At 44.0% G+C, this 143,546-nt stretch overlaps 7 protein-coding genes across 16 annotated transcripts in view; 3 read left to right on the forward strand and 4 right to left on the reverse strand.

Moving 5' to 3' along the window:
- ND-MLRQ (NADH dehydrogenase (ubiquinone) MLRQ subunit) overlaps positions 1-5,508 on the reverse strand; it is a 12,219-nt gene extending 6,711 nt beyond the window's left edge. Inside the window, exons 1-2 of the mRNA XM_075691939.1 lie at positions 5,334-5,508; positions 4,668-4,756 (exon numbers count right to left, since the gene is read on the reverse strand). Of these exons, the coding sequence (XP_075548054.1) occupies positions 4,668-4,756; positions 5,334-5,375 (131 nt within the window). The 5' untranslated portion in view covers positions 5,376-5,508. The remainder of the gene's footprint in view (positions 1-4,667; positions 4,757-5,333) is intronic.
- A 438-nt stretch (positions 5,509-5,946) lies between these two features.
- LOC142582337 (isoamyl acetate-hydrolyzing esterase 1 homolog) lies at positions 5,947-12,543 on the forward strand. The gene is made up of 6 exons (XM_075691937.1): positions 5,947-6,280; positions 6,381-6,436; positions 6,672-6,891; positions 9,260-9,347; positions 10,597-10,718; positions 12,248-12,543. Exons 1-6 carry the CDS (start codon positions 6,209-6,211, stop codon positions 12,431-12,433), a joined length of 744 nt encoding a protein of 247 aa, XP_075548052.1. The 5' UTR covers positions 5,947-6,208; the 3' UTR covers positions 12,434-12,543.
- Positions 12,544-14,879: 2,336 nt separating this feature from the next.
- On the reverse strand, positions 14,880-39,115 carry Tsp97E (Tetraspanin 97E). 3 transcript variants are annotated; one of them, XR_012828412.1, is made up of 6 exons: positions 38,915-39,113; positions 37,235-37,402; positions 33,890-34,126; positions 29,009-29,122; positions 26,206-26,352; positions 14,880-20,878 (listed from the first exon to the last, which is right to left on the reverse strand). XR_012828412.1 is itself a non-coding variant. In XM_075691935.1 (5 exons), the coding sequence occupies exons 1-5, from the start codon at positions 39,086-39,088 to the stop codon at positions 20,783-20,785; spliced, it is 789 nt and encodes a 262-aa protein (XP_075548050.1). In that variant the 5' UTR covers positions 39,089-39,115; the 3' UTR covers positions 14,880-20,782. The 3 variants fall into 3 exon arrangements, 2 of the variants coding, with proteins under 2 accessions (XP_075548050.1, XP_075548051.1); XM_075691935.1 differs by lacking the exon at positions 26,206-26,352 and having other exon boundaries at positions 38,915-39,115; XM_075691936.1 differs by having other exon boundaries at positions 14,880-26,352; positions 38,915-39,114.
- Positions 39,116-44,681: 5,566 nt separating this feature from the next.
- Positions 44,682-50,213, reverse strand: LOC142582343 (uncharacterized). The gene is made up of 2 exons (XM_075691951.1): positions 49,729-50,213; positions 44,682-44,958 (listed from the first exon to the last, which is right to left on the reverse strand). Exons 1-2 carry the CDS (start codon positions 49,959-49,961, stop codon positions 44,757-44,759), a joined length of 435 nt encoding a protein of 144 aa, XP_075548066.1. The 5' UTR covers positions 49,962-50,213; the 3' UTR covers positions 44,682-44,756.
- A 2,793-nt stretch (positions 50,214-53,006) lies between these two features.
- Positions 53,007-66,488, forward strand: CycH (cyclin H). Its single transcript, XM_075691945.1, has 11 exons — positions 53,007-53,174; positions 53,264-53,372; positions 53,522-53,629; positions 53,902-53,975; positions 55,088-55,289; positions 56,085-56,192; positions 63,175-63,230; positions 63,318-63,388; positions 65,910-66,021; positions 66,114-66,186; positions 66,289-66,488. The coding sequence occupies exons 1-11, from the start codon at positions 53,137-53,139 to the stop codon at positions 66,346-66,348; spliced, it is 1,011 nt and encodes a 336-aa protein (XP_075548060.1). The 5' UTR covers positions 53,007-53,136; the 3' UTR covers positions 66,349-66,488.
- A 7,709-nt stretch (positions 66,489-74,197) lies between these two features.
- Rheb (Ras homolog enriched in brain) lies at positions 74,198-84,318 on the forward strand. Of its 4 annotated transcripts, none has more exons than XM_075691950.1 (9): positions 74,198-74,369; positions 74,520-74,610; positions 75,273-75,344; positions 75,419-75,486; positions 76,031-76,113; positions 76,202-76,258; positions 80,964-81,011; positions 82,523-82,604; positions 84,125-84,318. In XM_075691950.1, exons 2-9 carry the CDS (start codon positions 74,562-74,564, stop codon positions 84,212-84,214), a joined length of 549 nt encoding a protein of 182 aa, XP_075548065.1. In that variant the 5' UTR covers positions 74,198-74,369; positions 74,520-74,561; the 3' UTR covers positions 84,215-84,318. The 4 variants fall into 4 exon arrangements, with proteins under 4 accessions (XP_075548065.1, XP_075548062.1, XP_075548063.1 ...); XM_075691948.1 differs by having other exon boundaries at positions 74,231-74,369; positions 74,517-74,610; XM_075691949.1 differs by having other exon boundaries at positions 74,236-74,368; positions 74,501-74,610.
- A 1,176-nt stretch (positions 84,319-85,494) lies between these two features.
- On the reverse strand, positions 85,495-116,549 carry LOC142582339 (uncharacterized). 5 transcript variants are annotated; one of them, XM_075691944.1, is made up of 7 exons: positions 116,320-116,549; positions 116,079-116,227; positions 114,599-114,907; positions 107,063-107,238; positions 102,770-102,841; positions 95,061-95,371; positions 85,495-92,583 (listed from the first exon to the last, which is right to left on the reverse strand). In XM_075691944.1, exons 3-7 carry the CDS (start codon positions 114,881-114,883, stop codon positions 92,306-92,308), a joined length of 1,122 nt encoding a protein of 373 aa, XP_075548059.1. In that variant the 5' UTR covers positions 114,884-114,907; positions 116,079-116,227; positions 116,320-116,549; the 3' UTR covers positions 85,495-92,305. The 5 variants fall into 5 exon arrangements, with proteins under 5 accessions (XP_075548059.1, XP_075548055.1, XP_075548057.1 ...); XM_075691940.1 differs by having other exon boundaries at positions 114,599-114,923; XM_075691942.1 differs by lacking the exon at positions 116,079-116,227.
- Positions 116,550-143,546: the final 26,997 nt, after the last annotated feature.

Consider the following 143,546-nt stretch of genomic DNA (forward strand, 5'->3'; position numbering starts at 1 on the left):
ATGAGTATCGAGCTGGCCCGCTGCGACGAGGCGCATACCCATGTCGTCAGCGTGCTCTCCAAGCTAACACTGGCATCAAAAAACGGATTGTGTGCTACCCGAACAAGGAAAGGCTCTACACGCTATGACCTGTTGTCTTCGGACTATCCCAGTTCGTTTATAAAAACTGTCGAAAATCGCTTAGCTCACCCAGCCTTACAACAGCCCCAGTGACAAGAGAAAAAGAAATGAATTTCGATAAAATATGCCCCCGAAGTACGGGAAGCCAGTCCCGAATTTTTCGGTCTTACGAAGTTGACGTCGCACATGTCCCTGCATGCAACCTAAGACATACATACAAACATACAAATGACACGCTTGATAATAGAAGCCAGACACATATCAACATTCAGCGACGCATGCGTCAGTAAACCTTCCACTTCATCATCCTCAAAAGAGCTCAATTATCTTTGTTTGCGTTGAACGTGTACACGTCTGTGAATATGCGAGTCAAGAAACTGCCAACGTGTGGTTTTCAGTTTATATTCTTGTTCATTTTTCCAAAATTTTACACATGCTGTATGACGGTTCGAGGGTGTATATATAGCGACAAGAACGAGAAATAAATCTGTTGTTGAAAGTTAGCACTGTGTGTGTCAGATGTGCCTTCTGTTGTCCTTGTCAAGCTTGCGCTATAACAAAATAAGACTCAGACATACAATGGTGACTGTGAAAGACAAGCTCGCAAAAGAGAAATTCCCGAGTGGAGTGCACAGGATTCCTTGCGTTGGTTGTGAACACATGTACATCGGTGAAGCGGGCGGATTTTGGAAGATTGAAACAGCACAACTGTGATGTCAACAGCAAGCACATGGCAACAAACGTGCTAGCTGAACACAGTGTTCATGGGCCATGACATTGACTGGGATAGCGTGAAGATAATCGGAAAAGGAACAAGACGGCAAGGCTTTACCAGACGACATCACACATGCTCAATCGCAACTCAGGCAACCTGCCCTTGATATCCACCCGATGCTTACGTCACACCATGAAGCGTATATAACCGACCTACACTTTACTCGCTTCATTGTGAACAAGGCTCCTATAGTCGAGCCGAAATGTCTGTTTTTCTTTTTCTTCTCAGACTTTCCCGACTGGCTGCTGCTGTCTTGTCAAATAGCTCACCAGGCAGAACATAACTAACATCTTTACTACCCTTACAGATGTACAGGATGCTGGCCTTGTTTTCTACAGAAATTACTCAGTGATAAAACAAATGATACCCAAGTATCCTCACTGCAACAAATATAAGTCAAGAGCACAATTCCTTTAAAAATGAAAACCCTTCTATGCCTACTTTCCTAACCATTAGGACACAATCGCACATATATTTCTATCATGCCAATGTCAACCACCTCAGAGATCATTGCAGCATGTTGATTTACGTACTATATCACACACCTACGACGACTGATCGGCCAAGAAGCCGGTGACACAAAATTTATATAGATAAGAAATGAAGACATACTTGGCAATATAAGACTTCACATTGTGTAGCACAGCTTTGCGAAAGCACATGCAGACATTCCAGTTTCCTTTACACCAAAGACACAGGATTGAAATGGGCAGATTTATAGCATTTCATTAACACAGATTCACAGATTCCATACAGATTCCAATATGTGTGCTGGATCTGCATAATTGTTTTTTATAAGAAATGTCGCTGTTGCTGAACAATGTAAGCAAGTTCTGCTCCACGTCAGATCAAATTGGTCTTGACGCAAGGCCAGTTGATATAAGTACCTTTAATGTCAGATTAAAATATTAATCTCTCCCAACCTTCATGCTTGCCAAGTGTCAGTACCCCTTTAAGATGTTACGCTGCACATCATCATCATCGCCATCATCATCATCATCAGCCTTGTTACGCCCACTGCAGGGCAAAGGCCTCTCCTACACTTCAACTACCCCGGTCATGTGCTAATTGTGGCCATGTTGTCACTGCAAACTTCTTAATCTCATCCGCCCACTTAACTTTCTGTCGCCCTCTGCTACGCCTCCCTTCTCTTGGAATCCAGTCAGTAACCCTTAATGACCATGGGTTATCTTCCCTCCTCATTACATGTCCTGCCCATGTCCCCCCCCCTGCCCCCCCCCCATTTCTATTTCTTGATTTCAACTAAGATGTCATTAACTCACATTTGTTCCCTCACCCAATCTGCTCTTTTCTTATCCCTTAACGTTACACCCACCATCCTTCTTTCCACAGCTCGTTGCATTGTCCTCAATTTAAGTAGAACCCTTTTCGTAAGCCTCCAGGATTGACCTCCAGGTTTCTGCCCTGTACGTGAGTACTGGTAAGACACAGCTGTTATACACAGCTGTTATATCTTGAGGGATAATGGCGACCTGCTGTTCATGATCTGAGAATGCCTGCCAAACGCACCCCAGCCTATTCTTATTCTTCTGATTATTTCAGCCTCATGATCCAGATCCGCGGTCACTACCTGCCCTAAGTAAATGTATTCCCTTACCACTTCCAGTGCCTCGCTACCTATCGTAAACTGCTGTTCTCTTCCGAGACTGTTAAACATTACTTTAGTTTTCTGCAGATTAATTTTTAGACCCACCCTTCTGCTTTGCCTCTCCAGGACAGTGAGCATGCATTGGAGTTGGTCCCCTGAGTTACTAAGCAAGGCAATATCATCAGCGAATCGCAAGTTACTAAGGTATTCTCCATTTACTCTTATCCCCAATTCTTCCCAATCCAGGTCTCTGAATACCGTTACGTTTCGCCTCCGACGTGCGGTATAGCCGGCGCGGATGCAACAGACGCCGGGGCTTCGTTCACAGCGGCGGACATTTTGGCCAGTTCAGCGCCGTCCCAACGCCTCTTGCTGAGCGCGTCCAGGCATGTTTCAATGCCACGTGTCTTCGTCTGCGTGCGTGTGTGTGTGTGCATGTTGGTGCCCACGCTTGTCAAAGCGCGGCAGCCGGGGAGAGGAACTCCCCAACCGTGAAGCGAGGAGGTCTGACCGTCGCCGGCCCGGCGGATACGTCACTTCTTGTCACAACGTGTCCGTGCGCCGCCGTCACGTGCGCCTCTATCGAGGCGTTCCTTCTTGCCCTCAACTCCAAGAGTATAAAAGCAGCTGCCCCTGGACGCCAAGGGAGAAGCTTCGATTTCTTCAGTCGAGTAACGTGGGCTCCCGTTTCTCCACTTCGGTCGACCTGACCGGCCGCTCTTTTGCAATGCTAGAATAAACAAGTTGTTCTGTTAGCAGTCGACCCATCCTTTGCCAGGACCTTCGGATGCTTCCAGCTGTGCCCCAGGCCGCCAGGCCAACGCTACCCTTGGGGGCTTGCGACCCATTTGCAACAATACCTCCTGTAAACACGCTGTGAATAGCATTGAAGAGATCGTATCTCCCTGCCTGACGCCTTTCTTTATTGGGAATTTGTTGCCTTATTTATGGAGGACAACGGTGGCTGTGGAGTCACTATATATATCTCTCAGTATTTTTACATGTGGCTTGTCTACACCGATTCCATACATGGGCTGCACAAATTCAGTCACTAACAAAACAAATATTTGAAGGGGCCCTGAGCCAGCCTTAAGCTTGGCGAGAGAAACCACAGATAGCTTATGCTGCCGTGAACGTAGCCAAATTTTGCAGTCATGCGCGGCGCTTGGAGCTCGCAAGCAGAGCGCAGTAACCTTTTTCTCAAACACTCTCTTTTCAACAGAAGCCTTCTCCTCCCTTTTTTCAGGTGCTATATTTCATCATAATGCATATACCTATACGCAGCAGCTATTGGCAGCTATTCCTACTGTTACTGTGTATATTTAGTGACACAGTTGAATAAACAGGCTGAAGTAAGCAAAGATATGCTTTCAAATTTCAGCAAGAATTACGTACTTCTGGAACAAGCAGACTATTGTCTGGCCACGGCAGCCCGCCTAAGAACTAAACATTGGCCAAACTGCTTATTGGTGTAGTAGTCATCAGGTTACACTAATTTTGATTAGTTTTGAACACTCAACTAGACTGTAACCACATGAAACTTAATGTCAAACTACGCACACGCTTGCCAGATCATGCTCACCCCTGGCTAGACGTCTTGCCAAGTTTGCCAAGTACTTTCTAATTTATAGTCCATTTTGTGGCTACATGTCTATAATGATGCTTTACACCAGAAATGTTTTAAAACAAAATTTTTTCACAGACAATACAGTGGCTTCTGAATGGGATGGCCTAACACTTTACAATCATATCCATATGAGCAGAAAATTTGCATAGGGCTTTGCATAACGGTACCTTCAAAATTCTGAAGAAAAAACTGCAAACAGTGATGGCACACCACAATGGTGCTGATCCTATTTTCAGCTTCGTTGCCACAAAAGTGTGAAATTATAAGTGCTCCAAAATAAGCAGTTTTTTTCTTCCCAGTCACCAGGGCGGAACAGAAACCAACTCCAAGGAAACTTTACTGCTTTCACTCAAACAATCTGCATGTACCGAAACATTACTGCACACGTCTGCACATATCCGAAAGAGTGCCAGAAGATTAGGTAGATTGATTACTTTGCCCATCACCCTCCACTTAATTATGCGTTCAGTCTATTCCAGCGCTCTTACGCACGAATGTAATCAAGCTTGCCCATTCTTAAGGTCATATACTGGTACCTGACGTCCGGGTTCCTCAGGGCTAGGCGGGCTGTGTAGAAAACTGCTCCCGCCATCCCGACGCCAACGATTACGACCAGTGGAATGAGCTGCAGACAATCAATGAGAAACTTCACAACTGACAGCAACTCGTAAAACTGGGACACAACTGGGACACAACTATAATACACGAAACAGTAAATGATTCAATTGCTCGTCCTTCAAAGTGACAGCACCGGCTCCTGTGGGGTATTTTTTTTTTTTTTTCCATTGCAGGATGGGCGATTCTTTTAAGTTCCGCTGAATATACAGAATAAAGCATATGCGCAGTTACCTGAACACCAGTAAACAAGTTAATTTAAGTTGCATTAAGCTACTGCGCATGTGCTATTTGCTGCTTCAGGCGGTATCCTATTAGCCGTACGTCCCACACGCTGTGCAAGATACTGCAGCGAGTTTAGTATGGCACGTAGTGCACGTTCATTAAGTTTGGTTAACCGATCGGATGCTCAGTAGTTTAATCCACAACCGCCAAGCTACCTGCACCTTCTTATGTTTGAAAGACTACGTCCAATAAGTGGTTTCGACGGAGCTTTAGGGTTAAATTCTACTAAGGACAGCCAGGACATGAGTGCAAACTACTGCCTCGCAGGCAGTTGTATGGCACGAATAAATTGCTCTACTTACAGACGGGTGCCTCTTCATTCCCTGAATTGAAAAACTCTTCATGGTGAACGATAAGCAACAAAGACCTTTTTGCCCTCTAAAGTAAGTCGGCGAACGCGAAAGAGCGAAACACAAGGCGCTGCGCTACTATTACCGCGGTGTAGTAACTGCTCCAACTGCGGAAAGCCTCGAAGAAAGCCAACGAAAGAGCCTAAGCCAAGGCTAGCGAAAGCATTGGTCAGAGCCACGGTCAGAGCCACGTTAGTGCCGATGGTTCACAAATATTCTCTTAACCCGTGCTCTTGAAACTCTTGACCACCGGTGCCGTTGACAATACAAATTCAATGCAGTAAAACAAACTGCGCTTTTTATTTTGCGGATCTGAGCTCATGCATAGCGATCCTTGCCTGTCTGAGCACAACCAGAGATATCGCAATACGCCAAAAAGTATGGCTTCCGAGCTTATAATGCGTACTGCATAAGAGCCACAATTTTGGAGGCCTTGCAAGACTGCAACCCATGGGGTGTTCTTTTTTTTTTTTTTTTGCACATAGTTTTGGGATTTTTTAGATCCGTTTGTCCTGTTTAACGGGTTTAACCTGTTTAACTAACACGAAAAAGCCATTCGGAAACCCATAGTTTACATATGAAGGAGCGTTCACTTAAACTAACTTAAACATCGTCGACAGCCTCCTTCCACTTCATCTCCTTGATTGAAACGAAACCAACTGCGCGAACGCTAGCGCGGTAATCACAATAGTTGAGGTTTCCGTGGGCCACAACGCATCATTTATATGCATAACAGTCGCATATAAAAACCGGAGCACGCAGCTGGCGTTAAAGAAGCGCTACGTTTTCTCTTCGGAGCCACGTAAAATTCTGTCTACTTGGGAAGGATGACTCCTCGCTGCCACGTTCGTAAAGTTGTCTACCCACGAATATTTTTATTTGGGGACTCACTGACGCAGGTGAGCCCAGTGGCTGAGCACTGTTCATGGTGCACGTAGTCTGGCTGCGCGCCTCTGTGTAGGTTAATTTCTCATTGTTTTTCGCGATGTTATTCTGCAGCGTTCCTTTTCTGAAGAAGGTTGCTGGGGCTCTCTTGTGGCCGAAGCGTTTGAAAGGTACCACCTCGTCCATTGTATACATTTATAAAGTCCATTCGTGTAAAGTTAGGCGCGCCCCTGTCGCACAAGCCGAACTCAATCTCTCTCTCTTTGTAGCTACTGGTTTATTTCAAGTTATTGAAGTAAACCATTGTTACATCATGCATGATCATTTATGTATAGTGTTACTTCATTACTGTTGTCGCTGTTGTCAGTGCATATCTTGAACAATATAAATGTACTTCCTCCACAGGCGGTGCGATGTTGTGGTGCGCGGTTTCTCTGGCTACAACACACGCATGTGCAAGTATGTCCTACCCAGGATTTTTGGTCCAGAGGATGCAGGAAGTGTGGCCGCATTTGTCATATTCCTTGGCTCAAATGACTGTAGCGAACCTTCAGACCCTGAGAAGCAGAATGTGCCTTTGAAGGAGTACGTCTCTAATCTGGAAGAAATGCTGCACCATCTCAAGGTAGCCTTATTGATGAACTCACCAGCAGAAATCCAAGGTAGACAGAAGGGACCTCTAACGACGCAGTATTGGGAAATTCGATCACAATTAGCCTTCACCTGAGCAAAGGAGCACACCACCACTTTACTGGAGCAGTCTATATCCTTCATTAATGCCCCTCAGCTATTCTTGTGTTGCAGTGTCGCTTGAGAGATGCATGTCAATTAACGTGTTATAAAATCATTTCCATATGCATTTGTGGGGCTGCAAGTGTTTATCTTAACAATAGCTGAAAAAATATTGAAGCAAAACCACTTCAGTCAAGGGTCAGTGCTGCGTTAACTCTGTTGAGAAGGGGTTGAAGTGTTGAGCTGAGGCACTTTGGTATGTAAAGATGAGACCTGTAAGAATTGGACGTGAACAAGGGTGTAGTTTTGCTTATAACAGATTCTGCAAATTGCAAGGGCTGGGAACAGAGTAAACAAGGGAGTGATGACTGAACTAAAAGAACTAAAAGCTTCTTGTAAGAACATCTCTCAAGAAAATTCAATATCAGTTTGAAACATGGAACAAAATTCCAGGCCTGAAGGTATTTCCATTGAAAACACGCAGCAACCACCTTGTGTCAGCAGGACAAAGGCTACAAGAACCAAGAACAGCCAAAAATTCAAACATTTTAAAAATTTATATTGCTTCAGAGTCCAGTATAAACTTGATGCTTTTGGCCCTGCATAAACTGCCAGAGATCTGTTCTCTCAACATGTCAGCAAAAAAATTCATGAGCCATTTGGAGGGGGATGACCAGTGAAGCTGTTTAGCACAAAAAAAAAAAAAAAAAGAGATGACACAGAATTTTGAACAAAGGTACAAACGCATTTATTGTCTTGATTGATGGTCATCGTGATTAAAGGTACACACGCACATTTATTTATATACATTCACGTGAACTATATATATATATATATATATATATATATAGCCTCTGTATTACAAGAGGGATTGCTCACGAGAGGTTTGCTCACACACATGAAAATTTCACGGAACCCTAGCCATAAACAGCTTCACTGTAAAATGTAGGCAGCTTGAAGGGAATCGTGCTATGCATGTCCCCAAGTATACTAGCAGGTTGTTTATTAGATATTGGCTGTTGAGTTTGTGCAGTTAAGTGCTTGTGTAACTTTACAGTGCTTTGCATTTAACCATAAACATCACATTCAAGGCATGTTTTCGTCTAGCAGCTTCCTTGGATTTTTAATCCTATAGTTCCTTGTTTTTGTAAATTCAGCACTTGAATCACGATATCTGTTACTTTAAAGAGATATTTCTTTGATGCTTTTTGGCAGCCACTCAGTATGTCTTTGTGTTCAAATTCCAGTGCAGAATGGTCAATTAGAAACAAGGTGGCTTCTGTGGTTCTTGTTGCAACCTTTTTTGCACCTGTGATTTAATTTAAATTCTTGTTTGGACTATATGCTTGCAATGAAGCTTGGCATATCTTTTTTTTCCCCTTGTGAACCTTAACTGAAAGCTAGGGCTTTTCTTGTGTGTGGTGTTCTTGGTCCTTGTCTCTTTTATGCCATAATTTTTATTAATTCACCATGAACTAGCTCAATAATAGGTGTTGATAAGATAAACATCAGCCAGGTGTTAATGTTTATATGTGAGGCTGGTCTGGCTTCATGAAGACCTCATGAGAATGGTTCTTTCAACAAAACACTAATTCTGAGGGTTCATGTCTCTCATTTGAGCAGCCAATATTGCATCTTAGGAGGTCGTATGATATGCATCAGGTGATGTTTGCAGAAGTGTTAAAACATTGTGCATTAAAACCAGTATGCAAATTCAAAGGAATTCATGTGTGTCATCTTTTTTAGAAAAAAAAGAGAAGATAGTTCTTGGGTGTGTAGTGCAGTGAAATTCTCTCCATCTGACATGAATTAATTTGACTTTTGTTTAACTTGACCATATCCAAAAGTACCAAAAGCACCCATGTTAAATCACTTGTACTAAATAAACTTCGCATAATTCACACCAATATCAAGCATCCTGTCAAGGTCAAATAGGTGATACTGGTTTTAGTCAACGAGAGGCTGTATTCTGGAATGATACATCTAGGAGACAATTCTGTGCACACTGATTGGATAAACTAGCAACTGTAATGGCCATTGTTCCAATATGATGTTGTGCCGGGCATACACCATGGAAAAGTGGAAGTATCCCTAAATGTGATCAACTGTGAATAAAGCCCCAACATTGCTTCCACTTGCAAGCACACAATCAAATGTGAGATTTTGTGCCATGTTGTGGCCAAAAATAAGAAAATATGTATTTTGTAGTTTGATGAAAGTAGATAGTATATGAAAATGAAACAGTTGGAACTTGCATCCAGGTTTGTGGTGTACCCATGAACAAAGTCATCCTCGTGACGCCTCCTCCATACTGCGATGAAAAGTGGGTGGCTTGGTGCAAGGAAACCGGTAAGGAAGATGGTGACCACCAGCTATCTTTCATAGTTCGCAACCTTCAGACTGTGCAAATTTAAGGATGCACTAGTAAACATACTAATCTTATCTCCAAATTTTCGTGCCTTAAGCTAGTTCTGTTCAAAGTTGATTTAACAAAATTTCTGCTTTAAGTGCTGCTATCCTGATAACATGTATAGTCACTAATACCACAACACAATGAAAGCACTCAAACCTCCGAATCAGTGAATTTGCCATGAATGCCATGAATTTACCAGTCACCTTAAAAGTGCAGGCACCATCTTATACTGCCACATTCATGCTGCCACGCTTAAATCACCTTGTCATCACCAAGCAGCAAAAAACTAGTGGAAAGCTGAAGTGATAACTGAGTAAAAGCTGTTTTGCCTCTGTTTTTATTTATTTATCAATACTGCAATCCCCATTGGGGATTTTAGCAGGGTGGGAAACAATACATATGTAAGAATACTATAGTATAGGCAACGAAAACAATACAAGTAAGGTTAACGGAGCTTAAACATAGCAGTGGCACAGCAAGAAAACAAATTGTTACTCAATACTTGAAACAAACGCCGAAAGGGATGATTTTAAAACTTGGTCATTGGTTAGATGATTCCATTCAACGATTGTTCGAGGAAAGAAGGAATACTTAAAACAATTATTACGTGTACTAAATGGGGTTATTGTTCGGCTATGTCGCTGTCTAGTAGCATAACCAGATGAAAAAGTAATTATTCCCGTGAGATCTGTCTTATAATGACCGTTAATAAGTTGCGAGAGTAGGCTATGACATAAGGTTCCATTTGAGCAGTTTTACTCCAAAATATGTTCCGAATTGAGTGGTGAAATGGCATGACATTTTCAAAAAAATAAAAATGGTGTAGGATAAAGTGCCAAAGGTTTTCTTGTGAATGTTTTCTCACAAGTTTCATCATCTAACACCTCTTCTATCAGGTGCTGTCAATCTGTTGGTCTCAAGGTTCCATTTTTGATTTGTTTAATAATCTACTTGGAAGCAAACACACATGCAAACTGTAGTTATGTTAAAGTACTTTACATTTTTATTTAGTAGAGAGCAGCCAGGCCAGTACCTGGTAACTTAAGGTTTGAAGAAAGTAAACTGAAGCATGAATTCGGGAAGGTTGTCATGTCCAAAGCAGTTAGTGCAAAAGTTCTCAGTGATGACATATATGAACATTGAACATGTGATGCCAGCGGTGTAGTGTGAAATCTCTTTTCACAGGCAGGGATCTTGCAAGGCGCAACCTAGAGACCATCTCCGGATATGTGGACGCAGTTTCCAAACTCGGTGAGGAGCAGCACATTGCCGTCATCAACATCTTTGTCGCATTCCAACAGGAACAGGCAAGTAATTCTTGAAACCCATAATACGGAAAGTATGGCTGTTTTATGTAAATAGTACAAAGGAAAATAGTGAAATTTTCACAACACAGAAAAGCTACTCAGCAGTGCTAAACTTCCTGCCTTGGCTTGCTGCAGCTTGCTTGCGCCCTTAGTTGCTTGTATATCAGTTTAAAAGCGCAGTGCGTTTGCTGTTACTTCACAGTAGCATTTTTTCTCCCTTACCTTAACTTACCTGAAGTGCTCATTTCATGAGAAGGGACAAGACGATCTTATATGAAATGTTCAAATGGGAAACTACTTGAGCCCACACGAGTGAGGTTCATTCAAATGAACCATTTGCAATGTTGTGCAAGTCTTCAGAAAAGTTGCAACTTTGGCTGGTTTGTACGGCGTTATCATAGATGGAACTACAACAGCACGAAAATGCAATGTACTGTTAGGGAACACACACAAAGTCCTACGTGCTTGTCTCCTTTCTGTGTCTTGTGTATTCGTGCTGTTGTAGTTCCATTTCCAAACCTGCTAAGTTGGCTGCCATGCAAGGCTGTTTTTCAACCAAAAACTTTTGTCCCGACTACATTTCTCCCAGGGAAGAAATGCGAACATGATGGCTTTTCAAGAATCGCACAGAAAATTTTCGTGTCGTCATAGCCTACCCACACCTATTCTCCCCACTGAGAAGGAGTGCATTTTTTCCATTCGATAGCTTTTACCATGGCTGAATAGTTGCAGTGTGTTGCAGTGTGCTGGAGTTCAGTGGAGGTAAAAATGAAGCTGTTGAATGGAAACAATGCTTTGTTCTACTAGTCTTAGTTTAAAAACAGCCTTTCTCATGCATGCACAGCATCATTTTTGCAAATAGTCCATTGTTTAATGCGTGTACAGACATGGGTTGCGGACCTGGCTGTAGCCCTCATGGACTTGGAAAGCGGTATACTAATATTTTTTCCAAGGGAATCCAACCTAGCTCTGGTAGCCAAGCAATTGGAGGAGTGCACACAATCTGGCCATGTATTTTGCACTAAAGTTCAGAAGAAATAACCATGTACTTCATAGAAACAACTGCACCAAATGTTTCTAACCATACCGTACAAATTAACTTTGTGCTCTACTACTTGAAATTTTACAAGTTGGTCTTAATTAGCTAAATAAGAACACAGTAAAAATATTTTGAGTAACTTGAGTACAATATTCCACTTGCATCATTGGTCTACAATTTATAAATTTTTCTATAAGTTTTTAATCAAGTACATTTTATACCAAGGTTTAAAGGAGTTCCTTCACAACTTATTGGTAGTTTAGCGATGCTGATCTTCACACAATGGTACGTTTGGATAACGTAAGTTTCTAGAATTTTGTGGTATTATGTTGGCTGCATGGAGAAAGGATGCCAAGCAAATTGGTTCCAGGTCAAACATTCTAGAAGTGAATAAACTTGACTTGTTTATATGTCAGTCAGTCCGTGCTGTCTACCATTAGGACTAAGAAAGATTCATGATATTAAATTTTAATGTGTTTCTTGCTTTCAGAACTGGCAGAGGTTGCTACTAGATGGGCTGCACTTGTCAAAGCCTGGCTCACAGAAGCTTGCAAAATGCTTGGTGCCCTTTCTTGACCAGGCTGTTGGTCCTGTTCCTGCAATATTTCCCGATTGGAAATGCATTGACCTTGCAGATCCTGAAAGTAGCATAGCTTCCTGGATTCCAGACAGATGAATTCTGTGGTTTACATTTATTAGGCGACCGAACATCAGATTCTGTAGAACATTTCGATGTTTTTTTTAAAAGTATTATTGCTTGCATTAAAATGTTACTTGTTTACCTCATTTTCCAACAGTTCTTTCTAAAATCCAGAAAGTACTGCAAGTTCAGAGTGCAGCTGCTGAACAACCGCAGGAACAGCCATTGGCCTCAGTATTGTTAACAGTATTCCTGTCAGTCTTGTCTGTGCACTTAGTTTGTGTCGGGGGTGTTTGCTAAAAGTTAAACATGACCAAAGCCCACAGGTGATAATTCATGTTGATTACACAATTTTCAAACCAACCACCACCATGTTTGTAGCCATGGTGTAAATGGCTACAGCCTCCATATGACTGTGCCACTGCAGTGCACTTCAAAAGTGTTTGTGTGCCTTATTTAATCAAGCAAGGTGCCAAAACAAACCTCTGAATGCAACAACAGTGCAAGCAAGCCAGCTGTATCATTTTTATTAGTTGTACAAATTTACCACTGTTGAACGAGTTAGTCTGCACCTCCTGGGCAGCAGCAGCTGTGGTTCTATCAATGATGATGCAAGGCCAATTTGGCTGAAGAGGCTGCACACGTTGAATTGATGCCACCATACTGTGTTCATGTTAAGAGCTGGCCCAACTGTGAAAGAGTGTTTACTTGGCCTATTCCCAGACTGCGTACCTGTATGAATTCTAGAAAGCTCTTGGCTTCAAGGAATTGAGATCAAAACTCCAGAGTAGAAGTTCCGACAGATTCAGCCTTTTTTTTTTTTTTTTTTTTTTTTTGTAGCACACCTGTGCACATTTGAAAATCCACGGTTGCTTGTTGTCAGAAAACTATGCAGAAACATGTCACAGGTATGATTTTAGAGCCTTAAAATCTGGCATGTATTTGTATAATGCCTATATGGTGAGAGTTGTGAAAAACCAGAAGAATGCTTACAAAAGGAGTGTCGGCTATTCTAGTCCTGCCTGAATAAATTTAGAATGTACCAGAATCGACCTTCCAATATAAGAGAGAATAATGCATTAACTGGCTGATGCATATATACTAGCAGCACAGGTCAAAGATGAAGTGTGCCTTTTCAACCACAGAACTCTTGTACTTAACTGGTATTGTATATCCAACAAAAAGGATATTGTAATGTGCACTTTTACTCAGTTATATCTATACTGAGCATTTTATTGTGCCAAGATAAAGCAGCAAACGTTCTAGTCCATCTTTTTGCAAAAACAGCACACAGCTAGTTGTTTAGGTGCACATTTAATTTGCCAGTGAGCTTAAAGGGACACTAAAGGCAAATATTAAGTCATGCTATAGTTGATTACAACGAAGGCGCCAAATAAAACAACGGACGTAGGAAGGAGACACGAGACAACCACGTGCATAACCAACTCACCCACCAGCACGTGCCCATGCTATAGTGATAGGTTAGTGTTCAACAGTCTCTAAGGTGTCAATACTATCGCAAACAGAGCCTTCATAATCTAGAAATTGAGGTAGGTGCAGGGCACGATTAGAGACTCCCCCGGGACATTCAAGTACTTGCCCAATGACGAAAGCACTCCTCAGTTAAATTCTGTCGCTTGTACTGAACCACTCATTGCAAAAAACAACCTTGTATTGTATTATGAGACAAAATAAAATGCAACTTGTGCAGTTCTATTCCATTTTTAGAAAAAGGAACTAATTGAAATTACCCTTGACACAGACGCGGGCAGTCGAAAGGTTTCGTTTTCACTCGACTCCGCGCCGCCCATGCTTTCACATTTCAGTAGTTTTGTTACCGCATAGTACTGCGCTGGTTTTGCTGGCTTGAAACTCTCACAAACTGCAAGTAGCAGAGAATTCAACTTCTATGCGATGTCGAGGGATGCCCGAACGGTCTATGCCACCCGACCAAAAAGCAGCTGCAGTGGCGAATCCACCGCACTGTCTTGGCTCTGTACCGCCGTCTGTCGGGCATTGTTTTACTCATCGATGGCAGCAAAGTGTGGTGATAGCATACGCAGCGTCACCATGCCCCCCCCCCCCCCCCCCCTGGTTGGGTGACCGGAGATTTGAATTTCGAAAAAGGTATTCGAACCCTTCAGATGTAATTTTGCCGTAAACTATTTTATTGGCACGAAAGGAGCATTGCGAGGTTTCTGAAAATGGTATTTAAACAATCCACGTCAACTCAGTATTTGCCTTTAGTGTCCCTTTAACACAGCAGTGCTTTGTAAAAAGGTCCTGCCACAACTTACCGGTTTGTTACATCATTATTCCTGGTGTGTGGCAACCAATGTTCACACTTTTTCCCCTTATATGAAGCTATACCTGTGTGAACAATTAATGTAGGTATATTTTTGTTCCTGGTTGCAACTGTGTGAACCACCTCTAGCATGAAGAAATTCCACAGCCAATCAGTGAGTAAGTTGATAAATGAGAATTCATTATGTAAATGCACTGAAACACATTTATTATAAAACAAGAAAACAAATCTGCAAAAAAATGTATTTCCTACTAAATATCATATTTCCACTTTTAGCTTTACAATGTACATACCACTTTACGTAACTCCACTCTAAAAATTGCTGGGAAGTAAATGCAAAAAAAATGAAACCTCTAAATTTGGCTGATGTGTACAAAATACAAGTTGAAGCAGACTTTAATACAGCAGCAATATAAGAATGACATGGGGAGGTAAACATGAAGTACACTAAACCTCCTTGGTTGTTGAAAATTCAGGGTGAAAAACTACACTTTACAAGGAATGCTCAAGGCATAGCCAAAAAGGAGATGCTATATATCATTACCTTGGCAACCACTTGAAAGCAAGATAATAAAAATACAAGAACACAAAGCAGTCGGTGATTAAACACTGAAATGTATGCTCAGCAGGGAGAGAGTCCATGAAAATGAAACACTACAAGTCAAAACATGCATTTTCTGAGGTGGGCTTACACAGAGATAAAATGGCAGCAGTGCTCACTAATGGCACATGCCTTAAATCCCATTTTTGGAAAATGCTTTGCAACAACTGCAACACGTGACAAAACAAGTGGGCCTTCTGTATGTGCCTGCCATGTGTTGCTAGAGCGTCTCCAGTTACTAAAATGTTTTTTCTAAAGCTTCCACAACCATAATGCTTGCAGCATATTCTAGTTAAAATATTTAGTGCCACAAAAAGGCACTGCTGCCATTCTCATCTCCTGCACTGAGTCTGCCCTAGTTATGTATGAAGATTTTTTGAATTTGACCACAGGAAATTAAGTCTGCTCATTGGGCAAACCGGCTACTGATATTCAATGCCCTTAAAATCTTGTGCAGTGTTTGTAAGCCATTCTAGCACATTACAGTCATTTGCCAAGGAGTGATACAAGCATGTGCATGTACAACTGGCACATGATTGCATGCTACAAGATATTACACTAATACAGTCATGTGCAAAAGTACACATTAATCAATAAACACTACAGTGTTTACACTATGTCAGACTGCATGCTGTTACATATTTGGACACAACCTGACTACGACTCTTCAATGCCCAGCTGAAGATGCCAAACCTAGACACAGTTAATTCGTTGAGTGCACTCCTTTACTTTGGGATGCCGATTACTATGTGCTTGCATTTACATTGCTTCTCAATACAAAACTTGTGCAACATTAATTTTTTTTCTTTTCACACACCAGGATAACTCGCTTGCTCTTGTAGTCCTGTTATGTACTTTCAAAGACAACTGAAATCAGTCGACCTTATTGGCTCCTTTGTACAAGGACACGGAAGGGAACCAACAGGGCTTCCAGATTTTTTCTGTTTGAACGCTCTTTGAAAAGGGGCATGTGATGAGGGTTTTAGCCACATGCAGCAGCATTAATTCCGAAAGGGCAAGAGTTCTGCAGACGAAGACAAGAAATGTTGCCACTCATAGACTCTATACCTCCAAAAGAAATAAAGATAAAAAAATGGTCTAGAAGACTCACTTAAAGCTTCTTGAGCAGCCTAAAAAAAAGCAATAATGCAACGAGACAACACAATAGAGCAACAGAAATTACATGTACAAGGAAGAAACACGAGTGAGGCCTTTTATAAGGTATGCACTTATCTGCCTGTTCTTTCTCACTCACCAACAGTTTTTTTTTTTCAATTGTATGTTGCCACAATACAGTAAAAGCTTGTTAATTCGAAATTTCGGATAATTCCAAGTAGCTGCCGCAGTACATCCAACAGTGTATTGAAAGCAATATGTAACGCATCCTGCTAATTCACACTGAAATCCACATCGCCGCCAATATTTCAAACTCCACGCCATCGTGAACGGGGAGAATGCTAGTGTGCGGAAGCACGTTGGCGACGATTGTCGCCGCGCAGCTTTGCTCTTTCCATCTGCGGCCGTATGTTGCAGGTCGGTTCTCTCCCTCTCGTGAAAACGTGAACGTGGCGCTGCGTTTTTTATTATGTATTTTCTAATTGCAGGAGCAATTACATGGATACTCCAAGCGCATTTCTGCCGTCGACGTCACCGTCGCCGCGTGCCCTACGCTGTATGTGCGAGTAAAAAAAGCGTGTGAGGGGAGCCGAGGGAGCTAATGCTCAATCTCGCCTGTGCGAAAGGGACAAATGCGAAGAGGAAGCTCACTGTCTTCTCTCGCAGCACGCGAGACACCCAACGTTACGAGGCACCTGGAGGGTTCTCTCCGGCTCCAACTGCACACGTGGCAGCTGCGCGCGGCCGTATCTTGAGAGCGATCTGCGTTGGGGGCAGAGTCTAGCCGGTCTAGCACGGTCTAGCTGCGTCGGCAGGTCGTAGCTGTGTGCCCCCCACTGCTGTGTGTTCTCGGCGCTCAATTCGCGTTGAAGCGATAGACAGCACGAATATCACGCTCGCTGCTGTTGCTACGTTTCCTCATGCCAGTGTTTTGACAGCGAGTGTCTGTAGTAATCATGTGTGATGTGTTCATGTTTTCTGTACGCACTGACATCAGGCTTAGTATTTTAGTTAGCAAGCCAATGTTTACAAGTTGATACGGCCAATAAAAGTACTATCCTTAATTCATATCGCTGTCTGCTAATTTGCTGTCACAACAAATGCTTCGCCTTGCGGGCAGAACTGCACCTTTTTTTCTTTCTTTTTTCATGTCAGATCTTGGAGGGTATGCTCTTTATTAACGAGGTGTTCTGCCGAGAAGCGGCACCAGGTAATGACTATAACATGGTGGCCGTGATGTTTATCGGCGCTAGCAGTACCAAAAGCATAGCCTTCGACATTCGTGGCTATCACTCAAAGGAAAGGATCACTGGGATACGTGTTTGTGTGCCACTTATGCGTATAGTGGAACTCGGCAGTGTGCAGCTGGTGCACCTACGAAAGTGCAACGGAGACTGATATCGCAGCAGGTTGTGATGTGTTTCGAGAGTGAATTTTAGAGTGCAGCTCTTGTTCCTGCGGCGCGTGTCGGCACACGTCGTGTGTGGCCGATCGCGCTTCGCCAGCCGAAATGCCGTCCTCTCTAGACTTCGACGCATGCGCCATCGGCTGTTTTTTTTTTTTTCCCCAGACATTGCACAGAACGATCCCCAACCCGCGAGCCGCTTTGAATGGCTGCCTAAAACCGTCGGTGAAGCGGCACAGGCACCTTTTTTCTCTGCGCCATACAATGTGGGTCGGCGCAGTCGATGCGACAAACGCGTGGATGGAGCATGAGCTATCTCGACATCGGGCCCGTCGGGCCGTGTTGGCTGCATCCAGTTACGTTGGTTTAGCCAGCGCTTCGAACTATAGACGGTGTTCTCGCTAACGTAATGTAGTGTGTGTGCGCACGTGCGCGCTGAGGCTATGTCGGACTATATATGCGACTTAACCGAGCTATCTTTTTCTGACTTTCATTAGTTCGAATTTTTTATAATTCGAATTTTCGTAGCATGCCTGTGGAATTCGAATTAACGAGCTTTTTCTGTATGTAGTGTTACTACAAAAAACTGCAAGTACTAATTTCTACATGCGTGTAACTCAAGAACATGTGCACCAGTGGAGCCTCTGTCAAAAATGTCACGAAGATGGCCGAGATGCTGTTACTTAAGCCAACTATGTATTGCTATGAGCAGTTACTGTTTCATGGAATGTGTGCTGGATGAGAAAGAGACTTGGTTAGGTACATGGAACATCTATAAGGTGAGAGGTTTCGACACAAAGCCAATCACCTTGCCTACTTAATCTCAACGAAACACTGACAAAACTCATGCTTTAGATGGCAAAATTTATTTCCTCTTCATGTTTTAGCTACACCCATTAACCTGCAGCAGCTAGCAGATGACTAAAAGCATGCGACACTCTGCAGCTCAAGAAATTTAGAAATTTCCTTAAAATTTTCCTATTCAATTACATGAGCCTTGACACCAGCACTATCGTACCATCATCAATCCCCATTCTGAAACACCACCATTCAAGCCTTTTTGCATTCAATACGTACTACAATGCCACACCTAACATTGTTGGTGAAATCTCAAGCATGTATGCCATGCATCAGCAGCTGAATGTAAAGGTGTGTGCTGAGTGTCAGGAAATTGAGCAAGAACGCCACACATTTTGAGAAAGCTTATCCAACTTGGCAATGCTGTTTCATCTACAAAATTTCCAAAACTGCCCTTTGACACCCCTGTTACACAGGCAGTGCAAGTGAAGTTTACTTTAGCCACAAGTAACTGGGCTTAACTTCAGTTACTGCAAACCACAGTTGGCTGCTGTTGCACTCGCAAAGCCTGCATGCATCAGCACAACCACATGAAGGCAACAAACTTCATGTGGTCGAGTCTAATGAAAAATTGAGCCCCTCAGTTCCCCTTCTTACAGTTTCCGTCATAGTTCCACTGTCGATTCTAATGAAAACATTATTTAAAGCTGCAGTAATATCCACTTTTCAAGGGTGCTGGAAATTATATTTCACCGTACACCTCCAATATTCTATTCTGCTGATCAAGGCCACAACTGAGGTGGCCAAGCACAGTACCACGAAGTTATCATATGTGGCTAAAACTATAGTTACCTCGGGGGCAGTAAGAGCCATCCATGTAACAAAGGTATCAGAACGTCCTTACAAGGCGGCAGGGGCTGTATTTTGTAACTATGCGTTCTGTTCTTTTCATCCCTCGCGCCCAGCAGCTAATCTCGACAAAGACAGCATGTCACTATGTGCTTGTGCCAATGACAATCGTGCCGAGTGGCTGAGAGCAGTGAGACATGGCATGCAATGACACGCATTAGCCAGCAAAAAAAAAAGAAAAGAGGAATGGACTGACAAAAAAGAGTCATTACAAAATGTGACTCCATGTTGCCACTAATCTTGCAACACTGCAAGGAAATTAAATCAATTTCTGTTTTACCATGTTCCTTTACAGATCTACCTCACTTCTCTCGGAAAGCCCATTATAAGGTACATTTGAATGGTCATCTCAAAGCACTTTGGCAGTGCTATGAAAGTTGTGAGCGAGCGCTTTAACCTCTTATAGACTGAACTATTTTGCTTGAAGAAAAACATTCAAATTGCAGTTAGGAGTTCTTGTATGCGAGGTGAGAACATGCCAAATTAGCCTCACACTATTTGCTACCCCAGTGTGAAATCTGTAGGCTCATTAAAGAAAACTGAAATGCACATCTAGCACAAAACATTGCCATTATATTTGCATATTTTCCCACAAAAGAACCTCTAACTTGCCAAGTGAACCATCTTGCATCTTATGGCAGTCTGTAAGTGGATGCAGCAGCAGGAGTTTCTTTGATTGTTCACCTTCAGTGGAAACACCATGTGCAAAGTGCTGTTTTCTGAGCCACAGATGGCAACATGCTCGTGTTCTTGTGCGATGACCACACATGACGTCGAAATCAAGATTTCCCTCACTTAAGAAACGCATTCGGATTGATGAGCTCAGATTCGGCATGCAGTGAAATTGTGATGACAAATTAGAAGACGTTAAAAATGAACTATGAGAATGAGTAGGTCTAGCAGCAATAATCTGGCATTACTGTTCCATTAGAACACCCACTTTTTCTCACAATAAATCTTAGTTGCTCTCTTACAAGACCTTTGCAGCCCTGCCAGGGAGCTCTGAAACGACCAGTAGGATATACCATAAAGCAACCATCGTAATGTCCAGAGAGAGAGAGAGGAGAAAAAAACTGAAATAGCACTCTGTACAAACAGATCAACAGAAAACAATAGGACAAGCCACAGACCATACAAGAGCAATAATGCGAAAAGGCTTTGGTGTCAATGTGCACATGTGTGTGTGTAGGTGGTTGGGTGCGGGGAATGTCAGAAAATATGCAGAGAAGACATAGACAGATGGGTGGCTTGTCACGTGACATGAGCTCCTCCACCCAGCAGAAGGTAAGGATCCACCTCAGGGTCTTTTTGAAGCCGGTAACGGTAAGCCACAAACACAGCCACCAACTGACAGAGGGGAAAAAAGGGAACAATGATATGATGACAGCACCAGCACACGTGAGCAGGCCACAGAAGTTCACTCAAGAAGTTTAAGGAAAAGGAAGAAAAGTCTCACAGCAGTTTTCTTGAACAGACCATGACGTTTTGTCCAACAAATAGATGGCCTTGCGCCCAATTCTATTAACCTGAGCCAACAAACTATGCTTGCCGATGTTTGTGCAACACATTGGTTGTTTCAGTGGCTACCGTCTCTAACCACGTATTAAGAGAAGGATACTTGAGAAGACGCTTTAGCTAGGGCGTAACTCCAATGCTGCCTGTTCAAATACATGTAAAGCACAGAAATGCTTTCCTGAGTTAACCCTTGGGCCGATTTTAATAAAATGTGTTAAACCTGAGAGAGAAAGCAATATTCTAGTGACTGTTGCAAGCAGAATTTTGATTTAGAGCCTGAAATTACATGCAGCCGAGCGTAATGCGAAGACGTGGGATCGTTCCCCACCCATGGCAAGTTGTTTTTTAATCCACTTTCATTGCCATTAATTTATCATTTCTTTAATTCAATTAGTCGATACAAGTAATTTCCCCTATGTTGTTCTTTGTGTCTTTGTTTGTTGGCTTCTCATGATATGATTAATAAAAATCAGGCCCCTCGGTTAACCCCCTTTTCTTGCGTTCCTATTATATATCTATATAATGAAGAAAAAGAGAGTACAACACATGTTGAATTAGCACACTATATTTCACCGCCGTTTTGGCTGGTGGACCAGCCTTTGTTAAAGTTACTTGTCAAAGGCTGGTCCACCAGCTGAAATGTCAGTGAAGTGTACTGTGCTAATTCAACATACGTCGTACTCTCTTCATTTTACTACAGGGGCCAGCCTGATTTCCTTAGCCACAACTATATATATATATATATATAGACATACATACAGAGAGAGAGAGAGTGAGAGGTCAGATCAGTTGCGGCTTGCTCCCCCTCTCAAAAATAGTCAAATTTAGAGGGAAGGCCCTGTGGGCCCACCTCCAGACAAAGCCCTCCCTGGGGTAACCAGATTACCATCATCACACTACTACCAAAATCTCAAAATTTCAAAAAGTCAAAATAAGAAGTTTTACTAAAAGGAATAAAAAGACATGAGGCACATGCATACACATTTGCTCCACTTCTGAAGAGAGAACAGTTTAAAGGAGTCCTGAACCACCCCTAAGGCCTGGTGAAAAAAAAAAAAGTCTGTGAATAGCATACGCTGCTGTGAACACCTGCACCAAATTTTGCAGTCGCGCATGAAGCTCACAAGCGGAGCACAGGGTGAGCTTTTCCTCAAATGCCTGATTTCGTAATATATCAGATTCCCATATGTGGCTGCTATTGGCCAACAGGTGACATCAATCAAGACGGGTGTTTCCATCAGTGCACTTCTTCCTATCATTACTGTGTATATTTATTGATGCAGTTTAATGAACAGGCTGAGGTAAGCGAAAATCTGGTTTTTAATTTCGATAAAAATTACGTACTTCCGGAAGATGCCGACTATCGGCTGCTCAAGCTCGGCCGCCCACATAGGAATGAAACTTCAGCCACCCGAAGGTGTCGTAGCCATTGGGCTTCGCTAATTTTGAGTAGTGTTGACACTGAACTAGCCTCGAACCACGTGAAAGTTAAGGCCAGACCACATGCATGCCTGCCAGCGCACGCTCGCTCCTGGCCGCTCCTAGTTAGAAGCCTTCACACGATTCATTTGTGTTGAGCTATTGACAACGTTTCAAAATGCGCAAGTTGGATGTGGCTACTATCCGTCGGTGAAGCTGGTGCAGGACAAAGCCGATCCACAACACATCATGGTCAGACTGGCACATATGAGCGCAAGCGTGCACTCAAGCCCTGTCATACACAAAGCAAACGCATATACGAACAAAGGTTGTGTGTAGTGGGGGCTTCCAGATTAATTTTGACCACCTGGGGTTCTTTATCTGAATGATCTGAATGCACGGTACACATGTTTTTGCATTTTGCCTCCACTGAGATGCAGCTGCGGCAGCCGGGATTTGGTCCTCTGACCTCTGGCTTCGCAGCCAAACACCAGTGCCACTACACCACCACAGCGAGATATTCCTTTTTATGTAAACTAGCAGCGAAGCATAGACGTGCACATACACACCAATTGTAGAAGAATCCATTTCATGATAATTTGAATGCTTTGATGGAAAGGACACACTTGCCTGCGTTTCAAAAGACTATGCACAATGAGTTTCACACATTATGGACAGTTGAGTGCCACTGACTTTAATTGCCTGTGCTATTAGCCCTTTCGTGATGTTAAACTTTTACAGCACCCAAGCACTGACAAGTAATACTACAAAAAAATGTCCTTGTCACCTATACATACTTTGTCAGTGAATGCTGTAAAGCAGGCAGATATTATACAATTTCTGGTGCAAACACTTGTAAATAGCAAATGCAGTCAGAAACATCTTAATGTCACAGCAGAAACAAATAAAAAATTATGTTTACTAATATAAATGAGCAGAGAGCAACACTGGCCTAAAACTCAAGCTTTTCACACACACAAATATAAAAAATAAATATATAGGGAAGAGCTTTAAAAAAACAGATGGAAGAGAACAGAGTGAGCAGAATAAACAATGAACACCGAAGCCCTTGTATTTGGAAACTTGCTAATTCCAAGCTGGTCAAGTCTGAGGCATTACAATATGTCCTGGAAGGGTGCACACCATAGTTTCACACCAAGAATGCTAGAGGGAAATATGGCATATAGTGTCTGCATGCACTGGAAGTATGGCCACCTAGGCAGCATGGAAATGACGGGCAGTGCATGAATTTGCCTAAAATTCAGCGTTATGGTTTCAAAAAAGATTATGTAATTAATACAGTGCTAATCATGATGCCCATTTTTCATCGAATTTCACTGTATGGAAATCACTGATCACCTTCATTTGGCTCATTAAATTTTCTACCATTTCATATTTTTCATTATTACATCATGATCAAGAACAATCGTTCAGAACACAACAAGTAATAACTCACAGCGAGTGTTATTTCCCAAACATCACCTAGACTTATCAACATGCTCAGCCTAACCCTCGTGTTCTAGAACGTTCCTCCACTCAAAACTCCAACTTCACTCAAGAAAGTAGAAAGCAGTGCCAGCCCAAGACATAAGTGGTCACTGCACTTCATGATCATCCACGGCGATTCCTGGCACGTTTAGAATGTTCACTGGCTTGAGCTATATGGAGCGAAAAAGAAGCGTAAGCCACATGCGTTCGCCGCCTTGCTGTTAATAATGAGAGACTCCACAAAAGTGTCTCTGTAAAACAAAATAATGATCAAAAGAGTTATAATTCTAATATCTGTCGCTAATGGCTAAGCAATCACAAAAAATAAAGTTTTGTACGTGCATTTACGAACAATTTCTACACACATTAAGCTGTAAGCATTTTAGCGGGCTGGCTTTGTGCTGTCTGACTAAGTTGTTTTGGCACGAGCTTGGAGAATGATGCATGTATGCCTCCTGTTTCACATGCAAGCCTGCAAGTGCCTGGGCAGCAGTGGTCACGGAGATTAAGTGTAACTGCGATGCAGAGACGTTGCAGAAGGTTTTGTTATTCTTCAACAGCGACATTAGTCCTTCACTTTTCTTTCTGTAAAAACACGTTGTGATGTCTCATGTTCACTTAGGTTTCATTTCCTGTTCAAAAACCTGCTTTAACAACAGGTGTCTAGTACTGCAGTCAAGAGAGGATAGCATTATTGAAATTTGGCATGAAACGGGTGTCAGCAGCTCACAATTCAGACGACGCCAGACATTCCGTGTGGTGTCTAGGCCACACAGATGCAAACAGCCGGGAAACCAGGCACAATTGGCTTCTAACTATAATCGCTCGTCCCCTTTTTTCCCTCAAGGCACTTGTCAACGCGACAGACGCTCTGCAAGTGCCCCACTAGGGGAAAAAGAACAAAAACTTGCAGCGGCTCCCAACCAGCCGCCAGAAGTGGGAGAAGGATCGCTCATCATGATGCCTGGCGAGCACACGAGGCAAGCTCGCTGTTTCTGGCGGTGAAGCACGGTGAAGTTCGCCGGACAAAGTTTTTCGAATTAAACCAGGTCAGCAGCGAGTGTCAAATTTATTGACACTGGGGGTCGAGTGTGCGCTGCCAGGTGAAGTTCATCACTTTTAGCCTGCTTTTTCGCTCCATGCAGCCCAGCCTTAACTGCTCTAAAGAAACATGAGCCTAGCACACATCATGTGTGAACCAAAGAACAAAAGCGGAAGCTTAGGTACTAACAAAACCATGTCAAACAGCAGAGGAATCCATGTATACTATCCTTGATTATCACATGTATTATCGGACGTTGTTGACAATAAGATTAAAAGGGCAACATTATTTTAGTACAGTACATTCGCGTATGCAATATTGTCTATTAGTTTGGGGTTTACATCAAAGTATAATTTGGATCGACTATACATAATGCAGATGAAAAATACACGATTCATTCAGAATATATCTAGTCGTGATCATACATCCCCCTACTTTGCAGAGAACCGGATACTTCATATAGAAATGATGTATAAACAGTGTTTGTTGGAATCGATTTTTCTCGAATTACAAGCAAATCGTGAGCTGTTCTTTCATACATATGCAAATACGGAGACACCATATCATTTCAGGATCAAAAACTTCGTAAAGATCAAAATGAGAACTAGATAAGGTATGCAATTATTAAAATGGCAAATTCCGAACCTTCTGAATTGTTATCTATCGTTTTTACATACAATGGAGAGTTCTCCCTCTTTGCTTGCCTTCAGAAAACTAACTAAAATGTATTTCCTCCCACAGTTGTAATTTTGATGAACATTTTTTTTTGTTCTCTTCAATCCAATTGTAGTCCATTGGCCTTAATAGTAATCTGTCATGTTGATGATGAATCTGTTGACAACTAATTCTGTCATTCTTCCTTATCTTGCTTTATCGTGTTTGATACTCTGTACGTGCATTTTAATTTGTATGTGTTTGATATTTTGCAGTGTGTTTTGAAGCATGTTGCGCTCATGTTGTCTGCAGCGCGTGCTGTCTGGTGTCAACGGCCAGGTCAGGTGGCCTTTAGTGCAGACTTTTGCCTTGGCACCAAAACAAACCGCTCTTGAGCGTTGTTTTGTCAATAAACAAATAAACAAACAAAAACAAACAATGACTGAACAAATGCAATGCCACATTTCTTAGTACAGCATTCTGTGGGCGTACACATCGGTGGTGCAGAGGCGGGAGGGGTGTGGCACACATGAGTCGCAGCCCAAAGCTTGCGTACCTTGTGGCGCCAGAGAGAGCCCCCCTTGCAAAAGAGCCATTTCAAGAAGCCACCGGATAGTGGGGTTAGTGGTTACAGAAAGGCGCTAGGGTTAGCACGAGGATCCTTCTGGTTGCGGTACCGCACTGTCAACCACACCCCGATGAACTGCAGGAAGGCCAGGCAGGAAAGGGCAAGACCAAAGAACAGAGAAGGGTTAGTTTAGGCAGGTATGGTTAGGCAGCACAGTGTGATGTACCATCGCGGACAAATGTAACATGAACGCGTTAAGGCTAACTAGATTGAATTCTCTTGTCTTCTATTCCATAGATAATTCATTACCTTTAGAAATAAAAACATCACACAATGTTCATGCATTCTCAATGCGCACCAAGAATTATTTCATTAAGGAATTAACAGACTCATCTTAATTTCTTAACTATCAATATGTATGTTATTTTGCTGTATACCTTTGTTCTTGTATAATTAATATTATTGATAATGAAACAAGTTAGGTCTCTCCTGACAGGTTGATTTTTCTTGTTAATTGTTGTTATTCTGCTTGTTCCCAAACTTTCATGTTTTCATGTTTTTTTTAATACTTAGTATTAGCATTAACCTATCTATCCAATTTCCTGTTATAGATAATCAACTTACCTATGTTCACATGACCGTACTTCCTTGCTGTTTTTGTATAACAACCCTATTTATGTAATCATAGGAGGTCCCCCTGGCAGTTTCTTCAAAACTCTGGGACCACCTGTTGTAATACTATTACCATGTAACTCCAACTCTTTTACCATTTCGTGTAAAGTCAGCAATATATTAGCGGTTTGGAGCTTATGCTATTCTTGGTGACCAGATAACCGGCAGTGCGAGATTATATGCTCAAGTCATTCCTTGTAACAAGTGTTCAACTTAATAATTTCTCATTTGCATTGAATTGATCCACGATGGTACACCCCTGGCCTATGGAAAAGAACTGTGTGCCCACAACCTCCATGGACAAAAAACCTATAAACTATCTAGCATTACTACTAGGTGATAAGGGAAGACGAAACAGTGAGTTCCCATGGCAAGTCATTTGAGAAATAAGAGGAGTCGCAGAGATAGCACAGCTGATTAACTTATGCAGATGAATGGCATTGGCACCACTTTACAGACAAACAGTTCGCAATATCTGTCACCGTTATGAGGGGACATCAGGTGATACTGTGTTTCGACATGTGCTGCAGGAAATTTTGTTGAGTTCCTGGCTTTATCTTTATATTCCATGAATTCATGTATACGTAAATGTGTCTAAATAGACACTAGCTGAATGACAGCACTGTGTCTATGCTTCTTCATTCAGGTAGTCAGTGTCATTTCTGTGCACATTGCCAGTTATGGATATGGAGCTTGTGGGGTATTCGTTTCTGTTAAGAAGGTAACAACTAACTGCGTCTGCACCAAAGAAAGTGCATATCATAAGTCAATATACTTCCTGGGCAGTAGATACTCACCAATACAAATGTCTCAACGTTGCAATATGCAATATGAAATATGAAACAGGGCAATACGTGATATTGGCACGGGCGGCCGATGAACAAGATAGGGGAGCGGGGTGGCGCAAACTTGCTATGGCCCTGCAGATTTTAGTATCTCTGACAGGTGGCAAATGACACCAAACCTGACAATGAAATGGAGCAGACAGCACCTGCTCTTTACTGCTGGTGCCAGCTATGCGAGTCACATGATGCACAGTCCTCTTGTCTGTCGCACAGATTGGCCTTACGATAATCCACCTACCATAAAGTTGGCAAGTGGGTTTTGGGTGGGTAGACCACCTTATCCGTTGGAAAATAAAGTTTATTCTATCTATCTTGGAGAAAAATGGGAAAGCATGACTCTCTATGCTATAAATAGGAGACTGCTACAAAACGCGGGTCCACTGTTAAATTGAAAAGCTTATTGGTATTCACTACTACAGAACATCTCTAATTCAACAGTTTCTGAGGAAAACAAAGCACTCGAGTCTACTCAAGAGAAAGTCCATTGATAAAAAAATATATTTTCCAGACCTTCATGTACCAGAACCGAGCTGTAATCAGTGCTGGCAAACTAAATTGGTATCCCTTTTAATTAGAGTATACCGTACTGTATATCTTGATTTCTAGGTACCTACCTATGTTACTGATAGCTTACTACATTCTTGTTATGCAATGCTAGGATACTCCCGAGCATGTCCAGCACTATATCTACTGGCAACAAAATTTGTAAGCATTACATTTTGTTAAAAATCTTGTGATATTCAATATTATATTTGATATTCAGGTTCTTTTTCCTGATTTGATTTGAAATCTACTATGCAACATTCGCACACCCCTATTAAATAGCGACGTAGTCCCAGGTGACTTCTTTGGTTGCTGTTATGAATTTTTGTTGCTTAGAATCGTCAAGCAGCATCAAATGGCGCCAATTCTATTGTTGATGTTTGTGCCGATGGGGCCAGAGGTGAAACGAGGGAAGTGTCAGTCAAACACAGTACCAAAGAAACCCATAATAATTCGGCTATCAGAGTGCGGTTGGCTATTGCTGTTAAAGATCGAAATTTAGTGAATGCATTCGCTGTACTTTCAGCTATCTGCAGCAAGGGTCGCAAGACTATGAGCATGCAGCAAAACGTTAACAAGCTTTTTTCGGTCACTTGCAAGAGAACTTTTCAATAGGCATCAAAACTGCTTATGTGGCATGGGTATCAGAGAAATCTAGCAGCGTTACCTAAAATCACTGCATGCAGGTTTGCCAGCAAAGCACATGCATTGTGCAACAATGTGTGGCTCACCTCCGTGAAGCTGAAGAACATTCCTATGCCACCTGTGATCTTGAGCCCATTGCGAATAGCTTGATGCAGAGCAGACCAGCATCCTTCGCATTCACATGTGCCATTAGGTGGAATCTATAGACAATCATAAGAAGAGCCAAGTTGAGAGTACATCTGCCATCATGCTCAACTTTAGGACATCAGGCAGTCACAATTACCTGAAATATGCTAATGTTCATGGAAATGAGAAGCCTTTCAACTTTGAAACTGTTACTTCACTCTAAACTTCCCCTTTCAGCCCCCCAATCCTTGCCAAAAACAAAAGCTGCAATGCTGCTGCCATTAGAGTTAGCAGAAGAGTGACTGTCGTGTTTGACCACAGTGTTTGCCGCGAAGAACGACAGATGGCAACACCATCCCATCTCATTGGCTAGCAGCATAGTTCGCAGAGCGCGTGTGAATGAGAATAAAAGGCAGTTGGACACCGGAGTCTTGTGTCGGCTGGTTGCTTGATCTCATCCTTCCACTGCACGCGAGGAATCGAACGTTACAATGGTGACGAGGAAGACATGCTAAGCTGCTCACATTGCTCTGTTTCTAGTACCACTGCTGCCCTGAGCTACGTTCCTGTACTTCGGAAATGCCAGGCATCGGCAAGCTGGAGTCGTTCGACGTGCAGATGAACTGGGAAGAGTACCGAGAGCGAGCTGTACAGTACTTCATAGCCAACGACATGCCCGATGACAAGCAACGAGCTGTCTTGTTCACGTGTTGTGGCCCGGCCACATACACCCTGCTTCGGAATCTGCTGGCACCCGTGAAGCCATGCGAGGCAAGTTTGACCACTATTTTTGATATCCTTGGGAAGCATTTCTCGCCGAAACCATCGAAAGTTGTTGCTACATTCAAATTCAACTCCAGAACGTGACAGGCAGGTGAAGCGGCTGCCGACTACTTTGCATCATTGAACAAACTAGATGACGACTGCGAGTTTGGCACCTTTCACGACAGAATGCTGCGTGACCGCATCGTTGCGAGAATTAATGATGAAGCTATGCAGAGGTGACTGTTGGAGCTGCCAGACTTGATGCTGGACATGGTGAAGAAAAACGTTATCACGATGGAGGCGGCAAACAAGGATTCACAAGCGCTTTTGATGGCACCTGCGCCGTTTGCCGTGCCGGCCAATGTTGTGTCACGTGACTTTGCGAAGCCGAGGTGGGAAGAAGCGACCATTTCGTGCTATCGCTGCAGTGACGAGCATCTGGCGACGCGGTGCCGACACCGGAATAATGTGTGCCACAGCTGTAAGGTCAAGGGCGATCTCTCGTGTGTGTAAGGGGAGGAAAAACGTTGCGAACTCTAGAGGATCGGCGTCGAAGAAAAAGTCAGTGCATGCCGTGAATGACGCTGGCTGCGACAAAACCGCGGACGAAACCGAAGAGCGGCAGCATGTGCTTCGAGTGTACGAAATGTGGACCCTGCAAGGCACTACAGAAGTGACTCAGCCGTACCGTGTGGAAGTCACTGTGAACGGAACTTCGTTGCTAATGGAGGTTGACACGGGAGCAAGTGTATCCGTCGTGTCTGGGGATACATTTCATCGCAAGTTTCCGTTGGTGCGCCTGAAGCCATCAAGAGCTACTCGGGTGAGTTGTCCCCTGTGCTAGAAAGGCTGCCTGTGACTGTTGAGCTTGGGAACCGCAAGTGCGAGGAGGAGTTGTATGTTGTTTCTGGTAGTTGCCCGTACGTACCTCGTGGGGCAAGGCTGGATGAAAGGCCTTGGTATAGAATTGTGCAATTCAATAGAGCTGAACGCAGTTTCGTCGCTTCAAGATGTACTGGCTGACTACTCCAGTGTTTTTGATGATGAACTTGGAACTTTCAAAGGCGTGGCTGCAAAAATCACGATCCAGGATAACGCCAAGCCCAAGCTTTTCAAGCCTCAACCTGTACCATTCGCGATGGTAGATCATGTCAACGAGGAACTGCTCCGTATGGAACATGTCGGAGTGCTGAAACCGGTGAGAATGTCGGAATGGGCTGCACCTATTGTGCCCATTCTCAAACGCAATGGACAAATCCGAATCTGCGGTGTCTTCAAAGTCATGGTGAACCCTGTGACTGTATCTGGGCACTGTCCGATACCTCGTGTAGAGGATCTCTTCGTCAGACTGAGTGGGGGTAAAAAGTTCAGCAAGCTCGACCTCAAAGATGCCTACTTGCAAGTGGAACTGGACAAAGCATCTTCAAAGCTGCTGACCATCAACACGCTAATGGGGCTGTACCAGTACACTTGCTTGCCTTTCAGCTTAAGTTCAGCACCCTTGGTTTTCCAGCGGGAGATGGACAACTTGATGAGAGGACTACAGCACATGGTGGTATACTTTGATGACATCCTGGTGACTGGGTGCAATGATGAGGACCACCTTGAGAACTTGGCCCGTGTACTGCAGCGCTTGAAAGAAGCCGGGCTGAGGCTCAAGCTCGACAAGTGCACCGTCATGGATTCACAGATGGAATACCTGGGCCATGTTGTTACGTCAGCTGGTTTCCATTCTAACCCTGAGAAGACTGAGGCCGTACTGAAGGCCCCAAGACCCAGTGATGTGAAGTCACTGGAAAGTTATTTGGGACTTGTAAATTTCTACCGGCGATTTCTGCCAAATTTGTCTACTGTTCTTCATCCACTGAATGAGCTGCTAAGAGCGAAGACACCGTGGATGTGGGGTGCTGACCAGGAGCATGCGTTTCGGCAAAGCAAGGAGTTGCTGGTGTCTGCTGCAGTTTTGGCCCACTACGACCCTCGGAAGCCCTTGGTACTGATTTTTGATACATCACCGTATGGAGTGGGAGCTGTGCTGGCTCACCGTGACGACACGGGTGCTGAGCGTCCAATCGCTTTTGCATCAAGAAGTCTTGCGCCAGCTGAGCGCAACTACAGTCATTTGGATAAGGAAGCTTTCGCTCTTGTGTTCGGAGTGACCAAGTTTCGACAGTATGTATGGGGCCGAGAGTTTGAGGCGGTCACAGACCACAAGCCTCTGCTTGGCCTGCTCGCTGCTGACAAACCCGTGCCAGAGACATGCTCTCCGAGAGTACTGTGCCGGTCGCTGATTCTGGCCGCTTACAACTACAAGCTGAAGTACCGACCCGAAGCCAGCATCACGAATGCCAACTGCTTGAGTCGCCTACCACTGCCTCTTTCTGCACATTCCGTCGAGCAGCCAGCTGAAGTTTTCATGCTCGAGGCTGCTTACCCCAAGGTCTTGGTAGGTACCGTCTGTAGTGGCTGAAGCGACCTCCAAAGATCCTGTAATATCAAAGGTTCGGGAGGCACTGTGGGCTGGAACATAACTGCGGGAACCTGCCCTGAAACTATATGCACATTGCACTACGCAAATGAGCGCGCAAGAACACTGCATCCTGTTGGGTTCACAAGTGGTGATTCCTAGTACATTGCAAGAGCAAGTGCTACACCTACTCCATGAAGGCCATCCTGGCATTTCAAAAATGAAAGCAGTTGCTCGTAGCCATGTGTGGTTGAAGACATCACTAATGTGGTGCGTCGATGCTGTGTGTGTCAGGAGAACCAGAGGACTGCGCAGCCAGTAGCGATGACGCCATGGCCGTTCCCTGAGAAGCCGTGGTCGCGAATCCACATTGACTTTGCTGGTCCTCTCAAGAATTGATACTTGCTGATTGTGACTGATGCCTATTCAAAATGGATAGAAGTCGTTCTTGTGACAACACTGTCGGCCGATGCCACCATTCCATGCTTGCGGACCATGTTTGGTACCCATGGGTTGCCAGACGTGATCGTGTATGATAATGGACCAGCGTTCATGAGTGCCAGTTTCAAAGAATTCCTCCAGCGAAATGGCATAAAGCATGTGCTGACACCGCCGTATCACCCGGCATCAAAATGTGCTGTAGAGCGTGCAGTGCAAACTATTAAATCGAAATTGAAGAAGGCAGTGGGCAGAGGCTTCGAGTGTCAGCTAGCTCGTATCCTTCTGAACTACAGAACAACGCCACATGAGATTACTGGATGCTCTCCTGCTGAGTTAATGAGGGGACACAAGCTGAAAACAGATTTGACTCTACTGCATCCTGACTTGAGGTCCACAGTTCTGACAAGGCAGCTAAAGCAGAAGGTGGCCCATAACAAGAATGTGTACCCGACGCTGCATGTGCAACCAGGGGATCATGTCTATGCACAAAACTTTCGAAACGGTCCGCCCTGGATTCCAGCGACAGTGACTGCTACGACGGTCGACCACATCGCTGACGTCACATTGCCGGATGGTCGATCCTGGAGGCGGTACCAAGAGCACCTGTGCCCAGATTTCACTGCACCTGACGTGCCTCCGGCTGCTGTGGCGAAACCGAAAGCCTGCCCATGTGACGGAAGCATACGTGACCAACAGACCTCTGCGGAGCAACCGCACCTGAGCGCCAACTGTGAGGACGGAGCTATTGGCTCATTGCTCATTGGTTCATTGGCTAGCGGCATAGTTCGCGGAGCGTGGGAACGAGAATAAAAGGCAGTTGGTCACTGAAGTCTGTGTCGGCTGGTTGCTTGCTCTCATCCTTCCGCTGCAAGCGAAGAATCGAATGTTACAATGACATTTTCAATAAAGATCTATGAGATTAATTGATGCCTTTAATTTTTTTAAAGCTTTTCGAAGTTGTGCAACTAAAAAAAAAAGAAAAGGGGGTGCAAAATGGAATGCTAGTTTGCTGATATGTTTGCCTATTATGTGAAAACTCTTCCGTGAACAATAACTGTGTGTATCCAGTTTCGTTGCGACCATCACAGGCAAAAGTTTGTTTGCTTTAAACTGCGGCACTAGTTCACACGAGTTTATAAGGAAGAGACGATGGCAGCAGCGAACTCACCTCCTGTGGTGGGCAGCATGTCGGCACATGCTCACACTGTAGCTCCGCTGTGGGGTCCGAGGCATTGCGTTCAAAGCCACAGCATCGGAATAAGCGCTCTGCTTGGGCCCTGACGGCAGGTGAGGCCTTCTTCCAGCCCTGGCTGGCCAACTCCCGTTCCTGGTCCTCCGTCATGGCCAGACAGGCACAAGCAACACTGAACTGTACCACGAAGAGCAGGAACAGGATCACCATGTACTGGCACGGGGTATTAAGGAACACAGACGAGTCGTTGCAGGAAGCAGTTGGATTTCTATTTGCATGACCCAGAAATGTGGGGAAGCAGGCGCACAAGACACCTAGTGCCCTGTATTGGTGGGCATCCGCTTGGCGCTAAATAACTAAATGAGCGTAGTTAAAAAATCAAATCACTTAAGAAAGTGCAGTTATCAATTAGGATTTCACTGTGTGGGGTCCTCACCCATGCTGTTGGGACAAAGGAATGACAACACAGCAGTGCAAACAATCACAAGGGCCTTTATTGCACCTTTCATGGATCGATGCCTGCTAGCCGAATTGCTATACCCAAAACATGCCGATGAGCGCGCGACAAATCACGAAAGTCTGACTCAACGCGACCGGATAACAAGCAAATATGTTTGCCCCATGCTGGACACCAACGCCTGGTCGTTCGCGCGTACGGTCACGCGAACGGTGGAGCGTTCGAATAATTGTGTCCATCCATGGGTAGGCTTCACGAGACGGTCTCGCAGAAGAATGGATCTGCGCACGCGCAGAACGTCCGTGCCTCTTGCCGACCCCGAGCCAAAAGAGGAAGAGCCTTCTCCTCTTCGCGCCCAAGTAACCCCGCTGTTAGGCGGTGTTAGCAGGGCCACAGTTGCGCCATCTCTCGCAATGCGCTTCAATCACACCGACTGTCGCGAGCACCAAGTTACGCAGCGAAGCCCGATTGCGGGAGACAGGAGCTATGCGGGAAAACAACATATCAGGAGACACGTGAGAGTCGCGCATCACCACAACTGATATTTGAAAAAGTCCCATTAGGAGACATCTTCAATAGGTTTGAGCACTGTTGTAAGAACTCTAGGCTACTGAGCAGTTTTATTACTTCAGACACCTGACTTAAATAGACTGCAGAGGAATCTGGAACATTGTTACAACAGTACTGTAACTTTTTTCCCAAATAGGACTAAAAAAATATAAATCAAAGTGATAACTGTGCCTCTTCAAGAGACTTGATTTCTTTAACTGTCGTACCGCTCAGTTATGGAGTGCCAAGTGGACACCCACCGAGAGAGCGCACTAGGCGTTAATGTACCTTATGTCCTGTATCCCTGGGCATGGGTTTATTTTTATCAATATATATGAATGAAAAGACTGCTGGTGGGTGAAGGTGAACCAAAAGGATAGAAAGTTGGGTGAGTTGTCACGGTAACATGATCTTGGATTGTAGCTCGAAGTGACACAGACACAGACTAGAAGCAGACACGACGAGCGCTAACTCTCAACTAAATTTTTATTGAAACAAACAGCATATATATAGGTGATTGCAAATACCGTAGCATATGAACATGACAAGGTACAAAGACATCAGTTAAACATATCAAGAGGTAGGGAAGCCAAAAAAAGAAAACAACAAAAAGACACTACTTCAGATTAACACACATGCTGTGAAGATACTGAAATTCGCATTCGAACAGAGACAAACCTGTGAAAAGCTTTTAAATTTGGTAAAAAGCCCTGCTAAGAAACAAAAAAAAACAGAAAAAGGAAAAAAAGGTTTGCTGTGGTGTCCTATGTACATAGGTTATCCCTTGGTTTACGGAACATGGCCAATAGATATGATGTCAATACTGTTTTCTCAGCCCCCCGTAAATTGTCTATCATGTGCCCTATGATAAATAGGAAACTTGAGCAGAGTGGCAAAAAAAGAAAAGATGATTGCAGCATTAGACATGTGTCCCCTTTGGTCCCTTGTAGCACTGCTATAGTTTATCAGATCCCACTCAAGTGCGGGAAAACTTACATTGGACAGAACGGCAGGTGTATTAATATAAGACTAAAACAACACAAACATTCACTTAACAACCGTAATGTTTCACATCTAGTGTCACACTGTTTCAATTGCGGTTGTAAACCTTTGTTTGAAGACACAAAAATTCTTTCAGGACACAAATGCCAAACCACACGGAAAATAATCGAGGCATTCCACATCAAAAGATTAGGAGAGACTTGCGTTAGCCACGCATCTTTGTCTCTGTAGAATGTGAATTTCTGTATCTTTACAGCACGTGTGTTAATCTGAAGTAGTGTCTTTTTGTTGTTTTCTTTTTTTGGCTTCCTTACCTCTTGATATGTTTTACTGATGTCTTTAGACCTTGTCATGTTCATATGCTGTAGTATTTGTAATCGCCTATACATATGCTGTTCGTTTCAATAAAAATTTAGTTGAGAGTTAGCGCTCGTCCTGTCTGCTTCTAGACTGTGTGTCTGTGTCACTTCGCGCTACAGTCCAAGCAGGGGAACCACCCTAGCCTTCACAATCGGAGACATGATGAGTGGACAGAGCATGTTTCTCAGCTGTGTTTGGCATAAATCAGCAACTTGCTGGCCCCTGTTTACACCAGGCATATTCATGCAACAGTGCAGGAACAGCAGTCGAACTTATCTCCGTAGCTTGCTGCTTGAAACCTGCTTGTGAAGTGGCTGTGCATTGAAGACAGTGGAAAATGAAGAAAAGAAATTGTGCCTTCTATCTTGTTCACGAAGCTAGAGATAGCAAAGATTATGTTAGTGTTTGAAGTGCAAACTGAAGCTAAACAAGCTGTCAATGGTGTTGCCCTATATTGTCTTCCCTCTTTTGTTAACATTTATCTGTTCTTGTTTTGTTCAAAAGTGATTGTGATCATCCACGTTTAGATTGTTCTGTGTTTAATCGCCATGTGTGTGCTGTTCCAACAGTCCCTTTGTTTGTCAGTGTGAAATATATAAAAAATTCATGTAAATGTGCATCAACTAGCCCCTTTTAATTTATACAAAACTAGCCTTGCTATTTCAAAAGTCTACAATGATCAAAATTATTAAGTTGAAATGCCTGTTTTCATCTAAATGTGTGCACCTACTTAGCAACGTTCTGTAATCTCCGCTGATACATCCCGATGCCAATCACTGCAAGGTAAGATTCACCATTGCAAAAAATTTCAAGCAACCCAAGAAAATGCCCGATTTACAGCTAAACTTATGTTATGCTGAAGCCTTGAACAGTGCCATCACAAATTTTTGAAAAGGCTGTAGAAATGCCATTAAAACGGGATGTGTCTTGTGAACAGCCATGTAAAAGGATACAAAGAAGAGCAGCACTTGGTGGTGCTTGACTGCTCCGATGAGACCAACAAGGGAGAGGAGCAGCAGGAACACGCCACAGGCAATCACCGCACCAAATATAGTGATGTTTGTCACGATGCTCGACACACGGCCATATGCGGCCACACCAATGAGAATGAAGGAGACAATCTGCAAAAGTAGAAGTCTTCATTAAGCAATATGCTGCTGCGCATGGGATAACACTAGTTTGGGAGAACTTCTGAGCTTTTCCTCAATGTTTGCCAGCCACCTCTCAGTACCAAATGACACTGACCAGGCAAACAAAAATAAACACGTTTTACATTAGGTTCTGCCTTAACTTTTGCTTATCACTTGTCGTTCCACACAAGTATAGAGCAAGGTACGGTTTTATTTTGGCTCGCATTTGAATTGTTGCTAGGCAGCAATAATTTTTAACACTTGTTCAGTGCTGCTGTGCAAGAAAAGTGCCAATTTCTTTCTTATCCCACCACATCCTTTAGCTTGGAGAATATAATGCATGCAACTGGGAAGCTTTTTTTTTCTTTTAGTGGACATTCAGAATCCACATATTTCTACCAGAACATTGTTGTAATGCACGCTCACAAGGTAATATTACATAATTAAGCTTACAATTAAAAAAAATAGTTGAGAGAAGCAACACAAGGCACAGAGTGTACTATAGACCAATCAATTAATAAAGTTCGAAAGATATTTGAACTGACCTCCTGCAGTAACTAGAAATCAGTTTCTTTTGTTCGTTTGGCTTCTGTGTGCTAACAGCTCTCATCGTTCAGCGACAAATTCTAATGTCCCTGCTTTCAGATTTTTTTTTTTCTTTCTCTTAGCCATTCAAACAGTGCTGATTCAATAATAATTCAATTAGAGTAAGAACTCTGTTCCGCAAGCCCAGCCGGTGTCACCTTAGTACTCTGTGGTCGTAAAGACTAGTTAAACTTTTCAATATTCTAACACACATGTTCGCTGTAATAGAAACAAACATTCAACACAATGCGAGCCAGTTGTGTCCCGTTGTTTTGCTGCCACTTCCGATTACTGACGGAGAAAAAAATACTTCATCGGTGCGGCATGAGAACACCGGAGCGCCGGGTGTTCTCGCTTGAGTGATATCATTGGTACATTGCCCACTACAAGAAATTATGAACATTAGCACTGATCGGAAGTGAGGGATAACCTGGGTCTTAAGTCTCTCATTCCCTTCTCAACATACAACGTAATCACCTACAGTAACATACGCTTATAGTGATTTCTGACAGCTACTAGTTTCAGCAGAGAGAAACACTATGACGAAAATGGAAGGAGGGGAAGTGGTTGGGGGATTTTCTCAAGAGGCAAAGAGCACCGACAAAAAGAAGGATAGGGATCCCCGCAACGTCGCAAACCCATAAACGTCAAAACAACTGATAGCGCCTTGGAGGCACCACTATTTTGCTTCGTATTTTCGTCAATGCAGAAAGCTACAAGAATGAATGAATACGTTTAAGCCACCATCCAACAAACATCACTGCCATTTATAACTACACATGTAAGCCAATTGCAAGAGCCCAGCTGACCAACTGCACGCATTGCGACCATTCAAGCAGCTCGCAAATGGAAGCCGCACCTCGTCACGGGAGTTCGTAACATGTGTGACGAGTCACGGATGGAGATGTCTCTACTTACAATATACATAATGTTGAGCGCTGTAAGAGCATTCTTGGAACATGTGAATCCCCCACACATGGTTGAAGTTTGTATATGTACAAAATATAAATGCTGAAAGTTCAAATGACTAGAAACATGCGCGAGTGGTAACAGCCGAAAACAGAAATTACAAAATCTACAGTATCTCTGCATCCACCTTCTAAGAATGGCTTGCCTGCACCAATACTTTCACCGAGCTAACCGCTAGGTGTTTACAAAGCGCTGTATTTCGCACTCGGTAACGTGGCAACTATGAATAAAGAAACAAAATTTCTAACTAAAATACTAAATTACCATGCTATAAACTAAAACTGACGTACTTTAGTAATAAAATAGGTTGATAAAAAGGTGTTTCAGTTATTGAATGATGAGTTGTTTCGTTTTTGCAAAGAACATGGAAAAGAACTTGCGGCGCATAGGGCGATAGGGCTGCGCCGGTCTGTGGCGACGGCGACACTTGCTGTTGAATGTCATATTTATGCGATATTGTGGAGAGTTGCGGCTTTCGTCGAAGTCAGCTTCACAATGAATAGAGCACGCGCTGATACCTTCGAAGTCTGTGTGGGAGACGACGAACCGTGCGCAAGCGAGCGCGGCCCGGAACTGAAGCGCAAGCGTACGACGCTTACGGCGGGAGAAAAGCGCGAAGTTTGTATGTGGAAGCGTGAGCACCCGCGGTCTACTCTACATGATGTCATACTTTGGTGTCGCATCAACCTCGGTCTGGACATCGGCAAGAGCTCTGTATCCCGCATCTTGCAGGAGAGTGACAAGTGGATCAGCACGGTGCCAGACGCCGTCAACTCGACGGACTCGAGAAATTCGCTTGGTGTCGATATGGAAAAGTCCCTTTTCACATGGCTCCAAGGCGCGCGCTCCCGAGGGGTGTACGTAAGCGATGCGATGATCGCCGAAAAGGCCCGCTCTCTTGGGAAGCTGCTCAGTAAGCTCCGTTTGTCTTCACACTGTGTCTTCTGCCCAGGGTGCAGAGCTGCTGACCATATGCGAGCATAGGTTGTCACTATCTTGTTTTTGATATCTCTTGCTGTATTTTAAAGCTTCTGTTATGAACTCTTTCTGGAACGCGATGTTACACCGTCACTATAGGAATTTTGTCAGGACACCTAGGCTTGACGCGAAAGATATGACAGTTCATGGGCAGACACTGCAACTTAGATTGCGTGCTCATCCTGTAAGCATGCAGCATAGCTTTTTAATTAGGGAATTGTCATTTTTCTACAAAAAGGAATGTGTGGTATTTTTATTTTTATGTCAACTTGATATATTAACTTCGTGTTATGTTTATGCTAACGTCAAATGTTTAAAATTCACTGAGGAATCCTTTAAAAAAGAAAGGCTGAGGCCAGAAAGACGAACGTTGCATCAATGTACTTAGTAAAACATTGTTCTTAAAAGTCAAGATATGAGCATTGTGATAAAGTTTGACAGCTACCAACTAGGTAGGTTGCTTGGTCTGATCACCTGCCCCGTCTTCTTGTGTCTTAGATGCTGTGCTGTTCACCATTGTCATGTTGTTCTTGAAGTCACTTTCTTTTTCTTTTGCCGATGCTTAACGGCACAAGGCTCCTGTAGTGGGGCCGACACTCGATATTTCCTGCCATGAGTTTTCCTGACTAGACGGGTTTCCGTTGAACCCGGGATTTCATTAAGTGACTGATGTGCATTTTCTTTTAATTGGAAAGATGCTTTTTTTGTGATCCACGTGATAAGTTACTGGTTGTAAAGCAGGGTTAACTTTCTAGCACAGTTAGAACATTGTGTTGTGCATGTCATGTACTAAAAACAGGGTCATCTATCCATGTTGCAGAAATGCCCAACAGTTTTTGCTATTCAAGAGGTTGGCTGCATCGTTTCAAGTCAAGACATGGGATTTGTAATAGCAGACCACATGGAAGCAGCTCACCTACATCTGCTGGGTGCAAAGATGCATCAGAAGAATTGCCCAGAAGTACCAGCCACGCCCAATTACAGACAGTTCTTGCAGATTACACCCTGAACAATATCTACTATGCCCAAGAGATGGTTTTTTCCTACTCTGCATTACCAATGAAAGGAAGCACAAGGGAGAAGCAGAGATATAACAAACAGAGGCTAGTAGTTGGTCTACTTTACAACTTATCGGGTTCACATCGCTGGAGGCCTATTGTTGTCGGTGGTACCAAACGGCCCCACAGTTTCGGGACCCTGTTCGATCCCGATATATACTGTAACTACAATTATGAACCGAGAGTGTGCCTGACTGCAAGCATTCTCATATGTAATTTGAAGAGTTTGGATGAGAATCTATGCAAGGAAAAACGACGTGCCATCATGCTAATTGATGAGGCAAGGACTGATGCCTTCAATGACGTGCACTTTTGCAACCTGCAGGTTCACTTCTTGCCTTCACATTGTGTCTCTGATATTGCAACAGGGAATTCCTCTGTAATTCAGGGTGTAAAAGCACTGTACCGGAGAGATCTTGTGCTGCACAGTGCTATGTGTAAAGATGCTGAACTGCAGACTGAAATCAGTGTTCGCTGGGCGCTTCGAACACTCTCACATGCCTGGATGTCTCTTCCATCTCAAGTTATCTTGGATTCTTGGGGGCAAACAGGCCTTCTGCCATTCCAGCAACTAGAGAGAACAGCTAGTGACACATGCAAGAGCTTAGTTCAGGAACTTCAGAAACTTTTGGAGATTGTTTACCCTCATAGGGCTGGTGCTGAAGCATATATAAGAGTTGATGACTGTGATGGTGTGGACGAGGGTCTGTACACAGCTTTTCATGAGCAGCCAGAGTGTATTGCCTCAATTCTGGAACCAAACCACACTGATGCTTGGAGAGGCCTTCACACCTTGATTACATACCTTGAACAAGAAGGAGATGTGAGTACAATACGAGAGCTCGCCAAGTTAGAGAAAAAGCTAAACTTGAAAATTCTGAAGTAGAGTTCACAGTCTTAAGTGGTTTTCGCATTAAAAGTTTTTCATTATTTTATCGCTTCAATACCATGACAGAACTGAAAAAATTTTTAAAGGACTACTGATATGGCATTTTTCATACTGGCAAGCCTCAAAGCTCCATAAATAAGTTACTACAGTAGCTTTTCAATACACCAGTTTTGGTTTTGTTTTCCAGTTGTGTCATGACACAGAAGTACAGTTACATGAGAGTGGAATACTGTGATGTTTGGCCATTCACTCTTGATCGCTCAGTTGTCTGCTATATTGGGCCTAGTAGTAGCATAGGAAACAACTAAGTGAGCCAGGGAAAGTGCAAAAACACAGTAATGTTCTCCTCCCAAGTGACCACTTTCTGTATCATAATGTCGTGACTCATATACACCTGCTGAAAAACGAGACGAAAACTGATTTGTAGAAAAGCTATCATATAAATTATTTAGGATACTCTAAGGCTTGCAAGTATTTTTCTCAGGGTTTTGAGCTCGGAGAACTTAATTTACAGCAAAAAAAAAAAAAAAAAGAGGAATGAAAGGCCCGAAATGTCTTGTCAGTGCTCATTTAAGACACTCAGCGATAAGTTATATACTTCACTCCAGAGCCCTTGTGTAGCATGGCTCAGGGTGCAGAAATTTTGGCTGCCACACAAAAGAGATAATGTTTGAAAGTAACTAGCACTGTGCAGACCTGCTGGCTAAAAATCTTGACATATCCCACAAAACTGAGAGCCTGCTTGTATTTACCGACTCCATGGTGATCATGGACACCTTGAATCAAACAATATTAAACCGAGAATGTGTTTCAAATATACAGAAACATGTGCATAAGGTCCAAACAAAACGTTGTGCACAGAAAGATGGAGATGATGTGATCAACAGTTGGACAAGAGATGTCTCTAAAGCCAACCTTGCAACTAGAAGACAAGCACTATTTACACGAGAGGCCAGGCCCCCATTTACATGGGGGCCTGGCTCCCCCTCCACCCCCCAAGAAATACTTGAACTTCAGCGCTGACATAACCTGCGCTTGCATAACCAGGCATGGCCTGTGCCTGCTGGACAAACTATGTGTGTACATGTCTTTGGTTGGTGGTATATATGAATATACAGTACAATAAAACTACAGTGGCAATAAAACATTGTGCAATTTTTTTTTTCAGCAAACAATTGTATTGCTAACACAAATAGGCCTACAGGAGCAAAGGCAGAGTAAAAAAATTTCTGGCAGGGCACTTACAGCTCTTGTGTATACGTTATGTTGAAAGCATAAAAGTGATTATACACATGTAAAAATGGCTCTTGATTAGTAAACATAATTCCTGTAGGAATAAAAAGCTTAACATTGTATTGGGTGAACAGCAAAGATGAAACGGGCCTGCATGCTTATAGTATTTAACTACATTATGATGTTATACCACATGGAAATGCAATGAAAAAAAATCTAAATGCACATATCTATCCCAACTTGGGTGCGAGAATAATGAAAGTGGAGAATGCACTGGCCACATTGACCCTGCTGAGTTCACAATGAAGCATTCCTCATGTATACCAGGTTTAGGGCCCACGAAAAACATTGTAGATATGGTAAAGATGGAAGCCGTCGATGTCTACTGTAGACACCATAAAGCAAATGTCAATGTAGAGCAATAAATGCAAAGTGGAAAGATAGCACAATAGCAATAAAATACCATATTAAGAGCAGCTCATAGAATAATTTTTTTTAATTAAGTTTGTTTTTGTTAAGTAAGCCTGGGCCAATGCCGTGCTCTAACATCGATTCTCCTCGTTTCTATGTTGGCTCTTTCTGCCTTGTCATGATTTCAACACTGACTGAAACAATCCAAAGCTGAAAATAAAAGTGAGCTTACTTTAGTCGCTTATATTCTTGACATTTACATATAACCACATTGCAGATCCATGGATCACTTTGGCAAAGCTCTCATTTGGTTTAAAGGTTAAGAAAAACTGATCGCAACATGTTCTACACTATTTCCAGTTAGATGCTACAGCAAATTCCATTGCTCCTTTTCCATTCTGGGGACTGGCTGCAACTAGCTTAGACCGAGGCACAGTTGCACGAAGTATTGATATTGCGCAATGCTTAGTGCCTCGTATTCTGCACATGCCAATTTGCTATATATTTAACTTTTTCTTTTTTATGTTTTCAACTAGATTTCTCCATTCAACACATTCTTCTGAGTGCATCAAACTAATGTGCTTTGCTACTAACCAAGCAAGCAAAATGTGAACCTGGCATAATTAATAGTTGTAGAGATACTTTTCCACAACTACATAAATAAACTGTGATTTATACAACTGAACTTCATTGCAACAAAGTTGCATCCTACACAAGAACACCTTCATTTTATCTGTCGTAAGCATACATTTGTTACACAGTGATATCGGCGAGATATATTTTAGATCCAATGATTGAACATATCCTTATGCAAAATAGAAGTGAGGCGTGCAGACAGGACACAAGAATAGAGAAGTGGACAACACGAACGCAGACTAGTCGGCGTTTGTGTTGTCCACTTCTCTACTCTTGTGTCCTGTCTGCACGCCTCACTTCTATTTTGCATAATTAATCCTTACCAACTAGCTCAGCTTTCTGTCGTTCTAAGATTGAACATATCTGTTTGTTACAGTACTTAAGTTTGACTGTACCACTGCTTTTTGAGTATGAATTGTGATCTGCAGACGGCCGCAAGGTTCATAGAGTGTGCGATGGCCAGTGAATGATCCCATCACAGTCTTGCAAGCACCCAGTTTCAGTGCTGTGAAAATCTTTGAGGAAAATGTTTATTGCATGAGACTTTCAGACACAATGACATTCATTTCACATTCACACTTTGAGATCAGTAGTCTCTCCTTGGTCTTTGCTGGTATGAGTAGTTGTCACGTGATTCCTGCCTGTGGTCCTCACGGTCTCTGTATCCACGGTGACCACCACCATAGTCTTGGTAGCCTCTGCGTCGATCCTCCCATTGCCTCCCTCCTCTGTGCCAGCTGTTATTCCTGTCTCCCCTGCCATGACTGTAACCCTCCTGGCGGTTGTCTCTGAAAGACAATGACATAAGTGTGAAGAAAGCATATGTCGAAAATTTTACATAGCAGCTTGAGTTACATGTCTCTAGGTGCTTATTATAGATATTCTGTTTCACCTTGTTAGAGGACAACTGCAGCAAAATTTCACTTTGACTAAAGGTGTTATAAGTAGGTAGTATACCGGGCGTGTTTTTTTTTTTTGTTTTTTTTTTTTAATGCGAATAGCATTCTTTGCCTACTTTGGCCGTTTTGAGCCTATCTATATATCTATGTATCTATCTATCTATCTATCTATCTATCTATCTATCTATCTAGCTATCTATCTAGACTTTCGCACCGACCTAGTGGCCGAAGTTGTCTACCTGCTCAGGACACTAGGTATGTGCTGCTGGTCATGATGTGTAGTGGTCATTCCATTGTCATCATTCCAGCTTCGTGATATCTTACTCTCGTAATGCTGTCGTTGTCACATGATTTATCCCGACCCAGTGGCCCATGTTGTCTGTTAGCTTCAGCTACTAGGTATGGGCTCGTGCTCGTGATGCTTTCATGGCAGTTGCACTGCCATCATTCCAGCTTTGTCATCTGACACTCGTCATGCTATCGTTGTCATACAGTCGTCAATCATTCGTTCTCACACCGCCATAGTGATGCCGTCGTGGTCGTTCAATTGTCATCATTCCGGCTTCGTGATCTGACTCTTGTATGCTGCCGTCGTCACTCCTCCTACTCCAACAGAGTTGTCTTTGTTGTCTAATAGCTTGGGCTACCAGGTTTGTGTTTGGGGTGGTGATGCTGTCATGATCATTGCATCGTCATTCCAGCTTTGTCATCCGACTTTCTTCGTGCCATCGTCACGCTGTCGTTTTATCATTGTTATCACTTCGGTAACATTATCCCATTGTCATACCACCTTCCTCATTCCATCAATGTCAATCTTTCGTCTTTCTCTGTCATTTTACTGTAATCATACTGTCGTCATTCAATTGTGATTATGCTGCCCTTGTCATCCATCATTGCCAGACAGTTGCTATCATGCCTTTGTTAACAGACCATCGTCGTATGCCGTTGTAGTTATTCCATAATCTTCACTCCAGCTTCGTTATCTGATTTTCATAGTGCCATCAGCGTCACACCATCGCCATCATTCAGGTTTCGTGATACAGCCATCGTCACGCCATTGCCATCATACATTCATCATCATACAGTCGTCGCCATGCATTCGTTGTCATACCGTTATTGGGATGCCATCGCGGCTGTTTTATTGTCATCATTGTAGCTTTGAGATCCGTCTCTGGTCATGCCATCGTCATACCACCTTCATCGATCCATCGGTGTTATTCCTTGTTTGTCATTATATCGTAATCATGCTGTCATCATTTAACCATGATTATGCTGCCCTTGTCATCATAGCATAGGTGTCACATAAACACTATCACGCATTCATTGTCATACGGTCATCATAATTCTGTCTTGGTCGTGCCATCGTCGTCATTCCTGCTTCTTCATCTGGTTGTTGTCATACCATCATTGCCACACCATCTCATTGTCCTCATGTTATCATCGTTATATGCCATTCACTCGATCGATACGATTCCTTCTTTGTCATTTCATAGTCACTGTGTCATACAGTCGTCATCATGGCTCCATGCTCATGGGCAACCTTGGTTGGCAAGCGAGTGCCATAGCAAAGCGGGACGATATCGGAGTATGCAGCATATCGCCAAAACACCAAAAGTTGCATAATTACCACTACAATGTTACATAAACATGACTTCAGGAATATGACCTGTTGCTACATTGCTCAATTTCTGTTTGCATTATCATTGGCAGCCATCATGAAATTAGTTCTGCTGTAATTTTTTCTTACACCATGCAGAATTTTCAGGCCACCTGTGGCAGTACAATTCCAATCCTTGAGCTAGATTACTCAAAGGTGTGGATATTACTTGCGTGAGAAATTGAAATGTATAATTAACTAATCAACAAGCTTGCACTAATCAAGCTTCCTAAGAAATTATTCTGAGGCATGTATAGCAATTTACAAATTGTATCCAGTGAGTTTGTAAGGTGCACCCACTGGGAAAATTCTCAGGATGACACCAGTTTCGCGAAATTCATTCGTATTGTGTGTGACAAAGTATGCTGGTGTTCTAGTTATTTTTGTGCTTCAGTGCAGAAAACATAAAAAAGCATGTGACATTCCTGTTTGTGGGTCACTATCAAAGTGCTCTCAAACATGCTGAATATGAATGAAGAAGCTGCAGATGAGCCTCATTTAGCCTCATCTGCAGCCTGGTCTATTTATCGCAATCATGAACTGCTGCGAGAGAAACACATCACTGGCACAAATCGCACAACCGAAGCCTCTGTCACTGCCCTGTAACTTATTAAGTGGCAGTACAACAGGCTAGCTGTACTGTTCATTCATATGCAGCACATTTGAAAGCACTGCAATTGCAATGCAAGAGCAGGCATGTTGCATATTACTTGAATGCCATGCATACTGCAACAAGAAATATTGTTTTGAGCACCAAATGGGCAGGATTGGGCACGCTCTTTAAAACAGTGGCGGGCTTTGGATTTCTTGTTCCGATACCTATCAGAAATGGCCTCCTCAGAAAGCTTTAAAGAAGGTTCACTTCATGATATAGAAAAGCCTGAATTCACCGATCATATCACCTGTAAATATCATTATCAGATTCAATTGCACATTTCACATTCATTTTTATTCTCCTTTTTTTCCCACTCTCCTCTGGAATCTTCTAATCTCATTAACCCTCCCTATGCAGAGTAGCATGTCAGTGGTTGTGCACATGCTGGCAAAAATTTCTGCCTTCTAATAGTTTCTCTCCTCTCATGTTTTGCGGGCTCTTTTTAGGAAGCAGAAAAAATTATTACTTAATGAACATGCAGTTCACAACTGCTGAATTAAATGTCTCCTAGATGCTCTACAACATTCGTATTGAACATTTTGCACTAGAATTAATACTTGCAAAGTTGGTTTATTAATCCTGACTAATTATGCAATAAGCAAACTACAAGAAATAGTGAAACTTGCTCCATACAATAGCCAACAACATGCATTTGGTCACATCCTCTAGAGTGCTTCAGCATATTTTAAACATTACGTAACAATAGCTGGAACACCCTGTACGTCGGTCGTCTCAAGCTCGTCTCCTATGCCGGGCCACATCCAGTCCATATATCTCCTGAAGTGCCACACCGGTAGCCATGCAGCACCCTTTGTCCCTGAGCCACACCTGAGAGTTGCACGAGCCACATGTTTCAGACCACTGGTTAATATCTCAAATACACTCTGGTCACAGCAAGCCTTCCATTAAAGAATGACTATTGCAATCTGTTGCGTTAATGTCTTGCAGGATGCAGGTTCTTAGCTCCGAAACCTATGGCTGACACCCACTATGGGGGATTGGCCACCAATTGGGATGTATGGTGACAGAAATGAAAACTCCAGCACTGGCATTAAAGCTATGAGTGTTGAGAATGATGTCACTGCACTTCCACTTGGTGTGATGGCTGTTTGGAAATTCTTTATTTTTACCAGTGTACAAAGTGCACACAACCAGTGCCGCACTGGTGCCATCTTTGTTGTCCTCCACTTCCCTTAATCTTACACACCGCTGTGCCTGCGCTGCATCTCCGCTTAACAATGATGCCAGATCGGCACCTAAGTTTACAGTTTGTGATACAACACACAACTTGTACACAGTGAGTGCAGTGTTGTGATGCAGATGCTGAGAGTTCAGAGCATTGCAAAACTGGTTGATTGTGTGTAAGATTTTCTCATGGTACTCTAGTGCTCTGGTTACATTTACTTCATAGTCATCATCACTGCCCAAGAGTTCCTAAATCTTGATGTAGTTTTCAGTGAGGGAACGGTGTTTGTTTTTGAGGTTGTCCAAGAAGACTTGCAAGTTGGCAGGCATCGCTTTGGTTGCTTGCAAGGCTTGGTAGCTGTGACAGTGACACAGTAGCAGCACCTTGAATGACAACATGCTGATGGCACAGTCAGCTCATTACAGGTTGTGAGGGTGGCAGCATCCTTTCTAGGTTTTGGCACCATAATGTTGACAACAAAGTGAGTGGGCATCTATGCGGTGTGATCACTCCCTGGAACTCATTATTTTTTACCCTATGCAATATGCAGTATGTAGTTCTTGCAATGGTGCATGCATTGTCATCATCATCTTCCCATAAGTATCAATAATGAGAAAGGCTAAGTTACATGAGAGGAACAAAAAAGGAAAACAAATCGGGAGCATTGATAAATATTTAACGCACCCATATGGATGCAACAGGAAAGTTGTTTGGAATCAACAACGAAATTCTGGATGGCAGAAAAAATATTCCTGTGGCTGAATCACAGGTTGAGGCCCCAAAACAGCTAAGGCTGGCTTGTTTTTATTATATATATTTTTCTCCACGGAGGCAATGAAGATTCACAGCGGATTGTGCTGGACAAGTGTGTCAAGATGTAGAAATAAATACATTTCTGTTATATGTCTTTTTTTTTTTTTTTTTTTGCAGCTGCTGGCGCAATTTCCCGTTTCACATTTGTTAAAGAACGTTTCAAGCCTCATATTGAGAAGCGGCAGGATAAACTCTAATGTGTTTATTTTTTTCGATGTCACAGTAGGTAAAGCGTGCTTATAAGCTGTAATTCCACATAGTAATACTGCAAAACATAGTCTGGAAGATGCTGAGTGATAACGATATGGCCTGCTGACACAATGTGACTTCAGAACTGCGATTGCATACCTTCTGTCGTAAGATCTCCTATTCTGCACAAACCAAGGATAGACAACAGGAGGCGGTGGCAGTGGCTTGTTGACAACATCCATGTATTTAGAATCTTGATCAGTGTATCTGTACTTGAACTTCTCTTCATACTCCTGCAGGAGCTTGTCCAGTAATTTATTCGAGCACTGCTGGTCCTCGATTTCACTGGCAGATGTGTTTGAACACTGCGCCTTCTCATCAGATCCGCTCATGTCGAAGCCTCAAGAAGATCCGTAGACAATGCGATGAAAAACACGACCTTTCACAAAGCACGAGAAAGTCAGTGTGGCATATCTGGCCAGATTAAATGCGGGCCTCAACGCTTTTTCGCGTTCAAACGATCAACAAACAGTTTAAACTCAACGACGCTACTTAGCGTTGGCATAGGCGTTGGTATCAATGCTACCATAGAATAAAGAATGCTACCGCTGCTTGGCGGCTTAGCCAGACTAGCCAGGCTTGGCTTCGGCAGGGCATGGCCAGTGCGTTAACGTGGCGACAGCCGGTGCTGCAGCCACCGCTGCCACAGCCATCTGCCACCGCATTTTTCCTTCTTCTGTGCCATAACTCTATGTTCTATGCGCCACAGCAAGTGTGATAAGACTCATATAAGCTACCTTTTTGTACACTGAATTGTATAAATGCAAGAGCGATAAGTTACAATAAAACTCCTGGTTCGAACAAGCAACTCTGTATTTATTACATTTACCATCGCCATCGAGACGAGCGTCAGTTCCAGATGGTTCCACATAAGGCAACACATAAGGCAAAAGACTATGACCACACCATAAGGAACAAAGGTAGAGGGAGAGGAAGCTATTAGATTAACAATAGAGGCAGCATTTGCAGAGCCAGTGGGTAGCGAAATGGAGAACGATGACAACAGCAGGACAGAATTAGAGGAGGAGAACAGAGGGATGACAAGTAAGGAATGGGACAGAATTTAGAATTGAACACAAGGGAACAGCGACAGGACCTGATGACATACCTATGAAATTTATCGATAAACATATTAGGCCAGAAAAGTAAATTAAAATTACGACAACTTATTGAACAAATAGTAGTAGGGGGAGATGTTCCACAGGACTGGAAATCAAGCAGATGATATTAGTTTACAAAGGTAAGGGAAGCAAGGACAACATTAAATCCTACGGGCCAATAACTGTCACATCAGTCATACACAGAGTAGCAATGCAGATGGTGAAAATGAGAATGGAGGAATGGGCAGAACGTGAAGAGATATTGGGAGAACTGCAGAAGGGATTTAGAAGGAACAGAAGGCTAGATGATAATTTATTTGTTATAAAACAGTGCATAGAGATAGCGGCAGCCAGGCAGAAACCGCTATGGATAGCTTTGTTAGACATTAGAGGAGCCTATGATAATGTAAACCGAGAAAAGTTATGGAGCCAGTTGAAGGAATGTGGTCTAGATAGAAAGATGATTGAGTTCTTACAACAAGTTAATACAGATGATGAGGTAGAGGTAATATGGGAGGGGGAAACTACAAAGCCAGCTAAAATAAGAAGAGGTCTCAGACAGGGCTGTCCATTGTCGCCCCTACTTTTTATGATTTACATGAGCCAAATGGAAAAGAGACTAGAGCAGAGCCCAATAGGAACCGACATAAGCTATATGCTGGAAGGGCAGAAGGTAGCTCAAGTACTAGCCGGACTGATGTATGCAGATGATATTGTACTGCTTGCTGACACCCGAGTAGGGCTACAGGAACTGATGAGCATATGTGGAGAGGAGGGAGAAAAATTGGGACTGCAATTCAGTAGAGAGAAGTCTGGGATAATAGTATACAATGAAGAAAGGGGGAACCATTGGAAATACAAAGCACACAAGATTGATCATGTTGAAAAATAGAAGTATTTGGGCATATGGCTAAACGAGGGCAAAAAATACTTGGAAGAACATGAAAAAAATATGATTGAAAAAGTGAAAAGGAACTCAGCTGTAATGAAACACAAGGCACTATGGAACTATAATAGGTACGAGGTGGTTAGGGGCGTATGGAAAGGGGTTATGGTACCTGGCCTCACATTCGGAAATTCAGTACTGCGCATGAAATCGGAAGTTCAGGCATGCATGGAAACAAGACAGAGAAGTGTAGGCAGGTTGGCCTTAGGAGCGCACGGGAACACCCCTAATGAGGGAGTGCAGGGGGACATGGGATGGACGTCATTGGAAGGTAGAGAGGCAATAAGTAAGCTAAAATATGAACAGAGACTCCCAGCCACGACCTACTGTATAAAGGGCCCCTTATACAGTAGGTCGTGCTCCCAGCACTGTAGGAAAGAAGGTGGGCAGGAAAAGTGTACAAATATCTATACATGAAAAGTTTGAACTCAAAGTGGACACTCAGAACGAGGAAGCTGAGGAACAGGTACCTACAGCCGAGGGAGGGGGTCCAACGTAGTTTTAGTGTGGTGAAGCAGACGGAGGTGAAAGGAGGTGAAGGAGACGGAAAGAAAAATGTGGGAAGAAAGAATAATCGGAAAGCCAGCGCTATCTATGTATAGGTCACAAAAACAAGAGATTAAGAGAGAGCTCTTTTTTGATAACTCGCGGGGCAGCTCACTATTATTCGAAGCTAGGACGTGGGTTTTGAGAAAGAGAACATGCAGGGCTAAATTTGAAGACGTGGACCCTTTGTGCACAGCTTGCGGAGCCGAAATGGAGACCACAGAGCATATATTGCTAAGATGCACAGACCTAGCTTCGCCCGACTCTGGCAGAGGGAACAGTGGCCGATATGGAAGGGGCATTAGGTTTTCCCGGGGAACGAGGGCAAATAGACGAGAAAAGAGTGGCAGTAATGAAGGCGAGGCTACAGTGGCGTAGCAACAAGGGGGGCCGGGGGGCCGTGGGCCCCGGGTGCAAGGGGCCAGTGAGGGGGGGGGGAGGTGTCATATACGTCTGAAGGCACCCCTCTTTCCGCCGGCGACACCCGGAGAGGGGGGTGACAGAAGACCTATGGGCCCCGGGTGCCAGACGACCTAGCTACGCCACTGGGAGGCTAGAGGATCGGTGGAGGAAGTCAAGGGAGAGATAATACCATAAACCGGGGAGATAATGTTTTCTATACTTTTTTAGATAGTTATTTTGGGGGGAGGAGGGGAGTGAAAACTAGTTAAAGGAGAAGGGGATATGAAGAAAGGAAAAAAAAAAATAGGAGGGGGAGCAAAAGGCTAGGTGGCGCCAGCCACCGCCCGTTACAAAGGGTGTAGCCGCCATCCATCCATCCATCGTTCCATGGTGTTTGGTGTTCTTGTATGTTCGCGTTGATGTGTGGTTGAATGCATACGACGCGCATTATTTTTCTGTGATTATTCTATTACGCGCAGCTCGCGGCGAATTTAGCGTGGATGGAAGCCGCTAATGTCTGATGAATGCGTAAAGATGCGGAATTATCGATGGTAGAGACGTTAATTGTAGAGCTTGTGCCTGAAATTTCATCATCGCTAAGCAGAACACTATAGTGAGTAAAAATTATGTTTTCCACTAGCACTCAAGGGAAGTGTTGGATTTTCAAAGACGAGGGTCAAATTTCAAGGCTCAGGAAAGCAGCAAATGACAGATTCATCAACCGACAACAGAATGCGAACAGGTCTCCGGTAAGGGAACTTATCACTGTAACGCGGAAAAGAAACTATTTCCTTAATGAGTGTAATGAAAATTAGTTTTAAGAAATTCACATAGTCGACCGACAACGGGTCGCTTGTTTGGTTTCGTCGCAGTAACGACCGCCCTTGAATCATTTCAGGATGACTTTCTTTCACCGGAAGAAGAAAGGACAATCTACAAGCACTACGAGTTCACCCTCCGAGATTTCTGCAAAAAATTTCAGCCTCCTGTTCCCAGGAGCGTAATCGTAAGTAGAACGTCATTGTGCTCAATAGTTCTGTGTAATGAGAAAATTAGCACGGTGAGCGTATTTTCCATGTCCTTATATTGTGGAACTTTTGGCATTCATGGCAACATTATCGATGTTGTTGAGCCGGCCGATAAACCTGCTATCGGGCTATCGGAGTGCATTTTTATCACGTTAACGTTGTCCTTTACCTTGTGGGTATTACTACATTAGATGTGCAGTATCTTGGCGAGCTGCTTGTTCATATCACCCCAATCTTACGTTTCACACAGGGTACGTCGTTCCATTACTTCAAGCGCTTCTACCTCAATCACTCTGTGATGGACTACCACCCTAAGCACATGCTGTAAGTATCCTTGTTAGAAATGGCATGTCTTTCACTGTAATTGTTGGTTGTCATCCCATGCCGTGTAAGCTTTTGATTGCCTTTCTCTGCAGCCACCTCTCTTATGCGTCATTGTTATTTTAACCCCCTTCCGTGCTTTGGATGAGCTGGGTTCATCCGTGCATTTCTGTTGAAAATGACCAAGTAGGAGCTATGCTCACTGACGGTACCTTTAATTTCCCTAGGAATGCCATCAACGAGTTAAGACGGCAAGCTGGGCGAGTTGGTGATTGAACATGTTCCTATGGGTGGGCAGCGCAACCCGGACGAAGGACGAGAGGAAGCTCGTGTTGTGTACTTCCTCTCGTCCTTCGTCCGGGTTGCGCTGCCCACCCATAAGAACATGTTCCATCAACGAGGTGGCTTCATGTCAGTGCTTTAGATGGCAACACGCAATCCATGGGGCAGCACAAGCAGAAACGAATTTATTCTTGTGGAGGGAGTAAAAGAAGTTGACAACTGGGGTTCTTTAAAATGGCACCAGCAGCAGATTGAGCTTCGTTGGCTCCTTTGCAAAAAAGAAAAGCTCGCTTCAGCTTCTAGTCAAGTGAGTCTGATGATGAAGTGTAGAGCTCTTTGAGTGAAGTAAATGCTGAGATTGTTGATGCACTCCTCTCGTCTTCCCAGAGTGGCGCTCTGGTGACTGACGTCGCAAGGCAGTGGTGCAAACTCGACCTAAAGAAAGCCACTGCATACCCACTTAGCTTCTCATTTTAGGTGTTTCAAAGTAAGGCGTTTGATGTTGAGGACACAGGTGACTTAGTGGAGTATTTCAATGTGTCCTCTGCAGGTGAACATAGGATTTCATATTGTCTTTCCATGTCTATCGCATGGTATACGGTACAGTTCTGTTTGGCTTTAGTTTTGCAATAATGATTGACATTTTGAATAAATGAACACTTAAAACAATGTCTGCAGTGATATTTGTAAAAAAATTTTGCAATAAATAAATTTGTACATTTTTCATCAGAATTTGGTTTAAAAGGAATCCTGACGTCGCATCATTTCAATGTATGTTTAGTAACACTACCTGCAAGAACGTATGCTGATGCTCTTGCTCTAAAAATTTGCAGAGTGACCTGTGTTTACCTGGCCTGCAAAGTGGAGGAGTTCAATGTTTCCATTGCACAATTTGTCAGCAATGTGCGTGGAGACAGAGAAAAGGCCACAGACATTATCCTGAACAATGAACTTCTGCTCATGCAGCAATTGAAGTACCATCTCACCATTCACAACCCTTATAGGCCACTTGAAGGGCTCCTAATAGATCTCAAGGTATGCATTTATTCTCATCATGTTCTGTTTTAAAGGGTTGTTTGCCAGAAGCTTTAATAAAAGCCCTAGCCGCTGCTCATAACACTTCTGTAAGCAGTAATGCCATTAGCCGTCTCATTATGCTGGCATGTGGCATTGCAGTCAACAGAAGAAAACCAGTATAGTACATTGCGGTCCACTGTTAAAAAGAACACTCATATACGCGCCTCTCTCTCTGCTGGTGCCCTTCAAGTGGCTGTGGAAGCAATGACAGTGCACTGCACAGGTGTATCGAAAGGAATCAGAGCTAGAAACCACAAATTATCTGCAGTAAATCTAGATTATTGTACCCTTGCAATAGAGCAAAATCCTGCAAGCTCTGTGCTCAAGTGTTCCCTTTAATAGTGGACTCCTCTGTACATTTGCTTGTAACATGATTACACAGATTTCTGCAGGTCGCTCTAATACAATCTGTTTAAACTTGCTGCATGTTTGACTGATCATTTGAGAGTGCTCTTACGATTGCACGAAACAACTAAGCTTTACTGTTAACATAAAGAGGCTCCAGTGTTGATAGTGAAGCCTGATTATGTTTGGTTATCTGTTTCGTTCTTGTAATACAGCTTTAAAGCTGTCTTTCACAATCATTGTAGCATTGCCAGAGCACTCCAAGATGACCAGTCGAATATATTATATGCCATTAGCCAAAGGGCTCACCTGAGCAGCACTTAGTTACACACCCTTTGCCAAGTGACTGGATGTGCACGAAAGGAGCTGCCAGGCATACAAGAAACAATCCTCCTCTTTCTACCACAGACAAGGTGTTCTCAGTTTCCAGACCCAGAAAAGCTGAGGCTATACATGGATGACTTCCTTGAGCGAACTCTCTTCACAGATGCAATGCTTCTCATGGCACCATCGCAGGTATGAACATCTATGGATTGTCTTTTAAATGAACTTAATTTTTTTGTTTTGTCATTAGTGCTGCTACATCTGCATGTTTGCTTTCGTGAAGGTGCACACTTTGACAATTAAAATGTAAGAAGTGCTATTTACGCCAGATAATGGTAACAGCTAAAGCCCCTTCATCGTGCTTTAGCTCACCGGTGGACGAGAGCAGTATAGAGGGTCTTTAGTAACAGCCACGCAGGGTTTGATGATTTGGATACTCTTTAACATGCCTAAATGCACTGACAGACTTAAAAAAGAGGGGGAGGCTTGGCCCCTTTCCCATCTTGAATGATGCTGGCACTTCTGCGCTCACATATTTCGTGAGCAGTATGGAGCCTTCGGGCAGGGCAGTAGTTCTATATTTTATGCATTTCCAGTGTCAACATATGTTGTTGGCCTAGTTTGTAAGTTATGTAAACATGCTATACCATTTTGGGGGACTAATGTTTAGCTTTCCACATATTAAGTTAACTTCTGTAAATGGAGTACTGATATTGTACGTATATTGAAACTACTAGAAACTCTACCTCCTGCTTCATACACATTAAAGGATGACAATAAGTATGAAGGTTGGGAAACACTTGTAAGATATTTTAATACTAAAGTTGGTCTCAAAATGCCAGGCACGGTGTCATCTACATTATGTTGGTGTCATGACACAGCAGAATACTTGCTGACATTGTGTAGCTATAACTCTTGGTATGATGACATTCATTACAAAAAAGTAAGCAAATGTGCTATTCCAGACACTGTCAAAACCCAACATATTGTCATATTTTGCAATGGCGGCATTTTTAGTCAAGCAGAGCGGTCGTGATAGCTCTGTGGGCCAACTCAAGTAGCACAAAAGAGATACATAATGTTTTTATATTGTTTATCCGAGACGAAAGAAACGGTTTAAAGAGACGAGTAAGACAACTTCGTTGGTAAAACATTGTATATGCCTGCTAATGCCCAGCTTAATTTCTTCAGACAATCTAGAACAGCTCTTCAAAACGTATTCGAAAAGCTGGACTTGAAATATGGTTGGGAAAGAAACAAATAATCCCTTTGCCAGGGCTCATCATATATAATTTCTAAATGCCTTTAATACATGATCTAAAAGCTGGTCCAGAAGCAGTCTTGAAAGGTTTACGACAATCTGAAGCTCGTTTTCGCAGTTTCCAAATGAGTCGAAGCGACGGTGTCTAGTGCTACTGAGCTCCTGGCGCAGTGCCAGGCACTGTTGCCTATAGAGGCCGACGCATCCTCGGCCAAGTCTCCTGAAAAGGCACATGTCCACGAAAATGAATTCGCAATGCCACTTTTGGTATGCAGCAACAATGTTTATAAACAGAATGGGAATGACATCCCGCTAAGAAATCGGCGTGTCTTGACAATCGGTAAGGCCAGGATTTTTGTGCCAAGAGCACATGAAACGAGCATATCGCAAACCAACATTTTATTGCAAATATAGTACTTATGCAAGGTTTGTGCAATATTTTTGAAAAATGCAAGGCAAATCGAATGAAAAGCACATCAAGAATCACTAAAGCTATCAGAAACAATTTTTAATGAACTAGAAATTGATCAACAATGCCATGCATAAGCGAAATTCATAAGTGTGCATACAATGAAAAACAGCAAGAATGCGAAGTGTGATGAAGTTTCTTCTTTTGCACAGTAAAGAGCGTATGCTATCAGATGAACAGACTAGAGTTATTTATAACAACAGAAAGCTGAGATAGTTGGTAAGGATTCATTATGCAAGAAGGTGAGGCGTGCAGGCAGGACACAAGAGAAGTGGACAACACTTCTCTTGTGTCCTGTCTGCACGCCTCACCTTTTTTGCATAATAGAGTTATCTAGAAATTGATATCACAGCAACTGCAAGAAGCAGAATGAAATTGTGAGATTTAATCGCATGGTGTCCGCCTACAAGCTATGTTACCAATAATCTAAGAGCTTGAAAAGAACAAAAAAAGGAATAACGACACATATGATCAAAAATACATCCTGCGATAAAAACCGAACAACAGGAACATGTTAAGCTTGAAAATACAATATTGCCTGTACGGTACGTCAAATATAGTAATAGTGAGAGAATTAAAAGAACCTTAAAACTAAAAAACAGTCTTGTTACTGATCATAAAGAATACTCGTAAATCTGTGTAACAAGTGAACAGCACTGTAATGCAGAGTATGATGAGACTGAGTAACGCTATACATAACTAAAATAATCATAGTACTCTAGTACACAAGAAATGAATGTGCAACCCTTATTATTACAAAATTGTATAAACCTGGGAATTTCCCAGCCACGGCGGCCACATTTTGATGGCCGCTAAAGGCGAAAACACCCATGTACTTAGATTAAGGTGCACGTTAAAGAACCCCAGGTGGTCCAAATTTCCGGAGTCTGCCACTATGGCGTGCCTCATAATCAGATAGCGGTTTTGGCACGTAAAACCCCATAATTGAATGTTGTGAACCTGGAAATTAACTGGAATGCACAGGAAGCTGGGCTTCAGTAACCAAGGGAGAAATGGTCATAATAAATACGAATCCGATTATATAAACAGCATTGTACAAAAGGCACATATGTGCCACTCTCGCAAAAACAGGCATAAGGTCACAATGAATCATTTACAAGCACATGAATACATTAGTACACCTTGCACACATCTGCAGTCTCCTAAAGTAAATAAAAGAAATTGGCTCTCCATCCTGGCCCTGCGAAAGTGGATGTCCAGCGAAGCTTTTTAATACTACCATTACAACTGCTATGGGGGTATGCAGTGCTTTACTGCTTTAGAGTGATGGTAATTTTGATAGCGTGCCACTGCCCGTAGCGGTGCTGCAACAACACTGAAATCAGGTGCTAGGCTGGTTACTTCATATACACAAGGCTAGGGACGTCACTTCCCACGTCGCAAGCTGCCATCGCTGCGGCAGCTTGCACAGCAGTAATCGCTATCGCGAAACGTATGCGGGGAGCGCTATGTGCTTCGCATTGTTACCATGCACACCTTATCAATTATGTCGCTCGGATACTTGTTTTGCACTTGTTCTTTATTGAAAAGTACACTGTTCTATATGTTGCATCCTTGCTTCCAAAGAATATATGCACTGTGCACCTCTTTTGCTGAAGCCTCTGCCTTACGGGGATACAAGCCATCGCTTCTGGCCCCGCACTGCCGCCGCGATCGGCCCACATTTTCGGTAACAGACGCGGACAGAAAGAATGCTGACCAAGTAGGGGCTAACAGCTTCGCTGTAGAAAGCACTCTGAATGCCAAAAACCTTTCACACATGTAGCCCTGAGTCAATGCTTTACCAGTTCACCCTCACTTTCACATCCAAAAATATTTGGCACAGAGTCCAGGCAGAGTTCCATTGATGAACAGCTTGGGATAACACCACTTTGTACTCTACAGTTCCGCTGGCAATGGCACTGCCGTACATGCTGGTATGTACTTGAAATGTCTTCAATGTAGACACACTTGCTACGCTGGAGAGGTATGCCCAGATATTTGCACTGGCGCTCCATTTCGTCGAAGTGGACATGACATTTTGCACTATGCTGGTAGTTGAAATGTTTTGAATGCAGATGCAGTGGCTCCACCAGGACGACTTGCGCTCATTCTTCACTTGGTAGCACTGAACTTTAAGTGTTCCCACTCGGGTGTGCTTGCCAGATCAGTGGGCAGGCCTCACACTAAAATTTTTGCAGATTCTAATGAAACATATAGCAGCATACTTAAACTACAGTGTGAAAGATATGCTAAATTTATGACTCATGAAAGTGGCATGAGCACAAAATATGCAACTACAACACTGTATCCAGATCATAAAAATGAACATAACCAATGCTAACTATAAAAATGTATTGCGGAAATTGTTTTGAACAAGCTGTTCAATGAAATGGGCACATAATATGTAGGTTCCACTATAAGTATAGTAAGCATTTTAACTATGTAATGACAATGTAAACTGCATTCACTCACCCTTCCTGTGCTATCAATCTGATTGCTTGCATTTCTTAAACGATTTGGAGGGTGTCTTTAAAAGCAGATAAGGGAAGATGCGCGATGTATATCCACGTATTCTCCCGCCCTTTTACCAGGGGACACTGTGTTGATGCCAGTGGTTTTTGTGTCACCTGTCATCTGCTTACTACCATTCAAGACAGCACACTTAGTTACCAGGCATTAGTCCGATATTTCTGCATTTATTGGCACACTGTCGCCTTGAAATCACATTTTCAACTAAGACCTCCAGGTAGGGACAGATATATGCAATTAATCAGGAACAAATCCATTCCTCAATACAAGGCTAAAATTGCTGTGCAAATAACCCATATTGCCACAGACAGCTCTCCACAGGCCAGTTACAAGCACTCTTGTGAGGTACCCTTCCAAGCGCCTCATCGCCAAAGCCCCTAGGCATTACTCATCGCATTGCCATTAGAAGAGCACCAGCAACGGCTCGTGTATGGTGAGACAGCGCGTGTCCCTCGTGCATGTGCACACGGCAGCTCCCGAGTCCCCCCATCCAATGAGAAGTCGCAGCGTCGCTCTTGGTCTTTGGGGCGCGTGAAAGTGTGTTCGATGAGGAGACGTGGTTCAGCTGCTCAGCTGCTCTCCAAATTAAAATCATACAAACAAATCGCTGCACATGCAGTGCGAAGTAAGACAACAAAGCACAGTACTTGCTTCACAACGGACAGTGCAACCGAAAACAGTGAGAAACACACTACTGCCCAAACAAGCACAATTGCAGAACTATACACAGACCGGTTTCACACGGCAGCCTTCACTACACGGTTGGTCATGTGACCGATGTGACTACGGTATCGTATCGCCACCTTGCGTAAGGTTGGATTGTGTTGATGGGCTGTTGAAACGCCGCGGTGTGAGCGCTTGGTGTGTGCGTCGGTGTGTTGTGCACGTTGTGCGTTTATTGTATTGACTGTGAATCATGTCGCGCAGAGCCAGACGCCACCCTCTCTTCCGTTGTTCTTTCGCGCACTGGCTTGCTTGCTTGATATGCCGCTCCGACTCAAACCAGAGCAGTGAGCTGGCCATTCCCGTTGTGCATTTCTCAGGCCTTTCATTTCGGACGCCGTCAGTGCCGCATCATTGTGGTTAGACGATCGGCGCCTCTGACCATGCGTGATCACACCAAGCTATGCGTCCAAGCGTGCCGAGACCGTACCGTTGAGTCCCATGAATATTAAAGCGAATAGGCTGTTTTTATGCTTGTTAAGAGGTCAGTGGTTTTGTCATAAGTACTGTTGATGTGCAAGGAACAGGTTAGTTTGTCCTTTTGCTCTCTCGCAAACATTATTTCGCCCACGCTCTCTCGTTTCGTTCGCTCGCTCGTTCAGGCTATTCGCTTGTACTGACATTCATCGACGGTGGTTTCGGCACATTGTTTTTGTATACATTGTACTCACAGTAGAATTCACCGCAACACCTTCTACAGAGCACCATTCCTACAGTAACAGATGTACCGATGCATTCCTTCGGTGCCATCGAAAGTGATGTTCGCTCGTTAACTCTATCCCTTTATTCATGCGTAATATAGAATAAGCCTTATATAAACACCGCATGCGAATGCTTACAAAATGGAGCGGGGGAAAGATTAACATGCCATCAGTGAAATACATCTCATTGTGTAAGAAAGTGTGAAAAAAAAAAGCGTAAAAAGTAAACAAATCACTTAGGTTGGGCACTGCGCTCAGTGCGTAACAGCTCTTTGAATTTTGCTGCGTATCCTTCAGTGCCTGCGTGCGATGGCAAGTTCTATTCTACGATAGTGCGCGGTATGAATACGTTTTCAAAACAATGAGAGTGACATATTGATCGTTTCACATTTGCACTAGTGGTCATGATAAAAAAATTACTGCAGGGCACTGAAAGAAATTGTCAGAAAGAATTGAATGATGATAAAGTTTATGAAAAAGCCAAAGCTATTGAAGTAGAGGATGCGCTGTCAGAATCAGCACTAACACCTGCATAATCTACTGACTGGCAGCGCTTCTTCGACGTCGATATGGAGCCATTGTCCGCGTCACAAAGAGCGGCTTCAATGTCACTGCACTCGTGCACCATTCCTTTGTGGCCTGTTGCGGTGCCAACTTCATTTGCAATCGTTCGTCTCTTCTGATGTGAGGTCAACACTACAAAACACTTCTTTTTCCTAGCCGAACTCATGCTCGTGCAGGGCGAATACAGCAGCAATTGACACGAGTGCCGCTTGATAAATGGAGAATTCTCCCGCCAACAACGGCGCCATCGAAAACCCATCACGCTAACTGAACAGATACGGCCAGACTTATGAAAACGTTTTCGAAACGTATTCACCCCTTGTTTTTAAGCTATCCTGCTTGCGACATTTTTAATGCATCGAGTTTGGTAAAAAATCTGTTTGAGACGTTGAATCCATTAATACGATGTTTTGAAGACTTTGTGTGCTACCTGGGAATCAGAGATGTCAAGATGGCGGAATTTGACAGTCTCCAGGATGGCACCTCAGGAGTGCTACGTGTGTTTCTGCTGGTTGTGCCCATGTGTGGCAGTCGTGGTAGTAAGAGGAACAGATCAAGCATATGTGTCCCGACACATCCACCTCCTTGGCGTTGAAACCAAAACTAGTTTGTAAAAACAAGTACTATATAGTGAATTGCTTAGGGTGCTCCGACACTTGCCATTATTCTGTGATTTACAGGGTTTGAACATAATTCAAAATAATAAAATGATATGTTGAAAATGTCCTGTCAGTAATTGTTTAATTAAGCTGACATAATTGTAGTATGATTGTGATATTTTCATGCTCTCTCCATACTCATCTTAATTAAATGTAGTATGCTGAAAAATAGTTTTGTGAAGACTACATATTATTGCTGTGATTTGCACAACTCACTGTGCCACAGCATGACAGTGCTTCTTCATCCCTTTCTTGCTGCCTGTAGATTGCCCTCACTGCTGTTCTGTATGCTGCTAACAAAGCCCAGGCCAACTTTGAAACGTGAGTTCTCCCATCCTGTTGCACCTGCTCTTTTTGTTCATCTGCCTGTGTATGTATTGATCTCTCTATCTCTGCTTTGTGAAACAGGTATATAACAGACTTCCTGTTTTCTGGAAGCCCACGTGAGACGCTTCACCACATCAAGGACACTGTCAAAAGTTAGTCTGCACTTTCTTTGGTCATTATCAATGTTCCTTTGCTGAGTGAGCTGTTTACAGGAGAATGAGAGCAGCAGTCATAACAGCTAATGCATACCGCTATACTGCCTTTCTTTTTGTATCTCGAGCCATTTTTTTTAAAGATTGCCTGTCACAGATAGCACTGTCCCATTTGTTCAGGTGGATTACATACTTGAATTGACAGACTATGATAATTTGCAATGTTCATGTAGCTGATTAACAAAGTTTTCCCAACACTTTAGTTATTGACTTTAGAGCACATACATGTTGCAGTGGCAACAGGTATGCAGGACAGCATTGAAGTCGCACCCACTGGACATGCTCCTGGGACCATCACCACTTTTGAGAGATCAATTTTTCCAGTTAGTTTTGTCCTGAAGCACACTACTGAAGCTTTTGAGAAGTTTCTATTAACTGGAATGCCAATATATATTATAAACGAGAAGAAAGGGGGGTTAACCGAGGGGCACAATTCTTTATTAGCCCTACCACAGGAAGCCAACAAACACTGACACCAAGGACAACATAGGTCCTAGACAACATAGACAACTTGTTGTCCTAGGTGTCAGTGTTTGTTGGCTTCCTATGGTATGTATGTCATAACACATTCTGGTTTTTGATATCTCAAAGCTGGTGCTAGCCACAGCATCTTTGCTAAGCTGATTTGGATTCACTATTGCCAAGCTTTATTTTGCAATTGCAACATGTGCTATCAGCACTAACTCAATCACAGACGAGCCTAGAATGACTGTGATGCCTCCTTGTTCCTAGCGTTGGTTTGCGTGGATTTGTAGTAGAAATCTTCAGTAGGTGTCACAACCTTGGTCATGACAAGCTTACTTGTGATTAACAGTTGATAGGTTAATAAACCAGCTACAGAGTGATTGCACATAGGCCTTCCACGTAATTATGCGTACGTAGAAGACATTCTGACCACCTTTCTTTGTTTGCTTTTCAATATATATTAATGGTACATGCTTCAAGTAAATCATTAAGGAGCTAAAAGTTGAAGTCATCCAACAGACTATCTGAGCATTGCAATTTGCCATGCAAGTAATTTTCACCTGAGGATGCCAAGTTTCAACGTGTATGCCACAGGGTGATTAAAGATGTTTTTACAATTAAAGAATTCATGAAAGGGAAAATTGTAATCTGCCCGACTGTAGCACAAAACTACAAAGGCTGATTGTAGTCTGCAAAGGCTGATTGTAGCCTGCAAAGGCCAGAAGCTGATTTGCCATATTAATGTCCCTGTCATTCGAGTTGTTGATTAATTAGGCCTTGATCTGTTAGCCTCCTAGTTAGCTTACATGGTAAAGTGGCCGCCACGGAAAGGGTTAGTCCCGGGTTCGTTCCCTGAATCGGGGCATATTTTTCTTCAACTGGGAAGCTTTATTTCTGGGAAGCCTGTATAAGTTTTCTTTGTAGCTTTGTGCTGCGGTCAGGTGGAAGACAACTTTCCCTTTCATTAACTTTCCTCCACAGAGCTGATTTGCCAAATAAGAAATTGTGCAGAAACCATTGGAAGACGATTGTCAAAGCCAGGCGATAGCCCTGTAGACCTGCTCAGATATGCTGCCTAGGACAGTTTTTGAGTAACTCTGTTGGCTTGTGCAATGAGGCATGTAGGTACTATGACGTTGCGCTGCCTCCAGCATGAGGTCACGTTACAAATTACATTACGACCCTTGCAAGGACATCTATCATGCACTGGTATAGGATCAGTGCATGAAGCCACCGCCTTTGATTGTGTCTCATACTGTAATGTGGCATTGGTGTCTCATGCTATAAGGGGATCCAAGTTAGCATTTTTTGTTGTACTAGCCTTCAGGCTCATATACACCGGCAAATGACGGCAGTCGCGTAACCAACTTCGTTGAAAGTGGTCGCTTTTTGAGAAAAGTGACCATTTCGACCTAGTCAACACGCTGCTCGATTTTTCAGTTGTGTGACCACAGTCGCAAAGCTGCTAAACAGATCAGATGTGCAGGCAGTGGCGTAGCAACAGGGGGGGCCGGGGGGCCGTGGGCCCCGGGTGCAAGGGCCAGTGAGGGAGGGTGTCATATACGTCCACGGACTGAAGACACCCCTCTTTCCCCCGGCTACACCCGGGGAGGGGGGTGACAGAAGACCTATGGGCCCCGGGTGCCAGACGACCTAGCTACGCCACTGTGTGCAGGACAGGACATCTGTTTACGCTAATACTTATTTTACATGGTGGTGCAATTGTGAGCAGATGGTGACTGGCCAGTCGCATTTGCTGGTGTGAGCATCAGTCGCCTTCAGTCACTTTTTGGTTGCCAGTCGCAGATGGTTGCGCGACCTCCTCAAGGCGCCGATGTGAATGAGCCTTTGGGCATCTCGTGCCACACTGATTTTGTTAAGCCATCCAAACAGTTTTCTCCTCTGTGTGTGAAAAGTACTTCCACTGTTTGGTCTTCACTTGAGGCCCATACATGGCTGCAGGCCATTTAATTGTGTGACATTGCACCTGTTGCAGAGCTGTGGCTTATGGTAAGAGCCATCGAGGTGCCTCCAAAAGAGAAGGTACGCGCCTGTGAACAGAAACTCGAGAAGTGTAGGAACCAGGAGAACAACCCAGACAGCCAAGTGTAGGTTTAAGCTCATGACTGTGGTTGTACCGAGTTCAGGGGATAATGAGGCATATTCTATGACCATTTTTTGCAAAACATCTGTTTTCTAGGTACAAACGCAAAATGCAGGATGGGCTAGATGATGATCACCAGTCAAGCTCAAAATATGCCAGGACTTCGGAGGTAAATTTTGCCAGCTGCTGTACAATAGTTCTAGTCAATTAGTATTCTTCTTTTTTTAACTGCTGGAGTTTGTAACATGATCTTTATTATCTCTGTGTACAGGAGCACCGACAAGTGGACGATTCAATGGGAGGATCAAGTGCCTTAGAAAGTTCCCCGTAGTGGCCTGTAGATACTGTACATTTGTTTGATAATATAGGGACATCAGTGGTAATTTCTCATGTATCTGTTACGACATGATGGCCAGAAATGAAGCTTTCTGCAAGCGTGGTTCATCATAAAATGTAATATGTGTCTGCGGAGACATGCTTTGACTCCATTTTCTGTTTCCCTCCACCTAATGGCAACAAAAAGAAAGTCTATGTGCTTGCATTTTTCTTTACAGAGACCAAAACTATTGACACTGTTTATGACACAAGGCCTACCACGAGAACCCCAGATTTAATTCTGGGGTGTGTCGGCATGATAAGGCTGGCATTGGGTTCACCCATTCACACAAGCAGGTTGGTTGCTGTGACGTGGGTAGCTCCAACTATGTTGCATACAACTGTGTATTTATAAACACTAACCAATATGCGAATAATGTTGATGTCACATGGCTTTACAAATTAACAGGGGCTTTTTAATAGGTGGGGCAAATGTATTAAGGCAGAGAGCACAACATTGAAGTGACTAAACTCGCAACAGATTACGTCGTGTTACGCAATCATTCGAGCGCTTCAGACACAGTGTGCCACAGATGTCACCGATTTTCAGCTGCGTGACGTAATTTCACAGAGCGGAGCTCAATGCCAACCGCTTACTAATCAAGGCTGGGACTGCTGCTGCGCTGTGGTTTGTTTTGCCCATATATGGTTTGTCAGGTAGCATGCTTCACCTGTGTTGTAGTGTTGTAGAAGAGTGTTGTTCTGGTTTGCATGAATGACGCATTTTGTGGGGTGTTACTAATTTGGGTGGACATGGCTACTTTCACAAGCACATTCAATGTTGTGGCCCCCTTTGAAAGCACAGACACTAGATGATCAGGTAATGAGCAAGCGTGAAAACCTTTTCTTATAGTTGTTTCAGTGCCATAAGTCTTTTGAAATGTTAGTTGCACCTCAATAATATGGATACTTCGGTTCCCAACCAATAGACCCCTATCACGGCGATTCTGTGGGTGCCGGCATGTTTGATCACATAGTCACGCGTCCATTGCTTGCCTCAGCTTCTTCTGTTGCATCCATATTTACAATGGATGTGCATGACACCCTGGTGCAGTTTAGCAAACCTCTGTTTCTACAAATATTGTCGACGGTGATTAGGCAGTCAATGCGAAGTTTTCGCCACAGCTTCGGAGGACAAGAAAGTGCTTCCGGGCCTTGTTACGGCTTGTCCAAACAGCGCATATATAGTGCTTGTTCTAAAGGCTAAAAATGTATTTCAAGCTGTCCAAACTTTCCACTTGTGAATTAAATCAGGGTCAGTGTGTTTTGCTCTTCATTCTTTGTCTGGTAAACACTTAGAATCAGTGGCTTGTCATGTTTCTGACTCAGTAAAGTTCCTGAGTGCGGTCACTATGGGATTGTTTGTTTTCTGCCTAATCACTCGTGGGTGTGCTCAGTTGTGATAGACTTGTTCTTGCTGCGTACAAGGCTTGTTACGTAGATGTTCTGTACTTTGTAATAGGTTGTAGCAAAGACGCATTATCGCTATTCACTCATTTACTCTGTGGACCATCATGAAAGGTTCAGCTTTGAATGTTCATGTGTTACGGTGTAGTCGCCTTGCTTCGGTGCATTGATTCAAGTGTGCCCATTCACTTATTCTTTATACGCTGGCGGTATAGCGGGCGTAAGTCGGCATGTCAGTTGGAGTGGACGTGTGCAGATAACATGCAAGAAACTTGATATGCCAAGAAGCGGCGCTACTTCATTTGTAACTGCATAACCAGTAGTACTCATCCTTGCCATTGTTCCCGGGTGGAAGTCCTTTCTTTAGATGTTAGCAATGCAATGCTGGCAAATGAGTGAATTTTTTTATCCTCAAGGAAAGCCGTGCGTCGCAAAGACCTTGCAACACAGTCAGACCTTGCGTAACAGCAGCAGTCAGTGGACTTGGTTACACAGATTAATTTCATTCCTTAATATGCCGCTCATTTTTTTCGTAGATAACTATTGCATACGTCTTCCCTCTACTATTCCACATTTTGCAGCATGAATGGAGCACAGTGCTTTAGTGAACACCCAGTCAGATGTCCAACAGCTGATCGTACAGTAGCAGGGCAGAAGCGGTAATGGTTTCATAATTCGTGCACTTTCACTAAGGCAACATGCTGCATGCCAGCGAAAGCACCATCTCGTACCTCTAGAGCAAACTGTTCCACGAAAAGGGTCTATGCTCTCCATAAAGCAGGCCATCAATAATAATGAATCTTGGTTGTGCACAAAGACCACTTGTTGAGAAAAGAATTGCAGTAGTTTGTTCCTGCACATCGCAGTGTGCACAGTGGAATTGTAAATTCAAGAAAATCTGTAACTTAAGTGGTGGTATTCTGCTCATTGCTATTTAAAAAATCTCAATGCAGTTTGAACCGCCTTGTGGGCTATGTGGCCTCTGGACTGGTGTGCTCGCCCCCCCCCCCCCGCCTTTTTTCTATAAAAAGAAAAGAGGGGGGGGAGCACACGTGTTATTACACCAGGTTTTGCATTGATGTAATTGCCAATAATGGCACCTTCACTCAAAGAAAGCATTTACAACAGAAGAGGGGTGCAGTAAGGAAAGCTGCAGCTTGCTGACGAAGATAGCATGTAGGAGAAAAAGCTGTTGTCTCCACTTTCTTTTTAACACAAGATCTCCGCACAGAGCAAGACTTGACAATAGGTTATTGTGAAATATTTGGTTATTTTCAGTTTTCGAAAATACTGAATAGTTATTTCTCTAATACAAATAGTTACTGTGTAATATACAATTCTTTTTCGAAACTAAATATTCGCCTACGCCTTTAAGCAATATTAATAAACAATGATGGCCCTTGGGTCTGATAGATGAGGCTAGCAAAAGATTCATGAAGCATTGGCATTTAAGAGCAGCCACAAGAACAGAGAAATAAGGCTGGAAAATTGATGAAGGATGATGGAATAGGAATAGATGTAAGGTGGGACAATCACAAATTGTCTTACAGCAAGGTGGTGCCATTGTCACCTTGAACAAGGAGGCAGCCTCTACATATACACAAGAAATATTTTAGATCGACAAGCTATTGTATAGTAGTATGTCTTGACTAGTACTGCTAATTATATCAAGACATTTCTGTTTTTGCACATTGTTCCAGAGCTCTGGCATTGCTGAAGGCAGTTTGCACAACCATTTTCACTGAGTTGTGTTGAATAGTGCCGATTGCCAATGTTGGACATATGGAGAATATCTTGTTTTCTATGGTTAAAACAGACTTTAGAGAGAGTGAAAACAGCACCAAGTCAGTTTATACCCGCCGTGATTGCTCAGTGGCTATGGTGTTGGGCTGCTGAGCACGAGGTCGCGGGATCGAATCCCGGGCATGGCGGCCGAATTTCGGTGGGTGCGAAATGTGAGAACACCCATGTACTTAGATTTAGGTGCACGTTTAAAGAACCCGAGGTGGTCGAAATTTCCGGAGTCCACCACTACGGCGTACCTCATAATCAGAAAGTGGTTTTGGCACGTTAAACCCCATAATTTTTTTTTTAGGTCACTTTATGTGGGTAGAAGACTATTCTTTTACAACTGTTCATTTGGAGAGAAAATGATGATTACTAGCAAAAGGAAATTGAGGAGGAGTGGGCTGCAGACGCTGATTCTTTTAAGTGATAGTAAGAATACAAAATTGACAAGAATCCTCAAGTGTAAGCAAGCCTTGCCAAACCCAGGGACCTAATTTTTTATTAAAACAGGAAGCGATATACTATTTCGACAGTTAAGAAACCAGCAATAAAAAAAATTAAAAAAAAACTGAACAAAGTGAGTTGTGTCAATAGACCTCAATTTGCACTCTTTGCTTTCGTTTCACATTTGGTCTACTTAATCAATGCTGCTTTGCACGAGGCCACGAGTTCAATTCCCAGCCATGGTGGCAGCATTTTGACAGACATATGTACTATAATGCAAAAGCATTTGTGTGCTGTGCTTTGTGTGTACAGTTAATATAAATCCAGAGGCCTCCCCTACGGTGTCCCTCAGTGACTTTTCAGCTTCTGGACGTTACACGCAACAATTTATTATAATGGGCAGCTTTTACACTGCTGTGCACTGGCGGAACAGCACAACTTTATGCATAATTATCAAATGCAGGATAACAGAGAAAAATAGCGTGAATTATCTGTTCATTTTGTGTTGACACATACTTATCATAAATACAGACATAGTGCAGTCAGAACACTTCTACAAAGAAGTGACCTATGTAACAAAGGAATAATTCCATCTCTCTTTTATTATGACTGGTGCGGTGTGCAACCTTTATGATGAAGTAACCTGTATAACAAATGATTTCGGAGGCCCCAAGCACTTTGTTACAAAGTTGTTCAACTGCATACAGAGTGACTATAATTAAATCGTAGCCTTCCAGCATTGAAAGTGCGGAATGTAAATTCAACAGAACACACATAACAAGATAAATACCAGCAGTCATGGCAGACTCCTGAGACTGGACATAAGCTCCAGCTGACTCATCAAATTTTATTTTAAAGCAATAAATTACCAAAGTGCTCATGCTGGGTTTCATTTAAGCCACAATGGCAATTATTTCATTACATAAGAAAAGAAGAAAAATTCGCAGGCCTGAATAGCACATGCTGCGCAGTCACAGTGTAAGCTGGAGGAGCGGCTCCATAGAAGACAGTCTCTTTGCGTCGGTTTCATGAGAACAAACTGAACTGTCCGCTCAGTGCTGATGCTGATCTGTGGCTTGTGCTGCTCTCTGCACAGTAGTCTGCTAAGCCCGGCATTGCCTGGTTGCAGCCGCGTGCGTAGCTCTTTGATTTGCTTCTTCAGCAGCGGTTCATGCCTTACAAGGAGATGTAATAACATGTATCAAAGAGTAAACACAGGCATCAAGACTATGTGGCGCACATGTCATGCCCCTTGACACCTGTTGCAATACAATGCAGCTGCAATGCAAAGTTTGCAAGTATCGACGCTACACGGTGCGCATCTCTCATCGCGTGACTAGTGACGCAATACGATGCAACAACTACATGGAGTGCCACCTGGTGCAGTAACATGCAACTGCAATGCAAAGTGAACGTATCTATGCTACGTGGCCACATCTCGCATTGCATGCTAGGACACATATATAGGGCATGTTTCTGCAGCAGCTAGCAAGCGTTGGCATGGCGAAAAATGTTATTGCATCTCATAGGTTCAGCCAGTTTTGGCCAATTCAGAGCAGTGAGGGCTGGAGAGTTAAGGTTGGTATATTTGTATGTGTGACAGTTGGTCTCCTGGTTTCTCATTTTTTGGTATAGCTGTCATTTGGTATTGCGAGCTTTCTTCCAGGTTAACCTGGTTCCTGACCTGCCAGAATTGGTGGTGTCTTCACATTTCCTTTCTAGATCTTATTTATGGGGGTTCATGCGCGAGATTGATTTTAAGAGTGGCGCTGTTAAAACCGCTGGGTTTCTCGGTGTCCGCAGCTTCGCCGAGCTGGAGGAAAGAGCTGAGAGAGAGTGAAAGCAGAGTATAAAAATAGCATCGCGCAGCATAGCAACGCAGCGAGGATTGGTGGAGCCTAGCGGGGGAGAAGGAGCGACGCAGCGGGGACTTAGGTGGTGTGACGTCATTGCTCTCCAATAAAAACTTGCGCGCTCGCTTCACCGGATTTGAAGACACTACCAGGTCCACAATGTCAGAGCTAGCACGGTTCTGATCTCGCTTCAAGTTGCTTTCTACATTTTCGCGCCACTATTGTCAAACTCTCGAAAACGATTAATTGTACAGGGAAGTATTCTGTGAGAGTCCACCTAATGGGCATGTCCATTTCGTCTGCTGTTGAAGTTCTGTTTGGCTGGGGGAGGCTGCACGTCCGCAGCAACCAGGTGCCACAGCCACTCGGCACTTGAGCACCTGGTTTAATCGATTACGTCGGTGAAATGAAAGGTGGACATCGATGAAGATTAATAATCTTGTGGGACAGATTTAATCGATTAATCATCGATACTACCACATATTACCAACCCTACTATATACATATTGGCTTCGAGCTTCACCACTGAAAAAGCTGGCGCCACTGTCGGTGTGACGTGGTATTAGGGATCACGTGGACATAGCAGCTGCGTCGGCTGCTTTGGGAGCATCGAAGCGAGCTGAAAACGAGAGTTTAAATTCCCTCGTACGCTGCGGTCCTCATTTAGTGGCGAGATTTTCCCGCTTCGAGTGTCTCCTTTACAACACTTCAAAGTACTACAAAAGGTAGTGGCTGCCTTTTAAGGCATGCAACATGGTAGACTACTGCTCGGTGCCGCAGTGCTGGACGTATACGCAACGGAACCCGGTGTCAGCCTTATTCATATGTAGGCGCAGGACAAGAAGCTGCGTGAAGCTTGGCTCGAGAAACATAAGACCGGCAAACAGTAATCGGCTACAACTCTGGTATGGAGCAAGCACAGATGCAAGGAAGATTTCTGCGACGGCGCCAGGTCTGCAATGTTTGGAAAACGCGCACTGAGACGCTCGCCTGCGTCCGCTGCCCGACTAATGTCATGACGGTTTGGTCTATGAACTTGTCGATTATATAGATACTGGAAAGTTCACTGTAATGGAAAGGGAGCGGTAAGAAGCACATTAAAGGAAAGCATGGCATATGGTACGTCATGTTTGTGTTATGAATAAATGTGCTGGATTCCAAAAAAAAAAAAAATGAATAAAGCAGCGGGAAATCGCACGCTGAGAACACCGATAAACATACAGTGTGACGCAACTCGAGAAATAATATTGAAACGTCCAAGAATTTAGAGGAAAAAAAAAAAAAGATGGAATCGTCGCGACGGCACATCACAGTCCCTGTAGGCGTCGAAGTCTCTACAATAAAATTGTTGAACAGCTTCGATAGAGCCCACGCAACAATGGTTGCTTGTATACTGTCAAATTCTCATATTCTGCGGCCTAAAGCTCGTGGCACGGTGCGAAAAAACGCGCACGCGGCGAAAGCGAAACCGTGCGCGGACAAGCATGCAGACGCGCAGTCGGTCGCTGCGAATCTGTGCGATCCCTCCATTGAGGCTTCATTCTATTACGCTCCATTTAGTTATACAAACACTATAAGAACATATTTCACATAGTTTGCTCTCAGCGCTTACCTACCTTTCACGCAAGATCTTAGCCGGTTCGGGAGCCTCCACCGCGGCGACCGCGCGCAGTGGCGTTCACTGTACGTATTCGGTAAAGAGATAGCGTCTGTAAATGATTCTGTGCTTTCAGTTTGCCCAAGATTATTATTTAGACAGTAAAAAACTTCTCTCGTTTCGAAAGTACTTACAGAAATGTCTGGGGAAGCTCGTGCGTGGTGTTTTCAGTGAGCGCTGAGAGCAAAACCTATGAGGTGGGCGCCGCGTGATCCCTCATACTACGCCAGCGAGGCGCTTCCGATAGATGGCGACTCTGTAACTCCTCGCCGCCAACAGTCGTAACAAGTCATGCTACTATATTATATTTATTTTTTAAGAAGTTCCCGGTGGCGTCGCAACGCGCGGTTTTTACGATTTCTCTATGTTTCACGTAGCGTGATTTTTTTCCCCATGGACCAGAAGAGCGTAGACAGCCAAACAACGCATAGATAGTATTAAAAAAAAAAAAAAAACTAGACGAAAGCAAAACGCATATTTGAAAAATTGGCGGGCTTGTTCCATTTAATCTGGAGTGACGTACTGGGTCTGTAGCGGGCAGTGTTACTATTTCTTTTTTATTTTATTTTTATAAACTCTAACAGGGAAACTGAAACTAAAGAAACAGCCGTCGTCGTGATCTCCGCAATCCAACCGTGGCGCAAGTTTTCTGTCCGTCACTACTCATTTGTCTGGCAACAAGACCAAAACTTGTGCTCAAAGGAGCTGCAATTGTTGGGGATATCGCCGTCGTGCTACCTAATCATTGAAACTTTCGCGGCCGCAGTTTCCGCCAGTTTACTTGTTCGTGTTGGTGCTGCCCCTTTCTCTCTGCGGTCAGGGCCCGAGGTAAGCCGTGCATCGGTTGACTAATTCCACTCGGCGAAAATGTTGCCTGGGAAGACTTCAACTTGTGCCGTCGCAAGCGTGGTGTTTACATTTTGCGTCGCTTAATCATTCATTTCTCCATACCATCTACGGGCTGCTCGTCGCAAGTAGGTTGCGGTCAATGTGGGTCCACGGCTGACGCTGCCTGCCGATATGGCTCCCAAATCTCGGAAAATTGCCATTATGGGCTTCCGATCCGTCGGTAAGTGATCTTTTTTAAGCCTAAGCCTTATCGCAATCCCCGAGGCCGTCGCGCCGTCTCCTTCGCGCTTGGCACAGATGGTAGCTTTTTTCAGACTTACATGGCGTGTCACCGTCGCGCGCCGTGCTCGTACATTCGGTGGTTTTATTGCCTAGTTGTCTTCGCGTGTAAATTGGCGTTTGCCCGCTGTATTTTGTCCCTTAGGACGCTCTACTCCCCTCGCTACAGTGGTAAACTGCACAATATCTGGCGTTCCTCGCGCACTGATACCGCCTGCTTCGTCTATCGTGGCCTTCTTGCTTTTCGTATGTAAAGACACTCGCTGTCTTTTAAACGTGACGTGCTTGATTTCGTGTTTTTTCGATTATAGTTAGCGTCGCTGTAGTTTGTTTGGAGCTAGCCTCTTCGGACGTGGTACACGGGTGAATGTGCGCCGTCAGAAAAGTGCTGAGGAGCACAATTTGCGACTAGGAAACCTACTATGACAACGAACTCAACTTTACAATCCCAACTTATCGAACCAGCAAGTCACGCAGAAGGCTGCGTACGCGGGGACGTGTGTCGCTGCTAGCAGACGCCAGATTGAATCGCGGTGATAGTGTGGGAGGGGCGCGTCAGAGAGGCGAGCGTTGCATGATCACGTGCGTCCTTGACTCGTGCAGGAAAGTCGTCGCTGACGATACAGTTCGTGGAGAACCAGTTCGTGGACTCGTACGACCCCACGATTGAAAACAGTAGGTGCCCCATGCCGTCGGCGCATTGTAGATCGTGAGGGGACTTCTCACGGTAAATTTATCGTTGTCTGCAGCATTTCACAAGACCGTCAAACTCAAGGGCCAGGAGTACCACCTCAAGCTCGTAGACACTGCAGGACAGGTAGGCTGCCGGAATGTCGTCCACTAAATGATGCCTTAATATTGTCACAAGTACCGCAGTTCAATGTGGTTTTTATTTGTGCCTATGTACAAATGCTGCTAATAGTCGGTTTTCTTTCGTGCCCTGCGAAGGGTTGCTTGAAGTAAATGGTGGAATAATTGATAAACTACTCTCGTCAGAGTTCCTGAAAGTAATTTATCACCGAATATTGTTATCAATTAGCACTACTGTTTTCAAGCAGTTGTAAAGAAAAAAAAAATGCTAGCCTAACTCTGTTAAGACAACTAGATTGTGTAGATTACAATCTTTGGACTCGGTGGCCAAACATAGAATTCTATTAACTGCTTGTATTATGTTGGATATCACTAGTGCAAGCAAACATTGGAGGTGTCTTTTTTTTTTTTGCCTTGCACTTGGACTGTATAATGCCTTATGTCGTGTGCTGTTCTGCGTGGGCCTTTCGCTCCAATACATAGCAAACTCAGTTTAGTTTTTGAAAGAATGCTGCTTGCAATTTTGAATGTCTGATTTATTCAATTCACAGGATGAGTACTCCATATTTCCTCAGTCTTACTCCATGGACATCCATGGCTACGTGTTGGTCTACTCGATCAATTCTGCAAAAAGGTAGAAATGAATAATTGTGTTATATAGCCAACTTGGCTGTTTTTATTTTCTTCTGTGTTTTGACATGGGCCCTTTTTCTCTCATGTAGTTTTGAGGTGGTCAGGGCACTATACGAGAAGCTCCTGGACATGACAGGAAAAGTCCAGTAAGTGCACAACCTTGAAACATTGTTAGTCATTACTGGTCCAGAGGTGCAAGGTAGTAGGACAAATCTGAGCAGGTAGTGGATAGCCACACTTGCCAACAGAACTGTTCAAAAGGGTAAAGGTAACAATTCTTTCTGCTATACTTTAAGGAAAGTACAGTGTTCGTGTACATTATTTATATCTGAAATCACAGAGTAAGCCTTTCTTATTCTGTGCCTTGTGGGTTTAGAAGATCACTTCTACACAGGACTTTACTAACAGTAAAGAAGCAGCATAAATAATCATAAGAAGCACGTGCTCAGGTTGTCAACTGCTTCGTGACAGATTGGTGCATAGATGAGATGAGATTATTGTAAAGGATTGGCTCATAATATAGTTCCTTTTTGTGCAATTTAAAAAAAAAGTTAGGTTTCCTTGCTTAGAATCTGTGTAGGGACATTTGCCTTGCTATGGTATGGTTAAGAGCTTGGGCACTTATTAAAAAACTGTGTCCTAAACTGATAGCTGCATGTGGGGTCTTGTACAGGTGTACTAGTACAGCTCATAGGTGCTCTGGCAGGCTGCTTGTTTGATTGCTTGATTGGCATAAACTTGTAGTTAAATTGTACGCTTGATTCCCGGTCATGGTGGCATCATTTTGATGGGAGCTGAATACAAAAATTTGTGCTGTGCCTTGATGGCATATTAAATAACCTCAGGGGGTTGAAATTAATCTGGAATGTTCTGCTATGGTGTTTTGTCAGTGCCAGTGTTGCTTCGGGATCTTAAAGCTCAATGACCAATCAATGTAGGTGCATAAATTATGCCGTCCTTGAGTCACATGCTAGTAGCGCACGCCTTGGACAACTGCCTCTTTCCCCTTATCCGAGGACATGCTGCATTGCAGTCTACAGGTAGCAATATACTGTGTGTGCAGTGAATTTTCCTGTGCGACATTTGCAGAAATCTTTCATTCATAGAAGTTTTATGGAGTTGTTTCAAAGCTGGTTGAAAGTTGTGGCACTGTTTCCAGTGAAGCTCCAAAACAGATTCTCTGTTACAAGTTACTGTTATTTTAAGATGAATTAGTTTCGCACTTGAGTCGCTTCTAGTCTCCAGCTTTTAGCAGGCTCAGGTGATGTGTCCCCGAGAGCGCTCTGTGGTGTGTTTCTCTTCTGTGTGTCTCGTCAAAATGTTGCGCAATCCAACCTCTAATATGCTATACCAACACGCCCAGTCGTCAACCTTGGCAAGTCCCTGTAAAGTCTTGGCCATAATACTTGCCGATTAATCAGCATGAATTCAACCTTTAGCTTCGCTGTTTGCTTTCTATTTGAAGTTTGTGGGTACAGCATGACAATTCTCATAAGTTGCCTGTTTACATGCCCTAATTTTATTAGGAAGCATTGCAGGCTGCGCTGTTTCTTTTTTTTTTCTTACATAGAGCTTGTGAAATGACAACACTATTGAAATTGTATTCTGGTTAACAAGGCTGTCTCAAGGATAATGCACTCTGGAAAGTACAAACGCCAATCCTATTGCAAGAAGGTGAAGTAGGGGACCGCACACATTGGCCCATGGGGAAATGTCTGAATGCACTTTCTCCTGTTTAATTCTGTTGGGTTGGCAGTCAACATTAGCCAACATGCTGGTGATGTATGGAGGTCTCTTGCATCTTCAAGAACTCATTCATTCTTCTGATCTGTCGTGTCACAAGGTTGTATTCTGGTCAACAAGGCTGTCTCAAGGATAATGCAGGTTGATGCAGGTGCAGGTGATTAAGGTTGATAACAGTGAGAGAAGAGTCACTTAGAGGTGTAAATAGGCAGTTGCCGTGACATTAATACAAACTGCCTCGTGTATAGTTGAAATGATGCTCCAATATGCCAGGTTAACCTTTTATTGATGAATGTTGTCGATAGGCAAAGTACCAGAACTTTTTTTTTTCTTGCCGAGTTTCGGTATTGAGTGTGAAGTTTCTGGCTAAATATCTTCAACCAACACTGAATCACAGGCAGCAAGTGTCATTTGTTGGTTTAGAGCAGGAATACAGGACATGGAAGAAGTCTGGCATGTAGCTCATTTTCTATTGAAAGCATGGTCAGACGAGGCATACCGATAAAAGATCTTCAGCTGCAGTGGTGTAACACACGTAATGTAAAGCAAATGAAATGTATACCAATGGTTCACATATGACGAGTGCTGTCTGTACTAACTACAAATGAAGGCATGGGTGACTTGGGGTGACGCACACTTCTAGTTTTCTGCCTGGGCAGTCCTATTGCTGATAAAGTTATTGCAGAATGTTTTTCTTTTTGTTGATTATTCTTATTCGTGATGGTTCTTGCACATTTAGATAGAAAATAAACATCTTTTTTTGGCGGGGGGGGGGGTATTTATATGTGCTGGCATTATAGTTAAAGTCCAACTGTAATGAAACTTTGGCTAAATTGGTTATAAACGAGTAGTGTATGCCATTAAATCAATTTTGGCAAAGCCACAGGGCTGGCATTATTATTAGCTGTCTTTTAGTAGCACTTAAGTAGGCAACATTTGTAGCTGGTGGTTAGCGGATATGATGCAAATTCCAAAACTTGGCATCAGAAATTCCACGGAGTGCTGCCAGTCTCCGAGGTCATGCCGATAAGTCAAGCTGGTTCTCAGTACTCACTTTTGCATAATCTCTGGCAAGCAGTAATGGCAGTGGTTTCATTCATGGGTTTCAAAAACATTTATTCTTGCTAGCTTTGCGTGACTCTTCCACTAGTATTCAGACATAACATTATTTTATGGAGGCTTTTCTATATTTATTTATTTATTTTTATTAGTACCTCAAAGGCCCCATTGAAGGGGTATTACATGAGGGGGTGGAATTTCAGCAGTACATTCCTTCTATAGGTGATCTGAATGACGATGAGTCGATCTGATCAACGATGGCGTTTGGCAGGTCATTCCAGTCCCTTGCTGTATGGACGAAAAATGATGACAGATGCGCAGGAGTGCGAGCAGGGGGCGGGTAGACGGCCTTCCCGTGGTTTGTGCGATTTGAAATGTGATGGGCGGGGCTGATAATGGAGTTCAGAGATGGATGATAAAAAAATTTATGAAACACACAATCTGGAAATTTTTCGGCGGTTCGCTAAAGTTGTGAGATGAGCATTACGTTTTAGTTCAGTTACACTTACATGATAGGAATAGGCGGAGAAAATGAAACGAGCTGAGCGATTTTGTACAGCTTCAAGAGTAATGGAAAGGTTATTTTGATGAGGGTCCCAGATCGCGCATGCATATTCTAATTTGGGACGGATAAGTGTTAAGTAAGCAAGGAATTTCACTGATGGGGGTGCTAGTCACAGGGTTCGTCGAAAGTAACCAAGGACGCGATTTGCCTCGTTAGTAACCTGTGAAATATGAGAAGACCAATTTAGATCAGATGTCAAATGGATGCCTAAATACTTGTAATTTGATAATGAAGCGATTTCTGCATTCCCGATTTGGTATTTTGAAGACGGTTGTGAGTGACGTCGGTGGAATGATAGCAGAGATGTCTTTTTCACATTTAAGGACATTAGCCATGAATTACACCAGGTTAGCACATGCTGAATGTCAGACTGAAGAAGCAAAATGTCATCGGTGTTAGTAATAGGCTGGTAGATAACGCAGTCATCAGCGAATATGCGGATGTTGAACATATGTTAGCAGGCAAATCATTAATATATATGAGAAAAAGAAGGGGGCCCAAGACAGTGCCCTGAGGTACCCCAGATATAACAGAGGAATAAGAAGATGAACATTTATTAGCAAAGACAAACTGCTGCTGATTAGTGAGAAAGCTGCATATCCAATTAAAAACATGTTCGTTAAGATTGAAACGAGAAAGTTTTAGGAATAGTCGTTTGTGAGGAACTTTGTCAAAAGCTTTTTCAAAATCGAGGAATATATCTTCTATATATGAAACTTGGCTTTTATACAGTAATAAATTTTGTTTCAATTGGCCTTTAATGAGGTTGTGGAGACTTTATAACAGTTGAAAGGTTATCTCAACCTGCATGTTTTAGGAAGGGTGGCATATGCTTAGCTTCCTGAAGCATTTTCCACCTTTAAGGCCCCAAGTGTTCAACTCATGTTGTACATTAAAGCCTCCTGCCATTCACAGCATCGTTATGCTTCTGTGCTTTTAATTGGAGCTCTGTGTTATGTACCATGCTGTTAGTGCATCATGTTGGGTAGGAGTTGTTGAACCTGCCTATTATGTTGCTCAAGTTTGTTGAGTTGCCACACTGGGCTTGAGACCAATCTAAAGTATGACTTGAACATTATTCAGCATTAAAGGAATGTACTGTTGGCTAGAGTTGTAGGAAAGTTGGCACTGTTTGGAAGCAGTGATATGCTAAGGTGGAAATTTCCAGTGCACAATATCAAAGTAAAATATAACCTTTCTTTGCTGCCTCGTTATATTGCAGAAGCTGTGCTGCATGTGCATGTTCCCTTAGACTAGATAGAGAATGTTATATATTGATGTTTGAGTAGTGTGATTGCTGCAGAATTAAGGTTGATTTGGTAACTTGAGCGCAGCACTCAGCCCGTATTTTGTCTAAGTAATTTCTCGTTCCTGTGTTGTTAATTTTTGTTACAAAAATGGGCTTGCCTTCTGTCCGTCTGTTTTGAAATGGCCTGTTTTAAATTGCACTTTGTGATGGTAATTTAAAATGTGTGAAATTTCAGCGTCCCCATTGTTCTTGTTGGCAACAAGGTAGACCTGAGGGTTGAAAGGTGAGCCAAGAAACTTTGTTTTGTTTGAGAAACAATTTGCCTGCTGGATAGCACAAACAGTAGTGATAGTTCAACTACAAGACTTGTAGTATGAAATGTAAACACCCCCCACCCCCACCCATTTTTTTTTTCTTGAACTCTTGCATTAGTGTGTTCCTTTGTAAACATTGTTTTCAAATTTTACTGTACCTAGGCTGTCATATTATTGGAGGCATCAGATCGGGCTGTTTTTCTTGGAAGAGAGGTGTGTTAAGAGCTTATTAAGCAACATCATTTAGCTTCAGTAAGTTGTATCCCAAAGTTCACAATAGTGGACCCCTCACAATTAAGCAAGCTTATTTTGTGTTAAACTTGCTCAGATTGGGGGAGAAAGAAGTAATAAAAGCTTGATGATAATTGTCCACCTGTACTTACCCAGAACAGTGAAAGTAGTTTGCAGTTTATATAATGCAGGAATCTTCTGTCACCACGAAAAACATTGCATTGTGCAAGCTGCATAGGCTACAAGAGATAGGACGCGACGTGCGGATTCCAAAGTCTCGTTGCTGTAACATTATGTGCCTCTGTTGCCCAGGCCTAGAACTTAGATGGTCCTTTCACCTGCTGCACCTGTGTCCGTATGGTATCACAATGTAAGCAGTGATGCCTGTGAAATTTGGAAACATTATATTGTACTTACTTGCAGCCAACACATTACTGTGTTAAACATTCCGCCTAATGAATTTGACTGTGAATTTATTTTTCTTCTTTCCTTGGTGCTCTGAAATTCTTTTTAGCCTTTGTGCCCATACATTATTTTCTTTGTCTGTTTTCCATTGAACTTATTTTTGGCTCCTCACATCCTTTAGTATGATGCTTTAGAGCCATAACAATGCCACTAATTGTAGCTCTAACCTGCATGCAAGCAAGTTCTTTCATAACTTCTTTACAATCTCTATCCTATACTGCAGCGATATATAAGCCAGCACAAGAAGCATTGCGTACAAGTATGGACGAGGTTCTAATGTATTTCCCTCTGGCAAGCGTAAATTCTTTGAGCTTTGTGGCAGCTGACTTCAGGTTGGTGGAAGTGGCTCCTCCTTGCAAGTCTGTGCAGCGCATTGCCGCAGTTTTGGCTGACATTTGCTGCTAGAGCATCGGCAAATTGAGAGCCATATGTTAGTGTTCCGTTTTACAGTGGATTGCACTGCACACCCATTCTACGTGCTACAGGCACTCGTTGCTCTCAGGCACTCCCATTCAATGCGTGACCTTGAAAAAGACAAGTCCACTTGTCGAAACGTTGCCTCCCGCTTTTACCTTGTTCTCATTTTGCTCATCGTCTTGAATTTCCATCTCCCGCCTTCCCTGTGTTTTCCCGTGGCCTGTATATTATAATTTAAAACTGCCAGCTATAATAGTCTTGTTCAAAGTTTTCTGTGAAGCTTCATTTAGTAGACCACATTAGCACCACCTAATGTGCTTACCCTCCTTTTTTTTTTTGTGTGTGTGTATGTGTAAATGTGTGACAGGGTTGTTAGCTATGAAGAGGGGAGGCAAGCTGCTGAATACATGAAAGCAGCATTTTTAGAGGCCTCAGCAAAGCAGAATCAGGTGAGTGCATGCACCTTTGACTCATTTACTGTATATGATGGGAAAAAATGCATCATTGTAGCCAGCACCATGGTACTAAGTGCGGTAGTGAAGCCTCAGTTGAGTATGCGTACAAATGCCGAAGATAGTCTATGTTTAAACAGCTGCTGCTGTAGCTCATTTTGTGGAGCGCCGCGGCAGCCCTGTATGGCGTTGTGCTGCTGAGCTCGAGGTCACGGCGGCCACATTACTATGGGGGTTCGCCCCCATAGTAATGCAATAATAGTGCAATAGTAATAATAGTAGTGCAATAACCCTCATGTACTTAAATTTAGTTGCATGCTAAAGAACCTCTCGTGGTCAAAATTAATCCGGAGTCTTCCACTACGGCGTGCCTCATAACCACATCGTGGTTTTCGCATGTAAAACCCTTACTTAATGTACGTACCCTACCGTTACTAATTTTTATCACTGTTGGACTCTTGGGTAATTGGCCACAACAAAAGCACCAAATCGGGAACTGATGTAACTTAAGCTCAGAATACAGAACTATTATACGTAACGTAGGGTCTTTCGATGCGAATGCATGATGTGCTGCACTGAAGACCTCCAAAACAGGCACCATGTGCCGTGAAATATTGGAGGTCATGGCTAGCTGAAGGTTTTGCTACTGACAAGGATGCTGCTCCACTTCAGCCTCTGCCATATGGCGAGAAATTTGACAGTTGCATTCACGAGCAACTGCATGCAGTTTGACCGTTTGCATCACGGAGCAAGAAATATTTAGGAGTGGAAACTCCGCTGTTTGCGGCGACCAGTAAAGGTCACAAGCCCGCGGATATGTTTTCATGCTGGCGGCACCTGGCGGCATGGGAAGAAATTACCGCCGTTTCGGTTGCCAGGGCAACCGGTTGAGCGTGTTGCTCCCGTTCGGCCGCGCGCGCCTGACTTCTACCACGGAGTGGCCGGAGCCGCCGGAGCCGCCTGCCGGGCGCTGCTTTTTTTTTTTCCCGCTGCGGCTTCTAAGACGCACCGTATGGTGCCGCCACTGTATACGGTAGCATCGGCGCATGCACCAATTGTGACATTATCTGGTCGCCCACGCTCGCTCGAGCTGACGGGAGTTTCACCTCCTATATGTCTTACTCCGTGGTTTGCATCAATGGCAGCTTTCATTTATTGCCTCGACATTCCTTCACGGTGGCAGTGAAATTTAGTTATATTGAGGTTCAAAATACATGATCTATAGACAAAAAGTTATAAAAAGTTAAATACCTTGTTATATCAATAAATTTGTTAAGTGAAGTTTATTACATATATTAAGGTTTAATTAAGTTTATAACAAATATCACATATAATGTTTGTATTACCATGTAGGATGCAACTTTATTAAATAAAAACTTTTATCACACTGTACAGTCGATGTGCATTTGATGTCAAGCAAGATTGAACAGGGGTTTTCTGTACGGTCGGAGTAGTCATGATTGCAAATGTTTCAAGCTCTCGTAAAGCACAAGTGTTACTGTGAATTTCTTTCGCAGAGCGTGTTTGAGATCTTCAGCACCATGATACAACAGATCGACAGGGCTGATGGCAATGTGCCCGAGAAGCAATCCTGTGTTGTCTCCTAATGGCTTACCTCAGCAGAGCTGTTCTCCATCTGATTCTGTTCAGGGACTGCTTGGAAGCGTTTGGGCTGTGGACAGAATAAAAAAGCCCACCGCTTTTGCTTTCAAAGCTGCTGTGGGATAGCTCTGTGCTGTGCTTATCGAGAGGGTGTGCTGCTGCTACTGAGAATGTCTGTTGTCGCGGCTGTAGAAGAGAGTGGCTGCATGGTGTTTCTGGGTAATGTGTGCGACCTGCAGTGCTCGATTTACACTTGCTTCCGTTTTATTTTTTGATTTTCTCTTTTGCCAGCTGTGCATCAAGCTTGGCGAGTGTTTGTAGGGCTGCAGGTCTGCTCTTGCAAGAAATGCCGAGGCTTTTCTGTCTATAAATTTGCTTAGTGGGCATCAAGTGCTGTTGTAGTAGGAAAGCATGTTGATTGACGTCTTTTGTTATACGCACAAAATATGCTCTTGGGTTCTCTTTGTACAGTATGCAGTGCTGTCTTGATCTGTCCTTTTTTTTTTTCTTCTTTGGAATGACTTGTTTATTTGGATGTCCTTAGTGGAGCTTCATTTCTTTGTGACATGCCTTGTGAGGGTCAGTCTTGTTTTAATGCCTCCAGATGCATCAAGATGCACTCCCACTTTCGTTCTCGCAATTACCATTTCCCCTTGTGGGAATTATGTAAAAATTGTACTTACTCCATTCTTCTCTCGATTTGTATACACAAAACCGCAGGACTGTGAGCTTTTATTATCATTACTATAAGGAGGCTTAGCCAGTTAGCGGTGACTGGTATGTGTAAATGACATAAAAAATGTGACAGTTGTACTGCCGATTCTGCAGATCGCAATAAAACTGTGATACTGAGAAAACTTGCAAAAGTGTGGTGATTGAATATATTGCATACAAGAGATTACTTGGCTATTACACCACCCCTACTGCCGGCAACTATGTGGTGTGCACATCCTGATGGTTGCACAAGTGTAGTGTAGGTTTCTGTAAAAATTTACTTATAGCCTAAAAATACTAGAAGGTCGGCCACAAGTTTGTGTGAGCAAAAGTGTTGCATAATTCAAGCTCAAAAATTTTGTCATGGCCCATTTAAGCTATAGGTGTTAGGGAAAGCTAAGGTAGTTTTGCAAGCGTTAGTTGATGGTTTCAGTAAGACCATGGCTGTTACTGCAAAGCACAGTCAGTTTGCATTATAATCGGAACAGTATCCTTTACTTTTCGAACGTTTAAAAAGCAAGGCCTCGCTGGTGTATGCATGTGAAATGACGAACTCAAAATTGGGCACCGAGAAGCTTTATACATACTTTATTGCAGATATTAACAGTAATCACATGTCTCCTCATGACAGCTGTTGCAACCATTCCAAGAAAACAAAAGATTGAAGTTTAAATAAAAACATCTGAGAAAGCACCAGTTCAGACAGTATTTTGCCGACTTGCAAATCAAAGATGTTAATGAGTGAAATGCACAACCAGTTCTATAAACTGTTGGTGTCTGAATGAAAATTAGGCAGAGATGCTGAAATACGTGGTGAGACGGCATCTTTGTAATGTTGATGCTTCCAGGCATGTGTGTTGAATATATTGTTACGTTAGCAAGTTACGTTAAGTTATATTGTTAGCAATATTAACATATCCAAACACAAAACTTGCAGTTACCTCTTAAATCTTTATGTTGGTCTCAACACAGCAGCCAGACCCTTTAGTTGGTCACAAAAAAATGAAGATGCTGTACACAGCTGCAAATATCTACTGTTATAATATACTGGGTGTGCGAGGTACTTGAGGACAATGACATCAGTAAATTTCAGACGAGATTCAGTATACTCGTTCCAAATATTTTTCACTGTTTCTTTTGCTGCTTTTCTATTGAGACTATTAAACAAAATCATCCTCAGCCTCAATTATTGCCTGAATTTGAATTTGGTGATACATGTATCTATACATTCCGATCAGATAGTGCACATTGATGTTAGGCAATGCTACAATAACAGGCATTAGCAAGTATTTATCATAGTGTGGCTGTTTGTTAGTCCTTCTCTCAGCGACGCCTGCCATACACAGCGGCCTACAGGTTTAGGTACTGTATTCGGAACTAGGACGTCATAGTGAGGGTGACATTGTCGCTGAAGTTCGCAACCAGATGTTCTTCGGTGGTGCAGGCACTACAGGCTCAAGCGAATCCGTAACTAAGAAGTGGGGCCTAATAGAATGGTGCACAGGAAGCTTGTTTTTGATTCTGCCACCTGAAGCTGATCGTAGGTGGCCATAATAGACTTTTCAGGGTTCTCGCTCGCCATGACCTTTATGTGCTGGAGAAATTAAACCGTCTGAATGACAGCTGACAGCGCTTAATTGTCTTTGTCTCATCTGATAATTGGCCACAAACTCTTGTCTCGCCCAGAACACAAACCATTTCACAACATTCAAGAAAGTGGTGATTTCCAAGTTGGCATGTAAAAGGTGACTAGCGCAATGCACTGCTTCATCTCCAGTGTCGGACTGAATGCTGACGCCCTGGAATAAATGCACTAGATAGGTCACAGAGGGGTTGATGTGGATGATGTTAAGTGTCTAGACAGACACAATGAGAAAGTTAATGTCTACAGCAATTCAAAGCTGTGTCCTCAGATACCTTGCACATCTGGTAGACATGCATACAAGAAATGTGCCAAACCAAAATTCATAGAACAGCCTGCAGGAAAATCCCCTCCCCTTTTCGTTTGAGGTGCTGTCTTCAGGTGAGTGGTGCAATACACAATGCCCCATAGGAAAAGGTAAACTTTTAACACTTGGGCCTGTGAAAATTCCCTAAATTTTTACATACATTGTTTACAATTAAATACTATCCACGTTATGCAAAGAATCTTGCTCAAAGAATAAGGCACCTCCCCTTAACCAACTAATCTGTTTTTAAACCTAATCATTAGAATGCATGATAATGAAAAGAATGTAAACAACAAAATAGTATGCACAGTCTCTGAAACACATGCACTAAAATCTGACAAGCACAACCCATTTTCTGTAAGCAGATCGAGTGTTGTATTGAGAAGTGGGACAAAGCCTTGGCAATACTGGTACAAGCTGCCACAAGTACAGCTTGGGGCTCAAGGATTAAAAGTTAAGATATCCACCACAAAAGCAAAAAAAAAAAAAAAAAAAAAAAAAAGTGAACGATGATTGTGAAGGCAGCTTGCAGGCTGTAAGTATAGCATTTACAATGGCTTTGGAAGATACAAGAGTGCCTGCACTCTTCACAGTCACTCCAGAACCATTAGGGGGAGAAAAAAAAGGAACCATCACCATTTGGCATTGCCCAGGCATATAGTTATGGGCTAGCAATTTAATATTTAATGATTGCATGTGCTTGTGCCAGAGCTTTCAGACATGCTAGAACTTTGAATAACACGCAATAAGCACCCCTTACCCTTCCTTGTAGTTTTGTACAGCTAAAGGGCACTCTCACATTGCAAGCATTCAACAATCACGGGAATGGTGAGTACCACATTGACTATATATATATATATATGGCTTGGCTGATAACGTAGTAATGGGTTCTTTCATCTGTTTTATTGTGAGAGCTAGTTCAATTTATCAAGGAATTTCCACAATACTGAATACAGCAGCATTTTAAAAGTGAAAACATTGGCTGACAATTTCTGTTAAACAGCTTGTTCCTGTAAAATCTCAAAATGGCCTACTGCTACCATTCAGAGATAAAGTTAAATTTGTAATGGCAAACTAACCTGAAGAAGGTTGATGTGAAATGCCAGAAGGAATTATACTGCCTGTTAACTCCATCGTGCATATGTTAACATCATTCCCATGAAGGTCAAACCATCATGCTGGTAGAAACTCGTACACACAACCAGCACATTTCTCAAGCATGTTTTTGTCGGAAAACTGTGCTGGTAAAGGCAGAAACCAATTTCCAGAAACTTAACAGACAATAAGCAGCACAAGTTGGTCTAGTGAAGCAATTCTGGATGTTCGCCCATTAATTTTCTTTCTATTCAGTACTTAATCTACAGTTCTTGGTGCACCTAGTTCCCGACTCAGTCAATAATTAACTGCCAGCATGCACGCAATGTTGCTTTCTTTCTTTGTCAGAGCACCTGACAAACTTGACTGTGGCATCATAATTTAGCAACCATGAGTTTCATTTTCAATTTTCCTTTGAATTCTTTGGCAGCTTTATAGACGAAATGGAGTAATACACTTTCCAGGTGGGCAGCTTCAGTGTCACCTCAAGCAAGTGTGACTCAGTGTCACTGTGTCATTCGCTGACAGTTAGATGGAAAATTCAGCAACACTTGTTGCAAAGCAAACTTACTAGTATGTGTGTTTGCTGAAAACACACTTAGGTCGATCAAGGTGTGGAGATTCAGTGGTAAGCAGAGGTAAAAGAAACAGCTGAAGAAGGCTTTATCATTTCTCTATATTATCAGGTGTCCCATTACCAGAAAACTAAAATATTTTTTTTTAACAGATGAAGTTTTACATCCCAAAGCCAAGTTCATTCACCCTGTTCAACAGTATATGTGCTTGCAGAACTCCATGAAACTGTCTTGCTATAACCTTAACTAATACACGTAGTTAGGTAGCTAAGTCCCGAAGCTGCAGAGAGCTGCGAGGGGCACCAGAGTAGTAGGTTTCAGAATATTTATTACTAACTGGGGTCTCGTAAATCAGCACTGAAAGCTCGGCATATAGGGATTTGTTTTTCCTTACACCTCGTGCTTAACGATATGTGGCCACTGCAATGTTATAGCCATCAAATGTGCCCAACAGCAGAACGTCCCTGTTGTTAAAACACTGCAATGTCATTGAAAGCACCAACATGTTAATACATAGTTACCACGTGCATTAAAGCTGAATCTCGTGACGCACTCAGTGTGCACTGGCAGTGTTCTGGGTTTGCCAGAAAAGCACTGGACAAATGGTAATTCCATCATGAATGACACTGCAGGGAGCAGCTCTCTGCGTCTGCCTACACCATGTGAACAGGGCAAAAATGAACCGGTTTGAATAGCAGCCTATTTGGTCAACGTGTACAGACTGCAACAAAGAAAACATGATATTGCAGGAGGTACCTACATATTGTGCACCGGTGAAAAGTAAATACTACAGGATGTACTAAACTATAGATATGAGGAGCACAAGTGATTTAAAGATTTTGTATCTGAATAATAAGCCAAAAATTTTTTCACAGCACCAACATCACACGATACTCGAATTCCAAATGCACAGAATTTGCATTATTGAATTTCATTTGTTGGCGACTGTACTAACAAATTAAGAACTGCGCTCATTTGCAAATGCAATACAGCAATCATTGCATAGCCCTTTACCCTGTCAAATTCACACTGTGGCTAGTGCCACCCTGTCATGGCTAGTAAATGCTCTAAATACAAAAGAACGCCCAGAGGACATGTGAAACAACTCACTAAGTATATAGCTTGTATTGTACAACCTGGTATCAGGACCTGCGTGTGAATATTTTTACTACATCTGTGTCTCTTGAAAAGAGGCTTTACCTTGAGTTCAAATCTAATCTTCACATTAAAGTGCTATAAAAGAGCCCTTCTAGCAAGTTTGCATGTTGAAAGGTTCAAACGATTCATCAGCATTAAATTCACAAAAATTTCATATCTCCAAACATGGCTGGTGCTGAGAGAATCAGCCAGATGAGTCCCTCATATTGTTCATGGGATCAACATTGACTTGTTTGTGAAAAGTGCATTAATTAATTTGTATTTTACAGCACAAGGGACACATGAAAATGCTTTCACTGGGCAACCACAGAACTGATACGAGTATGAGAGAAGAAAGTAATAGGAAGCATAATTCTAATTAACTGATCGAATGGTTGATTAGGTTAACCATCCCAAAGCAACACAACGGGCTACGAGAGCTGTTATAGTGGGTGGAGGGCTCCCAATTAATTTTGACCAACTCTGGTTCCTTAATGCGCATCCAAAGTGTTGCAGACAAGTAGTTTTGCATATCGGCCTCCTTGTAATGCAGTTGCTGCAGATGTTGGAGCATAATTTTGATTAACGTCCCTGAGTACATTTATTCATCACCATCAGCAGCAGCCTATTTTATGTCCACTGCAGGACAAAGTCCTCTCCCTGCGATCTCCAATTACCCCTGTCCAGCACCAACTGATTCCAACTAGCACCCGCGAATTTCCTAATTTCATTGCCCCACCTAGTCTTCTGCCGTCCTCTACAGCACTTCCCTTGTCTTGGTACCCATGCTGTAACCCTAATGGTCCAACGGTTACCTAACCTGCGCATTACATGACCTTCCCAGCGCCATTTTTTTCTCTTAATTTCAATTAGAATATTGGCTATACCCGTTTGCTCTCTGATCCCAAACCGCTCTCTTTCTCTCTCTTAACGCACATTATTCTCAGCTCATTCCTTTATGCAAATTCTACCAGCATCTCTCCTCTAGCGTTCCTAGAATCGACGTAGTTGCCAATTGCTTGTTCACCAGCCTGCTTTTTCCCCACTTATTATTTAATTATTATTTGATTTATTAAGTACTGACAATGAAAAGACAACAGCAAGCGTAGTGAGACGAAAGGCAATAGCGATGTCAAGCAGTCATAGTTTTTCAGGAATAGACTATTTCAGCTCAGCGTTTACAGACTTCTCTGTACAGATGCATGATCGTCACAGGTGTCATGCGGAACAACGAGGAAAGTCAAAGGCGAGTGTCAAGAAATGGTGGGCGTCAAGCGGCCAAAAATCCAGGCAAGTGTAAGCTCTGGTCGCGTGCCTACCACCAACACTGTAGCTTGCTTGCTTGGCTGCTTCATCGTCTTGCCTTCTTCATTACACAGGCAATATGTAGCCGTGAAATGTAAATGCAACTGCTCGCGCATACAGTGCTTGTGTTGGCTGCAACATACCAGACGTAACCTTCGGTCTGCTACCGAGCTGACTGTGATGATGCATCCACTTGACTTCCTTATTTTCTTGCAGCCAAATAGTATGCTTGCAGCTCATTTCTCTGCAATACCTGCTTTGACAGCATGCAATGAACAGAGTTCCACATAAGAAGCTCAGCACATGAACTGTGAGCAGGAGATACTCAAATAAAACACCCGATTGGATAATGTTGCTCAACCTGCTTTAAAATCTAAATGCTCTGACAACTGCAGTTTCTGAACAGTTGATATTTATTATTATTCAGCCAAGGAATGATACACGATTTACAGGTTTCGAAATTTCTAAAAACATAACGGGAGGATTAAATAATGACATCTCTTCATATGGTCACTAGATTTGTACTTTTCTTTTAAATGCTGTAAAGTTCATTAAGCTCAGTTGAGCTGTTGCCCAATGACAGCAGTTCCCTTTTTCCGTTCTTTGAATGGAAACACCAGATAAATGTCTGGGATGAAGCTTACACTTAATATGGTTCATTTAATGTAAAGTCGGTATCAAAATATGAGGCACGCCATAGCAGGGTACTCCGGATTAATTTTGACGATTTGGGGTTCTTAACGTGCACCTAAATCAATGTACCAGAGTTTTTGCATTTCGCCCCCATTGAAATGTGGCCACCGTGGCCGGGAGTGAACCCATGAACCTCACTACATTTTCTTAGATAATGTGATCTATAAATTCGATACCGACAGTACATATTGTGTTTATATGCACCACAACATGATGCAATGCCTGCGATCAACACTTACAGCGGTCCCATAACAACGCTAGGAACGAGGATGAAAAGAACACACATGGCAGGACAGGTGCTGAAAACAGTGCCAGTCCTACCATATGTGTTCTTTTCGTCTTTGTCCTTGGCGCTATTATATGAATGCTGTCAATATGAACCAACTCTTGCAAATCAAGGTATTGTTGCAACACTTATATATTTGGTACACCTCAATAAATTCAACCATGCAGGCTATATGCATATTGTTGAACACCAGGCAGTTACACTAAACATGCTTTCTGACTGGCTGAATCTGTGTGCCATAAGATTAGCTGTGTGCTCAACAGCCATACACACAGCAGACAACATATACGGGCAACAATTTCTATGGACTGATAACAATAAAATCGATACTTTTGATAGGGTCTACTGTGCTGGATCAAGCACTAGTGGATGCCCTGAAAGGTGCTCCAGGACGTGACCTTCAAAGTCATCCTGAGTGTATCGCCGCGGGAAGAGGACCTCGCAGATCGGACAAACCCTCTCGAGCTCCTCTTCTGGTAGTGTGCCATGGGACACTTCTGTATTGGGGCTGCTTGCAGAGAGCTGCTGTGTGAAGTAGACACGAAAACTTTCATCCGAGGGTCTTGATCCGCTAAACGCTGGCTGGCTGGTACGTTCGCCTTGCCTCTTGGGCTGGTTATCTGGCACACAAACGGAAAGAAGAGTCCGCTGTCTACTGAATTTGAATTAATACACTAAGGCGACGAATGTAGCATGACGCTGGTTTTTTTATATGTAGCATGTAAATATTAACAATTATAGTCAATAAAGCCTAACAAAAAGCACGTGGTGCCGGCCAGGGTAAGGTATATTCCGATGTGTTATTATACAGTATGTACTACTATTATAATACTGCTTCACTAATGTACTTTACCTTGGCACCGTGTGTTTTATTGACAATGATCTTCCTTGACCAGATGGGATTCCGTCAGTCCCTCGATTTTATGAACAATTATAATGTGACATAAGTATGTACAGTGCAACATAGAGGGCAAAATGGTGTGCACTAATGCTTGTAAAACAGAAAACTATAAGACTTCTATTTACCATTTAATCAGAACTTGCTCATACCCCTGAATTCAAATTTATTCTATGCCTCGGATGGCACTGCGCACACCAACAGGGTATGCATCATACCAGGCTTCCAGGAAGAGCCTCTATGACAGCTATGACTATAATGACTAACGTGCCTATTTAGCACCCAGCTCTCTTCTTGTCCCGGCTCCTCTGCGGAAATGCGTCATTCCTTTATGTTGGTCCCTAAACCATATTGCGCTAAATCACCGACCCAAACAATGAGATGTCATCATTAACTCTGAATTTCATTCATTCATTTTTATTTCGGCATTATGGTACATGTACAGCATGCACAAAAATGCTAGGGGCACAGATTAAAAGCCACAGAAGGCTTGACAGGGTCTGTACCTGGTAACTGCGCTTTGACAGGGGCAAAAGGAAATGTTCGTATGCGACAAGCATACAATGACAAAAACTATACACGTGAAATATACTACTAAAAGTCTAACACTAAAAATGAAATACTTTACTGCATGACATTAAAAAAAACCAGGACTGCAGTAAACAATGCCAGTGGTTTAAAAGAGTATGCAATGTATGTAGTACAATAATCTGTCAGCCATAGTTAGTATGAGTCTGTGGCAAAAACTAAAAAGTGATTTCAAGCATATCATAAGCAGTCACTCTTTCTGTAAAGTTAGCAAGTTTCTTCGAGTACAGATTGTTTGTTTTAATCTCTTGTTTGTAGCGTGTCATTAGTAAAAAATCGTAAAAGTCGACAACAGGTATTACGTTTAGTTTTTTGCAAATGAGCCTTGTGTGTGCGTTATGTGGAGCATTTACAATCAGACGGTCCTTTTTTGTAATCTAGAAAGCCTCAGAATGTTGGAAATTGTTGTGGTTCCCCAGACAAGGTAGCAATAGCACAGTTTTGAAAGGAAAAGTGAATTATACAACAACAGTTTTACATTTTCAGGCAAAAGAAAATGTGTGCACGATAGTATACCCACCATGCGAGAAAGGCTGGAACAAATAGAATCAGACTGCGAATCCAAACATGTTTTCATTAAAAAGCATAGCAAGACATTTCACAGCAGGAACCACTTCCAATTTTTGATGTACCAAGAAAAAGCACCAAATCAAAGTTGACTTCCTTGGTTTTAGCTCTAAATAAAACTGCTTTTGTTTTAGATGTATATATATTTAGTGAGTTGCTCATACTCCAGGCATGCAGTTCTGCGAGTACGTTATTTGCTCTGGTTCAAATTTCCAATAAATCTGATCCCAAGAAAAAAAAACTAGCGTCGTCAGCATATGCTATAAATTGGGTATTTTCATCTATTTTTACTATGTTATTAATATAGACTTTAAGAAGCAGAAGCTCTAGGATGCTTCCCTGCGGTATGCCACTGTTTAGGGAGCGAAAGGCTGTAGTTATTCAGTTGTACCTGCTGCTGGCGATAACTCAAGTAGCTTTGCATAAGCGTAAGAAATGCTCCAAGGAATCCGTAATGCTCTATCTTTTTGGAAAGTGTGGTATGGTTAATTTGATCAAAGGATTTTGAATAGTCAATAAATACTCCAACTAAGTGATGTTGACGCTTGAAAGCAAGATAATAATAAATGTATGTTCGAATGAACACAGTGACACACATCAATGTCATTTTAGGGCACAGACAAAGGTCTTTACACTTGCAAGACGAAAACAGTAGCACAGCTGCTGCATCTTGCATGGGCACTGAGGCTGTATTCCAACCTCTAACCTCACAGGAACAGCCTCGGGCCACTGGCTAACAATGTTCTTTCCTTCTCTTTACCTTTTCTATTGCATCGGTTGTTGTGGTGGTGTTTCGTGTCACTTTTTTCATTCAATGTTGCATTCATGGCTGGGATTCCACATGCGAGACAGCCTGTTTCAAAGGGCAAAATCACATATATTGTAATGACCACATGTGTGTGGCCCTGCACACTCGTGACATTAGCTACAGTTTTGCTAGGGAAGAGATTTCACTTCTGGACATTTCTTGCTCAGTGGCTCCAAAACATGGTCACTTCTTTCTGGCTGTGGTTATAACAGCTGTTACACTGTCCTGTGGCTTACCTCTAAGCCTTGCCAGAGTAGAGAGCAGTGCTGCCCTCTGGCCCAGCACCTTCTCCCGGGCAGTGTTAAGCTGCGCAGTCAGTGTGGCAATAAGCCGCATTGCAGCTTGCAGGCTGCTGTCATACTGTTTTGTGTCTTCTTCGTCTGCTCCCTTTGCTGCTCCTTTACGTGGTTGGTCGTGGCTCAGCAGGGATGTCCTTGACCCATCGCTTGACGGTAGATCTTCGATGACTTCTCCACCGAGCTCTTCCAAGCTTTTCATTTCCTGCTGCATTCGGGCCATCAACAACTGTGACATGCCATCCAATGTCCTGCGAAATGAAGCAACACATTTGCAATCAGCCTGTGGCAGTGAATGATACGCAACCCTTTGTCTGAAGTGGCTCCTGAAGCATGCTGCCCATGGAGCTGGGCTGTGGGGCCTATGTGGCTTTTTTGAGTGTGTTTAATGACAACCATTTAAAAGGACTGCCCAACAATTTAAAAACAAGAACAAAGAAACCTAGCAAAAAATCTACTTTATCTACATCAAATGGGTGGGTGACCACGGCATGAAAGTTTTAGTTTATGCAAAATTAATTATTGGAAATGGCCTACGCCTTTTTTAAATGCCATCACAACATCACTGCCACAATGTTTGGCACCAACAACAAAGTGACATTACATACTTCCACACTATTTGAGCACATATGGTTTTACACAGCTTAGGTACGACTTCCTGTCAGTTGCTAATCGAGTCCACAATGCAGCTGTGCTGTCGTAGTACAGCCCAGATGCATGGTGTTGAGCTTTGCACCTAATGCCAGATGCCAGACCTCTCAAAGTAGCATATGCCTTATGTTGAATTCCAATGGCGGAGTCGGAGCAAGTTTTTCTGCTCGTTTCGGAGCAAGTTTGTTCCAATGACAGAGTGAGGGCGGATGTAAAGTGTTCCAATGAGAGAGTCGGAGTGGATTCAGAGCAGGAGTCACTCCGTGGAGCAGAAAAACATGATCCGCCAAAATCGGCGGAGTGGACCGGAACTCTGCGTGACGTATTTCCTTTACCACGTTTGTCTGCTGGGAGGCGCCACCGGTCACAACTCGCGAGGAAGCGAAAGCTGCTGCACGCTTGGCGAGATATTTATTCCGCACTTTTAAAAAAACAACAAGTGAACAGCGCTGAAGCGACTAGTGATGGCGATGCTGGGAGCAAACAGCGGAAGAAAATGACAACACGCAAGGCATCCTGGGTAACTCGGCAATAGAAGTTCCGCTTCCGCCTTGCTCCGGCGGCGCCGGTTGTGTTCCACTCGCGGATTTGGAGGCGTTGCTCTACGCCCGCATCGAGTGCTCGCTCGCGGAGTCCGTCGGCCACTCCGACTCTGCCATTGGAATTCAACATTACTGTAAAATTCTGAGCATGCGCCTGCCCCTATGATGAGAGATAATCCAAGAAATCTTGTGGGGGGGTGTGGGGGCTTGCTCGGTCATGAAGTGAAATTCGAGGGATGTCAGCCCTAGATCCGGTGACCAGCGAGCTATACCTACCTGTATTGTCTCCCAGTGGTTGCAGGCTTGCTTGGCTTGCTCGTTCACTTCCGTTGATATCGATAAAATCAAAATGTATTGCAATTTAAGCATGACATAATTGTGTACACGTGCTGACCAACATAGCCACTTTATACGAGCTGCATGTGGTCTTGTCGCAAGTGCCACCAGCCTTCGATTTGATGGCCCAGCGAGCTAGGCCTGCTGGCTGTCAACGGAGCCGACACGGTGGACGTGGCCTTGTGGAAACATGTCTACGCTGCTCACATAGTTGTGTTTATATTGGCATCTTTTGTTTAAAACAGGAGAGCTGTGCAAAACGTTTGTTTTCACTGTATTTGCGAAATCATTCCAAGCGTCCGTGCAGGGTTGCCGGTTTGCTGCTCGCTCATTAGTACAATGTGTGCTGATTCGTCATATGTGGCAAGTCGGACTCCGACATGTGATGGATTCCGCGCAAAATTACATCACGTGTCTTACACTATATGACGCTCAGCCAGGCACGTACCCAGGTTTTTTTTTCAGGAGGGGCCCAAGCCAAGGTAACCTTTCTATGCAAATGAGGGGGGGGGGGGGTACCTTTACTAGTACTAATGTAAATAACACCCACCATTCACCATAAATACATGTAAACCCACAAAAGAGAAATGAAATAACGTGTATGCCATAGATACGCCTGTGCGATACACCTCTCTTTTACCTGGCAAACAAAGAACCACGTCAAATGGACTCGTGCAGAAAGAACACTGCCAAGAACCAGCAAAGAAGCGAAAGTGTAAAATAAAGATTCATTTCGTAGAATAGAAATTAAAAGAACAGCAGTTGGCAACAAAGGTGCATGGACCGCGCGGAGTTAGGCTATTGCGCCAGCCAATCACAGAAGCAAACAAAATCGTCGTCATGCGGCCTTTTCACAATGGCGTCGTACTTAATACCTTCGGGGCGTCTGCTGTTTTTCAAAAGCCTATTCATCAGCGGAAGCAATGAGGCGTGCAACAGACCTGGACAGAATGTGTGGAGTCTTTAAAAGTCTGCGGTGCGGTTCATTTCACTGCTGCACACGTTTTACTCATGAAACTTCACTGCCAACTGAAGTGAAACATCACAACAAATAGTTGTAAAGAAGCAAGCATGTTATTTCAGTTCAATAAAGAATTAGGCATTCCCCATTCCACCATAATGGGCGAGGTAAAAGGTATATAATTACGCGTTAATAACTTTATTTTTGTAGTTACCGCCTTATTTGGGTAACAAAAAAAGTTTGAAGTACAAATTATTTGCAGCCTCGAGGAGCAACAGTGGCTGGCGGTTATGAGGGCGTGGGCTGGGCTTCATTGCTGACTTAAGTTGTATCCGAATATAGTAGCATTCTTTAAATTAGCTCTGGAAGAATTGTACCGAAATATATATTTGCGGAACAATCATAGCTCTTTTGGATCCCTCGCTTTCTGCTCTAACAAGTGCCACAACCGACTCATATTGTTATTTGGGAAGTTACACAGCAATGTGTGGCCGCCAGTCGCGCACAACCACGTATGGCGCAAGAATCTGATTCTAGATGTACTGTGCCCACCATGGAAGGTGAGAAACACACCTACATGAGCACAGTAGAGAAGTGACTACGTTAGGCGGCTCTAATGATAACTGTAGAAGCGTCATTCAGAACACATGGAATTGTCCTCCACTTCCGGCGGCGTTTTGTCTACTTTCTTTTTAAATAAAAAGATGCTGATCTATAAATATTTTCGTAAAGAACGGTTAAATTTGTTAATTTTCGCTCTTCCTTCCTGTTTGGCTGTTGCCTTGGCTCTCTCCCTTAGTAGATCGCTTAATTTCTTAAATCCTTGCGACTCTAGTTTCGAAGTGGCAATTTTGCACGAGAAGAGCTGTACAATTAGAGAAAAACCAGGCGAGTTAACAGGTTCCAGTCATATTGCCTATGAGGTTTAAGGGTTATTGCAGGGTTTGATGATGGACGCTGTCTCGCATTATTTTTTTTCCACCTTATCTAACCCATATCACAGGTACATGGTTCCAAGGATCTGTCAGCGTCGCGGCGAGCCGTCACTAGAGGAAATAATGAAACAAAAAGGAAAGCTAAACGCAATTGGCATTTTCTCTGGCCACAACTTGTTCCACATGCATACAGACCAGCTAGCTGCGTAGCCAGAAATTTCGTTCGGGGGGGGGGGGGGGGGCTTTCTTTCTCGCTTTCTTATTCGCTTTCTGCCATTTCTTCAAACACGTTTCGCACCACCACCCGCTCTCCTCCTTCCTCTAGAAACGCCAGCGCAACAACCTAAGTTCCCAACGGAAGCGCCATTTTCTCGAATTAAACTATGGATTGGATTTAAACGTGCCATTCCGCAGCCGGAAAGGCCGCCTGTTGGATCCAATCCAATCCACCGGACGCGCCATGCGAAGCCGTATGATTGGTCCAAACTTCCCAGCTCCCGTCGGGTTCGGCGCCTAGCAGACGAAATGCTCGGTGAGAGGATGATTGACAGGAGCGTGTCATCATTTTGACGTCACCAAAAACGTGGCCGCGCCCCGCGGCTGGCGATGTCGGCACGGAGTAGGCCAATTGTGCGCGCCGGTAACCGAACGAACGCGCCGAACAACCACCTCCGATCGCATCCCAATTTAGCATTATCGAAATACGGCTTTTGCAAAGCCCTTGTGCACCACGTAACTAATTCACGTAAGATACAAATTGACATATCGAATTTGTCCGCTTTGACTCTTATAATAGATGCCGTTTGAAGAACCGCGATATTTGTTTTTGATGAAGAGCTTTTAGTTTGTAAACGTCGTGCTTCTATTTCTATCCCACTTTCAAAATTTTCAAAATATTTTAAACAAAATTCAGGTACTAGAAACAGATACTAGAAGTTGACTTTCTCAAATTCAACAAATTCCATTAAAAGTGATCCAGGGGTTATCACAGAAAAGCGTTTCTGCGTTTTACATTTATTTGAATAAGCCACGTCGGAGTTTGGCCCGAGCTAAAGCTTCCTCTTAAATAATTTGTCGAGAGATCAAATACATGAATAATAACTGCTTTGCCATTGCCAAAGATGCTGCAAACGAATTCTTGAACGCTACGCACTGTCGAAACAAGTAATATATGTATTTTTTAATAAAAAATATGTACTCGTATGTGCCAGAAATTGTGCTCAAAATAACTGATATCAATGCTTCCATGTTTTTGCCTATTTAATAAGTAAAGATAATATCACACGATCCTTATAACTATGTCAGTTCGAAACCGGCAAAGCAGTGCATGCCACTGATATGAAAAATGTAAAGGCCATGAAATGAACAAGTTGAGGACAAATATGTTAATGAAACTTTGTCATTCAACAACCTTGTTTACATTTTGTACATATGCAACGACAAGTGAGAAATCTCAATGACGCTGTCATTTATTTCAATGTATTATGCAGGAGCAGCTGTCACTGGTCGTGTATCGTGAGTAATTGCACCGAAATTATTGTCCCAACAGATAGCGCCTATATAAAGCCGTTCTGCAAAATATACGAGGGGGAGTCAAATGAAAGTGAGCCAATGCAAATATATGACAAACGGGGTACTTAATTTAAAAGCAGCCTCCATGAGCATTTAGACATTTATCCCATTGACTAACGAGTCGGGTGATTCCCGTCTCATCAAACTCCTTAGGTTGCTGCTTCAGCAAATCTGCAACTGACTCTTTCATGTCATCGTCCGACATGAATCTGTTTCCCTTAAGCTGTTTTTTCATTTGCCCCAAAATGTGGAAGTCGCAAGGCGACAGGTCTTAGCTGTATAGCGGATGTTGCAGCGTTTCCCACTTGAACTTTGCCAGTTTTGTATTAACCACATCAGCGACGTGGGGAGGGGCATTGTGGAAAAATTCAAAATTAAATTGTGGGTTTTTACCTGTCAAAGCCACTTTCTGATTATGAGGCACGCCGTAGTGGAGGCCTCCGGAAATTTTGACCACCTGGGGTTCTTTAACATGCACCTAAATCTAAGTACACGGGTGTTTTCGCATTTCGCCCCCATCGAAATGCGGCCGCCATGGCCGGGATTCGATTCCGCAACCTCGTGCTCAGCAGCCCAACACCATAGCCAGGTCGTGGAACAAGATGACCCCATTCGTCCATTTCCCACGTCATTTGTTCTTGATTGCAACATGCAGCCGATCCGGCGTTTCACGATATCGGAAACGATTGATAGTCTCTCCGGCTTTAGAAAATTCTATCAGTAATGGCCACTAACGATCGAAAAAAATAAACACCTTTCCAGCGGAAATGACGGCCTTTACTTTCTTTGGGGGCGGTGAATTCGAATGTTTCCACTGTAAGCTTTGCCGTCGTGTTTCAGGCTCGTAGTAGTGCCACCATGGTTCGTCCCCGATCACAAGTGCAGACAAGAAGTCGTCACCCTCATTGTGATACCGGATCAGATAAGTCAAGGCAGCGCAGAACCTTCTTCTGGCGGTGGTTCAAAATCTTGGGCATCCATTGCGCACACAAGAGCCGGTGACTGAGATGTTCATGAATTATGGTGTGAACCGAACTGCGACTGATGTTCACACGCTCTGCCAGTTCATTGATGTTTAACCTCTGTTCTTGTCTCATCAGCTCATCAACTTTTGCACTTGTGTTAGGGGTGATTGCACGATAACTTTGGCCCGGTCTTGTATCATCTTTGCAACTTTCACGTCCTTTTTCAACCGTTTGCTCCAACGCTTTACAGTGGCCAATGAAATGCAATGTTCAACGTACACGGCAGCCATACGGCGAATAATTTCCTTTTGGGAAGCACCCTCAGCTGTCAAAACATTCACGGCACCCCGCTGCTCAACTTCTGAAGTGTCCATTACGTCACGCAACCATGTTCAATCCAGTGTATGAGAGCATTAAAGGACATTTACCCTCACACCTGTGTGTCACTTTTGTAAATGAAAGATGCCTGTGTGGTACGCGCATGCCTCGCAGATAATGAACCGAACCATTATTGCGCGGGGTGGGTAGACTCACTTTCATTTTGCCCTTGTTTATTAGAAACGCCAAGTTAGAATGGAATATACACATGCTTGATAAAGGGCAAAAAAGTGTCACTGGAAAGAAAGTTCACTGCACGTATACACAAAACCTCGCAACAAGATATTTAAATATACGTATAAGTCTCAAATAAATCTATGTATCTAAGAAAAAGTCACTGTACACAATGCGTCAAACAAGGCAAATAAACATGTAGCGCAATCACAGATTCACAGAATCTTAGATCCCACCTCCATTCCATCCACTCCATCGGATGTATTGCGTGCGACGGAAGGCGGCGCGCTTGCTCCCCGCTTTTCTCCTTTGCGCATGCAAGACTGAGCCACCATCGTCGGCTCACCCATTCCACCCCACCCCCTACTCTTTCACTCGCACATACAGCATGCAGTGTGCGGTGACGACGTTATTGCCCTGAGACTTCATACGAAACATGAGGGCGACGGCAACAGCAGGAATGCGCCTGGAGTCTTTATATAGTTGCTATCACAATAATATAATAGTATCCCGCAAACGAAGCATGCCGTGGCCGATTACTTTCTGCAAAAGAAGTAGCAAACTGTCACCATGCGACAATTCGCTGCGCCGCAACAATGTATCTTTTTTTTCCTTTAGTGGGGCGGGGGCACCGAAATGAAAAAAAAAAAAAGAAAACGCGAACGAGCGTATGTTGGCCACAATCCAATGCCTACTTTGGGCACCTATTGTGACTACCGAATGAATATTGAAGAAAACGTGAGACGCTTGGTCCGCCGAGAACCATATGCATAGTGCTTGGTATTTTACACCGGCAAGACAAGACTTTCTGGAGAGGTTGCGCTCACGTGAACATGGTGTAATCCGTCAGGTCTTAACAGTGATGACGGTGAGTGACCATTGTTTCTTTTCCTCGTCTGCTAGCCAGAAGGCGTCCAAAACTCTGCCAGGTGAAAATTCACTCGGCCAGAGAAAACCACACGCGCACCGAAGTATGCTGTGCGGTGGTTTCGGGACAACACAAGAAAAACGCATGCGCTCTGGCTGGCTCTGGCAGCCCGCGGGTAGGGTAGCGAGAATAAAAAAAATTTAAGAGGCTCAATGAGCCCTCACGAATAAAAGTCAAAGTAGAAAAAATAAATAAGAACGTAGTTACCCTGCCTGGCTTGTGTCTTGACATGGATGCTTTGGCCGATTTCGTAAAACGTAGCCAGGTGGCCCGGTGAAACTGGATGATGCAGTGAACAGGGTGAAGAAAGGGAGGGGGCGCTTGCTTGGTAGTTGATGCCAATTTCAAATCACTCAAAAGTGGAGGGGGCACGCTTGCTTGGAATTTTACGGTAAGCAATAGACTTCTGGCATACGTCACACCATGCCAGCGAATGTCACAGTGAGGTCTCAGTGCATGTGCAGTGACCCTGGTTGGCAAAACACGGCAGACAGGCAGGCAGCGAACTTTATTAAGGTCCTGAGGAAAGACTCGGAAACCCCCTTACGAGGGAGGAGCCGCCGCGCCGCGGGCCCTGTGGACAGCCCATAGCTGAGCAGCGAGGTTGGAGCTCTTGAGCGCCTCCTCCCACTCTCCTTCCGTGGTGAGATGATCACGGTCAGATAATGAAGGACACCGCCAGAGCATGTGTTCTAAAGTGCAGAAGGGATCTCCACAATCCGGACAATCGGGCTCAAACGAGTCCGCGTATCTGCTTACCCTGGCTACGCTGGGATAGGACCCGGTCTGCAGCATGCGAAGGGTGGAAGACTGAGGTCTGCAGAGCTTGGCATGAGGCAGGGGATAGACCTTCCTGCCAAGCTGATAGTGCTTTGTAATCTTATTAAACGTGTGGAGTGAGTCCTTGTGGTGCCTCGTGTCTGCATCTGTGCCTGCGAGCGGTGTTTCCCCGGTACGGTGGGTGAGTTCGCGCACGCGGGCGTGGGCCAGCTTGTTGGCTATGGGAACGACGGGGGCAAAACACAGCAGCCGCCAGCTTTCTGCGTGGTGCAGTTGCGCAGTGCGTGGTGTAGGTGAGCGCCACGTGGATGCGCGTTTTTTTTTGTTTTTATTCAAACCTTCACAATTCTCTGGCCAGCCAGATTAGCAGTGTTGTGTGTCTGAGAATATGGGCATGTGGCAAGCTACGAGATAAAAATCTGGCGATGCTAGCCTTTTTTACTTGCGAACGTGAGCCACATGGTGGTCTGTGGATTGTGCGATGAAGAATGTCGGCTTTTCCATGGAGTTGTGCCACATTTGTTATGCTGTGGTAAGGTGTGCGGCAAAAAACAGCAACAATATAGCTCATTTTTGCATCGAGAAACGGACCACAGTGCTTGTGCATGTGTGTGTGGCGCCGATAGAGCTTCAGTACCCGTAATTTTTGAACAGGTGAGAATGAATGAGATGCGACGATTAGTGAGCACGTGTATATCAGTGTCATCTGCAGAAAAAAAGAAAAAGAAAGAAAATACTGAAAAATAATCTATTGACTGAATGATAAGACTATAAATAAGCTTCCAGCATGTTTTGACCTTTGCCGAAGCTGCGTGTGTACATTTCATAACTGGGAATGCCAAAATGGCAAACCACTGAAATTATCGCATTTTAATGCAGATCTTACGGGTCTTAACCCTTTGAGGGTCAATTACGTAAATATACGGCGCCATGAACAAGTCCAAAATGGCCGATGCCACATATTTAAGGCGCCATCCATACGTTTAAAAAGCGTGCCAATTTTTTAACTTTTTCTTTTCTGTCATGTGCTGCCACTATGCGGGGATACAGGGGAATTTTTTTCACGTGCCTCCCTCTTTCGGTTTTCGTCACATGGTTTGTTTTAGTGCTAGTTTACTCTCACGCATCTATATACTGCCGCTCGTGCAATGGCGCGCGGGCAGGCAGGCGGCGGCTTGGGTTTTGTTCCGCGGGCGGTTTCGCTTCTTGCGCTTGCAAAACTAATGGCTATCTCATTAGTAATCGCTCACTGCATTTTTTCAGAGACTCACGAAAACTAATTGCCTCTGGTTGGCAATAAAATGAAGATTAGCAGAAGTTTGTCATATGTTTTGTTTTTTTGACGGGCACACAACCACACAGTTTTCTTGAGTGCGCGCACCTACGTAGTTTTGATTACACTATGGATGTACATATTAGTTTAAGAGCAGGAACATTTGAGTCTTGCGAAATATTCTCGTGTGCACATGTTTAAAGCCTTGAACTATAAGAATGCATCAAATTTTTTATTCTTATAAGTTTATTTCCGTTTTCATTGTTGTTATTCATGAATGAAGAGTAAATATATACAAACGCAAAATATATTTCTCTGACTTTACGGTCACCCAAGAAAAATTATGGTAAATTTTTATTGAAATAAGTCCCTAAGAAGAATTGGAATCTGAAATTTAAAAAATCAACCCTGGGCGGTCGCACATGGCGAAAAACATCGACCCTCAAAGGGTTAAGTAAAACTGAACTGTCTTTCTTTTTCTTTACTGTTATACTCATCTGTACGGCACGGACTTCATGCAGTGATGATGCTCATAAACATGCAAAAGTTGGATCTTATAAAGTTGAGAGCAGCAAAGGGAGGCAGCAGACACAGCGAAGTTACCACTCAACGGATTATGTATTTACGTACGCTTGTGCTTTGTACATTCACACGATCATGGCTGATAAGTAAAATTAAATCATGGTATTTAACATCCTTAAGCTGCACAGCGGCTTATGGGGGACACTGTGAGGAAAGACTGCGCATCAATTTCGAACAACTGGGGTATGTTACTGTGCTCCCAAACTAGGGTAACAAGTGTTTCTGCATTCCTCCCTCACCTGAATTTTGGCGCCGCCACTTGGTATGGCTCCACTGAGCTGCCGTGATGGTTATGGCTGATATTCGTACATGAAGTTCATCTTATATATTGTTTAAAACTACAGTGTAAATGGGGCACAAATGAGTACCTTCACGACAATGCATTCCAAATTTTTGATCGAAGACCGGTCATTTAAGCGAAGTATCATTTTGGTATCGTGAGAATGTGCATCATCTGTGATAAGTTGTTTGCTTTTGAAGAGTTATAAATTTTCGTGGCTGTCTGATCTACCGAAGAGGCACACACTTACGAAATCACTACATGCCGGCTTTAGGGAGGCATGCACTCGGCAACAATGCTACGTTGCTGTGCCAGTAAAACAGGGACAATCATACTTTCTAGGCACAGTTTGTAAATGCTATCACTTCAATAAATAGCAATATGCCTGAATTACGATAGCAGCAGTTGATGTACAGGCAGCACTCTAATGCAGAGAGAACAGGTTGCATAGACGTTTTTTGCCAACCAGCGCTCACTTTGGAGGTGCGGCAGATGGGAGAGGCACTCTCAGTGACATCACACTGTTTGCAAACAGGGAGAGGTCTATAAATCATTTTGTGCTTCGTACACACCTTAACACGACATAAGGGGAGCTATGTGCTTCGCAACCTGTTGCTGTGTGCATGACTGACAAGACTTTCAGATTCCTGGTGTATTTCATAGACTGTAGGGGTTGTGATACAGTTAAATGTGTGCTATATGACGGTACAAATCCTTAGATGGAGAAGAAAGATGCTATCCGAAGCCTTCAGACTTTAGAGCATTTAAACCAAAATTACTTAACGATTCTATTAATTAATTTTCTTGCTCACGCTTTGTCAGTGATCTGACTGACGCTCCGCCTACATTTCTCAGCAGGATTATCTGGTTGTGAGTGGTGCATGATAAGACAAAGAATCAGTCAAAAGAAATTCTTACATTATACCGGCCCAGGATTCCGCAGTAGTTCTATCATACACTTAGAAACAGCATTACGCATGCACAATGTGGCTGTGTAGTTATAACGGAGGATGTGCCATCATGAACAAATCAAAGCTGAACAGAAAATTATGACAGAAAGCATCTCGTGATAACTGTCAACGGTAATGAGATTAGCATTGGAGCAATGCAGCGACATACCACTCCACTGCCATTGTCCAAGTGCAGTCACATGGAACTCCAAATTGTTGCAGAGACTTTGACTCTACAAGTTTCGTGCTGCATGTCAAATTGCACTCAATTCTCATTGTGTGCATGTCAAATTACACATGCATGTACTGCATTTCATGCGTGGAGGTGTTGCATGTCAAAATGCATTCCAAATTCATGTCATCACATTCATGCCATCATATGCAGGCATGTCATGTCATGCATCTCCTCATATACAGGGTGTTTTTTTTTTTTTAGCTGCACCAAATATTTTAAAGATTGCCTACAGCAGATAGCACAATTCTAACCCTTGATCTAAATTACTAATTGATATAATTTAGCTTTAATGCACAGTTATATCCAACGACATCATTGCTTGGCCTTAAGGGTTTCCAAACAGGTGTGGAAACTAAATCGCCTATGTACAATATCACAGGTGTAAGGCAACAAAGCTCACCACACAGAAGGGCCCTCTTGGTCTGAATCCTGTACGCCCACTTCCACAGGGTAGCGAAATGGCTGCTTCTTTGAGGACTGCGGCAGAGGATATGGAGCAAAGCCTCCAGAATTTGCTTTCTGGGCTTCTGCGAGCTGCTGTGCGAGGTCAGTATTCCGTTGGTTCTGCTCCTCGAGCTGCATCAAAGAGCAGAAGATGTCATAGTTTGTGCAAATCATTTAAAGTTGCTGTACTGATAACTATTTTTATTTGATTTTTTCTGTGTTATTACATTGATGCACTGTAATTATTTTACCCCAATTTCGTGTTTTCGTTGTATTTACATTTATGCACTGCTCTTTGCCTCACCAGTGTAACCTTTACCCTATGTAATACCCTCCCTTGTGGGCCTTTAGGGTTATTGTGAAATAAATAAATAAATAAAGTGTTAGGCACTATGCTCTAGGCTGATCACGTTAATGGATGTGTTTAAAGATACACATTGACTGGCTCAACCCATGAATGATGACAAGCTGATTGGAAAAATAAAAAGTAACAGTTGAACTTCAATAGACAGTTTTGGCATAGCGTTTGCTTATGCTCCGCTCCGCACACCATTTCACGCGCACTGGCAGCTATGTAGACTGCACTGATTTCGCTTAGCTAACAAGTGCGTCTCCCAGAGTCGCCAGTGACGTGCTCTCAGCTTGGCTGTAAAACGACAAACAAAACAACTAGACACACCCTGACGCTCCGCTCAATTGGCTTCTCAGCGGAATGTGGGCAGCGTTTGACGTTCTGCTGCCACTATGAGCATTATGCGCACACGCATCACTGTTCTCGGTAGCATTGTGCTGGGCGGCTGTGTGCAAATTGGTACGATACGCCGGTCTGAGGGGACCATAAATGCTCTGCTAGAACTGTCTAATATAGCGAGCACTGGTATAACAAATTACTGGATATAACAAGCCAATAAAAAATAATTCTCGCGTGTAAAAGAATATAGAATATAATGAAGGTATTGTTATGGGGATGTTGGGAGTATAAGACTCTATTTACAATGTATATACAAGGAGATTCATTGGGTTAAAAATTGCTGACTAGTAACAACACGCAGCAGCCAGCGTCTCATGGTCTTCTTCCTCTCTCTCTCTCTCTCTCTCTCTTATTTCACCCTTCCGTAACAGGACCCCCGGGTGGTGAAGTGCCGTCACGGCGCATGGTAGGCGAAGAACTGCGAGCGAAGTATGGCTTCAGCCGCGAAACATGCACGACGTCAAGAGGCAGCGGACTTGAGGATGGATGAAACTGTAACGGCGTGATCTCATAATTGACATAGTTAACTTGACATAGGACTTTCATAAGGCCCTGTGCAGCGAGAGAGAAGCTTCTGGGAGAGGCCGACCCGACGACATGATGACCGAAGCAGCACCCAAGCACCTCGGGCGAACTGAACATCACGATGACACCGGTTATAACGCTCATTCTGCAGATACCGCAAGGCTAATAAACAAGATCGGGCAACTTGACGTGCCATGTGAGCGAAATCGATGACTTCACGAGCGTACTCTGTGGCAACATGGGACACAGAAGGTAGGATGGTGTCAAAGGGCAAAGTGGGGTCGCGACCATACAAAAGATAAAAGGGTGAATATCCTGTGGTGTCATGTCGGGACGAGTTATAAGCGAATGCCACATAGCCAGTGTGGCGTCCCAGTCGCGGTGATCGTTGGAAACGTACATCGACAGCATCTGTGTGAGTGTTCAGTTGAGACGTTCCGTAAGACCGTTCGTTTGTGGGTAGTAGGCGGTAGACAGCTTGTGCTCAGTGGCACAAGAGCGGGGGAGGTCGTCCACAACTCGAGACAAGAACGAGCGGCCGCGGTCTGTAAGTAACTGTCGAGGTGCACCGTGCCGGAGAATGACGCCGTGAAGGAGAAAATCGGCGACGTCAGTTGCGCAACTAGTCGGCAACGCCTTTGTTATCGCATAGTGTGTCACGTAATCAGTAGCGACAGCGATCCACTTATTCCCTCTAGTCGTTGTCGGAAAAGGGGCCAAGCAGGTCAAGGCCTACACGAAAGAATGGTTCAGAGGGAACTTCAACTGGATGCAGTCGGCCGACAGGTGGCAGGGGAGGTTCCTTCCGGTGCTGACACAATTCGCAAGTTGCGACATAACAACACACACAGCAGTAGAGAACCAGCGTCGTACACGGTCGTATGTACGCGAAACTCCAAGGTGTCCCCCCGTCAGTGCATCGTGAAGTTGTTCGACAACGACGGACCACAGATGACAAGGAAAGACAAGGAGCAACTCAGGGACGTCAGGGTTGATATTGCGACGGTACAGGATGCCGTCATGCAGCACGAACATGCTGTCGGTGCTGCCAGGTTGCACTCCGGCGATGATGGACTGTAAGGATGCGTCGCGTTGTTTTTCAGCACACATGTCGGTCATGTCAGTGAAAGCCATCAGGCAGGTCACCGGATCACGCGTAACAGGATCGGGAGGATCCGTGGGGTGACGCGAGAGGCAGTCAGCGTCCTTGTGCAGACGTCCAGACTTATAGTCGACAACAAATGAAAATTCCTGGAGCCGCAAAGCCCAGCGACCAAGCTGTCCTGTGGGGTCCCGGAGGGAAGACAGCCAGCTGAGGGCGTGGTAGTCTGTAACGACCGAAAACGTGTGGCCTACAAATATGGCTGGAACTTGACGACAGCCCAAACTAAAGCCAAACACTCCTGCTTGGTGATGGAGTAATTTCTCCCAACAGGTGGCAACAGGTGGTAGCGTAAGCTATCACACACTCGGTACCATTCTGCTGTCGGGCGAGAACAGTGCCGATGCGGTGGCCGCTTGCGTCACTGTGGACTATGGTTGGTGCAGATGGATCAAAGTGGGCAAGTATGGGAGGGGTAGTCAGAAACCCGATGAGAGCGGCGAACGCGTGAGCTTTCTCAGGGACCCATGAGAATGGCGTGTTCTTCTTTAGAAAACCTGTCAAAGGCCGAGCAACATCGGCGAAGTTTTTGACGTAATGGTGAAAGTAAGAACACAGGCCAAAGAAGCAGGGCACGTCAGAAGCAGAACGTGGCACAGGGAAACTGCGTATGGCCTGAGCTTTTTCCAGATCTGGTTGGACACCGGATGCGTCAATGAGGTGTGCCAACACGGTAATTTGACAGCGCCCGAATTTACACTTCATGGAGCTGTATTAGAGGCCGGCTTTTCGGAAGACCGCAAGAATGGCAGCGAGTCGGGTAAGGTGGCTGCCGAACGTCGGAGAAAAAACAATAATGTCGTCAAGGTAACAGAGACAGATGGTCCATTTGTATCCTCACAGAAGAGAGTCTACTAAACGTTCAAATGTTGCAGGAGCGTTCCAGTTGTTAAAAGCAGCGACCCTCTCGTATGTCTCAAGCCAGCTTTCCGGGTCCTCGAACGTTGAACCGCAGAACGTCGGAGGCTCCCTGGGCTGCTGCAGCATGATGGGGGACGCTGGAGCTGCCATTGGGGTGGACTTGGTGGCGATCTTCCTGGTCGTCTCAGGCAAAAGTCCGTGCTCCGGGGGCAGTTGTTGAAGACGGCGGCTTGCTCGATGGTCCGGGACTACATTGGTGTTCTCTTTGCGGTCCAGGCGTGGATCACGGTTTGTCGGGGGCGTCCGGTACATGAACGAAAAGCACCTCCACCAGATGTCACGTGGTGGTGACGTTGAAGAACACAGTAGCAATACTGTGAAAGACAAAACTAACTTTTATTGGGCGAACCTGTGCCCACAAAAACAGGCTACACTTATAGCACAACGATAGCGGCGAACACGGTCGGCGATCGTCGAAAATCTGTTCAGCGGGTCAAGCGCGTCGGCTTTTATAGATCAGACATCGAATGTTCCAGATTAACCGCTGGGACCCACCTGTCTTCCACAAGGTTCTACACTATTCGCGTCGCGCATACATGCAATCAGATTACACAAGTTGCGGTGAAAGACAGTGGACGGAACCATTGATAACATTCCAGAAACTTCTTTTACATGCAGGCGTGTCCTGCGCTGTGCGATAAAATTTGTTAGGCGGCGAAACGTGGTCGCTACATAAAGATAAGTACACGTGTCAATAGCAATGTTTGACTGTTAATAACACTCTCAGAAGAAAATACTTGTATTTAGAGCTATGTTCATGCTGCATCATTGCTGGGTGTAAGGATAGGGTGGGACGTGGTTTATGAGCACATGTTGCAACAGTAAGGCACTACACAGTGTGCTGCATGACTCGTATCACATAAAAGCAATATTGAAAACATTCAACTGAGATGACCCAGGATCAAAGCATTTAGGAACATTCCGATACGGAATATTTTGTGGTAAATTAATAAGTAATATCCACAATTCATTTGCACGCTGCGAAAAGTCGGTAACAGTATTTTTCAAAGAAGCCAAATGATTCAACAGATCAACAGTAACATGCAAATAGAAGCCGTACGTAGGTCCAATCTGCTTATCTCCAGTTGTGCTGTACAAGCTGTAAATATGGCATCTGTGATGTTATACGCATGAGCCATTTATTGCTATGTCCAAAGCTGTGTCAGTGACACTTTTACTGAACATGCATGAATTTGCTTACTAATCTGAAAATTCTGAAGAAATTGCTGTATGCTGTTTGTAAGACTGTTTGGTGAGCGTCAGCTCTCCCACGCAGTGATGAGAACTCAATCAGAACATGGCCACCTACCACATACTTATACAGTTGAGTTCCATCGACTCCTTCCTTGCGGGCCACAGCGAATGGATCAGCTTGTTCGACAGCTTTACAACACACTGCCAAACAATAACAGGAACTCTTCTACAAGCAATGCCAATCACTATACAGCTTGAAGACTGCACATTTACATTTGGCCAGATTTGTGGACATCTTGGACAGATAGGAATGTATAAAAAGCTTCAGTGAGCAGGAGGTATCACTGAATTTATCTTTTGTTGCATGTTGGACTTCCCAGATTGAACATGCAAAATGTAAAGTTTGGCCAACTTGGCTGCATAATTTTTTTAATGGAAGCAGTTTAGAATCAACAAGTTACGCTGGGCCAGATTTTCAACTCCTACAGGTTCAGTGCTTTAATAACACCTCAAACTTTTTGTGTGACCTGGAGTACAATTTATTTTGATGTTTATGCTGCCATAATATCAAGTACAATTTCATTTTTCCCTGCAGGTGAGGTTGCTTTTAAGTTAGCATTACAACAGCGTATGTACAAGCATAGCCTCCCATACTTTTTTAATGCCTGTTCACTGAGATTAAATCAAGGGTCACTTAGAGGGTGCCACTTCCTCAGTAGTTGGTCACAGTCTATGCGACACAGAGCTATGTCAACTTTCTCTCATCAGATGTCATGTGGAAGCAAAGGAACAGCAGCACAACCACGTGGCAGAAGTTGTACATGCTTTACCAACAACAGGTACAAAATGTCTGGAAAATGTCATGCCATTGCAGTGGATCGTTTGGAGAGCGACTTGGCAGGAGTTGCAACAATACAGAAGGCTATGTTATGACACATGAGGAATGCTTCGCATTTTGTGGAGCTTTCACTCAGATAAGAGCATGCAATTTATTTCTGCTAGACCTTCTATAGAAGCGTGGCTAGCACTATGATTTCTTATTGCTGAATTACATTATAGCTGATTATGTTATGGTGCTCGGCACATGATGCAACAGCAACACACAGTGCCATAGGTAGAAATTATAAAGAAGTATGAGAAAGTAGTTGGGCAAATTAACTGGCAGTAATTTTGCTTGCATCGCAACAGGGATGTAACCATACAGAATAGATACACAGAACAAGCACCGTGCTTCTCTGTGCTTACGTCCCTGTTATGCTGCAAGCAATATGGGAAGTGCAGTGACAAGTATCCAGACAAGAAAGTAAAAGGAAGCTGCACTTTTTGACACATAAATTTATGAGGGTATGTGCACTTTAGCGCTACTGGCTTGCTATTTCCTACTCTGGGATGAAGGTTGCTTGCCTCACAACTCCTTGCTTCTTGTTCCTATATTTCCTACTGCTCTGTACACAGGCACTTAGAACAGCAAGAGGAAAAAAAATACTGGGACAGGTTCTTGAAACCTAAATGGCCAGTCCTTCAAATAGGTTCATCTCTGATCATGGAGACATGCTGAATGACTCTTGTAACTGACAAGTACTTTATAATGAAAAACCTACACAGGTGCTATACCTGTCAAACATGCTCAGCAGTTAAGCACGAGGTGTAGGTGCAATCAGTTGTGTCAGTGCTCAGTGTAATGCATTCTCTCTTTGTGGAGTGACTTAAGCAGCCATCTAAGAGTCCTTGGGAACCGTATGGCGTATTGGTGAAAAATAAGGATGGCAGCCTGCGCTTCTGTGTCGACTATAGAACACACAAGCAGATCACAAAGACAGACGTTTATCCACTACCGCGTATCGATGATTCACTGGACAGGCTACGAAACGCACATTACTTTTCTTTGGTGGACTTGAAAAGTGGCTACTGGCAAGTCGCAGTTGATGAGAGAGACCGTGAGAAGACCGCTTTTGTGACGCCCGACGGACTTTATGAATTTCAGGTGCTCCCCTTCGGTTTGTGTTCTGCGCCAGCAACGTTTCAGCAACTAATGGACACGGCACTCTCAGGCCTCAAATGACAAACCTGCCTGGTGTACCTTGACGACATGATTGTTTTCTCCGCTACATTCGAGGAACACTTATGGAGACTGAAGATGGTCTATGAAGCAATACGCTCAGCTGGTCTAACTTTGTAACCTGAAAAGTGCCATTTTGGTTTTGAACAACTTCAATTCCTCACTCACGTCGTTAGTCGTGAAGGTGTCCGACCTGACCCTGATAAAATCGCTGCCATTGCTAATTTCCCAACACCATCTGATAAAAAGGCTGTACGACGTTTTCTGCACCTCTGTGCCTACTATGGACGGTTTATTGCAGAATTTTCGCACATCACGTGGCCCTTAACACATCTCACCAGAGAAGATGTCCCCTTCGTGTGGGGTGAAGACCAGGAACAGGCATTTCACGACCTATGGCAACGGCTGCAGATGCCTCCTGTGCTCGCACACTTTGATGAAGACGCCCCGATGACAAACAAAGCCTATGAGCTTTGTATTTGAAGAAAACTTCACTTTGGCCCCAAGATGAAGCCCACAACCAACAAATTTTTGGCGAAGTCACTGTACCATCTGACCTAACCAGGAGGCTAGCTGATCACTGAGCATGACCGAATTAATGAGAAACTAAAAGCGTAAAGACAGTGAACATGGCAAAACAGTTCTACAGAAATCCACAAGCAGGACAAAGTTTTGACCTCGCGCATTCCACATGGTAGGAAACCTGTATGGGTTTCCTTTGTAGCTTCACACTGCCATCAGCTGAATGACAATTATTCCCATGCATGATACTTTCACTAACTTGCACATTTCCACAGGACTCACTTGATGATGAGCTCGAAGGTCAGCTAGTACCAACTCAGTCACCTCAAAGTCCCGGTTTAGTAAGTCTTGCACCAACCTTTGATTTCAAGTCTTCCGTTTCTTGGTCACGTTTGTCTAACTGCTGCTGGAGGTAGCCCAGGCTAATGTTTTTTGCCTCAACTTCTGCCCGAAGCTTTGCCTTGGCACGTTCAAGGCGGGCGATCTCGTCCCGTGACTGTCTTAGGTGACACTGCAGTTCCTCGAAGGCCACTTGCAGGCTGCAGTGTTCTTCCCCTATCAGCTGCTTGTCTGCAACCGTGGCTGGAACACTTTTTACATCACGGGCAGTCGCGGTCGTGCTTGGAAGCCGCCGCTGCGTCATGGCTGCAGGCAGTCCTTGTAGAACCTGCAAAAGCAGCAAGCTGCAGCAAATCTTGGTCAAATATATTTCCTTTCTACATATGCCCTTTACTCAAGAATTGTGATGGGCTGTTGGTGCATGCGTCAAAGTTTCATAATTTCATTTCAGAGCACTGGAGACTCTATTGCAAGAAAATTATGGTAGCAGGGTAATTCTTTGTGCATTTTATGGCAAGTTCTCACAATTACACAGTAATTAAATATCTATTGTGCAGTCATTCAGGGAGTGTTTTATCACAAAGATAATTTAATACTGGCTCAAAGCACATGTACAGGCTATTTATGGAAGCATAAATAACCTGTCTCTGTTGTTTAGGATGTATGTTTGTGGTAATGTTTGTATATTCTCTATAATTTTGCATAACTTTCGTGTTTTTGTTCTTTTTTTATGTATCTTGTACAACAATCTATTGCTATTTGTGTTATGTACCCTCCACGCAATGCCTTGTGGTGATGTAGGTCAAGTGTAAATAAATAAAATAAATAAATTACGAGAAGGGAAAGATTATTCCTTCGTCATTTCTGACGGAACGCAGCACATCAAAGATCCCATCACATATGGTAATCTTCAGGAAAGTAGTCGTTTGTACAAATACACAGCACAGTGAAATGGAATGGGGCAGCATTCAGTATGCACGGGTTCAATTCAGCTGAAGCTCTTTGTGGTTCTTTCCTTGCCACCACTGTACAGAACAGGCAAAAACAAGTTGCGTAGACAAGTATGTATGCCGTGACTACAAATGTAAGCGTTTTCTCTACTAGCCTTATTACCTCTTTAGTTTACGGTGAACTGACATCGTTACCAGCGAGTTACAATGCTGGTGTTCATAACATGCCTTTAGGAGCTTTTTGTTTTTGGATCGAGATGCGTGTGACTCGAAGCGTTTGTCGATGTCTGCACGTCGAGTTAAATGCGCCGCACTTGTACGCACTCAAGGTATTCGCTAATCACGTTTTGAGCTATGAGTAACGATCTCCTCTCTATCCCTGCTGACCTCTATGTGCTTCGCTGTGCATAAAGAAACAAAACAGGTTACGTTTGGCTTGGCAATCACGTCGGATAAACAACACAGGCCAAGCAGGCGTTCCACATCTAAATGTGTGTCTTATGAGCAGATAAATCAAGTATTGCTAACAATAAATAGGTGTTCCCGTACTTGAGAAACATAAAGTGCCCATGTCGTTGAAAATTACGCATTTTGCGACTTAATACGTCGAATAAGGTCGGGTACAACATGTGGCTTCTCTATTAGCTACAATCGCCCGAACTCGCTCAGTCCCTCCTCATCAGAATTACACGTAGTTCCTGAAAGACAGAAAAGAGGGGGCAGTTAACACGCGAAAGAAGACACAACTTAGCATCACGACATATAAAATTTATCATGCGTAACAACTTACACAGCGACTCTTTCCGGAGTGAATGGATAAAGAGCGACGATCAAAACACACACGCAGAAACGGCTGGCCAATCAACCGATCAACCAACAAACATACTGTTCCTGGTTTAGTAAGCCTGTCACACAGTTTTCCAGTGCACTAAAGCCATTTCAATAAAACTAGCGGGAGGACGCCCGGTAACGCGCCAACAAAACTAAACCACAGTGGCACAATTCTGTGTTTTGGATTTGGATTTCGCAGAATGGTTTGGATTGGATTGCGTTGGACTACAAGTTTGGCGCTGCGGTCTGTAGCGTGCGTCGCGCTTTTTTTTTTGATGGTGATGCTTATTGACATAATCTTTGGCACATGGTAGAAACAAATAGTCACCTAGCCTGCTTGATTTAATTCTGTTTTTCTACATCTATCGCCATATAGGCTTTTGTGCGATCTCGATCTTAACTTTTGTGTTTAAAACTTCTATCACTATATCGTATCATTACCTACGCTTGCAATGACTCCTGTTCTATAAATCTCTTCCCTGCTTTTTTCCCACCAATACTCTAAACGTGTCTTAATTATTTCGAGTGCTATGTGGGAGTACCTGAATGCTCTCTTTCCACTGGATAAAACTAGAATTTCTGTATGTACAGGGACACTATAGATAAGAGAGAGATAAGATAATGCAGAGAAAGGCAGGGAGGTTAACCAGAGGTAGTCCGGTTGGCTGCCCTGCGCAGGGGGAAGGGTTAAGGGGGATAAAAAGAGAAACAGAGCGGACACTAGATAAAACTTCGTGTGAGTGCTGCGGTAGCAGCCGTGCCCTCTCCTGTTTTCTTTCGATTTCGCTCCGAGGCTCTGCCTTATTGAGAAAGAAATCATAAGGGAACTCTGTACGATAACACAAAAGGCAGCGCCTTGCTATTTGAGGCTCGAGTTGGTTGCCTAAGGACAAAAACACACCAGAGCAAATATTCGCAACAAGATGAGGCATTGTACGTTGCAGCAAAAATCCGGAGACGACTCGGCAAATCCTAATGGAATGCGAAAGGATTCACCCAGTGAGACCCGTAGGTAACATGTACCTTCCAGAAGCACTTCGATTTAAAGTGGACGGAAGCATCAGTATGTGAGCAGACGGGATGAGCAAAAGACTTTGAGTAATGGTGAAAAAAAAAAAAAGCGAGGAGGAGATTGATACGACCGGATCCGTTACAGGCACAGGTAAGCGTTACAAGGTAGATAGAGAAGTTTTGTAGAAGAAAAAGAAAGATTGAATAGATATTACAAAAGAATACTAGAATGTAAAACATTTATAGCATACCCGATTAAATCAAGCAGGCTAGGTGCTCTTATGCCACCCTCCCCACCTCCCGTTTCAAAGGAGATGCCAATAGATCATCATCATCATAATCTTGCCCTCTTGCACACGACGCTCTCCGCTACGCTGTTTGCCAATTTTCATGTTTTTTCTGTCGTCTGCAAACAAAAACCACAAAAGTTGTTGGATGTTTTCATAATGAAAATAAAAGAAGTAGCCTTCATACGCAATAAAATATAATGGTGAAAGAAATCGTAATTACGAATTCTAGAGCTCGATCCTGCAGACGCCAAGTTTAAGCCGTGTATTGCTCGTAGTGGCAGTTGAATGATCGTCTGTTGGCTGCAACGGTGATGTTCTCGTGCCGTTTTACAGGCCAGTATGCGCTACTCGTGTGTGCCGCTTTGTTCCTCTAGCGAGCGAAAGAAAGAACCAGTAGTCTCCTTCGACGACGTACGCGCAGACACAGATCTACGGGCACGATGGCTACGAGCAATGCCGAGCTATATTCTAAGAAAGTACTGGGCGCTGAACTTGACTTGATATTACTCAGCTGTGTGCAGCCTCCACTTTCTTCAAACCGACTTTCGTAAAGATACGGTAAGAGGCACATGCTCAAGCACGGTACAATACCAGTATTTCTTCCTTACTATCCGTCCTATAATAAGAAGACGCAGCCTAAAGTGAAGTGTTGCAACAGCAGGCACAAAAGGAAGCACGATTCCTTAGCATGCAGCAACGCAGGCTAGCGGGCATTCACCTGATAATGAAGCATCCTGAATCGGCAAGTGCATGGAAGTTCGTGCGAGCGTGCCTGATGGAACCTCTGAGTCCAGTCTTCAGATATACGATCAGATTGTGTGTCATCAGTTACAATAGCAGAGAGTGTTTCTGCAACCTGCAGCGAATATACTAGATGCGGCTTCCTCGCATGAACAAATCGCTGCTGGGAATCCGCAAACTTCACTGAGCAATTATACTCCTGGCGGTTTTTGTTGGTTATATGGTTCATATGTTTAATAAGCATTTACGTTTACAGCTTCTCTGTAACTTACGTAATCTTGTGTTTTGGACAATGGCTTATGCGAGCTCTTGCTTATATAACATTTTTTATTTGCGCTCTCACTTGAGCCACTGAATTAAATTTATCTTTAACCCGGGCTCCCACCATATGCAAAGCGCTTTGCATCAGCCACTCCTAGGAACGCGCACGTTCTAGAGCTCTCCTTTCCACACTGCTCTGTAGGCTAATTGGAGGATTTGGAAGGACTCTTTTCCTCTTTCTATTCCCCCATGGTCGGGCAACAAACCACGGACACTCGTCTGGTTGACCTTCCTCTCTTCACTTCCTCTCTCTCTCTAGGAAGCGCTGGAGACCATAAAAATAAATGAAAAATGCAGCAGATCCAACGCCTTGGAAACATTGGGGCGAAGCTTTGTGTGAGTGCATAAAGAGTCGAAGCACGAGTTTGTGTTGATTGAACGTACGCACAAAGTGTCGTGGAAGGCTTTAGTCAGGCATTGTAGAGGGGCTAATGCAATGCCGCTGCCGTGGATGCGAGCTTTCTGGTTCTTTTTTTTCTTTCTCCAGCAGGCCGACGCTACCGCCACCGCGGTAATGATGACGATAATTTATTGTCATCCCCTTTGAGACGGGCGGCGACAAATAGTCAACTCAGATATGCTATACATGCTTTCCATACTAGCATTTTTGTATGCATCTCTTCAAAGGAGTACTGACACAAGATTTCGAAGTCGAGTTAACGTGTGAGATAAATTTATGTGGGCACACACATATCGTCTGGAAAATATTGCTACACGCGTGTGGTATTTGACTGTTTGAATGAGGCGCGTGGGCGCCATCACTCAAAAAAAAGAGGAGGAAGAACGAACTGGGGCTCGCGCTGTGAATCTAACCGGTCAGCGCTGCAACGGCTGTTGTACATGTAGCTTGTAAATAGTTGCTCGTCTTACTGACTCATCCTTCGCGTAACAATATCAACGACGAATGTAGGTTATAAGATATTTAAAATTAATTTTAAATACCCTTAAAATGTTCATGCACTCGCTCGCATACAATTTCAAGGTACGGTATAACCGTGTTTTTTTTTTTTCTGTTCGTCGTTAGTGCAGAATCGATGCATTAAAGAATATTCTGAAAAGCATCGCTTACAATTCTCTTGTGGCGAACAGTGCAGATCTATTTTCGTCTCCCTGCTTTCCTTCCTTTAATTCACTGTTTGTGCAAACTGTTTTCTCGTGCCACATTTGGGACCCCGATTTCTGGCCTGCCTGCACTGCACCTCCATCACTCCGAATATTCCCTTGTTTTATTGTGCCCCGCAGCGCTACAAGATATGGCAAAGCTAGAAGGTGTGTTTATATTACCCAAATTTTCAATGAACTTCCAGGCGATATATCACTGCGATCTCAAAGCGCACCCTGCGGAATATATATTAACTCATCTTTGACTGGTGTGATCCTGTTTTTTTTGTTTGTTTGTTTACTGTTACCTCGGTTCTCTGTGAATATCATTACGTGGTTTTCTTTTTCTATTTCGTTCACCATGTAGTGACGAGTGATTTCAATCCTGTTCAATGCCTCTTGCTGTTTTTCCATTGCCGATGTTGCTGGGTCCTGTCGCGCAAGCCTCTCTCTGGCTTTGACAGACCCGATATTTCAATGTACAAACTCAAGATGGCCAAAAGAAAGTATCATTGTTAGAGGGAAACTGTTTGCCTCTCGGTGACCGGGATTTTTCGTGTCCGCGTCCGTTAGGAAAAAAATAACTAACATAATTACCCTAACTTCTTATTTAATTATTTTACGGCATATAATCAAATTTACGAATTATAGCAGGTGAGCCCTTTAGGTGTATCCACTTAGAACTAATGCTCTGGACTGTACCACTTTCGAGATATTAATTTTCAATGTGTCCAACGAAATATATTGGCGTTACAGTTACTTTTGTGCTTCAATGCAGAAAACAGCGTTTTCTTAAAAGAAGTAACTGGAACGTCAATGCATTTCGTCGGACACTTTGAAAATGAACAGCCCAAAACTGGTGCAGTCCTGAAAGATCATCCTAAGTGGATACGCCTTGCGAACTCACCGGCTGTAATTCGTAGATTTAAATATGTGCTGTAAAGTAATATCTTAAAAAGTTAGTTAGTGTAATAATGTTAACTAATTAACGATTAACGAAGCATGTTGAGTTTTCCTAAAGCTAATGGCCGCCTCATCGAGTAATTTAGATCAAGGGTTAGAATTGTGCCATCTGCCATAGGTGATATTGAAAAATTTTGGACCTTCTAAAAAGACAACTGGTATATTCAGACAAACTTTTCCGAATGTATATTCACAGAAGCGTCACGGGCGGACTTTGCGGCATCCCCGCGTAATAACCCAACGTGTCCAGATCGACAGAGGAGTCGGGCTGTGTACACGCCTCATGTACTACGTGACGCATCTCTGTGGTGGCAACACGGAGGTCGCTTCATTGCTAATCACATCAACATCTCGCACGTGGACTTGGTTATCTTTTTCGGGTGAGAGCTCTTCACCGTCTAACAAATGTTATCGCTCAGCGCGGTACGCGCCCGCATATGTATCGGAAGTTTCTCGAATGTTATCAATGGCTCTGTTGTCACCGAAGCTTCTGTAATCTGATTGCATGTGCGACGCGAATTGGGTAGAACTTTCTGGAAGACACGCGGGCACCAGCGATTGCTGTAGAACGTTCGATGGCTCGTGTATAAAAACCGAGGCACTTGACCAGTAGATCAGATTTTCGACGATCGCCGACTGTGTTCGCCACTGTCGCCTTTCTTTGAGTGTAGCCTGTGTTTGAAGGCACAAGTTCGCCCAATAAAACACTAATTTCGTCGTTCCCAGTTTTGCTGCTTTCTTCACCGCCACTACTACGTGACACGCCGACGTTCATTGTGAGATGGGTTCTGGCGCACTTTCGTTGCGAAAATTTTGAACGCCTACACGCGCCCTATCCTACTCTAATAGTTGCTTGCTTTTACATTTGCTTGCTTGCTTTTACATTTATGCTCAAACAAGTTTAATTCAAATCGGGGACGAGAACACGAGCTACACCGCTTGCGAGCGGCGAGAACGTGGGTGCGCGCTTGCTGCTCACTATCGCATATGGTGCAGTTATGATGCGATCACATTATGACTAACTGGTGCGTACAGAGCATCAGCAAATGGCGTTGAGAGCGGACTGCATATACCATGACTAAATTATATGCCGAGAGGGAACACACACTACGCGGCACATACCAGGCAGCATGCTTCGCGTATGCCTTTCTGTTTCTCTCAATGTTTAGGCTTACGCAAGGTTTGCGAGCTTTGAGGCGGAGACTGTGCACTGGAGCGTTGGATGCTCCGAAAGTATCTTCAGAGAGAGAGAGAGAGAGATACAACTTTATTATGTCCTTGATGGGTTTACGGGGTGGCGGGGGTCGGGAGACTAACCCCCATTCCCCCCTTGCTCAGACGGCAGCCAGTCCTTGCTTTCTGTCGGCGTCTTCGGCCATCCGGACGGCCCAGAGCTGCTCCTCTGGGTCCAAGCTGCAGCAGCAATGTCTCCCACTGCTCGGCCGTAGTTATGATGCGTGTGTTAGTGCGGGAGGTGTTGGTGGGTGAGGCTTTGGGGCATTGCCAGATAATATGATCGAGGTCAGCGCGGGCCTCGCACGCTTTGCAGAGTGGGGAGTATGCATCGGGGTACATGCGGTTGTAAAGCACGGGGTTCGGAAAAGTTCGTGTTTGAAGGAGTCGCCAAGTGGTGGATTGAGACTTATTCAGTGTTTTGTGTGCTGGGGGGGGGGGGGGGGGGTAGCGTAACCGCTCTCTGCGGTAGTGCAGGAGAATTTCTTTGAACGTGACCATTCGGTCCCGCGCCTGACCGCGATGCAGAACAGAGGACTGGTCGGGATCGGAAGACGCAGGAGAAGGATGATGCACCCTGTGTGCGACAGCTTGGGCGGCATCGTGGGCGGCTTCGTTTCCAGCCAGACCCGAGTGACCAGGGGCCCAGATGATCTGCACGCGGCGTTGCCTTGGGGGAGGAGTGCCAGAGAGAATCTTCTGCGTTTGGGGTGCTATCAGTCCTCTTGTGTAGTTACGAATGGCCGTTTTTGAATCGCTGATGATGCAGTGTGCATTGGTAGCCGCGTAGGCCAAAGCGATGGCCGTTTCTTCTCCTACTTCGGGTTGCGTGGTGAATATTGATGCGGCCGCGGCTAGGCGGTACTGCTAACCCGCGACTGCGACGACTGCCATGGCGTTTTGGTCGGGGTATTCTGCTGCGTACACGTAGGTTACGTCAGCAGCTTGGTCGTAGCGCTTTTGTAGTTGTTTAGCTCTTTCTGCACGTCGCTCCGGATTGTGTTCAGGGTGCATATTGCGAGGTATGGGCGGGATAACTAGCTGAGCACGAATGGTTGGAGGGATGGGTACTTTTGGTCCGAATTGGGTGGTGTAGGTTATGCCTAGGATGCCAAGAATGTGCCTGCCCGTGGTGGAATTGGCGAGTCGTTCGTATTGGCTAATACGCTGCGCTTCAATAAGTTAGTCTATGGTGTTATGAATGCCGAGGGCATCCAGTTTCTCGTTAGAGGTGGTGATGGGAAGATGTAGGGCATATTTATAGGCCCTCTTGATCATGGTATTGAGCTTGAGCTTGTCAGTTGCATTGAGGCTAAGGTACGGGGCGACATAGGCGATCCTGCTCAGGGCGTAGGCGGTTACCAGGCGTATAAGGTTGCTTTCGTTCATGCCGTGATGTCGATTTCCGATGCATGCAATGAGGCGATTGGTTTGGTGTACATGATTATCCAATTGCTTGAGTATCTCCGTGTTTCTGCCGTTTTGTTGGATGCGCAAGCCAAGGATACGAATGCTAGGTACAGTAGGTATGCGTTCCTGGTGCACGTGGAGTTCTATCTCGGGCGGGTGAGGGTCTGGACGTCGACCTCCCCAATAAGGCTTGTACAGAAGGAGCTCCGATTTCTGTGGGGAGCACGCCAGGCCGCGCGGTTCTACGTATGCAACGACCTCGTTGATGGCTTGCTGCAGCGTGTCTTGGATGACCCCGTCGCTGCCCCCGGTGACCCACAGGGTGATATCGCCTGCGTAGAGGCTATGCTTGAGGTTGGGGATGCTAGCTAATGCAGGCGGTAGTCCGAGCAAGGCCACGTTAAACAGAAAAAGGGACAGAACCGATCCTTGCGGCGTGCCTTTGCTGCCGAAGTGAATAATTGGCGACTGCAACCACCCAATGATAATTGTGGCCGTGCGACCTGTGAGAAAATTCTTCACGTAGTTATATGTTCGATGTCCAACCTGGAGTTGTGCCAGTTGGTTCAGTATAGCCTCATGCGTGACGTTATCGAAGGCCTTGGTTAGGTCTAGCCCCAAGATGGCTCTGGTGTCCAGCCTGGAGCTTTTGTCGCAATCGATAATTTGGTGCTTGAGCTGAATCATGATATCTTGAGCAGAAAGTTTCGGGCGGAAGCCAACCATGGTATTGGGGAAGAGGTCGTTGTCGTTCATCTGTCTGTGTAAGCGTGTGAGGATGACGTGCTCGAGGACCTTTCCGACACATGAAGTGAGGGAGATAGGGCGGAGGTTTTCGAGTAGGAGGCGCTTCCCGGGTTGGGGATCATAATTTTGGCTTCTTTCCATTGTGAGGAGAGGTTTCCTAAAAACGCCTGCTGAACCACGCATTAACGCAAGAGAGAGAGAGAGAGAGAGAGAGAGAGAGAGAGAGAGAGAGAGAGAGAGAGAGAGGAAATAAAAGGAAAAAAAGGCACAGTGCATGCGTCCACAAGGTTGGTCGGCGGATGGTGGAGCGGTTAGAATTCAGGATCGAACAGCGAGGACGCGGTAGTGAATGATGTGAGCAGGGAAAGGAGCTGGCACTAGCCCTGCTATGCGGGCGGAGCCGATATTAAGGGCTGCATTTCTGGGCTGACGGCTGCCGAGGGCGCCCCATTATTGGCGAGACCGCGCGGTTGTGCGAGTACGCCGAGTATTAAACGAGATGCCATAGCCCAGCCTTCTGATGCCCGCTCTCTGCTCCCACTATATAACGACCCTTTCCTGGGGCTCTCGACGCCACCAATGCCGCAACTCGTTTCGCAGAAGCTGCTGGAGCTGCGAAGTTAGCGCTTGCAAAATAAAAAAAAAAAACTCGTCTGCTGAAGGGTATTACGAGTTTGCGTGATGGGGGAAGCCACGTGCGTTTCCGCGGTATGCAGAGTCCCAACATAAAGGGCTGCAGCCACTCCGCTTCGGCAGTATAGAAGACCCTACGAGAAACAATATTGCAGCCTCGACTGCTTGGCGTCTTTGGGGAATATATAGTTTCATCAGCAACGCTAACTTCGAGCAAGGTTACCCAACGCTGGAGTTATGTCAGAGAAAAGTGAGACTATAGGAAAGAGAATAATGTACGCCGGGTGCTGTCAAGAGCGTTTTAGTTTTCTCGTCATCAAATACCTCGACTGAGAGGCGAATGCTTGCATATGCGTTGTCAAAACGAATGGCCTAGCGTAGGGTCAACGATCCCACGGTGCGCCAGTTTAAGTAAATAATAGAAGACAGCTCGGTACCTTCTTCAAAATCTCAAGCAGCTTAAATGCATCTCACGCCTACATACCCTTATGAAACGGATGTGTAGGTTACTGCAGGAGTTTTTATATGATGGCCGTAAAAATAGTTCGAAGAATTTTCACTGTGTATTTGTTTCATTATTAATTTTCGCTTGAAGACCAGACATAGCTTATAATCTATAGTTGTCGTTTCTTTTCATGCTGAGAGTTATCAACAGTGGCATGGGATGGATGGAACGCCACACGCGTCGTGTATTAAGACCACCTTTTTTTCAAGCGGCATGTTGTAAGACGATTCTTTTGGTGATGAATTTGGTAGGGGTCCGATCACGTGCTTGTAGCATACTTGTACTGCGTAATTTCACATTTTCCGCATTTGGGAAGTGATTTAGCAGCAAACAAGATTATTTAACGCTAACTCAAGTGGAAGCACAAACAATGGGTGCCGAAGCTCATTTTGTTGCCACGTATTATATCGTTTGTCGCAGCAGACCGGCATGAACCAGCAAATCTCGAACGACTTCCATGCGTGGAATGCGTTAGTAATCGTTGTGTGAGGCTAGCGCAATGGAAACATCTACAAAAGCGTCGCAAAAGACCAAAGATAAGGGTACAAAACAGTTCCCGTAAAAAGCGGCCTTTTACACACGCACGCACGCACGCACGCACGCACGCACGCACGCACGCACGCACGCACGCACGCACGCACGCACACACACACACACACACACACACACACACACTCACACACATATATATGCATGCGATTAGCGTATCTTGTCAGAATCTGGCGAGAAATATGTTTTTTTTTTTTGCATATGGTCCGTCGCAGTACCAACTTCATATTTCAGAGATACGTTATTTGATACGTAATCCAGCGCATATTTTTCAACGCTTGCAAATTTTCTGTAACTAGAAGATGGATACTTCAATTGATAAATGGTGAGAGAACAAGGGAAGTCTCAGTCGTTTTGACATGTGGACTTCGCGAACGAAGTCTAGTTAGTCTACTTGTCATAACGTCGGCTAAAGGCTTAGCCTTATCGATATTCTCCCATCTTTGTAATGCACAACAAGCAATTGGTGGTGGTATGTCATTGAGAGCAAAACCTGTTTCTGTTTCACTTACGTTGAACTGTCACGTTGTAGTGACGGCGATGTACACAGCGAAAACTGTGAATAACAAAAGTAAATATTCGGCGAACCTGCAACCAGAAACAACAAGCAACAGTCAAGCACAACGATAGCGGGGAGCATAGCCGGCGATCGTTAAAATTACAGTGTTTTACGTGCCAGAACCACTTTCTGATTATGAATCACGCCGTAGTGGAGGACTCCGGAAATTTTGACCACCTGGGGTTCTTTAACGTGCACCTAAAGCTAAGTACACGGGTGTTTTCGCATTTCGCCCCCATTCACTTTCGCCCCCATTCACTTTCGCCCCCATTCACTGAGCCAAGGCGGGTGGGCGATCGTCGAAAATCTGGTTTGCGGGTCAAGTGCGTCGGCTTTTATACGTGACTCGTCGAAAGTTCCAGAGTAATCACTGGTGTCCGCATGCTTTCCAGAAAGTACTAAACAATTCGTGTGGCGTATACAATCTGATTACACAATGTTCGGCGAGAACATACAACATATAGAATCAACGATAACGTTCGAGTATGTTCCAAGTCATGCAGGTGCGTCTTACGTTGAGCAATAAGTTGTTAGCGGGTGAAATGCAGTCCGCGAGAAGAGGGTAAATAAGTGCATGCACGTATGAAATGCCGCATTGTATGCAAAACTTTGCGAGTATCGCCTGTATTGCCTTATGAATTACTAGTGCTATGAAGATGAGTGAACTCAGGCAGACGGAGTTTAAGCAAAGCTGCGCCCTGAGTCCGATCGTAATTTATTTTCTACGGTCACATACTCTACATTTCTTATGTATACCATGCATGATCAATTATGAGATGTCCGCGCTCGTCCTAGCCATAAGTGGCCATTAAAGGGCCTCTCCTATTTCTCGTCCGAGCAAACGTCGAATCTCTTAGGCGCAGCCATTCCTTGACAGGGACGCATGCACACGTCCTAGTCAGCGCAGCCCGTTCGTGCCATTGGAATGAAGCGGTAGCGACGCCGTGTACGACCCGCGCGGGCCAACGGAGCGCGAAGAAACAAATGTAACGAAATCCGTGGGTAGAACTGGGTCGTGTTTAGGCTATGGCTGAGTACATGTGACACGGAAAAGCTTTCACGCCTTGTCATCAGTCGCCACGAGGCTGGCGGAGGTCCTATCAAGACACGTCACCATGCCACGGCTTCGTTTATCGTGCCGAATGCTTCTTTTCGTGCACGTCAGCTGCTTCTGTACAGCGCAAGAAACTCGGCTACACGCGGTGGTTAGGGCTGATTTTCTGTCTTTAAGGGGATCTTAGAGCGAAGCTTTTCTTGCCTACCCTCCCGGGCTTGGCGTTGCCGTTGCGTCATGCTCGCTGCTGTGGCTGCTGGGTCGGTGATTTTGTCGGCGAATATATTTTTGTGTTTAGAAAGTCTGCTTGCGTCCTTAACGATGGCGATGATTGCACACACATGACCCTTGTCGCCGTTCTTGATGCCGAGGTGTGTAGCGCGATACGACGACGATGCCGAACACGAGCGTTATAACTTCCAAGCAAGGTTTGTCAGATGCGCGAAATTAATGCCATAGCTAACAAATATAGTGCCAAACAGCAAGAAGAGAGGCAAAACAAGCGAGAAGCAGAGTCGGAAAAGAGTAGTTCGTGCACTTTTGACTTACTGCCACAAGTGCGCGCAGTATACGGAAATAAAGCGCTGGAAGAACTCAGAACAAAGCCCGCGTCAAGGACGGGAGCCATACAAAGCGCAGGCAGGAAACTGCAGCGCATAAATAAACCAGTGTTTTGCGGCATTCCTATACAGCTCTGTGAGGGACTGCAACGGGATGTGAGCGTTTTCTTTTGTCGCGTCATTTTCCTGCTGCAGTGCACCTCGGGACCATTCGTATCCATTAGGAGTCGGAGGAAAGGCAAGATGCAGTCTCTTGTTTCCGAAATGACAAGATCCCGAGAGCTTCGCACCGACAATTGTTATTTCATGACCGGAGGACGCACCAAACTCGTCCGAAGCCGGCCTGCTGCAGAAGCAATTTGTCACGATTATGCCACGGGCCTGCCACGTTCTTCGTTCGCGTTTGCAATTCGAGGCATTGCCAGAAGTTACCCGGAAACCATAAACTTCCGCCGTTTCATTGACTCTGCTTTACGTTGTGAAGGGCGTCTGTTCTGCCATCTCTCTCTTTATTTCCGGAACAAGTGATGGTTAATCTTCATTTTCTTGTCAGGAAGAGATGACTGGCTAACATTTGCACCACTGTTCTTGGTAGTGGCACTGGAGAATACGCGAATTAATAGGAAGCCTGAGTATACAAAACCACAGTGGATGCACTCGTTCATTTCACGATTGACGATGCTGCCGATATTCGCTCACTCATCCCAGTAAGTCAGTCCTGAGCATTCTGAGTGAATCCGACTCATGGGTAAGCATTCGCAGTGCAGACCTACTTTTGATATGAGCACTCGTATTGAGCTGCAAATATTGTTTGCGTGCATTGACACCTACACAGAACGCATTGTTAGTAATTCCGAGTGTAACACGCATGACGAACGCCATCGGTTAAGCTCAATCAATTGATCAATATTCCATGGGAACGCACTGCATTATTGAAACAGCCCTGGCAGCAACTGAGGACACCTATCACAACGGCAGCTCCCTGCCACTGTGTCGGCGAAAGCTTCGTACCCGCCATGGTTGCCTAATGGCTTTGCCGTTGCGCTGCTAAGCATGAGGTCGTGCGATCAAATCCTAGCCGTGACGGCCTCATTTAGATGGGGCGAAATTCTTAAACGTCCGTGCATCAGTTGCACGTTGAAAAGCCCTAGGTGATCGAAATTAATCCGGAGTCCCCCTTACGGCGTGCGTCATAATCAGATCGTGGTTTTGACACGTAAATCCCCAGAATCTAATTTTCAAAGCTTAGCATTCCGCCTGAAAAAGCACTTCCGGAAGCAAAGCGAAAGTGACGACTTTTACTTTTTGGCTGTCTTTTAGATTTGCTACTGTTTTCTTGCAGTTTTGATTCAATATATGCGGGTAAACTAGCGAAGCATGCAAGGCCAACTCCTTGAATGAAAGAGAGCAGCGGAATAAGGAAAAATGAAAATTCAAGATTGAGCGCCGTTGCCGAAGCGCCAGTTAGGGAGGAAGGGGTCGTGCCAGTAGCGCTGAAGCGCCGTTGCTTCGAAAGTTCTTGTGGGTGTTGCAATCATTAGACTCTTCCTTCTTTATGCATGGGCAGCGTCAGCGCAGCGCAGCCAGCCGCACCACTTCGCCGCGCCTCCCGTGGCTACTTTCTTCGCTTGCCTCGTTCGGGATCAGCGCAGCCCTGGCGTGACCCTGTACCATAGGCTTCACCGGGCACATGTACTTGACGTGAGCGCGGTCAGGCGGTCCCATGGCCTTTCAGGTTGAGTGCCTCACTGCCTCGGAACTCGGTTACTGCCGTCGGCATCTTCTCTCAGTGGAAATTTTCCCGAGTTGGCTTTCGTTTATTTTCTGTGAAGATCCCTCCTTAGATGCTCGTCTCCTTCCGCATAAACTTTTGTGCAAGAACATAAAATGGAGAGAGATGCTTTATGAGAAGGTTAACTTTTGGTTGAGAAAAAAGGCCATTTAGCTATAAATATAGAAGAGCATCTATCTATCTATCTATCTATCTATCTATCTATCTATCTATCTATCTATCTATCTATCTATCTATCTATCTATCTATCTATCTATCTATCTATCTATCTATCTATCTATCTATCTATCTATCTATCTATCTGTCTATCTATCTGTCTGTCTGTCTGTCTGTCTGTCTGTCTGTCTGTCTGTCTGTCTGTCTGTCTGTCTGTCTGTCTGTCTGGTCGTGGGTTCGAGAGCCTTAATCAACTTTGCCTTAATTAACCACGCAGGTCGTGGATTCGACTGCCACAGGCGTCGAGGGCTCGACTCCCACCAAAGTTCGTGGGTTCGGCTCTCGACCTTCACGATGTCAATTGGAATCCAACTTGGAGATATCGCCGGTTTGCCCATATCTCCAAGTGAGTTCGGCTCACACTAAAAGTCGAAGGTTTGAATCCCACCAAGGGTAATTTACTCTATTTTAATTAAATGTGGCTTAATTAACTTTGCCTTAATTAACACCAAAGATAGTGGGTTCGACTCCAACCAAGTGTCGGGGGTTCGACTCTCGACCGTCATAATGTCAATTGGATTCCAACTTGTAGATATGGCCGGTTCACCAATATCTCCAAGTGGGTAGACTCCTACTACAGGTCGAGGGTTCGACTCCCACCAAAAGTCGTGGGGTCAACTTTCGACGTTCGCAATGGCAATTGGAATCCAACTTGGAGATATGGCCGGTTCACCCACATCTTCAAGTGGGTTCGACACCTACCAATTAAGGTCATGGGTTCTAGTGTCTTAATTAACTATATCTATATAATTGTACTTTAACTAACTTTGGCTTAATTAACACGACGGGCCATGCTGACGCTTCTTCTTCGCCTTGGCTTTACGCTTTATTTAGAAATTTATGGTCTAATTCGCCCTAATTAACAACAAAGGTCGCGGATTCGACTAACACCCACAGTCATGGGTATTAATCAAATGTGCCTTAATTAACACCACAGGTAGTGGGTTCGACTCCGACCAAAAGTCGAGGGTTCGGCTGCCTACCGATTATGATGCCATAACGCCGGACAGCGTAACGCCGGACATAGGATTTTTCATCCCACGAGCCGTCTAAGGCTTTCGCCTTAAAATCAGTGAGACGGTTCACAAGTCCGCACTCAGTACACATTCTAAATGCCCCGTCGTATTTGCGCACTATAGTAATCGACGACGCAAACGAAGATGTAGAAGGCCAAATAAGCCCAGCGTCAAGCAAGCCTTGCAATTCTTGCTTCAGCCATTTCTCCTTTTCGTAGGACATGCCGCATGGTTTCTTCCGGACAACAGCAGTGTTACTGAGCTTCAAAGGCACCTTTTGAACCTTGGCCCCTGGTGGATACTGTCCGACGCATTTGAGTTCTGGATCCTGGTTCGGCGTCTCTTCACTTGAAGTTACTAGCTTCGCTAGTAACTAGTAACTTCGGTAGTAAGTAGTGGTCGACCTCTACATCATCGCGCCAAGATATATTTATTCTCATCCTCTTCATGTGAGGACGAGCCAAGAGAAAACTGTATGCGGCATCCTGTGTAATGAGTGCCTCGACATCCGTCTTGCGGCCTTGGTATTTCACGCATACCCTCGCCGATCTATCAAGTATAGAACTTTCATCGTAGCTCCGCACGTTAACAACCTTGCCGGTGAATGTCTCTTCCAGAGAAATCAATCGGGTGTTGGCAATGCTGACCGACGTCCCGGTGTCAACTAAGGCTTCAGTTGGCCTTCCGTGATGGTCATTGGGGCATAAAGCAAACCTACAGCTGACTTTTCCAAATGAACTATTTCTTTCGTCGTTGCCGGGTAGAATAGAGCTCTCTGATTTTTCCTGTTGTTCTGCTCGTGATTTACCTCGAAGTCTGATTCTTTCACTGTGGCGTGGCCACAAGAACCATTGCAGGAAGAGCACCTCTGATCACACGTTAAGCTTATGGCCGATGATCGGCCGTTGGTGTTACTTGTTTGGTTGTAGGGTGGTAACACATCGGTCGAGATATTCCCCAGGGAATGCAATAGCTGCTCTACCGCCGCGTGTGGTCTGGGAAGAACTCCGCGCTGAGAACTCTTCGTCATCCCATGAATTACTAGCGCGACTATGAATCGTTCAGATAGGGTCAAGTCGGCAAGTTGCAAGAGTAGTCGTTTTTCAAAGTAGTAGTCGACATCTGTTCCTTCTCGATGCACGAAAATAATAGCCTTGTCCGAACATTCAACAGAATTCTGGACAAATGCACGAACGAAATAGTTTTTCTATTCGACCCATGGCTTCAATGCATGGTTTCGTATCCTCAAATCGAACCACTTCCTAGCGTTCCCCGTGAAAAAAAAAATAGCTCCTACCAAATCCGGCGTCCCTTAGCGTTGTTATGACTGCAGTGGACAATATGCTGTTTGTCACGTACAAGAGTAGCATGCGAGAACCACGCTGAGAAGATAGTCGCAGGACAGTTCCCATGTTATGTTGGACGCTGCTAATTTACTCGTACCGAGCTCCCCTCGTCAGAGAAGAAGCGCCACAAAGGGAAGAAAGAGTTGCTACTCCAGGGGAGGGCGACTCGACGCGAAGGGCTCATGTGCGCTTTCCAGAAGAAAGCCATCCCAACTGGTGCCTGCCCTCTACTGAGAAGCAGCAGAGAAGACCAGTTGGAAGTAACAGATCTCCTCTCCTATTCCTATAGCCGGACCCTCACTCCACCTTTGCGCCCGCTGGAATTAACTTAGTGGGGCGCCGTTCCGATATTCCTTCTGCAACAGAGTTGCTTGTGCTTCTTGATTGGCTGTGGTCCTGATGGGTTGTGACCTGTGTGTGACTGGCTGCCGCCAGCAGGGAGGATTGGAGTACAGGTATTATAGTGACGGTGCGGAGAGATAACAAGCTGTTCTGGGTCGTGTAAACGATGCTTATCCAGACGCTAGTGGCTAAGCACTTGACCTTTTCTGTTTTTCCTATTCAACGATGTAAAAAAGTATTGTTCAAGTGCCAGTAAACCTGTTGGTTTTCGATTTCCCAACTTCCGAGCTTCTGAGTTCTTCAATCCGAAGCCTCCGCCACGATACCATAGGAAGCCGGGCTCGCGATAACCCAGCGCCGCAACAGCGTCGAGTACACCCAGGCCCGAAAGAACCGTTGCGCGGAACAGGAGTCTTCGCTACGCAGCGAAACCTGGTGCACACCGCGAGTGTATGTATGCGATGTATACATTCAATTATATAAATTGAATTACTTACAGCCCAATAATTCAATTAAAGTTTAACACTTCTGCCACTATGCGATGTGCCATGTTAGGCAATGATAATGCCAAACCCTCAAAGATTATCAACAATGACGCACAACGCCTCAAGCAAACACATCTCTTATGTGCTTGTGGACTATGCAGTGGTGCAGAGCAGTGGTGCGTAAACAGCAGTGGTGCATGCAAGGTAACATTTAACATCAGCTCACCCCTCTCGTATTGAATAAACGCTGAAGAAATTACACATTCACCGCCAGCATCACCGCTAATTATCGTCAATCAAAGCAAACAGCATACAAAGCTTCGCTTACATCTATTCCCACAGTGCGTGAGATCCGCATATGTCCACTACACTCATATCGCTTTGTCGCAAGATTATGATGAAGCAATATTTGGTGCTATTATGTTTGTTTCAAACGGCAGTCTTCGAACAGAAGTTTCGAACCGGTTTTGGGTCTTAAGTGCGCTTTGGCCGAACACGTTCGCCAATAATATGGACAGGAATCACCCAAACAGTAACCTTCAAACAGGCTACATTGCTGCAACCAAACTTGATCGAGCCGAGGTCCTCAAGTTCCGCCCGAGGATCACAAGAAGAACAACGCCTCTTCTTACTACTAAATTCTCAAACGCACTCCCGAACGTGAATAACATCCTCTGTAAATACTACCCATTTCTCACCAGCAACCAGAAACTTAATAAGATTTTTCCCGACTTTCCCAGAGTAGCCTACAGACGCAACATTAATTTTAAAGATGTTCTTGTGCACGCCAAACTAAAGACAAAGAGGGAGTTGGGTACCAGTCCCTGTGACCGCCACAGGTGCTCTACATGCAAACATATTCAATCTACTACTACAGTAAAAAGTACAGCGTCGAATTACGCACACAAGGTAACTTCGGCTTTCACCTGCACATCAAGCAACGCAGTCTACTGTCTAGGATGCGCCGCTTGTAGCAAACTATACATAGGTGAGACTGGACAACAAATTCATACAAGACTCAACGGTCACCACGCGGACAGAAAACACAATTTACCTAAAGCAGTAGCCAGCCACTTTAATGAACATGGTCATATATTTGACAAAGCAAGGCTCTATATACTTCAAACAAATTTCCGTTCCACTCGCGAAAGGAAATATACGGAATCATACTTCATACACAAGTTTAATTGCCTACACCCGACGGGAATTAATTTGGCACGTGGCAACTTAGAATCTTTAAAAGCGGTAACTTAAATCTGAAATTCTCATATCTTTTCGAAAATTTTTTCCTGCCTACTACTCAATTTAATATACTCTTTCAGGTTTTTACGTTTATATCAACTTGCCGCCGCCTGCTTCTGCGCACGCCACCCTCCTATTTGTTATTCCGGTTTCAGTTCCCCCCTCCACTCTTTTTCCTATTTTTATGTTTTTTTAAACAGCCTCACCAACACATTCCAAAGTCAATATGCCTTTTTCGGCGCCTCAACCCAGGTTATCGCCATTTCTGGATGCCGCCGTAACGACACCTACGTTGAGCGACTGGGGCAATGCCCCTTGAAAGACCATGCCGCTGCCTTTCAGTCACCCCATACATAGCACCGCAGACCCCTCGTCGCCATCTTAACTACTTCAAAGCTACTCGACGTATTGCTGCTATGCTACTCAAGTCACTCTTTCAACTCATGTTTTTTTTTTTTTGGTCTTTAGAGTTACTCGCGCACTGACCGCCTGACCGGCTCTTCTAATGCCACAAGAACACGCCGCCAACAGCACCCCTGAATGCTTCCTAACCTCTCGCCTCCCCAACGCGCCCCCAGGCCCCCGTCTTTCTTAAAATTTTTTTCTTCTCTTTCTTGTTCTGTCTTGGTGTCGCCCTGTTTTTTTTCTCTCTGCTTTTCTTTCTTTTCTTTTCTCCCCGCGTTCCCACTCTCCCGCTCTTGTCCTCTCGTCTTGGGAACGAAGCTCAAAGACGTCCGACGACAGCGCTCGTTACCTCTGAAGTCTCTCTTTAAAAACGAGCCGCCAGCGACAACATCCGCACGTGACGTCACTGCGTTAACCCTTTAAAACTAACATGCCGAGGATGACGAGGCCGCCTTTAACGAAGATAGGTCCTCCTATCGAAACGTTAGCCAGCCTTTACGAGGCACCTTATCCCTATCTATATGAGGCACCTTATCTTTATACTGTCGCACTCATATTTAGGATTACTTGCGGTAAAAAAATTAAATTATGGGGTTTTACATGCCAAAACAATGATCTGATTATTAGGCCCGCCGTAGTGGGGAACTCCGCTAATTTGGACAGCCTGGGGTTCTTTAACGTGCACCTAAATCTAAGTACACGGGTGTTTTCGCCCCCATCTAAATGCGGCCGCCGTGGCCGCGATTCGATCCCGCGATCTCGTGCTTAGCAGCCCAACACCATAGCCACTAAGCAAACACGGCAAGTTAACGTCACGGGTAACTGGTGCAGATATTCCATGATGACGTCACGACCAACGTCTTTCACTATCCCATGCCGGCTTCAAGCGTACCGATACCAAGCCTTTAATGAAAATAGCTTGTTTGTATTAGCAACGTGTGTATTCTAGTCATCTAGCTTAACTCAATTACTTATTAAGCTTCTTTTAAGGAATAATGTAGTGAAAACGAAAGTACACGTGGGACCAACACGAAAGCAAACACCCGATTTCCTTGCTAGACTATCTATTTTTGGCGTATTTATACGAAATAAGAGAAGGTACCACGTGATCTAGTTTTCAATATGCGAGCTACTCGGCAGCTAACTGGAATTGATGTTCGACTATTACTCCTTCAGCAATGGTTGCTCGAATAACAATAACGCGGTCTCTTTCACGTTGGGCAATCACGTGCAAAGAAGAAATGTAGCGAGTGAGGCGTGTAGGTTATGCGCGCGAGTGCGGCTGCCAGAAAGTCGAAAAAGCTCTGAGTCACTGATTCTGTTGGTACATACTTGATTAGTCTGCACAATAAAATGTAGTCAATCACCCGGTAACGGAATCGTACGAAACTCTTCAAACGCTGACTAGTCCGCTAGTGGGGTTTTCCATTGCCGAGTTCTTGTTCACTGACGAAGAAAATTTTTCACTAATCGCTAAAGCCGTTTGCTCAAAATGTTTTTGGTAGCTTACAATGTGCTTCTTCGCCGGGTTGCATAACTTTCCTGGAGCAAGTGAAAATTAAAAGGAGAAATAGGTCTGCTGCGGCAGCGTTCTACGGTCTGTAAAGGGCACAGAAAAGGAGATGACAGGAAGAAGAAAAAAGAAAACGCGATGCATTCGCCTAGTTCGTTGTCCTGAACCGAGTGAATGTCGATATCGAAGTGACATGATCGCCCACGATGTTGCTGGCTTCCGGGTACACTGGCGTCATGACGGACGATGATTGGTTTCTAAGCCTGCTATAGATTCGTGTCTGGCTTCTGCAGTTTTAACGTTCTCGGATATTTTTTTCTTCTTTTTTTATTTTTACGCTGGCTATCGCTAGCATGAAGTGGTGTGGAGCGTCAAGTGTTTCCGTAATTGAAAAACTTTGCTTTGGCGAGCCAGTTTTCCTATATAGGCTGTCCAGGCTTATTATTTCTTTTCTCATGATGGTAATAGAAAATCAATCGAAATAGCTTTTTGTATTCAGCAGTATTTTTCAGAGATTCAAAGAGCTTTTTCAAAGAGCTAGTGCTGTTCGTGGTAAGGGCACAGGATAGGAGATTGTGCATTGCCGACGAACCACGCAGGCACGTTTTGTTACGATTTGCTAGATAAGCGCTACCAAAACGCTACTTTACAGTCTTATGCTGAGAAAACTTGCTTACAGTGCCTGCTTTGAACCAATAATATAGCATTGGTCGATCTAAACCAAGAACTCTTGCTATTATTTATTGATGTCTCTAACTGTTGCGAATTTGCGGTGCCTGTTGTGCAAAACACACGCGTGCACACATGCACGCACGGTCTGGACAGAGCCCAGTTACAAAGCATCATTGGAACATACTGTTCATGCAAAACTAAGGAAATGGAATCAGGTTACATTGCACCAGTGAAAGAGTTATTATTATTATTATTATTATTATTATTATTATTATTATTATTATTATTATTATTATTATTATTATTATTATTATTATTATTATTATTATTATTATTATTATTATTATTATCCAAATATCAAAGACGCATAGCAGCAACAACAAGAATATAAGCCTGACAAATTCCTTACGCAAATATTCGCCTACGAAATCTCGCTAAGCTTCGCGCAGGCTCCACAATTTAACACGTGCACAGACGGACAGTGCAGTACAATGTCAAAGGAAATACGTGCATGTACATTCCGTGCATTATTTCTTTTTTTTTTTTTGCATCTGGCAAATGTGTAATCGCCTGTCTTTGCAGCTGCTTTCTATTGGTCGGTGGCGCTGGCGCTTTGCTGTATCCCTCTGCTGCACATTTATACTTGTTGCCAGAAAGCCAGAAAAATGAGGGCTGCGCGTTGGAGTTTTCCCTTTAACGGTAGACCGCACTATACTTATAAAGCCGAGAAAAGAAAAGTCGCGGGAAGAATGTTCATTTTGTGAAAGGACAGAATGTGAGTGAGGCTCCGAGGAAGACCTCCTGGCTCCACTTGCGCACCGAAGGTCCTGAGTAAAGACTGAATATAAATAATGCCTCGGCGACGGCGGGAATTCCACGCGTCGAGAGCACTACCGGAATGGCGTTTTGAGTCTGTGGCGGAACCCATCTGCCCGAGGTCATTTCGGCGCTATGGCCCCGACAGCGAAACGATCGCGGGCTGCACTCGGGGGGCGTAAGGAGAGTCGGAAGCACATACTTTTCCGCACTGCCGCGTGGTATCCGCGGGCGTTATTTGCTTTACGCTGCAAAGCGAGGAGAAGCGAGATCTTTTCTGGACGTAAACAGCCGAGGGCACCGTTCCGTCCCCGAGGGTCGCACACGCCTTCAGACGCACGTTGCATCGCTCCTTTGAGCCGCGCGGCGGTTGCGCGACACGTTTACGAGGTTTACTCCCCTGGTCCGGCCCGGCACGCAGTCGGTCGTGGTGCGGATCTACTCCTAATGAGTTTACACGGGCCTCCGGGCGGCCGACCACGACGCCACAACGACCGGGAACGTCTTAGCGGCGAGTGTGCGATGCGCCTAGTTCTTTTCTTTTCGGTGCGCGCATGATAAAACTGTTGTGCTTTGTATCTATAAGAGTTGGAAGCTTTGAGGCCATTCTTTTCCGCGACCTGTCATTTGCATCTCAATAGCTTTTAATAGTATTGGTTGGTCGATATATTGATTGCTCTGCTTGTCAGACGATAGCTTTTGTTTGGGCAAGTTATTGCGAAATAGCGCAAGTTGAACAGCGGGAAAAGACGAAGGCACCTGGGATAAGCACGCGCAGGACCAGCGCTGGGCCCTGTGTACGTATCTTTACTGTCTTCGTCTATTCGCGCTTTTTAACTTGCAGTGTGCTTTATTTGCTTATTTGGTTCGTCAGGAAGCGAAGCAATAAAGCCGTTTATGCAGTCGTTCTACAAAACAACACGGGATTTAGGGGTGCTTTATCACGCTTATGAAAAAATAAGGAAATCACAGGATCCGGAACAATAGCGAAGCGACTACTCCGTATTGCATGACAAATATTTAAACAGTATGCACTAAATCCGTCTCTTAACATAGTGTTACAATACGCGATACTATTGAAATTAACAGTATTAGAAGAGAGAGAGAGAGTGAAAAGGAGAAGTCATAAGGGAAAGGCTGGGAGGTTAACTAGGCTAAGCTCTGTAAGCTACCCTGTGCTGCCTTTCTTTTGGTGCGTTCACGACTTGCGTCGTTTAGATCAAGTCAAGCATGGGCTTCAAGTTATGATGCATTTCTGCATATGGGGGTAAGCGTGCACAATTCCGGGCAACGCACTGTGCCATTGACACTGAGAGAAAACGGGGAAAACAGAGTTAACCACTTATGCTCCTAAACTTTCGCGTACCTGTGGTGTGCGTGTATCGTGGAAGAAGAAACAGCGCAAACACAAGGACGAAAAAAAGCATCAACCACACCAGCGCTTCGTGGTGTGGCATGTTTTTGCGTCGTCCTTGTGTTGCGCTGTTTCTTCTAAAATGCTCAACCAACTAGCCGGCAAGTCCATCCTGTGCATATATAAATTGAACACACGCATGAGTGTAGATGGTCTTCGAAGCTTTTAGAACGAGCACTGCCACAGGATACGAGCAGTGCACGCGTAACAAGTGGACACATTAGTCATTTAAACATGCGTGCCAATGCATTTGACGCGGCTATCGGCATAAGCAGTCTCCAAATGCTGGAATGCATGCGCTTCAAAACGCTAACGATCCGCTGCTAATGCAGGACAACAGCTCACAGCGGACTGAACCAATTTCTAAACTAATGCACTTGAAAAGAACGCCTACACGGCAGCGTGAGGCACGTCGAAATGCCTGGTACTGGCGTCGCAGTTGCTCACCAGTATACGCGCGAATTAAATTCACATACGTGGATAGTTGGCGCAATACTTTGTATCCGCGTATTTTGGAGAACATATAATGCATGGACTGGAAAAGCACTCGATCATGAGCTGAACGGCACATTTGTTATTTTCCTGCGGTGACGACAAGCCGTGAATAGTTCTCACGTTGTCGTCTACGTTGTCTTCCTTCGTTAGTCGTAGCAAGGAATGGAAATGATGCAAACGCACACGTATTCCAGTACACAACAGCACAGCACACTGCAGAGAAACCCCACCCACCACAGCCGATTCGTCAAATACGTTTGGTATATATATAAGCTCTAAAAGAATACGACTGAGCGTGGCGGCGCTGTGGTGTAATGGTTATGATGTGTGTTTCGAATTGTACAAATGCGAGTGTACGCGGGTTCGAATTCACATGATGTATAGAGCATTGTGATTCTTGATAAGTATGTGATTCCCTTGACAATTGTATTCTAATTAGATTGTTTGACTCCTGATTGTGAAATTTGCGAAGATATTTGCAGATTAAGTGTTAATTCGCTTTTTTTCTCCTCAGTGGCGTTCGTGACGCATACGCATAGGCCGCTTCAGAGCAGTCACGCCTCACGGTAGGCAGCAAATAGCCAGGAAAAAATGACTTTAAAATCCTGCATAACTTTGCTCACGCCTATTCTGAAGGCCGCTTGGAATCGGGCCAGTGTCTTTGAGGAGCCGCCTAGGGAACAGTATATCAGCGGCCCTAATTTGATCTGATTTCCTGCCTGCATGCGTGACCAGGACTTGGCTAAGAGGGTATTGGGAAGAGTACTAGCACTCTGTTCTGAAGGAGTACAAGCACTCTGTTTGGGGGAGTAGAAGTACTCGGTCTGGCGGTGTACTATTAACCCTGCGGGGAGAGTATTAACACTCTGCGGAAGAGTACTAGCACTCCCTGTGGGAAGAGTATTATCACTCTGCGGAAGAGTACTAGCAATCCCTTGCGGTGGAGTAACAAAACTCTGTCAGGAGGAGTTGACCTACTCTCTCTCAAAGAGGGTCGATCTACTCTCGAAAAGAGAGTGAAATATGGGACAAGCAGCTACTCCCTCAAAGAGAGTGCCCGGCACTCCCTTAGTTTTTAGAGTGTAGGGAAGGAGGAAGGCGTGCTGAAAGATGAGAAGGAGATCAGTTTACACTTTTAACAGGTACACACAATCAAGCGTTCGTCGTAGAGTCAACGTTGAGTGGCTTCGTACATCGCAGACATACGAAGCCACAGTACGATGATCTTGTTTTCTGTAAAACAAAAAGAAAAACTAGCTTGCACAAGAAGCACGCGAAGTAGAATTGAATATGGTTTCTGACAGGGTGCAATACATCTCCATGGTGATCAGTAGAAGGTGAGATGTTGGAAAAATAAGGAAAACTGTCATTTTCGTATCCCCAAGAAGTTTCGATTATACGTGAATTTCGCTACGAACAGCAGTTATGAGTGACGGATATAGCCCACTGTGGTTGTTCATTTCTTCCTTCGTGGGTCCGTCCGTCCGTCTGTCATCCTTTATTGACCGCTCAGTGTCGCTATTGGCTGCTGGAGATCTGAAGGGTAGCATCTGGAGTCGGCCTGTGCATCAACGTACGCGGGAGTTATCTACCACGTGCGCATCTGGACCACCATTTTGCGCACTATCACCAGCAGCACAAGTGCACTGATCGCCGAGCGCAGCGCCCTCCCATCGACTACTATACGAAGACCCGCCGAAAACTTCAGAGTGGTATTTGCGGCCAAATGCTTGTCGATTTAACCAAGACTGTGTTGTCACATTCTAGGTGAGTGTGCCTTACTAGCGCTTGTCGCCTGCTTCACTCATTCGGCTGGAAATCCCAGCTGTGCGCATTTGTTATCCGTTTTCATTTTTTTTTCAATAGATTAAGCGTCAAAAATGACAGCACACAAGAAGAAATACAGACAGGACAAGGCGCTTCCTGTCTGTATTTCTTCCTGTCTGTAGTCATTTTTTGGCGCTTAATCTATTGAAAGCTATGCACCAACTAGCCACACAGCGTGTTTTACTGTTTTATTGTTATCCGTATAGGCCTCTGCACGTATCGTGTTCACATAGATTGTCGTGTTGGAAGCGATAGACTAAAGCGAGCATGTATCGTGGTGTGGTTGAGCGCGACTAAACTTACTACCAACTTTTGTATGGCAGGACGAATGTCTCTTAGGATGTTTTGTGTAGCGCACTGGCTGATTGCCTCGCTTCAACTTGGGCTCACAACGGGAGTGACTGCACAGAAACTTCTCGTATGATTGACAACGCCCGTGTCTTAATCCGCCGATACCTCCTAAAGCAGCACCCAAACCACCGTGTTGCAAACGGCTCGTTCCGTCCCCGTGTTCGTGGTCGTGGCTCGTAGTACCAGAGCACTGTTAGTGTAACTACGAGCTGGCCATGTGTTGGTGCGCGAATGCTTGTATAGTCAAGGACTTGTGGATAGCCCGTCGTATACGTCCTGTGCCTCCTGTGAGACACTTGAACACCTTATATTTGAGTGTTCCGCATTCGTCACACAACGTGCACTGCTAATTAAGGAATATGAACTGATTGGACTCAAGTCTAGGACCCTTGACGATTGCCTATTTCCGAGAGGGAGTGCTGCTCAACGCGACCAGGCCTATAATGGAGAATTGCTAACTTTCATGCAGAAAACTGATTTGGCCTCCCGTTTAGAGACATTTCTTTCCGTTTTCCTACTTTCTTTTGTCCGTGTCTCTGTCATTTGTTTATTTCCTATTTTCTTTCCTATTTCTTTGTTTCCTATCTTCTCCTCTTTTTATTCCCTCCTCCCGATAGAGTAGGCAGGCGTTGTGCGCCTCTCGGTGGAAGTTGTCTGCTTGCTCCCTCCCTGTTTCCTTTGTGTGCCTCTATGTTTCTATATAATAATAATAATAATAATAATAATAATAATAATAATAATAATAATAATAATAATAATAATAATAATAATAATAATAATAATAATAATAATAATAATAATAATAATAATAATAATAATAATAATAATTGCTGCTGCTGCTTCGTGCAGGAGACATTGAAATAAATCTCGGCCCTGATAAAGTACACCAGCTCAAAGGCATGGCCGCATCTAGTGAAACGTTTCAGAAGGATACCCTGGGGAAGGTTGAACACGTACAAGTGAATATAATGAGCGTAAAGAGGCGTCTTTCTAAAATAGAAGGAGCCTGCGACAGCGGCGAGGTAGTTAAAATGCTTAAGCATATCAGGACACATTGAAAGGTATAGAATCAAAGAAACTGTGGAACAGACTAGCTTAGTAGTTGACGACCTCAATAAAGGAATGTGTCGAAATAACCTCATTTTAAAAAGGAATCCCTGAGCAAGTTTCGGAGTCATGGAAGGACATGGAAGATCTTGTAATGAAGTTTGCATCCAAATATTTAGGAATTGCAACTGGAGAAATTGAGCGGGCCGATAGAATAGGAGAGCAAAAGCCAGATTACCCTCGGCCATTATTGTGAAGTTTCTCAAATTCAAAGACAAAAGTAGCGTACTGAAGAATGCATCTAAACTGAAAGAACTAAAATAGCTGCGTGTATGGATTGAAGAGTACTTTTGGCACAGGATGCATCTCATTAGAAAGAAGTTAATAGATTTCACTCGTACTGAACGAAAGCGTGGCGACAAATACAAGCTTGTGTTTGACAAGCTTGTCCTAAACAACACAATTTACGCCCTTGTCTATACAGCAAGCAAGGTAACAGCCTTTCCGAAGCGCCATGCGCCCGCTGAAAC

The sequence above is a fragment of the Dermacentor variabilis genome, chromosome 5 (assembly GCF_050947875.1).
Source record: "Dermacentor variabilis isolate Ectoservices chromosome 5, ASM5094787v1, whole genome shotgun sequence".
Classification (NCBI taxonomy): domain Eukaryota; kingdom Metazoa; phylum Arthropoda; class Arachnida; order Ixodida; family Ixodidae; genus Dermacentor; species Dermacentor variabilis.

Excerpts from the sequence above, each read along its gene's own strand:
- LOC142582337 (XM_075691937.1), top strand. The coding sequence starts at position 6,209 with ATGACTCCTCGCTGCCACGTTCGTAAAGTTGTCTACCCACGAATATTT. Across the intron at positions 6,281-6,380 it reads TTGGGGACTCACTGACGCAG|CGTTCCTTTTCTGAAGAAGG; the intron begins GTGAGCCCAGTG and ends GTTATTCTGCAG. Across the intron at positions 9,348-10,596 it reads GGCTTGGTGCAAGGAAACCG|GCAGGGATCTTGCAAGGCGC; the intron begins GTAAGGAAGATG and ends CTCTTTTCACAG.
- Tsp97E (XM_075691935.1), bottom strand. The coding sequence starts at position 39,088 with ATGCAGAGATACTGTAGATTTTGTAATTTCTGTTTTCGGCTGTTACCA. Across the intron at positions 37,403-38,914 it reads CGCTCAACATTATGTATATT|ATTGTCTCCTTCATTCTCAT; the intron begins GTAAGTAGAGAC and ends CTACTTTTGCAG. Across the intron at positions 34,127-37,234 it reads ACCAAGTGCTGCTCTTCTTT|TACATGGTGATCCTGTTCCT; the intron begins GTATCCTTTTAC and ends ACCCCGTGCCAG.
- LOC142582343 (XM_075691951.1), bottom strand. The coding sequence starts at position 49,961 with ATGAGCGGATCTGATGAGAAGGCGCAGTGTTCAAACACATCTGCCAGT. Across the intron at positions 44,959-49,728 it reads AGGAGATCTTACGACAGAAG|AGACAACCGCCAGGAGGGTT; the intron begins GTATGCAATCGC and ends ATTGTCTTTCAG.
- CycH (XM_075691945.1), top strand. The coding sequence starts at position 53,137 with ATGTCTGATGAATGCGTAAAGATGCGGAATTATCGATG. Across the intron at positions 56,193-63,174 it reads TTCTCATGGCACCATCGCAG|ATTGCCCTCACTGCTGTTCT; the intron begins GTATGAACATCT and ends TGCTGCCTGTAG. Across the intron at positions 66,022-66,113 it reads AACAACCCAGACAGCCAAGT|GTACAAACGCAAAATGCAGG; the intron begins GTAGGTTTAAGC and ends TCTGTTTTCTAG.
- Rheb (XM_075691950.1), top strand. The coding sequence starts at position 74,562 with ATGGCTCCCAAATCTCGGAAAATTGCCATTATGGGCTTCCGATCCGTC. Across the intron at positions 74,611-75,272 it reads TATGGGCTTCCGATCCGTCG|GAAAGTCGTCGCTGACGATA; the intron begins GTAAGTGATCTT and ends TGACTCGTGCAG. Across the intron at positions 76,114-76,201 it reads TCGATCAATTCTGCAAAAAG|TTTTGAGGTGGTCAGGGCAC; the intron begins GTAGAAATGAAT and ends TCTCTCATGTAG.
- LOC142582339 (XM_075691940.1), bottom strand. The coding sequence starts at position 116,158 with ATGTTGTACCCGACCTTATTCGACGTATTAAGTCGCAAAATGCGTAAT. Across the intron at positions 102,842-107,062 it reads CAAGAGGGCCCTTCTGTGTG|TTTCACCGGGCCACCTGGCT; the intron begins GTGAGCTTTGTT and ends TGCATCATCCAG. Across the intron at positions 95,372-102,769 it reads CAAGACACAAGCCAGGCAGG|GACATTGGATGGCATGTCAC; the intron begins GTAACTACGTTC and ends TTCATTTCGCAG.